The sequence below is a fragment of the Sander vitreus genome, chromosome 17, assembly GCF_031162955.1.
Source record: "Sander vitreus isolate 19-12246 chromosome 17, sanVit1, whole genome shotgun sequence".
Taxonomy (NCBI): Eukaryota; Metazoa; Chordata; class Actinopteri; order Perciformes; family Percidae; genus Sander; species Sander vitreus.
In genome coordinates, this window is record NC_135871.1 from 6,687,524 (window position 1) to 6,816,102 (window position 128,579).

General features: G+C 41.6%; 3 protein-coding genes across 3 annotated transcripts; all 3 read right to left on the reverse strand.

The window, feature by feature from the left end:
* Positions 1-22,052: 22,052 nt before the first annotated feature.
* On the reverse strand, positions 22,053-23,975 carry vent (ventral expressed homeobox). The gene is made up of 3 exons (XM_078273732.1): positions 23,893-23,975; positions 23,596-23,795; positions 22,053-22,521 (listed from the first exon to the last, which is right to left on the reverse strand). Exons 1-3 carry the CDS (start codon positions 23,945-23,947, stop codon positions 22,243-22,245), a joined length of 534 nt encoding a protein of 177 aa, XP_078129858.1. The 5' UTR covers positions 23,948-23,975; the 3' UTR covers positions 22,053-22,242.
* Positions 23,976-27,358: 3,383 nt separating this feature from the next.
* Positions 27,359-28,863, reverse strand: vox (ventral homeobox). Its single transcript, XM_078273426.1, has 3 exons — positions 28,330-28,863; positions 28,000-28,214; positions 27,359-27,780 (listed from the first exon to the last, which is right to left on the reverse strand). Exons 1-3 carry the CDS (start codon positions 28,607-28,609, stop codon positions 27,520-27,522), a joined length of 756 nt encoding a protein of 251 aa, XP_078129552.1. The 5' UTR covers positions 28,610-28,863; the 3' UTR covers positions 27,359-27,519.
* A 5,014-nt stretch (positions 28,864-33,877) lies between these two features.
* On the reverse strand, positions 33,878-101,059 carry kndc1 (kinase non-catalytic C-lobe domain containing 1). Its single transcript, XM_078273768.1, is given in 32 exon segments — positions 33,878-37,249; positions 41,064-41,221; positions 42,029-42,088; positions 42,472-42,594; positions 45,975-46,116; positions 46,642-46,724; positions 46,874-47,080; positions 49,308-49,463; positions 50,757-50,910; positions 52,061-52,171; positions 54,405-54,589; positions 54,676-54,773; positions 55,519-55,612; positions 56,555-56,910; positions 58,050-58,312; positions 60,685-60,823; positions 61,769-62,403; positions 62,405-62,467; positions 64,681-64,873; positions 65,855-65,939; positions 66,117-66,194; positions 67,483-67,641; positions 67,759-67,820; positions 68,028-68,099; positions 68,809-68,923; positions 70,879-71,514; positions 76,619-76,758; positions 76,849-76,966; positions 83,811-83,957; positions 86,587-86,645; positions 92,202-92,400; positions 100,728-101,059. Coding segments are annotated over 32 exon segments (5,424 nt in total). The 5' UTR covers positions 100,833-101,059; the 3' UTR covers positions 33,878-37,020.
* Between the last annotated feature and the right edge of the window lie 27,520 nt (positions 101,060-128,579).

Here is a 128,579-nt window from a genome sequence, read left to right on the forward strand (position 1 = left end):
TAGAATTCACATTCACAATAACATAATATAATGCACTGGTGGGATGGGGAAAAAAACCTGAGGGCTTGTAAAAGAAACCTAACATTCAAATTAAAGACAGCTGTACGTGTTTGCTACCAATTTACAAATGAACATACATATTTTTTAATTATTGAAAGGAAAGACTGACACCTGCACAGTGATTCCAAACAGCAAATTATTCAAATAGACATTTTAATCCCAAAAGGGAGCATAATGTGCAAAGACAACGGTCCGTCAAACAGTTGAAGGCAACACAAAAACAAAATAACAATTATACTGAACAGTACAGAAAACTTTTTTTTTTTAATGTTAACTCTGTCAACATGTCAGACTGACATATGATAGATCAGACTGTTAGAGGATCAGTCTATGGGCCCTATCTTGCACAAAAACCTGGTCTAAAGTCACTAATGCAGCATTTCCTTGTTATTTTAACAGCGAATTAGTAAAATGTGCCTAGGTTCGTGCACAGTGCGCGCACACTGTGCTTGTTACACACACACAGGGAAGCGCAGCAGCACAAACAATCAAAAGATTACAAATAAAAATATTACGGTGCAAATCCGCCATCATAATAGCAATGTGCCAAGGTACAAACGCGCCTGGCTTTTAAAGGGAATGGGAGATGACGCTATTATTGGTTTATTGCATGTTACGCCCAAAACACACCTATGAATTAATGAAGACACTAAGTACAACCCTTTTGAACCATGCGCCCGGCGCACGGACCCTTTTTTCCGCCCTCAAACTAGCCAAAAGTGGATTTGGACACGCCCTAAACGTACCTGCACCATGCGTTTCACCCCGTGCGCTTAGATCATTAAAATAGGGCCCGAAGACTCAGATTACATTTGAATGATAGCTGATGAGTCACAGGGTACACACAGGGATTACCAATTGGGCAAAGTAGGGATCTGCCCAGGGTTCTTGGAGTCTTCGGGTCCCCGAAGGCCCCACATTGTTTGTGTTGCAATTACTCTGTGCTAATTTGATCGATGAAAATCTCTGTGCAGCAGCCGAGTCAAAGGCCCACAGAGGCAACCCAAGAAAGGCGGGGTTGAACGATGTGCAAGCACTAAATATTTCATTAAACGCCGTTTGATCTTTAATTGCCATATTAGAGCACAATTAGCCATGATCAAACCAAACAGAGCAACAGAGCCATTCAACAGCAGCACGCCACATTAGAGTAGTGGTGATGCATGCTTACTCTGTGAGTGTCAGTGAACTCAAACAATAGCTCGCCTTCACTCTCTGTCAGCTCCCTACCAAGCTCTGTAATGTCTGCTTTACTCGCTGCAACGCTTATTACAACCCCTCCAGTAAGAGAAGAGAAGCTGCACGTATGCAGAAAGATGGATTGTCTTCATTCATTTACCCAACAAAACAAAAACGTATGGAGTGGAACACCATTACTCAAATCTCTGTTAACACAAGTCGATCTTCTCACTGTGATAAGCAAGCTAGTTCTTCAATCCGTGTCTTTGTATTGCAGTTAATAGCTCGACTCATGTATATTTATGTCACATGTAAGGGTCTTAGCTCATTTCTTTATCTTTATTTACGGTGACTTGCAATGAGTGAGCAGGTGCGGTTGTCGCATTATACTTCTTTCACACATGCAACCTGGGAGTGTCATGGCCTGAGGAGGGAGGGAATCCACACCAATGCGGTGTCTCAAATCGCCCACTTCTATACTTACACTGGCTATTTTGAGTACATAGTGTGTTCAAACTGATGAAGTGTGACTGAATGCAGTGCACTGCGAGTACCCGTATGCTGCACTCCAAACAGTCAAAATGTTGTATGTGGATCGCTGGACACTACGCGCCCTCAACTACGCATTTTCAAACTTGGAAAAAAAAAAATGGCGGGCAAGGAAGCTGCAGCTGATTGAAATGACGAAAACAACAATAGGTGGCGGTAATTCTCCAATTTACCCTTAAAAAGAATGGAAAAAAGAGTAATTTCCGGTCAGTGCATAACCTTCGTGCACAATTTGAGACAACACTAAACCGTTGAAGAGGTTTGACAGTCAGCAGTTTGGTATGTGAGTTTTCAAAGAAGCAACAACATCATCAGTGTCCAAGTTACGGGTGCATTAGTTGCAAAATTGTGTAACGTGCTATAATGACATGATAGAGTAGTCTTGAAAATGATGCTAACAGCGTGCACTGACAAAGAGACAAAGATCAATAGCACAAATTTGAACTAAAAGACAGATGCAGTACATCAAGGGTGCAAAAAATGCTTCCCACTAGCCTGCAACCTAATTCAGTTCACGTTTGCGATTTTTATGTCTTCACTTGTGAGTGTAAGTGCTTGTTTTGTCTCCTGCACATCATTTTGCTACTCCGCTTTCTTTGAAATAAGTGCTGTATATTACAAAACTAACATACATAATAAGTTAAAGGTCCCACATTGTGCTCATTTTCAGGTTCATACTAGTATTTTGGGTGTCTACTAGAACATGTGAACAGTACATGTTTTAATGTTCAAAAACACATTGTTTTTCTCATACTGTCTGTCTAAATATACCTGTATTCACCCTCTGCCTGAAACGCTCTGTTTTAGCGCCTTCTTACAGCTAGCTTGACTCTGTCCAAAAGTTTAAAAAGAAATCCTCCTACCAGCACCTGTAAGGCTAACATTATTATTATACAGTGTGTGTTAATCTGTACAAAATGGTACAATCTGTACAAAGCTAGTCTTGTCCTTTTTGCAAAAAGGTAAAAAGGCACCAATGTAATGTGTACATGCTAAGGGAAGCTCACCTAACCGCGTGCTTCCTCTAGCTTCTTTTAGCATACAGACATGAGGGTTGTTTCAATTTTCTCATCTAACTCTTGGCCAGAAAGCGAATACGCATTTCTCCCAACAAGTCAAACTAACACATTACCTTGGAACTGTAGAACTTTGGTGACTTTTAGTTCTAGTAGCTATAAAAAAAAAAAATTAAAAAAAAAATGACAATAGACCTGTACTACACCAGGCATACTCAGCTTGCTCAGCCCAGGGGCCACTTTTGCAAAACAAAAGGTTGCCAGTGGCCAGTTAATAAACAAACCATAACAATATGTATCAGATAAAATGAATAAACATTAAAAGGCCCAAAACTTTTTCTAGGATTTGAGGACATTCTGGCACTTTTTTTTTTGACAAACCAGCTCTATGAATTTTTTCGTCATACTATACTTGGACTTTTTATGACTTTTTCCAGTATGCTATGCTAGACTGTATTTGATGGCATGGTGGTGTAGTGGTTAGCATTTCAACTAACACCAGCAAGTATACACTGGTTTGATCCCACATCTAGACAGTCCTTTTTTGTGTGGAAATTGAATGTGCTTTCAGACTTTCTTTGACACTTTATTCAACGTACTATGCTATGTCTTTTAAATGGCCATTTTCAACATACTTTACTGTGACTTTGTATCACTTATTTCGACATACTATACTATGAGTTTGTTATAATCTTTTTTGAAATACTATACTATTACTTTTTTATGACTTTTTTCGACATTCTAGACTATCCATTTTTTGTGACTTCTTTTTGACATACTATGCTATGACTGTTTTCAACATATGTCATTTTGTTGGCACAGTAGCTCAGTGGTTGGAACTGCTGCAAATAGGGACTGCAGGCTCCATAACTGACACTGTTTGAAGTGTGTCAAATATCTCCTGGCCACTAAATGGGCCACACAAAATAAACACTTTACAGTGTAAATAGATCGCTGTATATAATAAATAACAACTGTGAACATGAACTTGATCCACAGTGGGTGTTATTAGATTGAATGCCAGTTAATGGATTTTGTCAGACATACTACACTTCAACTAACACCAGCACAAATACACTGGAGACATGGACCCTTGGTTTGATTCCACATCCAGACAGTCATCTTGTGACTGTCTTTTTTTGGACATACTTTTTCAACATAATATACTATGACTTTGCTAAACTATGACTTTTTATGACTTTTTTCAACATACTATACTATGACTTTTCATGAATTTCTTTGTCATACTATACAATGACTTTGTTATCACTTTTTTCAATCAAACTATACTATGACTTTATTTATCACTTTTTTGACATGCTGTACTATGACTTTTTATCACTTTTTGCAGGAAATGCATTTTCTAGTTTACATTCAAAGTTCAAAGAAAATGCCCAGTGTGAATAATTTATTTTCTTTGTGAATTAGATACTTTTCGGCGTGCCACCTGGCACCCTATCACGGGTCAGATTTTGCCCATTATATTGAATATCACTAGACTAGACCATGTTTCATTCGATTAATACATTTTTTTTAATTTTTTCAATTGTAACATTTTCTCCCATTTGCTCATTTGCAGTGGTTACAAAGCTACATACACATTCCATCTCACATGAATGAAAGACATTACACTCTTCATGCAGGATAATGAAGATCCTTATTCTCCCGGAGAGAGTTTTGTTTGGTATGGAAGAAAAAGCATGCTGAAGGGAGCCTGGGCCCTCATCAGCATTGCTGAGTAGTGGGGTCAGAGAGAGAGAGAGAGAGAGAGAGAGAGAGAGAGAGAGCGTATGGGCCAACCCCACTTGGAGCGACCTGGGGAGTCGCAGCCTTTTGAAGTGGTAATTTGCCCGAACCCGAGGGAGGGTCACCAAATTGAAATGTCTTTTGACGACGACAGACAGCCACCGGTGTCATCTGATTGAGCCACCTTTAGGGAGAGAGAAAGAGACGGAGATAGAAAGGCAGAGATTGACACATCGGCACAGAGAGAGTGAGAGTAATACGGATAGAAAAAGAGTCATTGCACTAGAGTTTTGTATTGCATCTAATTGAAATACTGTTACGGTTAAAAGAGGTGCAACAAGCTTAAAGTTATCATGGCAGTGAGCCAAAAGGTGGCACTTCTTTTACCCACAGTCTTTTAATGGTACGACTTGCACACACATATACAATGGTCAACCATGAATAGTGATGTCTCTAGGATAGATGAGAAAAAACAGCTTATCTATTTCTATTGAGAGAGAAAAATAAATCTTGTCATATACAAACATACTGCTCTCTTTGTCAGTAGCTCTGTGTCAGATACAGTACATGCCTGGAGGAAAACAGAAGAAGAAGCAGTGGTTGCAGGCAGTGTTCTGCAGCCTTGAATGATATGAGCACATGAATTTACAAGAGTCATGAGAAAGCTTGAGGTCAAACACTGTCTGGCTTCCATTACAGCTGCCTGCAAACAAATACACATTGCAGAGAGCAGAGACAGACACTTTATAAACGTACTGCTTGTAAAATGAAGCCGGAGACATTTATTTAAATGTAAAATGAGGTTAAACACTCCAGGCACTATCTTCACATCACACAAATGTGGCAAGGCAATACTGATTTCTGTTGGTTTGAATCTGTTCAAATTAGGGCCGTCAATCGCTTCAAAAATGTACTTGCGTTTAATCACAGGATTGTCCATAGTTAACTCGCGATTAATCGCAAAATAATAGCCCATTTTTTTTATCTGTTCTACATGTACTTTAAAAGGGATATTTTTTCAAGTTTTGAATGCTAAGGTTGTGTTTGAGACTCGACGTACCACGGTGGTAACTCAGTTTACATCGACAGTACATGCAAATAACTTTAGTCTTGTCGAGAGAACCGTCTGGAAGGGCCTTAAACTCAACTTGCCATTCAAAAGACCCTTTTCTTTATCCATTTCTGCTCAAGGAACTTTGTTACTTATTGGGGGTCTTGAGCTGCTTTGTAATGATCATTAATTAAGTTAGAAATGTAAGTAATAAAGCTTGTTACTTAGAGCAGGAAGTGTCTTTTTAGATTAAGTGTGTGGCTTCTAAAAGAGCCTTTTATTTGTGATTCAGGATCAGGTTTAACCTCCGAAGCTGTACAGGGTGCGGCCCTGCCTCTTCAGAGCATGCACCACATCCATGGCGCTCACCGTCTTCCTCTTGGCGTGCTCGGTGTTAGGTGACTGCATCACGGTTCGGATCACGGCTGGTTTGGCTCTGCTAGCCATCCATGATGTTACTGTTGCATCGCTTCCTAAATTATTAGAGTGTTATCGCGTTCTACTTCAGATTTATGCAGCTTAGTTATGTTATGTTTGTTTCAGAAGCAGATGCTGAGATACATCCGACCTCAGACACACCTATGCTGCAGACAACAATATCCAGTATATTTGAATGTACTGTCGATGTGAACTGAGTTTCGACCGTATACGTCGAGTCTCAAACACCACCAGCAGCATTAAAAACTTGAAAAATATCCCTTTTAAAGTCCTCGATTAACTGCGAGTTAACTATGGACAATCATGCGATTAAACACAATTAAATATTTGAATCGATTGACAGGTTATGCTCTTATAGGTATATTTTATGTTCTTTTTACGTCATTTCAGCCTGCCCTGTCAAAGACACATTTCTGTCACTCATGACAGACAATAACATTTTTCTTATATTATCTCATCTTAAATGGCTCAGAGGTAGAGAGAACTTTCAGCCTCTGCATGCTTGAACTCCCGAGCCTCCTGTTGGCAGCCAGGTGGCAGCTTGGTGGCCCCACTCCCCAGAGGACCTGCTTCAGGTGCATGTCTCACCCCCCCTCCCCATGGCCTTATTCTGTCAGTCCCCCTGCCTTGTGCAGATTGGCCCCTACATGAGGGGCTCAGGGAAGCCTCCCCCTTCCCTCCCTCCCTCCCTGTCTCCATCTGTTTTAACATCTCCAGCATCCTGCACCAAAGCACAACTCAACAAGGAAAATGGAGGGAGGGGAAGTTAAGATTTTTTTAACCTCTGGGACAAGGAAAAGGAAGAAGGAGACGCATGCTCACAGCCTCACAGAGGTGTGCAACAAAGCAGCATTTTCAAAATGAAAAGAATGTTAAAATAGTAGCAAGTGCTAACATTGGCTTAGCGACTGAAAGCTTTCTTTGTATCTGAATGGCCTTGGGCCAGTGTGGTTCACAAAGAGAATTAAGGCAGTTATCTATCATTGTTTAGTAGATTACACTGTAGTGAATGCAATGCTTTGTTTTCCCAAAGTTTATACATGTTGGGCATTCTATATTATTCATACTGTGACATTTTTTAAAGCATAGCTCCGGGTGCAGCTTTAACCAAAAACAAGAACAGGACTCAGCAGCTCTGTGAGGCTCTAATGGTTATTGTAAAGAAACGGTGGCATAAAATAAGTTTTAGATCTTTAGTGTCATATTCCAGCAGAAGTCACAAATACATTGTTTCTAAATAATGGCAAATGCTTTGCTGCTTATAGCAATTGCTCATCTTTGAATTATTTATTGTTCATTATTACGTGATTACATAATACGTCTCCATAACAGCAGGCAGCGCTAATCTGTATTATCGCCCAAAAAATGAAAACCCGGCAGCTGATTGGACGAACGCGTCACGTGGGTCTGGCTTCTCCCGAATTTCAAAACCGACCATAATCCTCTTTCGGAATACGATCTCGTATTTTACGAAAATAGTTCATCAAAACGTGTTTCTGAAAACATTTTAAGCGAGAAATAGACCGTGCAGTTGCTGAATCTGTCTTGATTTCAGATCGACAAAGGTCAGTTTAAAAGATTTTCGTCAGATTATGAGAGGTGTTCGTCACCCTCATCCCGCTCGGCATTTCCAGTAATTGGTCATTGAGTCCGACTGCCCACCGGCCGATTCAACATGTCAAATCAGCCAAAATGAAGTACGACGGCCCCTCCAACTGACGACGGCACGGAACACACCGAACAGACTCGAGTCACCGACCTCACCAGACTATCGGGTTGGTGTGTCAGAGCCTTTAGTGAACAGAGCCGAGTGGTTTGAGGCGGTTGCTCGGTCGGCCATGTTTTTTAGTTTGAAAAGAAAGTAATTAGTAATTTACCCAGAATGCATAGCAAATTAGTCCTTCTTGAGATAGGGAACAACTAGACAGCGTTGTGTGATGGATTCATTTACATCTGATTTACTAGGTTGATCTAAGACCTAGTCAAAGTCTGTCTTTGTGAAACTGGCCCCCAGGTGATGACTCTAAATACAATGTCACTGCGATTCATCGTTAATGAATGTCTGTACAAAGTCTTGTGCTAATCCATCTTGTGAATGTAGAGAGATGATCTCAGGCGATCACCAAAGTCATGAGGATTCACAGGAACACAGATATGTGCACCAGATTTTATTCAACACAAAAACCAAAAATGTCAGTGTCATGTTGAGACCAATGGATCAGCAAAGGCCAGGTACTTAAATATAGACAGTGTAGGCAGTATGGTTGCATGGGCCCCCCAACAATGTGTTGGGCAGAGTGAGAGGGACTTGCAAGTGATTCCGATTGCCACCTCAAAAATACGCCTGTGTTCAAAGAACTCACATCAAATAAAAAAGACGAGACCATTTGCTATACATGCCCTCGTAAAATAGTCAGTAGCAATCTACAACAAAACGAAATGCCTATTCTACATAAACTACTGTATACTATATCAATAAATCAAGAAAATATTCAATATGATGCATGGGGTGAAAAAGGTCCACACAATCGAGGTACAGTCGATTTTAGCATGAGGATACAGGGGGAAAAACTCTCCCTACAATTAATGTAAATACTGCTACAAACGTTAACAGACATGGCCAATTCAAGCCTAAAGACAACTACAGGTGTTTGTTGCGTTGCAATTTCAGGAAACATCACACGCTCATCCTGTCAAACTGTCTTTTTCTTAAACCCCGTTTGGCCTTTGCTGTGCTAAGGGGACTCGCTGCTGCTCAGCGGCAGATATATTTAGATGAACAAGCAGCTTTTGTTGCCTTTGTTTCTGCTTAACTTTGCAAATTTGCCCCGCTCAATGAAACACTGCAAAAAAAAACACCAGGTTTTAAAAGTTACATATTAAAATGTATCCAATTGAAAGCAGTCCCTCGTGAGACAAGGAGGAAGAGAGTCTGAGATTTGGATGCTGCATTAGAGTACACTCGTTTGCCATTGTTTTGTTCTTTAGCCGTCTGCTTGGCAGAGTACAGAGGGGAGGATGCTCTACCTTGGATTACTGTATTGCTAACAGTAAACACAGGCTCTCCATGACTACTGCACACTCCACTGTCAGAGCACAAATATGCCCCATGACCATGATCTGAATAGTTTTTTTGCTTATCTCATCGACAGGGCACGGCTCACAGCATCGCTCACATACCGTCAGTATGGCTTTTTGACTGCACTGCACTCACTGGAGTTATACACTGTCCACCTTACACACATATGTTGTTCTGAGTACATAACACACATATCTACAGTTACCTTATACTGTATTCAAATACAGTTTGACCTCAGTCTGCTGCCAGTCAGGGTTTGAAACCGCTGCCACCAAGTGGTGCTTTGGAGGATTTATATTTCTATCTGCCTGGCTGGAAACAGCTCTGAGCTTGAATGTACAAATAACATATTAGTATACTAATAATAATAATAATAATAATAATAATAGTCTCCATACCACTTTACACTCTTAAAAAGAAGACATATTATTAGTTTAAACACAGCTAATACAGGAATCTTTAACGTTATCTTAATTTTATCTCATTTGACAAGAACAGTGCATATTAATAAACCTTTCTGTAAATATGTCAGATCTGGGGCGATCTGTAGCTCACTCAGTACAGTGGCTGAGTCCTCGCCAGCGGCCCGGATTCAAATCTGACCTGCGGCCCTTTGCTGCGTGTCACCCCCCCCCCTCCTCTACCCCCTTTCCTGTCTATCCAAAAAGCCCAAAAATATCCTGTCATGTACATTTTCATTTGTTTTTAACATATAACCATTTTACGAACACACAACATCATAAAAATACACATACAGAAAAGAAAAAAGGGAGCATCTCTCCCACCACCCCTCTCCCCATGTCAATTACTGTGAAAATACCTATTACTATTATTATTACACATACATATTACATATTTATACATATATATATATCGTTAAGGTGCAGCAGCTTTAATGTTATGGCTAGTTTTGGCTTGGGTATTATTTAATCTGGCAATCATATTTTCAAATGCAACGGTCTCTGTCATCAGTTTTAACCATTCTGTAATTTCTGGCTTGTGCCGTAAAATAATCCTGGCTGCTACAATAAAAACCTGTTACCGCTAGTCGACCCAAAGAAATATTCTTAAAAAAAATGTCATCTGCAGTGCCTGGCCAGATGTTATAACAGGATCCCTAAAAAGCAAATAAACAAAACAAGACGGTTTGAGAAAACAAATATTGACTAAGGTAAAAGCAACACTTTGTGATAAATCATTAAAAACTGGTCCAGCTTTTTTTTCAGTTCAGCGTCCTTACTTTTAGAGCCTTGCACGGACAAGCTCCTTCTTATATGTCTGACCTGATAACAGCGTCACACTTCTTCCCGGTGTCTGAGGTCATCAGGTCAGATGTTGTTAGTGGACCTCCGCGCTCATTTTAAAACCAGAGGGGATCAATCTTTTCACCCAGGCTGTGGAATGCACTGCCGCTCTCTTTACGTTGTTCAAACTCTGTTGATTCTTTTAAAAAGCAGTCGAAGACTTTGCTATTCAAACAGGCTTTTAATTAGACAAGGGCTTTTATGGCTGTCTGATTATATGTACCTATGTTTTCCTTGTATTCTTATATCTTGTATGTATTGTATTTCAATTTATTGTGAAGGACTTTGTGTTTTTTATCTGTGAAAAGTGCTATATGAATAAACTTTACTTACTTACGTACTTACTCATTATCACAGTTATTCCACACACTAACTGTTCACCTGTAACACATGATTACATAGTAAAACATGTCTACATTGACCGTAACTTAACACCCAGATATAGAAACTGGTTGTAAAGATTTTAATGGGTTCATTTCAGTCACATTATTATCCCAAATGGGAAACTTGATATGCAGTCAGGAGTGCAAGATAAAAAAAACACATTCAAACAACGTACGCATGAACAAAAAAACAATACAAAGACATGAAGTACAAAAATGTTTCCTGTACGTACAATATCTGCAACACAATTTTACACAACACCACACGTTGTGTATTACATGTGCAAATTAAGCTGAGTTATTGCACATGAAACAAAGTTTTCTTTTTACTTATATTGCTCTTGAACCAGGGTACTTTAAATCTACCTGAAGGTAGTGTTACAAACTCAGAGTGAAGTGGATGGTTTGTGCAGTTTAATGTAGACCGGGCCTTGCGAAGTACTTGCTGGTCAAAGATCATTATTAGCATGTTTAGCCCAGAGATACTGAGCTTTTTTATTGGTTCAGTGTGGTGTGAGATGACCAACATGATGGATCTATCTAAGATAGATCTATCTTTGCTAAAATCTGTGATATGAGACTGCTAAACTTAACGCTGCAAACTCAAAAAGAGCACAGTTTCATTTTCGCCTGGTTGCACTGGCCTTGGCATGCCATAACACTCCCTGCACTACACACTACATGGCCTGTGTGTGTGTGTGTGTGTGTGTGTGTGTGTGTGTGTGTGTGTGTGTGTGTGTGTGTGTGTTTGTGAGTGTGTGTCAGTGTCTCACTTGAGCACACCCTGAGAGTCCTTGTCTAGAGACCTTGAGGGCTGAAAAGGCATGGGGGCCCCTCTGCTGGGAGAGAGAGAGAGAGAGAGAGAGAGAGAGAGAGAGAGAGAGAGAGAGAGAAAGAAACCCTGAACAGATAAGAAACTTCTCCGCCGGCAGGAACAAGCCGTCCTGAACATTTCCCTTCGACGTCTGCAGCATGTGCAGATAGGAGATAATATCTGTAACAAGTTCACTGTTAACCGGAGTTATCTGGCCATAACAGACAATGAACTTTGCATAGGCATCCCAAGCTAAGTGTATCAGTTTTTGTGTGTGTGTGTGTGTGTGTGTGTGTGTGTGTGTGTGTGTGTGTGTGTGTGTGTGTGTGTGTGTGTCTGTGTGTGTGGTGTCCACAGGTGTGTCGCCATGGCTCCAAACCAAGGAGGGAGGATAAGTGCTGAGTGAGCTCCGACAACAGTTACTCTGTCTTTCTCAAACATCTTCAAGGTCCCTGTGGAAGGGATAAATGGCCAAGAGGAGGTGCCTTCCCAGGAGACACTCATCTGGAGCTTTACAGGGTAAGTCCTCTTTATGCCTACATTCATTCCAAAACTTTATTTCATTTCTAAAAGATTGTTGGAAAGTAGAGAAATGTCAGCCAAACTTTTTTTTAAGCGATAGGATCTTAGGAGTTTTTGCTCTTCCTCTACATGTCAAGCGATCTCAGTCAAACGGCGAAATGCTATCTGAGTTATAACTTCTTTTGGACATGTAGACTATGTAACTGACCAGCTTTTTTTTCCCCGTCTCTGCCTTCCAGGCTCCGGTGTGCAGCGACAAGGCAGCAGGACTCTTTGCACTCGCTGTTCCTTTTTCCTATGCATATACCTTTTTCAGATGTAACTTTAAAGAGGCATAGGGCATGGGAAAATGGGGCTGCAGAGGTATTCCACCAGGCAGACAGCCGTTTCATCATCTTCTCTGCGGGACAGCTGACCTCAAAGCGCACACACATACACACAAACACACACACACACACACACATTTTGGGCTCCAGGCTTACTGTTTAGATGAATAATGCAAAGCTTATATTGCCACACACCAGTGTGACCGCAAGTGATTTTTGTGTCTCTGTGATTCGCTTTTCTGTAATATCATAACTCAGATTTTGTTATATTCTTTCATGATGACATTGTGTGTGTTGACTGAGGTGATATTGCATCTTTGCTACATCATTGTTTATTTAAAACATCTGTTTGCTTCTGTATAATCTGTTTGCTGTTGGTTTTTATTTTACAATAAAGAACACTTGGCATTAATACTGGATTTGACATTTATGCATTCTGCCTTTTTCGACTGTAAATAATAGAGTCTTTAAGTTCAGGAGGCTGACAGACAATTTCTTACATTCTTATTTTCACTTGCACATTAAAAAACTTAGGGTGGTGATACACTAGGCAGCTTTTAATGCATCTCTGATGGACACATTCAATAAATTGGATAAATGGATAAATTGCCTCAGAATTGCTGCTTTAACCCCATAAAATGAGACATTTTGAACTCAGTCTACCGTTTTCTCTCTAAGTGTTGTCATTATGCATTGTCAAAACTGCCCAGTGTGTAACCAACAAATAACTTAACGTCTACTAAAGCTTCCATTTGTTCTTATATAACAGGCTATAGTTCACTGACAGTCTTGAAAACATATAATTATCTATTTCACTGTTCATGAAAAGATCAAAACAAAGGGGTAGCGCAAGAAGTACTCAGATCTTTGAATGAAAGTACCAACAATATATGAAACCCCATTTAAAAGTTCTGCATTCAAAATATTACTTCAGTAAAAGTACAATATGAGCATCAAAATGTATGAAAAGTACAAGTCTGCTTCTCTTCTTGCAAAAAGTAAAAAAAAAAAAAACTTCTTTTAGATGGCTTTTTCATATTGAAATTGTTAGTACATTTAAACATAAAGCCAGGTAGCAACCCACGCATAGCGGCACAAACAGGCACAAACACCACCCTGAAAAACATCTTTAATGTACTAAACAATTTCAATATGAAATAGCCATCTACATAAAGGCTTTTTAACTTTTTTGCAAGAAGAGTGCCTTGGGCCTTCGTTCTTTTTTGAATAAAAGCTTGCGCTTGATGGATTTAACCTCAAAACACAAATGATTCCTGTCGATATAGAGCACAACAGCCTCCTACATGACTGGGTTAGAGCAGAGATGTTCAACAGGGGGTCCGGGACCCTTAGGGGGTCGTCAAAGTCACTGCAGAGGGGCCTCAAAATGATTGTTAATTTTTGAAAGTTTTTATCAAATTAAAATGTCTTAACATAAATCCAACATATTATATAATGTGGAGGTAAGGTAGTCATCCACAGATACAGTATGTCCTAAGGATTCTCTGTGCAACATGTATGTGTAACATTTAAAGATGATTTATAAAATCATGCCAACAATTATTATTTTAAAAGCTTAGTATTCTATGCACTGAAACATAAAGGCTTTAGGCCGCCCTACACTTTATTGTAGGCACAGGTTAATATGCAACTTCATTTTATACAATATTAGTAGTAGGGGGTCCCTGCTCCGTCTCTCTTCCAGCTAAAGGGTCTTTGGTTTAAAAACGTTGGAGACCTCTGGGTTAGAGCATTGCACATTCATGTTACGTTAATACAAAAAAATGTTAGTCCATTTATTTAACATGTTAAAAAAAATGAACACAAAGTAGAACTAATAAACTATAAAAAGGAAAATTGTTATAATATTGTTCCTGTTCAAAAGGGATAGGAAGAAAATGGCTGATGCATAAGTGCATTAGTAGTAGTAGTGCTGTTGTAGCTGCTCGAGGTGTAGCTAGTTTGAACTACTTTCTATACAGTCAGGTAGTCCAGTGGTATCCAACAAAGGGGTCGAGGGCCTCGAGGCCCTCCAAAGGGTCAGCAGATAAATCGGAGGGGTAGTCAGATGATTAATGGGCTTGGAAAGAAGAAACACTTCTGTTTTTTTTTTTTTTACTTTCGACTGAACCTTTGCTTTTTCGTGAAATATTGGATCATTTTACAGCTTTGGGCCTCAAACTGTTGTAGCAATGCAACAATCTGAGAAGTATAGGGTGGAAATGTCTCCTTGGTGGAAAAAAAAACAACTCATAAACATCTGACACGTGACAAGGAGTCCAGCTAGACACTGCTTTTGACAGTAACAAGCCAAAAAACGGTTGGTTTAATCTTTAGCAATGCGCTGTATTATATTCACTTATCATGTTTTCAATGCAAAACTGTAACCTGCAAAGTAACTATATCTGTCACATAAATGCAGTGGAGTAAAAAGAATAACAAATGAATATTTCCCTCTGAAATGGTACTTTATGGCACATTACTTTGGTTTGGTTGCTAAGCTATTTATTGGTTGGATTCTTATTTATTCGGGTCTTATTAATGAATGTACTTGTTTAGATATGTAGTGATTGGCTGTAGTTTTAGTTGTGATGTTACTTGCTGCTCAGATTTTTATTTTAGTTATTATGGATTTATAGATGTCTGTATTTATTTATCTGGATTTAACTAATATTGTACCAGCCCTTTATGATGGGAAAAACTGGGAAAAACTATGGAATTGTAGAACTATAACTATTTTAAATGATCAGAATGTATCATTGTGTTCGATCTGCTGATCATCCCAGTCATGTGGATTTCCTTCTTTTGTCGTCTTATGTTGTGCTGTGTGTCTTAAGGCCGTTTTATGGTTCTGTGGAGGCTCCACGCAGAGCCTTCGCCGTAGCCTACGTAAGTGGTCTGATGTTTATACTTGTGCGCTGGTGTGTGCGTCGAGCCGGCATGTGTGTGTGTGGGGAGTGTGTGTTAGAGCGAGGGAGAGAGAGTGACGGCGATTAGCTTCGGAGCGAGTACCGACTCTAGAGTCATAGTGAGAGAAACAAAGTGTCTCCCCTGTTCTTTCTGACCACGGTGGGAAATCTGTAGCAGGAAAAGTAAACCCTCTCCTTGATTTCATGTTTATGGAGAAGGAGAACCAGGAAATGAGTCGGGGAGGAAATGCAATGCTACCCAGCCACGGCTGAGCGACGTGCGTTGCTGCGACGTGTAGTTCCATTTTTCGAGAGGTGCACATCAGGCTACGGCGTAGGGTCCGGCATAGAGGCAGAGGGGTCTGCAGGGGTACTCCGTCGATTCAATGCAGAAGCATAAAACTGCCTTTAATTGTCTTGCATGTGTGCCTTGCTGCTCCACAAAATGCCCCTTGGGGACACTGTACATATACATTTGAAGTTTCCACCACTGACAAAGATGAGAGTTTTCCGGTCAAAATTTTTATTACTGACCACACATTACCTATCAAAATCCGAATGCTAATTCTACGTGTAAAAAAACTAATAATTCCCCTGTCAGCCAGGGGCGGAGCGAGGTGGTGGGGGAGTAGTTGGGCTTCTGGGGCTCCAGCCCCCGAATGTTTTCTTAAAAGCCCTGAGTATTTTAAGTTTTTAAAACAAAAGCAACTTTGTGTCATTTCTTCTCAGTCTCTTTGAATGGACTGGCAAATCAATGGATCAAAAGATCTGTTAATGGGGAAATATTGCCATTTATTCTGTGAACTAAAAATAGGTTTCAAGATTAGTAATTCGGTTAAGACCATATTCCTACCCTAACTATTCAGCTATTTTAAAAAAAAAACTTTTTGACTTCTTTAGGTGACAGGAGTGAAAATGAGTTTGTTGTGTTCTGGTTTCAGAATGATGAAGACAGTTGGGAAACAAATGAGATATAAAACAGGATGTAGGCTCTACGGGATAATTTTGTATGGCAACTATTATGTTTTTCCCAAAGTATGTACAGATTTTTAGGCATTATATTATCAATTGGTTTGAAAGATAGTGCATTTAGCTGCCATACATAGAGCATGCCCCCTGGACTCTCCTCTACGTTTGACTCCGCCCTTGAGTCCGCCGTATATACTGTAAGCTTGATTCCATCACTATAATCATCAGCTGTTGCAGATCTCATTAGCGGCTCTCTCAATGAACCTGTGAACAATCCCATCATGATCATCATCATCATCATCCAGCCTTGGCTCCGGTGTGTCTGGCTTTTTCCTGCCACTTTCTACTTCTACTCCGCTACATTTCAGAGAGAAATATTGTCTGTTATTTTTACTCCACTGCATTCATCTGACAGCTTTAGTTATGTGTTACTTCAAAAATTCAGATTTTTGCACACAAAACACATGAACTTATAGTGCGCATAGATGGTTGCGACATCACTGAGAGCAAAACTGTTAAAAACCTTGGTTTTATTTTCGACTCCCAGGTGAACTTCCGAGACCACGTTTAGTCTGTTACGAAAACTGCTTTCTACCATTTGAGCAATATTGCAAAGATTAGATTGATTTTAACAAAGCGCAATGCAGAAACTCTGATTCATGACTTTGTGTCTTCTAGGCTAGACTACTGCAATGCCCCGTTTTCTGGCCTCCCTGCATGTTCTTTAGAAGCCTGCAGCTTGTCCAAAATGCAGCAGCCAGGGTATTGACAAGGACCAGGAGATATGACCACATTGAGTATTTTTACAGTTTGGCATTAATCCTTTTACTTAAGTAAAGGATCTGAATACCTCTTTCACCACTGCTGTGGGGTCACTTGGAGGAAGAGACAGAAAGCGTGAGAATAAAGTACAACGTGGTGAAAACAGGAACACAGCTTCTGCCAGGCTGTTAGCACCTCTTCAATCGGCCACTCACCTGGATTCAAAGGGATCAGTGAAACACTCATTGCTATTCAAGTCACCAATCCTCTGCCCTCTCACATCGGATCATTTACTGATGCCGGTGTTGCCATTAGTGCCAGGAGGTGGTCACGTTATTTAATCTATTGATTCGTGTACACGGGCACGTTTTTTTCGTGGTGGCCAGCACGAAAATGTAAACTAATGTATTTCAATGGGAAGCATATTTCGTGATCACAGCACGACTACGGTAGCGAGTAGTATGAAATGCCGAAAATCCACGTAAGGAGGATGGGTCAAACAACGCAGGACTTTCACCCCGGAGAGCGGGGATCGTGTCCCGCGTGTGGCGTTTTGTTTCCCCGTTGGTGTGTTCATAATGACAACCGTCACGTTATTGTCGCGCGTCCCCTGCGGCCGTCTCCCGGTGTGTGACGCGTCCTTTTCTCGTTGTTCTTTTCCTAAACTCAACCTCCGCCGTCCAGTTGTTGTCGTCGCGTGTCCCCCAGAGACCGCGGATCGTGTGACGTTTTCTTCCCCCGTTCATTTTTCCTAAACCCAACCTCCGTATAGATGGTTCCCATTTCGTGCTGGCCACCACGAAAAAAACGACAAAAGCGTGTTCTTGTACACGAATCAATAGATTAAAAATAACGTGACAATTTCACGAACTGCCGTGAGACCACAAACTAAAAACCGATGTATTCGCGTTAGCCGGGTGCCATCTTGGATAGTGCCGCCTTGACTGACAGCAGGCTCGACCAATCACATCAAGTCATTCAAGGATCGAGTTTGCTCAGCCAATAGAGAGGCCTTAGAGGAGGGCCTTTTTTACTGTGTGTTTGTGTGTGTGTGTGTGTGTGTGTGTGTGTGTGTGTGTGTGTGTGTGTGTGTGTGTGTGTGTGTGTGTGTGTGTGTGTACTGGAAGGTCCTGGCAGAGTCCTGGCAGATAGATAAAGTGACTCCAGAATGAAGCCTGGAGATTGAAGTGAGTGTGATTTAGCCAACTGATGTCATATAGCAGACAGATAATGCATTAGAGGTGACACAACTAACTTTTGGGATAAAAGCGTATAGACGTTTATGGGAACAAATCAAAATACCGTAGTTTAATATTTTTACAGTTTATTTTTGTTTCCCCTGATTACCTAGCCTGACATGGTCATACTCAGATTCTAGTCAGAATGTCGAACTTCCCAACCTCGAATGTTGTGGCCGGGGCTAAGTTCGGCTGGCATCCAGGCTACTGATTGCCAAGACTTGGGATAACAATTTCCAAAAGCCAAAAGTTTTCGTTTTTATTGTCCTCTGTGTGATTTCAATACATTTCTGTGAGATTTCATTTCCGCTTAGTCTTTTTATGTGTCTTTATAGTCATATAACAAGTTATACATTCATGTGGCATCCCTGCATATCCTGATAGCCCGGGTTCTCCTGAAAGAACTGATGTATGTGCATCACAGGGTTGAGGTTATACAATCATTTTTACACAAGGAGACCAGGCGAACCAAATATTGGAATAAATGGCTTAGACCATTATTATCAAAATAGTTGGCGATTCATTTAATAGTTGACAACTAATCGATTTACCAATTCATTTTCGCAGCTCTATATTTAGCAATGAATCAGTTTTGGACCAATTAAAAGTTTGACCTGATGATGGCGGTAAATGAAAAGTGATCACTGGTGTCACCAAATGTATTCTAAATGTCATGGCATTCCATCCAATAGTTTTTGAGACATTTGAGTGAAAACCACAAATGTGAACCCCACGGTCACACCAGAGGAAGAGTCAGGGGATCCTTAAAATCATGAGGATTCATCCTCTAGGGACCAAGGATATGTGTACCAAACGTCATGGAAATCCATGTAATACTTAATAGAACATTTCAGTGAAAACCAAAAAAGTTGAAAGATACATTTTAAAAGTTGACGACTAAGCGTTCAAACGACTAATCGCTGCAGCTTTAAACCCCTATCCTCCTTTAAATCAGGTATGTGTCTGTTAAACATAAAAGCTGTCCAATGATCCCAGCTTTGACCAGTGGTGGAATGTAACTAAGTACATTTACTCAAGTACTGTACTTATGTCCAAATGTTGAGGTACTTGTACTTTACTTGAGTCTTTTCTTTTCATGCCACTTTCTACTTCCGCTAGATTTCAGAGAGAAATATTGTACTTTTTACTCCTCTACATTATTCTGACAGCTTTAGCTACTAGTTACTTTACAAATTACGATGTTTGCACACAAAACACATGTAGTTTATAAAATACAATGTTTTATTATAAATTAAACTACCCAATAATATAACAGCCTACAAGTCCAGCTGAAATGATTAGCCGATTAAACACTTAGTTGATTGACAGGACTGTTTGGATCGTTTCCAGTTTCTAAAATCTGAGGATTTTTTTTTACTGCATTAAGTACTTTTACTTTTAGTACTTTAAGTAGGCTACATTTTCCTGATGATACTTACATACTTTCACTGAAGTACCATTTTCAATGCAGAACTTTTACTTGTAACAGAGGATTTTTACAGTGTGGTATTAGTACTTTTACTTAAGTGAAGGATCTGAATACTTCTTCTAGCACTGGCTCTGACTGACACAGCATATATCTGATAACATGCAGTGAGTGGAATCCCTCCAGCAGCAGGTATTTCCTATTCTTAATCCCAATTGCAAATCATAGGTGAACCAGGCATTATGACTGAGTGACTCAATCAGTTCCCTATTTAGCTGGTGCCACCTAATGACTCTAACGTGAGGCAATAAACACCTCGGGCAGACTTGAGGGCGCCGTCTCTCCGCGTCTCTCACGTAAGTGCGAATGGTTCAATCGGGAGACAATGGAGCTCAATGGATCTCAATGATCTAGCAGTTACCTCCGCTTTGATGTCCCTTTGAAGATGCAAATCTACAACGAGCAGAAAGCGATCACAGCTGGGAGCCATGATACCGGACGCCAAAGGGAAAATGTTTGCCTGCAGTAGCCGGAGGCAGCATCTCTTTGAGCCGCTTCACAGGGCCGAGAGACGGGCTGGTTGAGCCTGTGGTATACCCCCAAACAGCCGGTGCCTTTGCCTAATACGTGCCTGTATATTGTAACAAACAAGCGACCTATGTGGCAGTGGTGGAATGTAACTAAGTACATTTACTCAAGTACTGTACTGAAATATAAACGTTGAGGTTTCATACCACTTTCTACTACTCCACTACTCTTCTCTACTACTACACATTAATCTGAAGGCTGTAGTTACTAGTTATGTTACAAATTATGATACTTGCACACAAAACACATGTAGTTTATACAATATGATGTTTTATTATAAATGAAACTACCAAACAATATACGTACTTACTTGTAATACTTTAAGTACATTTTCCTGATGATACTTACATATTTTACTTAAGTAACATTTTCAATGCAGGCCAACATGAAGTTTCTTCAAAGAAAAAGACAGAAGGAGAGACAGAAAGCGTGAGAATAAAGTGAAAACAGATTCACCAGACTGCGCCTTTTGTTCCGTTTGTAAAAGTTCACGTCAGTGTTGCAACAGACGGCGACACACTGGATCTCCTGGTTCAGTGATGACTTTGATTGGGTTCCGACAAGAGTTTATGCGTTTTCTCTTTCACTTTTTTCCCGTCAGTGACTTACTTTGGAAGTGTAATGTTGACATGTCAATTCACATATCTGAGTTAATTTACTAAATAATATATTTACAATGTTGATACCGCTAACTATTTACACAATTTGTGTTTACACCATCAGTATTTGCATATTTAGCCTACGTGTTTAACTATTTACATCAGCTGTTATGAATCTAACTCTGCGGTTTTCCTCACATTTACCTCAGTCTAAGTTCTGCTATTATCTGATTGGTTAGTTCAGCTACATGTGAGTGAGAAACAAGGAAGTGCTGTTGTTGTTGTTGTTGTTGTTGTTGTTGTTGTTGTGAAGCTGATGACGTTATCCGTCTCCATCAAGCTCCATCCACACATCTAACCTTCCCGTTGCAGAAGGATCAAATCACATTCCCCCATTTTTCAAAGATAATCTAAAAAGTAGGCCTATAGCCTAAATGTATACGTCATAACTCAAAATCTAATTTGATGAATTGTGATTGGCTGTGGCTAAGGGTTAGGGGCGTCAAAGTGTCGATAGAAAAATATTGCACTATTCCTTCCCTCTCTTCAATTGTTATTATATATTTCTTGTCAATTTGTAAATTATATTGTATTGTTATACTGTATAGGCTACTTAACAGCATTTATTTTATTTTTTTTTAATTATATTTCTTACTGTCATTTCTGTTTTTATTCTTTATATGTTAAGTGAGTGTTGTACTTTGAGAGCAAAGATTAACCGGAGTCAAATTCCTTGTTTGTTTACGCAAAGCTGGCCAATAAAGCTGATTCTGATTCTGATTCTGATTCTGATTCTGATTCTGAATATTGAACCCCAAGTTGCTTCCCGGACGCTGCTGGGTGTCTGTCCGCCGCTCCTCGCGCTTAGGACGGGTTAAATGCAGAGATTACATTTTACTACATGGTATTGTACGATTGTATGTGACGAAACAGTGTTTTCTTATAGTGTTCTTGTCTAAATATGAATTTGTGATATGATTCTGTAACAACTGGAGAAAATGTTGTCAGCACTTAAGCAATTGTAACTAAAAGATAACGAAGCGAGGAGGCAGTTTGTGTATTCTTTAAACCTATTTTATTTGTGACATAGAGCATATAATATTTTCAGCAAATACATTTACATCATTTCAACCATACATACAAGTTACGTCCATATCTACTGTAGTGCTTCAGGTAGGTCGAAAACGATTATATCCACAACTTTTAAACCTCTCTTTTAGATAAAGGAATGGGAAAATATCTAGATTCTAGACACTAATATTTAGTCTGGGGTGCAGACAGAGTTCAGTAGAAGTGTGGAGGCATGATGGCCGGGTGGGGACGGGGCTGGTGGTGCTGGTGCAGGGGAGCGGCCAGGGCTGCAGTGTGGAGCGGCCGCCGCGGCAGCCGCAGCTGCGGGAAGAAGCCGCTGCCGGCGGGGAACTGTCCACACAGGCCGGGGAGCTGTCCACTCAGGGCGGGGTGCTGAAACAGAAGAGCGGTCGGGACAGACAGGAAATCAGGACGCAGGTCCTGGACCTCTCGTTTCAGCTTCATCCTCCTGTTTTGGAACCACGTTTTCACCTGATGGGGAATACAAGGCAGCTGTTAACATATGCACTATAATCAGACTTTATTTATTTATATAGCACTTTTCAGACATGTAAATGTAGCACAAAGTGCTTTGTATATACCCCCCCCACACACACACACACACACCCACACACACACACACACACACACACACACACACACACACACACACGCATATACCCACATAACACAATGCCCCCCCCCTTTTGGTAACCCTTTAATATTAGGCTACTTTCTAAATTATCCTCGACATAAACCCATATTATCCACATTAATGAACCTGTTGCGGCTGTAAGCAGTCCAACAAAGTGCTGCCGCGAGGGACTAAACACAGAGAGATGCATAAACACGCTGGTGACCCCCCCCCTTCTCTGTCAAGGCCCAAAAAACCCAGGTGAACAGGTGAAGCAAACAAATATGTCATCACTTCCGCTCAAACCACGATGAACACGCCCACCACCTACAATATCAGTGCACAATATAATAATCAATAAATAATATAAATGAGACCATAAGCATACAGAAGCCACACTAATGAGTATTATTGTGTCTTATTTTGCGGTGGTTTTCCTTTGACACCGTTGGCCTCCAACGCTCTGTAACCAGTGGTGGAATGTAACTAAGTACATTTATTTATTTTCCTGCCACTTTCTACTTCTACTCCGCTACATTTCGAAGAGAAATATTGTACTTTTTACTCCACTACATTCATCTAAAACCTTTAATTAGTTACTAGTTACTTTATAAATTAAGACGTTTGCACACAAAAACACATGTCGTTTATAAAAGATGATGTTTTATTATAAATGAAACTAGCCAACAATATAACGGCGTACAAGTCCAGCTGAAATGATTATTATATTATCATTAAACACTTAGTTGAGTGACAGAACTGTTTGGATCGTTTTCAGTTTCTAAAAGTACTTTTACTTGTAATACTTTAAGCACATTTTCCTGATGATACACATTTTTACTTAAGCAACATTTTCGATGCAGTACTTTTACTTAAGTGCAGGATCTGAATACTTCTTCCACCACTGGTCTGTAACATTGCCTCAAACCCACCTGAGTTTCGGAGAGGTTCAGCTTGTCGGCAGTCTTCCTCCTCTGCATGGCTCCCAGGTATCTGTGCTTGCAGAAGGCCTTCTCCAGTTTGCTGATTTGCTCCGATGTGAACTTGGTCCTCATCCTCCGCTGCTGGGTGGCTTCCCCCTCGCTGTCATCCCCCACCTCGCTCTCGGACCCCGACGTGTAACCGCAACTATCTGGAAGGAAGAACACCACATTTAGTTGAATTACTCCAGCCCAAAATCAATTTCTGTCGCTCTCCACTCTGGAGACAAAGTTGATCTGTGAACTTACTGTTTGGCGACGTTGGAGAGTATTGGCTTCTTGATCCTTTCCCAAACCCCCCCATTTCGCTCTGGACTTTTGAATGAAGTGCATCGGCCTCGTAATAACTTTTGGAAAGCCATTCCACAGAGAAGTTTGCCATGTTGCATCAAGCAGTGGTCTCAAGGCGTGTGTGTTGCTGCTCCTTTTTTTTTTTTTGGTGGGTGACTCTTCTATATAGGAGGGCCACACGTCTTTATTTGCATATGCTAAGGGTTCTCAACGGAACGATAGAAACCTGATGGTCGTTGTAATTGAGGTTAATAGGGGCTGGGTTGTGGTTTTTCTCACCTCCGTGGCTGGCTGAGATACGCTGGCGCCAGTAAGTCTGAGTATCAGTTACCTGGCATCAGCATGAAGTGATTCAGGGTGATATCCCCTATCAATACACGGCTGTTTACTAAAATGTTACAGTGTAGCACAATTACAAAGCGGTTTCTAGTTGGCTTTCAGTCCTACTGTGCCATTGGTCAAATATATTCCCTTATTGGATACAATGTCACAGTGTATCTCAAATCATTTTAGCCATATGTGGGTGTTTTAGGACGCCAAAATCTCCCAGATTTAAAAACATCTCCGATTAAAATGTCTCAATTCTGGCTGTTGTGTTGTTGTTGATGTTTTATGACGACTAACGTCCCCAAAAAATCTAATTAAAATGTCTCAGTTCTGGGTGTCAAAGCAGTATCAAATAATTCAGCCATGTTTTGCTGTTTTAAGAAGCCAAAAGTCCCCAAATTGAAAATATTTCCAATTAAAATGTCTTAACCCTGGCTGTCAAAACAGCATCAAACAATCAACCATGTATGTGTGTGTGTGTGTGTGTGTGTGTGTGTGTGTGTGTGTGTGTGTGTGTGTGTGTGTGTGTGTGTGTGTGTGTGCGCGTGTGTGTGTTTTAAGACGCCATGAGTCCCCAAATAAAAGAAAAAAACCCATTTCCTATTAAAATGTCTCCAGTCCTGGCTGTCTAAACATTGTATCAAATAATTCAGCCATGTGTTGGTGTTTTAATACGCCGAAGTGTCCCACATTTAAAACCATTTCCAATTAAAATGTCTCAATCCTGGCTGTCAAATCTGTGATTTTTTTTGTTGTTGTTTGTTTTTGTTTGCAGTTGCAGAGAGAAGCCCCAAGCTGTCTGAGCATCAAGCAACCTGCTGGTGATGAAGCCTTTGTTGTGGTGGGACAGGAAAGTCCCGTTTGATCTGTGTTGATCCATTTTGAAAGAGAGACATTATGCTGAGGAGCCTCTGGGCAACCTTCAAACCCCACACAGGTATGCAACCTGTATCACTGTCATAACCTGACCATGACACATGGAGATGCAAGTTTACATCAGGTAAATCGAGAAATCTATTTAACAAAAGGGATTCATTTGTAAAGGAACACATAACGTGGGGAAGTCAAGATCAGTAATGTAAGGCGTGCATGTTGTAGAGTGTGCAAAATAAGCAAAAGACATCCGGGGATGAGTTTAAACAACATATACGACAGAGGAAGCTTGTTGACTAACTAACAATGAGTTATGGAGAAGGGGGGATTAAATAAGGGTAGCCTGTATTTCTTCCCACTACTTTTGGGACACGTAAAAAGAAAAGTTGTTATTGTTGTATCTCTTTGCTTCTATTTTGTGTAATATTGTTATTTTACGACATTCGAAATACATTTCAATCAATCAATGAATCAATCAATCAAGGATAAACTAAAGACACATCACCAGGGAGGGTGCCTGTCAGAAAGAGAGAGAGAGAGAGAGAGAGAGAAGGATTGACTAGCACAGCCTACATTTCTTCAATCTTGGAGCACCGGGTGCCACCAGAAAGAATTGTCAACTAACCCAACACGCAATCACACAATCAAGTTGACCAAACAGACACTGCTGACTACTAGCAGGGTCGTCACAATGAGCCAACGCACAATGATGATTCAATAAACCAGTTCAAATGCGTGCGAACGTTTTGTTGACACTTGCATGAGATATATTTTGACCCTAAATGTTTTAATGAAATGCTCTGAGCTAAATTATGTAAAAGACCCACAGCTTTCGAATACTGGTTATGACCTTTTAACTATCTTAAAGTGTCTCTATATCTCCAAATCTCATAACACAATCAGGTTTTAACTGCAGGCCTCATTCAGACTTCAAACCAGAGATCAGATTCTTCGGCCACACAAAAGCCCAGACTCTCTGGAGCCGGGGCGGAGGGATCCTGCTGTAAGTGTAAACTCATCAATGAGAGGCTTAATTAGGACTAATTGTTGACCATGATTTCCCCTGTTAGTTGGCGTTTGAAGTGCAGGGATGGGGACAAACAATGCATGTGAAGGCAGAGCATATGGCACCCATCCATAGGCGTAGATTCCTGTGGGGGGGGGATGATGCATGGGATATGTGCCCCTCCCCCCAATATTTACAAGAGGTAGATTTGTCCACCTCAAAAAATATGAAAGACTACCCCAAAACAGGCAAAAAAATAACCGTTCAATAGGCCTACAACAATGAAGTGAACACAGTACAATCATTTCTAATAATAATTTCCTTTACAGAAATAAAGACATTCTGGGGCGACCTCTACCTCACCCAGTAAGAGCGTGCGCCCCATGTAGGCTGAGGCCTGCGGCACTTTGCTGCGTGTCATCCCCCATCTCTCCCCCCCACCTTTCCTGTCTATCCACTGTCACTCTGAAATAAAGGGGAAAAAAGGCCCAAAACATTATCTTAAAAAAATAAATAAAGACATTCTAGCATAAATTGATACAAAAAAGGCACAAATAGTTGCATCAAAATGAACCACAATGCCGGAAAATGAAGTGTTGGATTGCTGGTTGCAATGTGTCCCCACCAATGTTTTAAGAAAACCTCCGCCCTTGCGCCCATAGGTGCAATGGGAGAAACCACAATGACGCTGATTAAGAATTTGATGTTTGTTTGATGCATTTGTTACGTTAACACAATGCAAACTCCTCAGTGATTTCATTTATTATGATTTGTGTACATAGATTGGTTTTACTGGGCTTAGGTCTCATATTAAAACCAGGATATCCATACAATGAGTTGTGATAAGAACCTTTAACCTTAATGGATGACTCCCAACTTTATCAGTCCTTTCCTCAAGACCTCCTCCCGCCTTCGGATGAAAGACGGGATGATCTTTTCATGTTGAACTGATCCTGCAATACAGATAATATCATCAGCTGTATCTTTAAGATACCCAGTGTTGTTGTAGCCTGCAATCTAATAGCTTAGATGTTATGGATGCAAGGCAGTGGTGTAGTCTAATGTATTTTAGTGGGTATTATGGACTAGAATGGACATATCAAAGTGGGGCGTCTGGGTCTGCTTAGTGGATATACTGTGTATCACGTAGACTACACCACTGAAGCAAGGCAAAGCAAAGCAAAGAAAAGGCAGAGCCCAGTGCTGCGGTATAGAAGATAAACTTTATTCATTTATAAATAGACTTTTTTTTTCAGAATTAAATACAACTTTCTATATCAAATATAATACAAAATCACACATCAAATAAAAGCACTCTGGATTGCACTTGTTTGGACTCTTAAGTGTTTCAATGGGAATAGTCTCTGGTTGACAGTTCTTCAGTAGAAGTGTGGGCTGCGGATCATGACATGAGGATGGTGGTGAGGGGGCATCTGCTGCTGCTGCATCACCAGCTGCGGGACTACTTGCAGCGGGTAAAAGGCCCGGCCGGTGGCGGGGTAGTGGGGTCGCTGTCCGGCCACGCGGTGATACTGCACCGGAGGCAGAGGCTGGAACATCATCGGTGGGATGTGGGGAGCAAGGTAGTCCTGCACCTCCCGTTTCAACTTCATCCTCCTGTTCTGGAACCAGGTCCTCACCTGAAAGAAAGCACGAAATAAAGTTAGTATCCAGCAAGAGCAATGCAGACACAGGGAATCCGTCATTGTTGTTGTTCAACTGAGTTGAAAAAGCGTTGTTTTTTTTGTGATGTGAGCCCTATTTTATGAGTGAAATGACATGTTTTGCCCTCCTAAACATGGGATCTTTATTCAACATTTGGAACAGATTTTTTTTTTGCATTCAGAGTCTCTTCTTACCTGAGTTTCTGTGAGCTTCAGTTTCTGCGCTGCCTTCACTCTCTCTCCAGCATCCAGGTATTTGTGCTTGGTGAAGATCTTTTCCAGCTTGCCGATCTGCTCGGGGGTAAACTTGGTGCGCACACGGCGCTGCGCTCCGTCCTTCTCCATGTCGCTTCCCTCAGAGGAAGCCGCCTCGCTCTCGTACCCGGAGGAATACCCGCTGATTTCTGAAACTGAAAGTGCAGGGAAAACTCTGGTTACAAACAGTGCTTGTGCGTAAAGACTGAATTGTCGGTTTAAAGTTAGAGCACTCGTATGTATGCCTACTACTTCTACCGCTGTACTTACTTGGCGAGGCGCAGCGTGTTGGATGGAAAGGGGAGCACATCAGGCTGGAGTCCTGCCCGCTCTCTCTCTCCGCTGGCTCCATGTGTTCATCGGGCTTGGTTGCTTTGGGTTTTGGCTGCAGGTAACCCTTGCCAAAAGCCGGAGGGCGCGGCTGCACCATGCAGGGAATGTGAGGTCTGCAGGTCGGCGCAGTATCCACGCCAGCTCCGTGTTCGTCCTCAGCCAGCGCGGTGTGCTGATGGCTCTGGGCCAGCCAGTCCACAGAAAAGTATTTCACCATGTTCGCAGTGCTGCTCAGTGACCTGTAAATCCAGCAGATGTCAGAGGGAGTGTGTGGTAGCAGCCTCTGGCCAGGGTCGGCATTTATAGCGCGCTGGCCTTTAGTTTTTTCCCCATTTGCATATGTAGAGGCCCTTGTTAACGCCTGATCGATCCCGATGATTAGGGGTTAATGGCTCGTTATTGAAGTCTTTACATATCCTGTGAGTGTGTGAAGACCTGGCGCCGCCGTGTCTGTGAGAACCGTCCTGAGCTCATACATTTGTCCGCCCCGACTGACTGAAACCACTGGGGGCTCTGGAGAAACAGAAACAGCTGCATCTCCTGCAGAGGTGGAGACCACTTTCATGTTGCTGCTGCCTGCATACAGTAGCACCGGGGGAAAGGTGTCAAAATAACCAGTCTTCTTAGGCCGGGCTCAGTTAGGACTCTGACTTTAAACAATACAACTTCATTTGTCTATCTAATGTCTATCTTAATTACCTTAGGAGTTATCAAACAGGCCTATTTAGTTGGATGAAAAGCATCTAGACATTCGGTGGAAAGTAACTTTGCAGTAACTCTACTTTAGTGTTATTTTATGCTTTTATATACTTTTACTGTACTTCATTTCAAGAGCTAATTCTGTGCTCCGCTATTTTATTATTATTATTATTATTATGAAATATGGAGCTTTGTTGCAGACTAATCTACCCAAATCCACCTCGAACAACTGCAACAAGCAGCCTATTGCTTACATATTCATGCAGTGGTTCACAAAAAAAGGACAAAAAATTAGACCCCCATTTTATAATATTTCAACCAGGGTCCCTGATGGGATTTTTGCTTGCAGATGTTTAATTACAGAAAGTGTATGACACCCATGACCAAAATAGTCATACATTCCCCTTTTTTGCTGGGGAACCCCTGGAATCCCCTTAAGGATCCCTGAGGGTCCCCGGACCCCACTGTATTAATGCATCAGCAATATGAATCAATTATTATAACAATAGCATAGGCTATTCTGCCCGGTGATAACTTTCAGTTTTGAAAGTACATGTTGTTACTAATATTAAGCACACTTTTAATTGCTGGACTTTTACTTGTATTGCAGTATTTTTTTTTATATAGTGTGGTATTGCTTTTGTATATTAATATATATATATACAACGATGTAAATACTTCCTCCATCCCCTGGATGATATGACATACTGTATATATCTGTATTAAAGTAGGAGCTCCACATTTGAGTTCCTAATCCTGTAGTGATCCGTGTATTACACATGGTACTTGATCTGTGGTAAATGATACACCTTAGCTCTCTGCAATGAGGAATGGAATTGGAATGGGAGAAAGCAATCGTGGTTGGTTTGGTATTGACATGGTTTTGATACCCCGGTGAGTGCTGGCGCCGGCTACCAAAGAGCCAGTATTTGGCACCGAGGCGCTTCAAACATTACAGATCAAAGGTACTACAGTAGCAACACAATTACTGCTGATTGTCGGCCCGTTCATATGGAGATATGCTAAAACAAGCTTCGAGGAAGCTCGGGGTGGGGGGCTGTGTGTGTGTGGGGGGGGGGCGCAAACAAGCTCATTGAAGGATGAGGTAATCCTCCGATTGACTGCTTCACATACCAAAGGCTGCACATTTTACAGATAGCACTTAGAGTATATTGTAGGGGCCTGAATGCAGGGGTTGGTGTTTTGCAGATTGGCATGCAATCCTTTAAGTTCATAAGCAGTTCGTCATTTATATGGTTCATTGGTTTAAAATGAACGTGGAAGGAATATTTACAATATTAACAGTAGCCTATATGCAGCTTGCCTACGGTTCATATTTAAGTTTTTTTTTTTTTTTTTTTTTTTTTTTATTGTTTTTGCACTTAGTATGCGTGTGTGCAGATCATTTAAATTACATTACATTTGTGATATTTTGGGAAATGGCATTGTGATTGATAGTGTATTTGCCTTTCTAATTTTCTCAAGTGTTTTTTTTTTTTTTTTAATGTGGATTAAGACAGAGAATCAGAAGAGCGGCAGCTTCATTCAGCTGAAAATAAATGAATACGATCCCTATGAAGTCATATGATACACTTTTCATTGGCTTTGAGTGGCCAGCCCTCTCTCCACTGGGTGTTAACACGGTGACTGACAGTATCACATCATGTCTATTAGCTACCAAATAGACGCAAATACAACTTTCCAGCAGGCAGGCAGACAGCGCCTAACCCTGCGGGCTATAACCTGCGGGCGCTGGGAGATTTCTCCGCATGCAGCTCCGCAGGGACAAAGCACTAAACTGATCGTTTAGTTATATGACAAAGCAGATAAGAGGCTGGGCCTGCTTGTCTCCTTTTATCGGCGATGTGTCGCTGTGGAGGCAGGAGTCCCTTCAGCCTTTTGGAGCTCTTTATCTCTGAAGCTTTGAAGATCCCGGTAGATAACAATGTAAAGCGCCCGGGACGTCGCCTTCACACTGTGGCGATTTCCTCACCTCTGTGCCTGCATATGGGCTCTGCCTGTCCCGGAGGAAAGGCTAGGACAAGTCACTTGTCCCATTATATATTTTTTTGTATTTGTATGTATTTATGTAAAGGTTCTGTGCTGTTTGGAAGCGGCATTACAATCCTGTATATTTTATAACTCACATAGCAAATATAATTAAGTTTTGGGCTTTCCATTGTTTTTATACGAGCCTTTTCAGGTTATGTATGACAATATTTACAAGGGCTGGGATGATGTGCATTTGTACTGATTCAATTATTTCGTGATACATTGGTGATACATTTCGATTTGTACCGCGGTTTTTATTTCCTTCTTTAACAAAAACAAAAGTTGAATAATACACTTCTAGAGGCAATAGATCATGATACATTCTAAAAACGAATTGTTTTCTAAGAAGAATGTACATCACATGTCAGTCAGTCAGTCTGAAGTACATAACATGGATTTTCTGCATTTTCTGCTTTCGGTCTGTGTAGCTGGAAACGGATATGATGTAGTCGCTGTTGGCGGTACCGTATAAACAGAAAATATTTAGGTCAATCATTGGTAAAAAAAATAAATAAAAATAAATATTGATTCTAGACAAAAGAATCGATTTAAAAAATTGTCGCGGAAAAAAATCATGATACATAGGATTTTGTACTTTCTGTTAGTGGTGGACAGGGGTGGAAGAAGTCCATTATTCAAGCAAATACTCCATTATCAGTAAAGGTCCTGCATTTGCAAGTTTGATTTAAGTACCATTTTTGTCTTATTTTACCAGGATTATTCCCACTGAGATTCAGAATCTCTTTTACACAGGAGCCCTGGCTGAGACAGCAGCATAAAAAGATACAAGAACAAACAACAGACTTGTCAGCAAATGACATCCAACAATGACTAACCAGTGTTCAGTGAGAGGACGTGTAGGTGACTCTGGAGTCAACACCAAGATGAGGGGGCAAAAACTTTCACCCAATAACTTTCACCAAGAAACAGTACGGGTTTGAGGAATGATGTACATTATTTGTTTGTGACCAAAGCTTGCAGCTACGGAGTTTTAGGAGTCAGTAGAGAACAAAAATGAGGCAATTTGTGTAAATCTGTCATTTTTAGATTAAAATGACAATGCATAAGTATCATTTTAATGTTGTAGCATGTTGAAGTGGAGCAGATTTTACATGCTTGATGTACTGATGGATAGAGTACTCTATTACAGTGCATCTTTTATGACATGATTACAGGTTTTGCATGTACAACCTTAATTTGCAAAGTAACCACAGCAGATCTGTCAGATACATGTAGTGGATTCAAAAGCACATTGTTTTACTATTAAATGTAAGGAAATAGAAGTATGAAGTAGCATGGAATGAAAATACTCAAGTGCAAGTAGTTCAAAATTCTACTTGACTACAGTACTTGAGTAAATGTACACAGATACATTCCACCACTGGCGTGGACTCTCCAGAACAGGTCCAAAACATGCTTAACAGTGTTTTAACACTTTGATACTTCATGACTTTTTCTAAGTTTATGAGAACTGCTTATAAACATGAGTTTGAGTTGATAACGTTCCAGAAGTCCACTTGGCATTACAGAAAATGATGCATTACTTCTGCTTTAGTCTCGCATTGCCAGACCTTCCTCCACAGCGCTGCACAGGAGGGTCTGGCTAGTCCACACAGCATTCTGGGATGGGAGAAAAACGTGCTCTGATTTATGGTCCTTTTTAAAAAAACAATCCCAATCGTCTTGGACGGTGCTAAGCCCCGTACGCAGCCTGCAAAATGGCCCCATGAAGGAACTTGTTTTGGTGGAACATGTTGTTTTAGTCGTACAACAGAAAACTCAGATTGGACAGATAGTCTAGCTAGCTGTCTGGATTTACCCTGCAGTGGTCTCGCTTTGCCAGACCATCCACAGCGCTGTGGAGGGTCTGGTTAGCCACATAGCTTTTCAGGATGGGAGAAAAACATGCTCTGGTTTATTGGCATTTCTTTAAACCAATCAGAATCGTCGTGGGCGGCGCTAAGCTCTGCACGGAACCGCTGTAAAATCGTTTGTGCAAGAGAAAACTCAGATTGGACAGATAGTCTAGCTAGCTGTCTGGATTTACCCTGCAGAGATCTGAGGAGAAGTTAAAGGACAATTCCGGCGCAAAACGAACCTAGGGGTTATTAACAGATGTGTACCCACTCTGTCACTCTCTGGGCCATGTTTTCATGCTAATCAAATGAGTTTGAAGCTTGAAAGACGCTAGCGCGGCCCGCTGATTAGCTTACAACGCTAGTATTCGGGGCACAGGGAAAGTAAAAACAAATCGCTATTTATACCACTAAAAAGGCTCACAATATCACCAAACTTCAACGGTAGCATAATAAGGGGCAACATTTTGGGACCCTCATTATACTACCGTTGAAGTTTGGTGATATTTTGAGCCTTTTTAGTGGTATAAATAGCTAATCCACCAGTTTAAAATTCCAACACAAAGAAAGCGGATTGTGACGGACATCTGGTGGAATTTCTCTACTTCTGTTTGGTGTGTCGAAGACCTCAGCTTTCTCTGTGGACTGAACGTTTTGATCCTTTCACAGTATTTATAGCACTTCGACCTGCTTTATAATAAATATAAAAAAAAAAACATGGGACCTTTAAAGCCCTACAGGATGAGAGGAACACTCCACATCCCCTGACAGATGTAACAGGGCTGGAACCTGCCACACAGCCATTCCATCACGGATATTGTCTGACAATAATACGCTTTGGCAAGAGAGGGCTTAGAAAATCTCATTTATTTGGCTAAATTAAGCAAATCTTCATAGCACGTCACATTCCATCTCCACGGTGTGTTTCACGGCAGAAGACCACAGAGAGAAAAAGAGAGAGAGAGAGAGAGAGAGAGAGAGAGAGAGAGAGAGAGAGAGGGCAGGCAGGGATATAGAAAAATAGACACTGACTGAACATCAACATTGTTCAAATAACATTGTGCACACTGACATCTCATTATGTTGTATCATTTTCTGCGTAATGGTAAGGTCTTCTCCCGACAGTAAGCTCGTCTGGCTTTGTCCCTTCACAACCATAGACTCTATGTTCCTGTTACGTGATTAATAATGAATGCAATTATTTCACATTGTGCTGTTTGAATGGGATTCATATTAGATATTAATGGACCAATCTAGTCATATAAATCTCATTTGGTAAAGTCCTAATCGGTAAACAAGTAGAAACGTGTCGTAGCTTAAGCAAAATATATAATCAATAAAACTTTCAGTACATTTAATACATTTTGCATTATTTTGCCGCGCTTCGAACAAGTCAAACATGTTTCAGCAACATCAAATATATATTTGTCATGGGTTGATTCTCCCCCCGACCCCCCACCGATAGATTACTTTTTCGCAGCTCTATATTTCGCAATAAATCAGTATTGGAGAAATTAAAGGTTTGACCCGATGATGGCGGTAAACACAAAGTGAAGTGATCACTGGCTTCATGATTATCTGAAGCAGATTTAATGGCATTCCATCCAATAGTTGTCTAGACATTTTACTGAAAACTACAAATGTGAACCCCACGGTCACACCAGAGGAAAAGTCAGGGGATCCTTAAAATCATGAGGATTCATCCTCTAGGGATCAAGGATATTTGTACCAAACTTCATGGAAATCCATGTAATAGTTGATGAGATATTTCAGTCTGGACCAAAGTGGGGGATTGCCCGACGTACCGACATTGCCAATCCTAGAGCCCTGGCTAGAAAAGCAGGATTCCACCTAAAGGCCCTCATTGTGTCAGTTGATATCCTGCTTTAGTGGTGCATATTCCCAAACAAAGTTACAATCGATCATATTACCACATTGCTACACAGTAAACCTGTGGCTTCTGGGGGCCCCTGGGGGTCTTGGGCCCTGGTGCAGCTGTCCAACTCGCCATGTTGGTAATCCAGCCTTGATGTTGGACATGCAGTCTGCATTACTGCTGTGATCAGTCCACATGAGGCCTAAAGAGCCAAATTGCAGTTCAATTCACAAATAATGATTAGAAATGTCAATATATGAGCTGAGAAAAAAATCATTGCTAACTATTAACGCCACCCATTACTTCTCTTTGTGCATGGGAAATACTCATAAAAAACAAGGAAGGTAGTGAGGAAAACTACCTGTGTAATCTTAAGGGTGTTATAAATAAAGTTGCCTGGGGTCTAAACTGAATGATTGACTTGCAGGAGAACTATTATGCTATTTTCTGTCATAACTATAGTGTTACAATGTCCGATGTTAATGTTAAACATGGCCAGAGCTTCACATAATGAGATAAACATATTTAAAAGAAATCCCTGTGAGCCAAAACCTCAGATTTCCCACTGTTCTGAACGCTCCAGCTTCAACAGTTGTTCTACTCTCGGCTCTGTATGATGTCATAAAGAGCCAGTTTTCCATATATGGTCATCTGCTCCAGGTGGGCACGCTACGGCAGTGTTTACGTTTCATACCCTGCCACATTTAGCTACATACTAACGCCAGGGAAAGCTATAATCTTGTCCGGTGTCCGGTTGTGTAGTATTTGTTTTAGCAGCCTTTATCTGTGATTTACGATGGTAGAAATTGTTGCTATACTCTATTACGATCCACTGCTAACTACATGTAGCTACATGCTACTGCCAGGGAAAGCTGTAATCTTGTTTTTGTGAACAGTAAAGCATGTTAACATGTTCTAATAGAAACACAAAATACAAGTATGAACCTGAAAACGGTATATAATAGATCTCCTTTAAAGTGGCTGTATGTAACTTTCAGTTTGTGATGATTTCAGCAGCCCCTTTGGACAAAAGCGGTAGTACTGTTTTTACCACGCCCGCGGTCGTAAAGGTGTAGGAATTAGCGTTACGGGGAGGTCATATAGTCGCAATGAATGTTTTGCTCACACAGAAAACCTTTCATTTTACAATAAGAGAATACGTTACAGATGCATCGTTGCATTTCAAGTGTTGCATACGGTAACTTAGCCTACTTTAGATGTATCGTGACCTAAACCGGACAACGTTATCACTGTCACTGTGTCACGAGCCAAAGCATTAAGAGTTTGTTGTAGCAACCAACATAATAACTTAGATTAATATAGCTCATTTCATGAAACCAACGGATGCTTTACACAAGTACAGGGGGAATAATACGTCTGCGCTAAATAGAAGGGGGAGGTCATTTAATGTCTGCTACTGACGTACAACCGCAAGTTATTTTATGAATAAAATAAGACATATCGCATACCTGAGGGCCAATTCGGGGACGTTTTTGAATCATTTACAATCCTGTAATTGTCTCCATCTGTAGAAAGCCTGACCGAGTGTGACTCGGATTTTGTCCGTTGTTAAAGTTCCTTCTTTTCTGTGATGGCCCTGTCCCAGTATCAGCCATAACTACAGCAGATAACTTCTACAATAAAATAAAAATACAATTAAGCCTATATAAAGAAATCTCCTGCTACCCTTTACCTGGCTGGATACGCTAACACAGGCTTTTCCGGTGTTACACCGAAATCTGTGACCCGTCAGAATGCGTTACCGTAAATCATTTTTTGACTTTCCGGGAAAAATCGGACCGGGGCAGAGGCATTAATAAAAAATATAGAAAACTAGCGTTCATTTCATTGTTAGTCTTACTTGTTACAGGTCATTTATGATCATCAGATGGAAAGTTACACAGTTTCAGAAACATTTAAAAGTTATATATACATATTAGTTACTTTAGGTTTAGGGGCCTTTGCGGACAGTGAACATATGACTGCAGAAAAAGTTCTCCAGTCCGCAAGGCTCTGCTGTCAGGACTACAGAGACATGTGAGGGTCGTGGCTTGGGCATGGAGCCTCAGTCTGGGCTTGGACATTAGGCGTTGACCTGGTGGTGGTGACTCGCTCTGGGCTGTTAGATGTGACCGGGGGCAGGGCTCATTGGAATGTGGCTCTAACCCTCTTCAGCGTGTCCTGGATCCTCCGTGTCTGTCGCTCGCTGGACTGCCGGAAGTTGGCATCGTTGTCGGCGGCCAATAGGTGGATGTCAGAGGTGGCAAGCCGGGCGATGCGGCGCCGAAGGTAGGCCTGCAGCTCCCGGTCCGGGCTGTAGGGGTACACAGCCTCCTGGAAGGCGTGGACCTGACTCACAACCTTTGCTATGCTCCTTGAGCCAAGGACGGACAGGTGGATGAGCGGGCGGAGCAACATGAAATAGGAATAAAGAACAGAAGGAAAAGTGAAAACATGCAAAAGCCTTTATATCTAGGTTAGGGCTGCAACTAATGATGATTTTCATTGTTGATTTTCTCGATTAATCGATTAGCTGTTAGGTCTATAAAATGACAGAAAACGGCCCAAAGCCCAAGATGACGTCCTCAAATGTCTGTTTTGTCCACAACTCAAAGATCTTCAGTTTACTGTCACAGAGGAGTAAAGGAACTAGAAAATATTCACATTTAAGAAGCTGGAATCAGATAAGTTTTACTTTTTTGTTTTAAAAAGATGACTCAGACTTATTAGTTACTAATCGATTAATCTAAGCAGCTCTTATCTAGATGCATATCTTACCCACGTTTCCTTCCTCTGGCAGCCTCACCAGGTTTGTCTGTGACCTGATTTAGAGAGAGCGGGGATAACCAACCAGCTGTGTCTCTGCCTTTCCCTGCTAGATCTCCTGACCCCAACATCTGGCTACAGCCAGTTGCCTCTCAGCATCTGGCCTGAAACCTCCTTTCCAATCAAACCCCATCCCACGGGCGCCATCTGGTGCAACACTGGCACCCCCTACCAACAACCCAAATCCAACAGCTGTGCCATTACCATCCAACCGCCACTTGTTGTGACCTCGGCATCTGGTCGGCCATATTGGAGTGAAGGAGAAGGACACTCATAGCGAGTTGGCCGACTTTGTCATAGCTGGATTCTTGGGATGTGGGGAGAGAGAGAGAGCTCATTTTCAGTTGATGACACTGACTGTTAATATATTGTGTCACAGGACAGGATAAGTAGCAGGCTAATTTAACTGGCTGTACGTCCATTTCAGCAACATCCCATGAGTGAAAATTACAGCATGCAGGATCAATCATGCAGTGGTGGAATGTAACTAAGTACATTTACTCCAGTACTGTACTTAAGTACAAATTTGAGGTACTTGTACTTTACTTGAGTCTTTTCTACTTCTACTCTGCTACATGTCAGAGAGAAATATTGTACTTTTTACTCCGTTATATATTAATCTGATAGCTTTAGTTACTTTACTTTTACAAATTCAATTCATTTTTGCACACAAAACACATGCAGTCTATAAATACGACGTCTGATTATTGTTAGAATAATTATATTATCAAGAATAGACAGAGACCACTGAAGATATATTAAAGTTAATTTTACTTGAGAACCCAACAAGGAGGCCTTCTCCGCACTACAGAATAGTACAGACAATGACCTGACGAAAAGCTCTCTACAGCTGCTTTTTATAATAACAAGTGTAATGCAAGAAATCATGATACAAGAGTTGGTGTCGTCAGTTGTTATCTGGTAAGAGACGATGACGTCTCCTTTATCTAGTCAGGGAGCGCCTGTTCTTTCCTCAGCATCACACCGTGCTCCAGAGAAGGACACGCAATGGCTCCATGTTATCTTGTTTAGAGTATTCAGTATAATATTATTCTATGCAAACAGTTTAATAATAACAAGAGAGAAAGTATGTAAATCAAAAATAACGGCCTACAAGTCCAGCTGAAATGATTAGACCATTAAACACTTAGTTGATTGACAGAACTGTTTTTGCATTGAGTACTTTTACCTTTACTTTCAGTATATTTTCCTGATGATACTTTTGATGATACATTTTCAATGCAGGACTTTACTTGTAACAGAGTATTTTTTACAGTGTATTAGTACTTTTACTTAAGTAAAGGATCGGAATACTTCTTCCACTGCAGTCATGGTATTAATGTAAAGGCTCTGACACACCAACCCGATTATCGGCCGTCGGACAGTCTGGCGAGGTCGGTGACTCGAGTCTGTTCGGTGTGTTCCGTGCCGTCGTCAGTCGGAGGAGCCGACGGGATCCATTTTGATTTGAGTTGTTGAATCGGCCAGTGGGCAGTCGGACTCAATGACCAATCCGATTGGTGGAGTGCTAGCCCTTGACTAGCGAATCAGTGCTTCTTCCACAAGAAGAAGCCCGAGAACTGACAACGCGCAGAACGTACGCTCAAGTCGGCGTCGCTTCGGTGTGTTCCGAGGCACTTTTTTGACCTCGGGGAGCCGACTGATCAGTCCGACTGCCTTTTCTGCCGACGGTCGGCCGTCAGGTTGGTGTGTCAGAGCCTTTAGAGGCCTAAAGTACCTAAAAAGCCCATAAGAAAACTACAGCTAGTTCAGAATGCTGTGGTCAGAGTCTTAACGAAAACAAGGACAATTGCTTAAGACGCTGCACTGGCTACCTGTATCTTTTAGAAGTTATTTCACTTGTCTATGAAGCTTTAAATGACTTTGCTCCTCCATACATCAGTGATGTTCTTTTATTCTATGTTCCAGCCAGATCACAAAGGTCCTCCACCACTTTTACTACAAATGTTGGTCGATACGTCGACCAAATAAACCAATGCAGAGGTGACACGTTTGTGCGGGAATTTTCTTTTTCCTTTGGAAATGGAACTTCGGGGGAATTAATTCCCTGCACCACAAATGAGACAAAGCAAGCAGTGCGTGTTACCTGCTACTCATCAGGCCAGTTGAACGACTTATAAATGTGGACGTGTGTTGCCAACTTTGAGGAATTTATAGTTGGCCGTGTGAACGCGTCTTTTTCATTGTTGTGTTTTTTATCAATGGGAAAATGATTATGTTTTAAAATGTGTTAGTTCTATTTGAAATAGCTTTTAGTTTATTTTCTTTATGTTTTTCATCAAAACATGAGGAGACCCTTGTTTAAAGGAACACGCCGACTTTAGCTTATTCACCGTAACCCCCAGAGTAAGACAAGTCGGTACGTACCCTTCTTGTGTCCGTGCGTGTTGTAACTCTGTCTGACCGTTCCACCGGTAGCTTAGCCTAGCACAGAACATGCAGGTAACCGGCTCCATCTAGCCTACTGCTCCGAATAAGTGACAAAATAACGCCAACATGTTCCTGTTTACATGTTGTGATTTGTAGAGTCACAGCGTGTACAAATAACAAGGTCACATGAGACACAGCCATCTTCTAACCGTACACATACTGGGAACTATATTCTCAGAAAGGCGAAGCTCTGCTACTTCTGCTACTTGGGCGGAGTGATTTTCTTTGCAGCAAGGCTATGTATGGACTTGTCTAACTCTGGGGGTTACGATGAATAAGCTAAAGTCCCAATAAGTGTGTTCCTTTAAGCCTTTTAGGCATTTGGCCTCCCTTGCACATTTTGTTATTTTTTGCTCTGCGTTAAAGGTGCCGTAGGTAGGATTGTAAAGATCCAGGACTTAGCCAAACAATTTGAACATCAACAACTTCTCAGTCCCTCCCCCCCTTTCCGCTAAAGCCCAAAACGGTCTCCTAAGCCCCTCCCCCCACAAGGGAGAATGAATGCGTGTGCATGAGCAGTGATTGACATACAGTTAGACACCCCCCCTGGCCCTGATTGGTGCATCTGAACAGGGAGCTGTGGATTTTTGCAAATCACACTACAGACTGTAGGTGGAGCCAGAGAGCCAGATTTCTTTTCAAATGAAGCTTCATGTAGTTCTACTGGAACATAGGGTCAGTTTCAGCAAATATGACAGAAAGTTAGTTGTATAAGGCTTACCTACTGCACCTTAAATGTTCGTTTTTAGTGCTATTAAATAAAAAGAAAATGAACCTTTTGTTTTCCATAGCAACAGCAACAAAGACCGGAAGTTGAAAGACAAAAAGCAGAAATAGAACAAACAAAACATCGGCCGGCCACATGAGGTCAGTGGCAGCTTATTACAGATCTAAAAGTGATCTCCCCTCACCTGAGCTTGGGCCACTTGTAAGCTCCGGTGGTGAGCGTGAAGGCTCCGATCTCCAGCTTCTGGACGTGCATGGCCAGGATGCGCGCCGACGGCAGTGTGGGCCTCCTCCTCCTGGGTTCCCCCCCCATCAGACACAGGTCGTCACTCTTCAGAAACACCTGAGGAAACCGCGATTGAACCGCACAGTAAATAAATGAGTTCTCACTGGACTAGAACATTTTTGAAAATTTCCAATTAAGCCAAAGTTTCAAGGCGCTTGACGCAGAGATAAGCATGTCCAATGTAGCGGTGTGATGTGATTGAAAGAGTTGGAGAGGATTTTCAACAAATAATTCATTCTTTTTTTTTATTAATTTAATACATTAAAAAGCCAAGAGAGCATGGTTCTCTACTAGTGCTGGGTTCAAATAATCAGAAATCAATCTTTATATATATATATATATACTTATATATATATATATATATATATATATATATATATATATATATATATATATATATATATATATATATATATATATATATATATTTCACCATGGATGTATAAGTAAAAAGTACTAAACATACAATTCTTAATGTAAACATTAACCTGGTGCATTCTAAAACATTTGAGGGTGGCTTCTTGCTTGTACATTTTACAACAGAAGACATTTAATTTAATTGGGACCTTGTGAATCGGAATTGAATCGATTCGGGAAATCATTGCCGATACCCAGCCTGATACAGTTAAATACAGAAAAGTTGGCAGGAGAGCGACGCATGTTGTTTGATGCATCGGTGACTTTCAGAAGCAGAGCCAGCTGTAAGCTCTCAGCACACAGGCGGCTTGCTTGAAGCTGTTTTTGTATTGATTTGTTTGCCCTGCAGCCTAGTTTGATAATGTGACCAGCCCTCAGTTACAAGCAACATACGTGTGTGCTTGCTCAAACACACCTACACACACACACACACACACACACACACACCTGCACAGCTCGCAGCTCCTCCAGGATCTCACAAACTTTGGAAGACAGATGTTTCCAAGCCTGTTGGCAAGAGAGGAGGCACTTTTATTTAACAGTTTACTAAAGGAAGACTAATTATACCCTAGCTTTAAATGCAACATAAGAGTCAATGAATATAATGAATATAAGCCATGGAAATACGGAAATTTCTTAATATATTCTCAAAATAGTGTCTTTTAATTGCGTGTTTTCTTTTGTTTTTTAAAGGACTCTTATTCATGGGACAATCCTCCTCACCGTGCTCACACTTTCTACATCTTATCTGAATGCATTAATGCATTTGTGAAACTAATTAAACACCACCCAATTCTATCACAGCTGAGGAAAACGTTTAGCTCGAGGACATCTGACTTATTACAGAAACTCAGTTTGTGTGAGGAGGAATTTATGAGATGCAGCCTTACTGGTAACTGCCTGACAATCACGTTCTCCAGACCTCCGAGGACCTGCATGGCTGTGGCAAAGTTCCTTGATTCGTAGCAGTGTTTTCCTATCCACAGATACTTGGTCAGCAAAGCAACTTGTGTCTGCAAGGGAGGAGAGCTTGCAATTAAAAACAAGGAAAAGCTAAACAAGGCAAAATGCAAAACCCCAGTAGGTCTTTACAGTGGTATGCTTTTCTTGGGACTACATGAGGCTGCAGAATGAAGCATGCCAACTGGAAAAAAAACAAGAAAAAGACTACATATAGTCAAAGTTGTCAACGCACTGTGCAATGCAAGTGTGCTTGATTATGTGTTAACAAAGTATTGTGAACAGGTTCAAATGTCTATTTTTTTCTTCTAGTTATTTGCATCTGGCAGTTTGAATGGGAATAGCAGTTTAAGAATGTTGTTTTTGAAGTAAGGACCTGAAATTAGTTGAAGTGTAATCATTAAAAGCATTTGGAACTTTTAATTTCAAGTTTAAGTTCCGTACTGTAACTATAACTGTCAGCTTGTATGTAGTCTATATCCATGACGTTCAAATTCAGACAGATTTTACTCTTTTCAGCCGGATGTCCGTCACCTTCCACTTTCTTTGTGTTGGAATTCTAAACTCCGGTGGATTTGTGAGGACTATGGTTAACTGCTCCTCAGATCTCTGCAGGGTAAATCCAGACAGCTAGCTAGACTATCTGTCCAATCTGAGTTTTCTGTTGCACGACTAAAACAACCGTTGAACGTACACACGTTCCACCAAAACAAGTTCCTTCCCGAGGCTATTTTGCAGAGGCACCGTCATTGCGTCCGGCGCTTAGCGCCGCCCAAGACGATTGTGATTGGTTTAAAGAAATGCCAATAAACCAGAGCACGTTTTTCTCCCATCCAGGAACGCTGTGTGGACCAGCCAGACCCTCCTCCGCAGCGCTGTGGTGGAAGGTCTGGCAAAGCGAGACTAGCTTGTATGAGCGCAACTGAGCTACTAACTTGAATGGGGATTAAATGATTTAATCGTGCGGCCCTCCTAGACTTTCCAAATGTTATTAGATTGAACGGATCAAATACTTAGTATCCACTGATTAACAGACGTCTTTTTTCACCTTTATGTAAGTCTATGGGAAATAGTCTGTTTGGGCCAGAGGGCATTACGGGACAGACCCGGTAGTTGTCACTAGAGATGGTCCGATACCATTTTTTGCTTCCCCGATACCGATTCCGATACCTGAACTTAGCGTATCAGCCGATACCGAGTACCGATCCGATACCAGTGTGTCATATATTTTATTATGTTTTAACAACTGTATACTACTATCCCTGTATGGATGTGATATGATTTCTATCTTTGTTGTCGGTCTGGCTCAGGTTAAACTAATGTTTGTGAAACATGAACAATGAATGCCACAGAACTTTCTTTTTATTATCCAGTTTGACAGTCAGTTATAACGGAAAAGAACATAAATAAACTACTTTAACATAGATTTTCTTTAGGGCTTTATGACGTGGTATCGGATCGGTGCATTAACTCCAGTACTTTCCCGATACCGATACCAGCATTTTAGGGCGGTATCGGGCCGATACCTACTGGTATGGGTATCGGAACATCTCTAGTTGCCGCTCCACTGTTTGGCCGCTATGTCAAATTGGCTTCAAAGCCCGGCGCTTCTCCTGGGGGGCCTGATCAGAGCAGACTGGGCTTTTTCGGGAGGCGAGTTAAAGGTGCACTATGAGTTTTTTTTCGATTAATCGGATAAAAAAAACAAAAGCATTAATTTACATCAACTCAATACATACTTACATACATACTTGTTGTTTTAGTTAATAGATGTGTAAAGGTAAGTAACCCAAAGAGCAGATACAGACAACACACACACACACACACACACACACACACACACACGTTCACTTGAAGCTTATTCATTAAATTATTACCATCATTGTAGTAAGTGCAAGTTAAGTTCATTTGTACACCACATTTAAACACAGCTTAAGATGACCAAGTGCTATAAAATAACTTTAAAATGAAATTAAAAAGTACAACACACACACAAATATATTTGTCAACAATAACTGATATGGGACAAAGCACAGAATATATACATGATAACAGATTGAAAAATGAATGGGCCAAAAAAAGGCGAGTGAATAAAAACGTGTCTTTAGTCTTGCCTGCTTTACTACTGTTATTAACGAGCTAACGCTAGCTTGTCATGCTAGTCAAGCTGGATAACGAGTAAACACCACACCAGCACCAGAAGAGCTACTGGAGGGACGTTACGTTCCTCACTTCAAAAACGGAACAAAAGCAGGATAGTGTAGTGACTTTACCCTGCTGTTGAACTCCCTTCCTCCTCATCAAGGACTCGATGGTTGGGGGAGGGGGTTAGTGACAGTTAGTCAGTTAGTCATGACAGTTACGGAAACATGGGGGGAGGGGCGAGCTTGCTCTGTTTTTTTTTGGTATTTACTTGGAACGTCAACAGAAGTGACCATGCAGGAACTCATAGTGCACCTTTAAAGGGACAGGCAGTAAAATGGAGCGTTTCAGACAGAGGGTGACTACAGTATGAGAAAAATAAAGTGTTCTTTTGAACATTAAAGCATGTAAACATGTTCTAGAAGAAACCCAAAACACAAGTATGAACCTGAAAGTGAGCATAACATGTCCCCTTAAGGTGAAGTTGAAGCACCAGAGATAGTTGAAGTACAATAGCTGGAGTTAGAGATGGGCGATATTTAAATATCACATATTCATATTTGACCAAATACCTCGCGACACAATATAACCAATATTGCGGTAATATTGTAGGGTTGGTGCTTTGACAAAATATATTTACACAATGAGATTTTTGATAAATAATCATCAGTAATGTGGATACATTGACTAAGTGGGTAAAGGCAGCTAGAACAGTCTGGTAAGTTGAGGAAATGACATCGCTTTACCGTAATGCAGCCTTTAAAACCAGGAAAAGACAACACTTGGGTCATATCACGATATTATGATGAACAAAAAGATTAAGACGATATCTAGCCGCATGCATCAATGTCGATATAATATTGATATACTGCCCAGCCCTAGCTGAAGTATTTGAGCTGACATGTCAGTATTAAAGACTGAAAAGATGTCCTAAATGAGCTGATTATTTAAAAATGATGTTTATTGAGTGTGTTTATTTGAAAGTAGCTGAGGGACAAAAAAGTGTCCATAATAATACAAATACATTGAGTTTCTCAGCTTTTTGTATGACAAATGACAACTTATGAAGCCCAAAGAAGACTTGGTTTAAGACCCATGTGTTCTTGTTCCAAACTTTTTTATAAACCATTCAACCATGAGAGTAGAGAAGCGACAGAAAGCACATAATGGGTAAAGTCTGTGACTGACATCCAAATGAGAAGTCAAAGCACCGGCTGTGGCAGTAATGGCTTGTTTTTGTTTTTTTCTCCTGCTGGCCCTGTTGCTTTCATGAGTTCAGGTCTCCTCTCACCTTAATGGAGTCACAGATGACTATTTCAGCCGAGATCCAGTTAGAAACGCTGTCAGCATGTGTGAGCAGCTGCCGGAGGACTCCGTCCTCACTTGCAGGTAGAGCGCTGCCCTCTGCTGGCGGGATATGCTGGGACACATTCCTGGTGGGGGGGGGATACACAGAGATGTAGGAACATTTACACCAGACATTATTACTGAAACAACAATTACGATGATTAGTTAATTACCAGAAATTTTCAGAATTGGTTAATTAATTAATTATTTCAACTGACTTTGTTCCTCTTTATTTTACGGTTATTTATTATTATTATTATTATTATTATTATCATAAATTATCATTATCACAATTATCATAAAATGTATTATTATTTATATACTAATTTATTATTATATTATTTGTCATTATAAAATGTATAAACATCGTAGGAATACTATAAATATGAACATCATATGTAAGCAAATGTACGTTTTTAACTCACACACAAGTATTAAAAAAACAACAAAAAAACAAAAACAAGTGAGGGAATATTTTTTGGAGGAATGGTGTTCATCTTTCCAGGAGAAAAAAATAATCTATGCCACCACCTCGCTAATAAACCGTCCATTTTGACCCGTCTGTAAGGAACATCAGTAAACGGTGTGTAAAGCCAGAACAGTATTCTCACCTGTTTGGGGTCGACACTTTGTCCCTCACTCCTTGTATTCTGGAGTTGAGGAAATGAACTGGATGACATCCTTGGAACATTTCCTGCGTTGCAAAAGGTACAACTCTAGCATGAGATCAGGGGTTGACTGTATTCATCTATGCATTCATAAAGGCATGTCTCCCTCTAGTGGTTAAACAAAAAGACAACAGCAGCCTGGGTGCGGGCTGTGGGAGTGGACCTGTGTGTGTACCTGCTGCAGCAGGGTGAGCTGCTGGCTGATGTGCTGTGCGCTGTATTCGTTCTGGCTGAAGGGGAGGAGCTCCTCACTGTGCAGGCAGACGTTGGAGAGGCCCGCCACCAGGGAGCCGTAGAAAGGCACAGGCAGCGCCGTGGCGTTGGAGAAGGTCTTGTCTTTAGGCATGGATGCAGACGGCTCCACCACTCTCGAGAACCTCCACTAAAGTGATTTGACAAGAGAGGAGACATGCTTTTTATTGTTACTATAATTGCTATAATTTATTGTTACTATCATACCAACTGTATACATATACGTCTTTTACTAAGCAGCTGAAACTATGTGTGGTCAATATATATACATGTCAGCCCCAAAATGATTTATTATGTATGTATTCTGTTAGTTTGCAATGTCAACATGTATGACTTTCACTTATTATTTCCTCGTAGTTCACTATTGCGTGTCCTGCCTGATCTATGTACTCTATTATCTTGTAACCTGTTCTGCCTTGTGCTTCGTTTTGTTGCTAATCTTTTTGCTTCTGTTCTGTGTCGTGTTTTGTGCTAAGTTCTGCTTTGCCTTTCTTTTTTGTTATTTTGTATTTTAAAAAGGCATTTTTTTAACATTGAGGCCAGGGGACTACAGATTAACAATAGTACACACACACACACACACACACACACACACACACACACACACACACACACACACACACACACACACACACACACACACACACACACACACACACACACACACACACACACACACACACACACACACACAGGACCTTATTCTTTCGGTCATGTCCGAAAGAATAAGATCCAGGGTACAAACAGCCAAAATGGGTTTCCTCAGGAGGGTAGCTGGCGTCTCCCTTAGAGAGAGGGTGAGAAGCTCAGTTATCCGTGAGGAGCTCGGAGTAGAGCCGCTGCTCCTTTGCGTCGAAAGGAGCCAGTTGAGGTAGTTCGGGCATCTGGTAAGGGCGCCTCCCTAGGGAGGTGTTCCAGGCACGTCCAGCTGGGAGGAGGCCTCGGGGGAGACCCAGGACTAGGTGGAGGGATTATATCTCTTTTTTACAGTCTGAGCTGGTTAGTGTGGCTCGGCAAAGGGAAGTTTGGGGTGCCCTGCTGGAGCTGCTCCCCCCGCGACCCGATACCGGATAAGCGGATGAAGATCCACACGGGCGCACACGCACGCACACACACACACACACACGTGTGTATATATATATATATATATATATATATATATATATATATATATATATATACACACACACATATATATATATATACACATATACACATACATACATATATGTGTATGTATACACACATACACACATATATATATATATATATATATATATATATATATACACACATACACACACACATATATATACATACACATATATATATATATATATATATATATATACACATATATATATACATATGCATATATATATATATATATATATATATATATATATATATATATATACACACATATATATATATACACACATATATACATATATATATACATAGACATATACATACACATATATACATATACATATATATATATATATATATATATATATATATATATATACATACACACACACACACATACATCATACACATACATACATACATACAAGGGAGAAAATAAAAGATTGGGAAGAACAACAGATCCCGTTGCTCTGGACTGAGACCAGTGAACACCTTTAGAAGCACTTTTCCGGTGAACGCTGAGCGTTACTGCGCAGCCTCCAACTGAGAGAGACGACGTAAATGTGACGTGAGCAACCTGTCTGAAAGTTGGAAGTCTTCTGGTAGCTGTGCCAAGAGAACTCTCAATCATTACGAATCTTGCCGAGACGGAGAGCGTAGGTATATGTAGGAGTTAACATGACTCAGGCTAATTATTGCTATATAGTTAACATTAGTAATTAAACTTAAACAGCTAATGTAAGTCCAAACTGCCTGCGAGCTTCTCCTGTACTATACGGTAATTGACTACTATGTGACTAAGTTGCGTGGTTATGACACAATCGTTAGCCTATTTTTATAAAAACGTCTGCTACGGAGCCATAACGTGAGATACAAGGTAATGGAGCCTTTTATACATTGTCGTGTTTCTTTAGAAATAAACAATGGACAAAAAAAGTCTTTAAACGCTTCAGATGTAAAGTTATTCGCTGTCAAAGTGACGTCAAAATGAATGGCAGTCAATGGGATGCTAACGTCGGGTGATTGTTGGGTAGCATGAAAATGGCGCCATAGGAGGTTCGAGCTCTGAAGCGAAGCTTACCCCCTTGGGAAGAACAGAGTAACTTTTTATTTTTTTATTTGATGACCTTTCCTGTGTCCTTACACAGGGAAGTATTTACAAAACGCAAACACAGTTGCAGAACTTGTCACCATATTATACTGACCCTTCTCCCAAGATCCTCAGTAGATGAACGCACACCCGTAGAATCATCATCTTCCTCAAAGTTGATTAGGCTTCCTCTTCCTTGGATCAAAGTCGTTGAAGGAGGGCTGTGGAGAGCAGCAAGAAGGGCCTCCCCTCGGCTGTCTACAGGAATCACCTATGGAGGAAAAAATACACGTTATGAGGCAACCACATATGGAGCATAGCGTAAGTTCAGGCAGGTCACGGAGTCAAGCTCGGCTATTATCTCAGCTCATAGCTGACAGTCCCTAAGCCAGCACACCAGTTGATAGCTCAGCTGATTCCCTCCTAAGCATATGATTGGATTTCCAAATACAGTGCTTTATTTAAACTGCTTTTCCCAGCCTACCTTGCTGCATCTCTGCTAGCACTTGCAACCCACCTCCACCCCAGCTCCTCCTTTAAATGTATATTCATGTTGTCTGACTTAATCAATGTCGTGGCTGCTGTCATTGATGCTGCTCTGTTCTTTGGCCTGGGGGGATCCTGCACTGCTGCTCTCCCCGCTTAAGGCTTCCATGTATGCACATGGAAGGGCAGGGAGGTGTGCTCTCCCTGCCTCATGCTTTCCACGTATGTTAGTGGAAGTGGGGGGAGGCCCCAGAACAGAGCCATACAGCCAAATGCAAATTGCAGATGAATAAAATCTATTTATTGACAAAGTGGTCGTGACTGAAGTAACGTAGACATGGGCTGAATTTCACTTCTCTAACTTGATATCTCCTTGCTCCTCGGCTGAACCGGAAGTTGTTCTGTCCCTCCTTCGTGAAGGCCGTCTCAAAGCTCTTATTGTTGCCCCGAGGAGCGAGGACTGAGGATGGCGGAGCGAGGATGGATCTCTAAGGAGCTATGAGCAGGGATACGCGAGAGCAGCCTTCCCGGAAGACGTGCAGCTGAAAGCCGTCGCTTACTTACCATACTGCTGACAAATTCATGTGACCCTTCAGTGGAAAGGATGTCTCATTTCCTCGATTACTCTCTCTTCCCATGATTTCCTCGAAAGGGAAGCAAGTGAAGGAAACAGGGATGCAATTTAAAGGAAGTGAGATTCAGCCCCGGTTTCATAAAGAGAAGAAAATGTGACGTGATCGATCACTGTTAAACAGCTTAAACCGCAAAAAAACGGATGCCTTTTGCACTGATGATTTGAGTTGTATGCTTCATGAAAGACTTTACTTTTGGCTGTTCTAAATACCTAGTGTCCCATGGTCTTTTGACCCACAAAATATGCTGACACACAGGAAGTTCGATGCTCCAACAGCAGAGAGATTATAATTAACAGCAGATGAATTGTGTAGGTAGCATGAGCAGAAACTGCCCCCTTCAGGAACTCAAATCCCAGAGTTAAATACTGTACAGTATGTCACAGTGCAGCCATTTGACTGACAGGCCATCTCCGGAAAGTGCAGGGCAAAATATACGTGGTTACCTCAGCATTAAGGAAGTTTTCTAACGTTTCCACGAGGCTGGACTTCCTCTGGGGGGTGAAGTCCACCCGTTTACAGTCTGTTATCCAGATGTGGAGCAGGTCCAGACTGCGATGGAAGATCTTTTCACTGTCCCCTGACATGTCTGGACCCTGTCTGGCATGGAAAACAAACAGTCACACACACTGAACAGTCACACACAAACAGACAGTACTCCCTAATACTGAGTACCGGCAGTTCTGATTTTTGTCCACATGAGAACCCTTACTTCTAATTGTTATTACCAGTATTACTAATAGGCTGATATTATTAATTTTTTTTTTTACCAAAATAGGTTGTACATTCGGGCTGCGATGATTATGGAAAAAATCATCATCACAATTATTTTGGTCGATATTAAAATCACGATTATTTAACAGGATTACTCGTTGACTTTTGGAAAAATACGTTGCATTTATTGAACTTTAAAAACAAATCAACAGTGAAAACACCTTGAACTGTGAAATTTCCCTTAATACTTTTCCCGTTTTTCATTCAGAACACAAGACAAAACAAGGGCTAAAACCAATTAGGAGACGCTATAGTTATATATATATATATATATGCATTTTCACAAAAATGCTCCATGGACTTCAAGATGAGACCTATGTTCCCTCAAAATTTGGTATGTTAACTTCTCATTTTTTTCCGAAGCTCGTTGGCAATGCCCGAGTCCAGTCACTACAGAACTCTGTGGTTTTCGTACAGGTCTGACATGTTTGCAAATGTTTGTGAGTTTTCCAGCATGCTAAGCCCCTCAAAAATGCGAGTGACTCATCGGAATAATAATCCTTACAAAAATAATAGTTTCCTCGCACTTTGGTGCTCAGGCCTTAATAATTCCTTCAGTTTCAATAGGGCCTTCGCCGCTGTCGGCGCTCGGGCCCTAATAATAATCTGTACAAAAACAATAGGTTCCTCGCACTTTCAGTGCAAGGCACCGTTGGTAGTCGAATCAGGCTCCTTAGATTGAATCGTCGAATAGTCGACTATACAGATACAAGATGCACATATGAATGTAACTATATCCAAGTCACATGCAATGATCATGTCATCCAACTGCTGAATTAAGGTACTAGCACCTTTTTTGGTCCAATTCAGGCACTGGTCAGTGCAAGATGGTTCACACTGTGTGCTATTGTGCATTATGTTTTGTAGTTTCCAGGAGAGGCTGGACTGGAGATTTTCATGTTTTTTCTTGGCATACTGTACTGTACTATACATAGATGTCTCTGGGTGTAATTCTGATCTACTGGATATACCGTACCTTGCAGCACCGATGAATTTATCAGTTATGAACTGCAGTAACTTCTCAGGAGTGCAGAAGAAACGATAGGTGTACAGGAACTGCTGGATGTAGCCCTCCACAGCTGCATTTCTGGGATGAAAAGGGGCATAGCGACACCGAATTAAGTTTCAGTTTACAGTTTAACGGTTAGTTTTCAGTGAAATGTATCATCAAACATCCCACTGCAAATTAAGGAATATAGTAACCTGTGGCAACATAGAATGGCCTTTTCTATCCAGTGCCTTATCCTGGTCAAATACTCCCAGCATATACCTTTAACTCCAGGGTTTCCCCCAGTGTATTGCAAGCCTGGTGGCCCACTGGGCCTAAGATGCCCCCCACCAGGCCTAAGCCACAGGGAATTATTTTTTTAAAACTTCAAATGTCCAGTTAGCTTTTAGCACTGACTTAATGTAGGGCCCTATGGGATCCGTCTTATAGCTTTTTTTTTAATTCTCAATTTTGCGATTCCGTCCATGATTCAGTTATCACAGAAACTACTGGGCTCTACATTAGTGCTGCCAGCAGCCTGTAGCTGGCCCCAGCCGGGCCCTCGTCAAAAAAATCGATTGCCACCGGGCTAAACAACTTTTCTGGGGGAAACCCTGAACTCCTTCCATGGGGACCCTTCCAGCACTCTCAGACCATGTGGGAGACATACTACTTTCCAGGGTCTCCTCCCATTTAGTTGTGCCCAGAACATTTTTAAAAGCAGATGTCCCTGTGGCATCCTTATGAGGTTCCTGAATGACTTTAAATGGCTCCTTTCAGTGTGAGGCAGCGTCATACCAAAGTGGTAGTGGCTGTCATGTGAGCTGCCAGACAAATGGGTATTCATGAAGATCAACAAAAAACTAAGTATACACATCATATAAAAGTTATAGTATATAGTTAACCACTCTCTACTGCTTGTAAAGGTTAAGTGTCTGTGAGTGCACATTAAAATAAACAAGGCGACTCAGATGAATTTTGAATTAATCTCAGAACTACTATCTTTGTTTCAGTGCATGAGTCAAACTGAAACTGTACTGTAAGTAAGGTAAACAAAAGTGGGATTTTGAAAAGTAAGTGGGGGGGCACGTCCCTCCCATCCCCAGAGTAAATTACACCCCTGCCTATGTTTTAGTCGTTACTGTAAATGGTTCTGCAGTTTGACTGAAATTCTAATAAGCCGTTAATTAAGATACCTTTTGAGGACATAAACTGAAAACAAGCCTTATCAATGCATTTAGCAAAACAAAACAAAAAAACAGCTTCAGCTTGAGGCAGTGGGAACTAAAAGTGGCTACAAAACTGATGGATTGTGTCCCTGTTTCTATGATTGTCGATGCGGTTTCCCATATGGCAACAGATGCAAACCAGATGCTGTAATGTCAGATGATAGCGTCATTGTTTACAGATCAGAGTTAGGGATGGAACAAAAGGAATGTAGCCACCTACACGTCCTAGTCTGAAGAGAGACAGCCTGACAGAAAGAGAATGCCAGTGGGAGAGCACGACAGACAAATTAAAACCTAAATGTAATTGGAGACAATGCATTTACTGACGTGTATCGTTAGGCTTAATAGTAACGGTATAAAAAAGGTCTCTAACCACAGTAACTGTGCAGCTTTGTAGCAAAATCATGATATATATCGTATTGCTGTGTGCCATAGAGCTCCATTGTTGACCAAAAAAACCTGTACAGGGTGACATGTTCCTTAATTACTAGGGATGCACAGATTATGAAATTCTGGGCCGATGCCGATGTCTTTCATTTCCCCTTTTGTGCCAGGGAAACAAAGAAATCTTCATTATAAAAAAATAACTGAACCGTTTTAAAGCCACTCAGCAATTCCTGACACTATCTTTGAGTGAGCACAAATTCAATCATACAAATGTATCAACCTCTTTAAAATGTTTTTAAACTAAATGCTTCAAAAGTCTTTTTCGCCTGCTATTCAACTATCTGACAAAGAAGATTTCAGCATTGATATAGCCCAACAACATTCTTTTTGTGAAACATAAATTAAATGTAAATGCGATTAGAAACATGAATAGGCCCATCTTTCACAACTTGTGTTTTTCATACAGAAGTTCTTGCCGCTGGTCGTTCTCTGAGACAGTGTTATGCTCTCACACAGCCGACATTTCCTTTCACTTTTATTTGTTATCAAACCACACGTGCGCATGTCACCAATTCAGTTACCCACCAAATGTGAAATGTGGTCACAATATCCCCTTCTGTTTCTGAGTTATGGCACTGAATAATGCGACCTCAGGGCTTGACTAGAGGAAAAAGCAAGGCTAGCACATTTCAAATGTGAACCCTCATCCATAATACCTGGCGTAGAGGTAAGCCATGAGGCCCAGAGGAGACCCAGCTTGCAGAGTGCTCTTCCCTTTGCTGGTACCAAAGCTCAGAACAGACGGGTCCTCAGAGGACTGGATGTCCAGAGAGCCAGGTCCACAGACAGCCAAACGAGGCAGCAATGAAACCTCCAAACCCCACTGGTCCACACTCAAAATCTGCAGAAATACAAGAAATCATATCAAAGGATAGAAGGGCCGGGTTATTGTGTGGAGTGTTTGGAATTGTAGCACTTTGTAAGTACCTCAATGTATTTCTTCACACAATCCAAGAAGGCCACTTTGGACCGAAGTTCCTCAAACTGGGACGTGAGTTTGGACAGCATCAGTTTGTTGTCAGAACCTTTGGGACACATTCACGGTTTTGTAGATCACACTAGAAGCTGCACATGCCATTTCCGTATACTAGCAGGTAGGGCTGGGTGCCGAAATTTTTTCAGTCACCGACTGAATTGCCTCCTTAGTATAGAGTATCAGAAAATGCTTTGTCGGGCGCCTGGTTAGCTCACCTGGTAGAGCGTGCCCCTATATATAGAGGTTTACTCCTCGACGCAGCGACCGCGGGTTTGACTCCAACTTGCGGCCCTTTGCTGCATGTCATTGCCCTTCTCTCTCCCCTTTCAAATCTAAGATGTCCTATCCAAATAAAGGCCTAAAATGCCCCAAAAATAATCTTTAATAAAAAGCATTGTCATTCAATACAAAATTGCAATACCTAAGGAGTGACTCTTATCAGTGCCAGTGAGCCAATAAGCACGCAGCATGCTTCTACCAAGATCTGATAATGCTGCTGATTGGCTGTCTAACCTTACACGTCGAGGACGCATGCAGGAAAAAGTCTACGTTACGCACAGAGACAGGGCTAACGTGTGTGTTGTTGTATTTTGAGAGGCTGGAAAAAAAAATGTATATGATTTGTACCATAATGTCTAATGTTGTCATTTTGTTTTTCGTTTTTTTTGGCTTTTATAGAATTGCAATTGGAAAAAGTATTGTCCAGGAACCGGTATTGAATTCACGGTATCGCTGCCGAAAATGTTTGACCGATACCCAGCCCTACTAGCAGTGTTATGAAATGGGTAACCAACCTTTGCTTTTTATCTCTTGTTGAAACAGCTTTTGATAGAACTTTCTCGTTTTCTTTAGATTCCTTGTTTCAATCATCAGCTGCTGCTGTAGTTCCTGTTCAAAAGGAAATCACGCAAAATCACACAAAAGGCCCGACAATAACACCACATTGCTTTTACTGAAAGAACCCTTTGGGTGTTTGCAGCGCGTATGGAGCAGCACTTTCTGTTTTTCTCTCTCTCTCTCTCTCTCTCTCTCGCTCTTCACCGTGGCAACAGAACACACAACAGCTCTTTTGAAGTGGAATGAGTGAGAAGTCGCAGCCACACGTCTCTTAAGGTGTGCTATTAGCTGTAACACAAACCTTTTGAAGAAGCAGTGGTGCCTTCAAAGTGTGCAAACACAAAGCCTGCTCATTAATATTCTTTTGCAAATGATAGTAACTTCCTTTGCCCAGGGCTAAGTTCAACATATTAATATTCAGATCCAGTTTGGAGAGAATAATATGCCAATTATCCTAAAGTCCCCCACATGTTCTCGTCCTATTTACCCCAAAGCCTGACCGTGCCCCACTTCATTACAGATAGTAAAATAATTCCTGCACTTATTCATATGAAACTAGGATGTGAAACTGTATTCAATAACCGCATGGAGGAAATGGATACATGTACAAAAAATGGAAATGGAAACAGTGAATTAAATCACAGCATAGCATTTTCAATCTGCAGTTTATAAACATGAAGTAATGAAACAATTCCAGAGAATCCAGAGAATATTTTGATGGAAATATATACATATACCAAGAACTGTTTTTGTCCGACAAGAATCGTTTTTGTTCTTTTTCCTAAAAAAAAACCTCAAAACATCCACGCCATGATAGTATTATCAGCTTTTGCATTAGTATACACAACTCACATGGGAACACATACTTTATGATATCCATTTCATTGCCTTAGTGTAATAGAATCTGATAAATAAACCATGCCGTCTGATGTTTGTTCAAACACATAAGGTCAAGTGTGACTCACTGGCAGTAAGCTGGACAGGTCTACTCACCTGTGTTTTCACATCCAGACATGGTGATCCTGTGTGCTGCCCCAGATTCACCGCGTACTGGATCACCTCCAGACTGAAACAATCTTCTCCAAAGAAGACCAAGGACCAGGCCGGGCTGAAGCCGAGGCCCAGTCCCTCTGCTCTGGATCCGGGCGAGAGGAGTCGCTCCGACACCAGAGAGTCACTGTCCTCCATGTCCTCGGAGCAGTCGGGGCTCATCTGCTCCTCGTGGGCCTCCGGCAGCCCTTCCTCTCTCACCGACAGAAACTCGGCTTCAGAGGGGCTTTCATCGCTGCCCCCCGCTGAATGATCTCCTCCCTCCATGACCCCCGCGTCCCAACTGTCCGTGCTCACACCTCGACCAGTAAACGGGGACAGTGGCGAGAGAGGGGAAAAGAGAGAACAGAGAGGGACTGAATCACATGGAGAGCAAAAAAAACAAAAAAAACTGGATTTGTGAGGAAAAAAAACACACTGAGAGATCAAGGGGTGGTGCTGGGGGTATTGTTGCTAACTCTGTCACAGGCACAATGCACCCACTGTTTAGCAGAAGAGCTTGAAGGCAACGCAAGCTGAACTTCCAACTATCGCTATCTCTTTATCTCAAGTACCTTGTAAGAGGCTGTTTGTAATCAAGACCACGTCTAGCGTATTACATGAGCACAACAAGAGCAGATGCATAGGGTGTGTTTGTGAATGTCATTGGCCAGGAATGAGTTCTTCTCCCAGAGGAGAAGCACATCTTTAGAGTTTGCTAGCATGCCTTGGACTCTTATGAATGTGTTTCCATCTTAAGAGCAGCATCCAACAGCCAGTCACAGCTCTCATGACTTCAGTTAGCAGCCAAATGAAGGGAAATATAGAAAAACATCACAGATGGGTTGGGGTTCAAATCTAAAACCAGTACAGAATCTACTCATCAAATGCACTAAGTGTGTTTACTGTAAATTACATATTTGAGGTCTATTTACTTTATTTGAATAGAGGCATAAAGGAGAATGAATGGAAATACTCCACTTCATTTAGGCCTGCGTGATTACTCGTAGCAGTGCTTCGATTTCAGTTCCCAGTATGTATACAGTTAGAAGATGGCTGTGTCTCATGTGACCTTGTTATCTGTACACGCTGTGACTATACAAATCACAACATGTAAATAGGGCGTTATTTTGTCACTTATTATTATTATATAGCAGTAGCCTAGTTGGAGCCAGTAACCTCCAGGATCTGTGCTAAGCGAGGCTAGCGGTGGGGGCGTCAGACAGAGTTACAACACGCACGGAGATGAGAAGGGTATGTATGGACTTATCTAACTCTGGGAGATACGGTGAATAAGTCCCAATAAGTCGGCGTGTTCCTTTAAGAGTTTGAGATTCGGCATGCTTCGGCAAAAGGCTGCGCTCTCCAAATGCTCTTCTAGTTACACACTGTAATTTGAATGGCTTTGATCTTTGTCTAAACCACAAAGTAATGTTGAGTAGCCAAGTCTATCTCCTACCTTGACAGATGCAGCGTTGACTCTCCTCCGTTCTTAATTCAAGAGCTTCAAGCGCAGCCTCATTTTCTCTGTGACAGGGCCGGGCCTCGGTTCCTTCCCAACAATCCACAGCAGCAGCGGGACTGGACGTGTGAATGTTTCCATTCAGGTCGAGACAACCATGCAGGCAAACGTCTCTCTTCCCTCCCCAGACGGTGGCTATGAGGGGAGGGGTAAGGGCTGCCCTTTTCACAGCCTTTGATAGCGGTTGCTCATTAGAGCCGCTGCATGAGGTGCATTAGGAGAGAGAAAACACACAGTAAGTTCAAAGCTAGCGGAAATGAGCGCTTATGTAAAGAACGATGACAACCATATGCATTCAAGTATGTAATAAAAAAAAGACAATTGGAAGAAAGCAGCCAAAAACAAAATAGTCATTCACAGATGAATCCAGAATACAGCGTAAAAGCAGTGGGGATTTACTGATTTAATGTTAAAACAAAACCCCATCGCCCATTGCAATAACCATTAACAACCAAACAATCAATGAAAGACTAAATTCAAACATCTTGCAGCTTGTCGCTCACATCTTGCAGATCAGATGCACTTGCGAATCACACCGATCGATCAATAAAATGTCTCTGCACCAGGACAGCACACAGTCCACTCCATCTCTCAATAGAGAAGCTACAGTCCTCCGTCTATCCCCTCAGAGAAACTGGAACAGTGGGGAAAAAAAACTGCCCGGGGGAAGAGTGTATATCTCTATGCAAAGCTGTGATGTCTCCCTAGTACCACAGCAGATTAAAGCCAGGGCCTCTCCACACATTGCCCTGAGCATAAGAGCATGGCTGGATAAGAGCATGGCTGGATAAAAAGATGTCTGCCAGAAGTGACAGGCTCATCCCTCTGCTCGTCTCTAGTTGACATTTAAATGGAGAGAAGAGCGGAGCATGGAATTTGTTGCCTTCATCCATGCATTCATTCATGCACTTAAGACACATTGACACCCCCCCCCAGGGCTACTTGTCATCATATTTGAAACAATGCAGAAGAGACTTTACATGCATCTTCAATGTGGCTCGACTTCCTTCCCAGCACTAACATGCTGCAAATCAGTTACCATAGGGACCGTTTAAGCTGCTTAAGTTTATGTTTGGAGTGCATATTGTATAAATGCTCATTTGAATGCTGTGTGTGGACGTGCATATGTATTTGAGAATGTGCAGAGGAGGAGATCCAGTGTGGACTGGATCATTCTATTCCTCAGAACCCACAAAAGAATACATTACAGATCTGACCACAAGCAGCCAAATTTGGGCATTTCAATGTTTGGACGGAAGCGCTGGCTGTTTTATTCTTAACTAGATATGCTTTTTCAATTTAGGGTGATTATTCTGACACCAAAGATAATCTCTTTAACTCATAATGAAGGCTAACTGCTGATTCGATCCATTAGACAGCCCACTTCTTGAAAAACAGCCATTTATTTAAAGGATTAAAAACTGATGCATGATAATGAAAAAAAAAAAAAAAAAAGTCAGAATCTGAACTGCACTGTGGTGATGGTTCAGTCAGTAAACTGAAATGTGTATGTAACTTTTCACATGTTATAATATGTCAAGAGATGAACTACAGCAACAATGGTGTTGTGATGCGTTGTGTAAAGAGCCTGTCACTATTTAAATCACCCACTGCAAAACTGAACTGCGACTGTACTGTGCTGGAAGTGTGCTCCGACTGAGCTTATGTAGTTGATTTGGATGTTTGAAAATATTGCGGGAAACATGTCATTTCCAGTGCACTGGCGCTTACAAAAACGGTATTGGTATTATCAGGGACAGTTATCTTAATTCACCATTATTTGACTTTGAGATGTGGGCAGTGAATCATGTCTGAAACAAAGGTCATGCTATTATAACCATAGTTCTAGGTAGAGGGCTCCGCCTGTGTGAGATGACCGAAAGTTATGCTTTTAAATACCTAGTTCTATCTCACACAGGCGGAGCCCTCTACAGTCCAGTAGAGGGCATATGTTGCCATCCCAGTGACTTCAGGGAAGCAGGAGGATTTTGCAGTTCTGTTGTTTCTCCGTCATCTCAGACTTGGGCAGTGGCTATGGTGTCTCAAAAGGTGCAGCTGCAGGCTAGGCTACTGGTAAGCTTACATTGCCATATGTCTAGAGCTGCATGCCACCACTTGTAGCTACGCTGTGTCGTCTGTGAATTTTGTTTTTTCATCGGACACACACAAGTAGGTTGGGGTGGAGAGAGACAAATTCTAGGAGAATCGTCAACACTGCCTTTGGTTTTGATCATTTTAATTCAATGCTTATCTGCACCGTCACTGCAGCCGGGGAATGACTGTAACAGCACTATAGTGGCACTTTCTACCTATATATAGTATAGCTGTGAAATCACAACCTTCCCGACGGCTCGTTTAAAAGCACCGTTTCTGATTATGGGCTGTGAGCGTTTCTCGGTGGATTGAGCGTTTTGATACTTTCACAGTATTTATATAGCACCTCGACCTACTCTGTAATTCAAAAAAGACATGTAAATTTCACCTTTTCCAATATGGGACCTTTAAAAGAAGAAATGTTTGCTTTCTGACCTATCTCAGTCAGTTTAAAGGAAAAGTCTAAAGTCCTACTCACAGCGTTGATGGGCTGTAGTTAACCAGGCAGTGCAATACACGCAGCAAGTCGTCTTCCCAGTACAGGTTACTGAACCTCTCCTTCACAACGCTGGCAAACGTGTGGTTCTGGAGGTCCTTCAAAGAGAAGATGTACTCCCCTCAGGAAAAAGAAAAAGTCGATTTTATAAATTAATATGTCTGAACACCTCAAGGCGGGATGATGGAGGGGGTCATTGTTTTATCGTTTCATTAAAGAAATGCCTGCAGTGAAGGAGCTAGCTGGTGTTAAAGGAACATCACGCAGATTTGTAAACTTCTTAAACATGTCTGCTCTCTGGAACCCTGCAGCTGCCTAGATTACTGTACAAGTACCCCTGGTTGGGAATCACTGCATAATGTACAAATATAGATACGATAGGTGGTTCACAATTGCTGCGTAAAGCAAATTAAGCAATAATACAATAAGGACTTGGTATCGCCAATGATTTCCAGAATCAAACTCACAAGGTCCCGATTTGATTACATTTCATATAAGTAGGTTAGGGAAATTTCAGTTACAATACAAATGTTGCTTATCTTGATATGAAAGATTCTCAGATAACCTATGCTGTAAATTTTACATGCGAGAAGCAACCCTTGAATATTTTTTTCTAATGCACCGGGTCAATGTTTACTTTAAGAATTGGACTAACGTGACTTGAGAAACTACAGCAGTGGTTAACACAATATAGTGAAACTTTAAACACCCCTGACACACCAACCCGACGGCTGACCGTCTGCAGAAAAGGCAGTCGGACTGATCAGTCGGCTCCCTGAGGTCCCAAAAGTGCCTTGGAACACACCGAAGCGACGCCGTCTTGAGCATACGTTCTGCGCGTGCGAGACGTAATACAAAAAAATGAAAACCGGAAATGACAACGCGTCACGTGGGTCTGGCTTCTCCAGCCGATAGTAATGGCGGCTTGTTCGAAACACGATCTCGTATTTTACGAAAGTAGTTCACTGAAACGTGTTTCTGACAAACAACTAGTTAACATTATCAGAATCAGTTATTTTAACCCAGCACTAAATACAATTATATGACAGTATCTAAAGATACATACCCATGGCGATGTCCTCATGTTCATTGTCCAAACACCCATCAAGTGAAAACTCTCCTTTGAGCACGTCAATCACCTCCTGTAGGGCGGGGTGGACTTTAGGGGCGATGGACTCTGAAGAAGACTGCTTCTCAGCCCGAGCTCCTGGATTTGTTAGTCCATCGTAAGCTCTGGGCACACTGTGCTCCAGGGGGCCGTCAGTAATGATGGAGCTACCACTGGAATTAGATGACGGTGGGTGATAATCATAGGGTCCAGGCCTCACAGGCCCATTCAGACAGTTAATGAATGGACCATCAGTGCTCTCTGGAACTGTGATTAGTCCCTGTAGAGGCTGTGGCACCAGGGAGAGATTGATATCCAACCCGAGGAGAGACTCTGGAGCCCTAACCTGCACAGGCACTAAGGAAAGATCTCCTGTTGTGGGATCCTGACGGAAGATGTAATTGTTGAAAACACCACAACCACTGATGTTAGTGGATAATGGCAGAGGAAGAGAGTCAAGACATGAAAGATCAGTGAGAGTAGAAGTAGAGTTGGCCGGCATCTTGTTACTGGATGTTGTAGTTAAGACTGCTTGATTAACAGGCAACTCTTGTGTACGTAGAGTGGGTTCAGTCTGTGTCGGATATGAGTGGGGAAGTGAAATCGAGGCCCCGTTCCTCGATGTGTTCACTGCTTTTTGCAAATCCATCCACAGTCCTGTAAAATAAACAATCACTAATAAGCTTTATTTATCCTTTTAAAGTTGTGCAGCATTTTCTGTCTGTATTACTTTTACAATTATTTTTCATTTACATTCTGTTGTTTAAAGAAATCATTCTCTTTCTCGCTGAGGTTTAGGAGAAGATTGATACCACTCTCATATCTGTTCGTTAAATATGAACTAACAGCCAGCAGACGAATAGCTTGCCGAAGTGGTGGAATTTCCAGAAACACCATGTTGGGGTAAGATGAGACAAAAGGAAAACTTAGACAACGTCAGGTCATTCGTAGGTCACATGTCAGGGGACCAGAATGTTCGGCCAGTCTGTAATAGCCAAAGCTCTTCATGTGTAAATGTGGTTGTGTCTCTACAGTTTCAGAGAGTCTAGGCAGCTGCATGATAAAGGGAATGTTTTGTTCCAGGACAGTCTCCTTTTGGAGGTTGGTGGAATCAGGCTAAAGGCGCCTGACACACTTTAGCATACATCCCAGAAGAGAGATAGACTTAACTAGGTTTTAGGTGAGCATCTTTTGTTTTGGCGCCATCAGTATCTCAGTATCTTGGCATACCAAACTTGACAGCTTGAGGGAGATATATATATATATATATATGCATCTGGGAAAAGGCACAGACCCTCAGAGTCAAGGACGACGCCGCACACTACAAACATCTTGGTTAAACGGTACTGTCTGCCCTAATCTCTCCTCGGCCCGAGATTTCATTAAATGCGTCTGTGTGATAGGGCTACACGATATGAGGAAAATATGGGATAACATTGTTGAATGTCGCATTAACGATGTTACTTGCGATACATAAACAGACATTAAAGTGTACTCAGTTCTGCACTTCTTTTATTGAACAAATTGAACATTAAATTAAATATAAAAGGCACCACTAAAAAAAAGACAGTTGCATTATAAAGTGCAGTTTGCTACTGATATTTTCTTTCAACTAATACAAAAAAGAGAGTCTTTTGCAATATATCGCTGGCGTTCGCGATAAGTATATTGCGCCAGTCGGTATTGCGATGACGATAACGAAACAGTTACTCCAGGATTTCACGGCCTTTTTTTTGAGATGGTTGCGGCCCAAAATGCCTGATTTCGCGGGAGCTTTTGTAAACAATTTTTATTTATTTTTTTGTATAGTTCTTTAAAAATAAAAATAAAACTTGTTTTGGGGAGAATAAAAATTATTACTATTAATTAATTACTCTGGGCTGAGATTTCCTAGGAACCTCACCAAAAAGGCTCAGGATGCTGCAAATGTTGGTATAATATGAAAACGGCTGGTGGATTTAAGACAAAAAATAATAATTTATTGAATGAATCAAATGTGAACATATGTGTCAGTGGCTTGTTGATCTTTACATTGTTAGTTCATTTCCTATCCTGGCCTGGGACACACATTCATACGGTTTGATAAAGTACTGACTTTAACTTCTCATTGCACTTACAATAACGAGCGTAGCTGTCCTCAATTTAGGTCATCGTGTCGTCTCATCTCCTTTTTCTCTTTTCTACTATAAGTCACGGCGAGAATAGAGCGTCACAAACACCACAAAGTGACTATTTTCTATAATCCGAATTTTATACATTCAGTCCAAAAATGGAAAATCTATAAGATATGTATCAGTCAATTATTTCATGGCCTTCATGTGCGTTGTGTGTGAAGCCAGCAGGAAGTCAGTTTACTCAGAAATAGTCCAGCACATAATATCTCGTAAAACCACAACTTGTCTTTCTTAAACTTGTCGGAAACTATTTTTAAAATGTATTTTATCGGTACATAAACAGAACAAGAGCTGTTGGTAGGTGGAGAGCCAGGCTAGCTCTCTCTTCACCCCAACCCCACCCTCCACACACCACTTTTTGTATAGTTCTTTAAAAATAAAAATAAAACTTGTTTTGGGGAGAATCAAAATTATTACTATTAATTAATTACTCTGGGCTGAGATTTCCCAGGAACCTCACCAAAAAGGCTCAGGATGCTGCAAATGTTGGTATAATATGAAAACGGCTTAGCACAAATTTTCCTTTGTGCTAAGCTAACATCTTCTCATTTAACACTCAACAAGAAAGCAAATTTAGTATATTTCCAAAAGGTCGAACTATTCCTTTAAATTTTATGAAACTAATTTTACCTAGAAATGTGCTTTTGAAAAACAGAAAAAAGTGATAATAGTTGCACTTTTTCTGGAACATCCTACCTTTCAACGGCAGCTCCAAAGTGTTGGCTCTCCTCCTCTGAGTCCCCTTCATTGGTCAGGATGATGGGGGTGAAGTGCGTGGCAGTGGAGGTGAAGGCTTCTGGGAGTTGGAGTTCCTTGTTGACTGGATAGCTGTGGGGAACAGGGCCAGGCACAGGAGCCAGTCGGCTCTCAGTGGCCATGGGCACAAAGCCTACACACAGTTACAACAATGCCAGATACAATATCAGTGATATTGTCTCATGCAATGCACATCGGTAAATTACACCCAATGTGGGAAATATCAGGAAGATCGGCTACTACGGAGATCCCAGTTAAAAGCCATGCTCCCTTCTTTACTGAGTTGTCTCCTGCCATGAATGTTAAAATAAGTGAAATTTTTAGGACAACAACAAATTGGCGGTGCGTTTCAATAGCACGATCGAAATGGTCTTCCTAATATTTGGCACATTTAGGGCCCTATTTTAACGATCTAAGCGGACGGCGTGAAGCGCCTGGCGCAGGTACGTTTAGGGCGTGTACGAATCCACTTTTGCTAGTTTAAGGTTGGAAAAAAGGGCCCGTGCGCCGGGCGCCTGGTTCAAAAGGGTTGTACTTAGTGTCTTAATCATAGGTGTGTTTTGGGCGTAACATGCAATAAACCAATCAGAGTGCCATCTCCAATTCCCTTTAAAAGCCAGGCGCGTTTGGACCTTGGCGCATTTATTATGATGGTGGATTTGCTAAGCAGGAAGGAGAGATTTTCAGGAGAAGAAACCGATCTGCTCGTGCGTGATGTGAAAGCGCGCGAGCAGATCATATATGGCACGGGCACTATGCCACCAAAACTCCACGCGGTGAAGCGGGCGTTACAATAACAACGAAATGCTACGTTAATGACTTTAGGCAAGGTTTTTTGTTGGTCAATGGTGCGATACGCCAAGAACACACCTCCCTGTTAAGACCAGCACGCCCATGGGCGCACAGATGGGCGCAGGTGCATTTGCTATTTTAACGACGTGGGCGCTGGACGGGAAATTGACAACTGGGTCGGTCTTAAACTAGCAAAGACACTTGCGTCGGGCTCTGCGCTTCGCCGGGTGCAAGATAGGGCCCTTAAGTGTATATTATGTACATTTTGAGGTAAACTACTGTATATTGCATGAGGGTCATCCATAAAGTGAAGATGTCCTACCACTGTTTAGCGCAGAGTCTTCAAATGAGCTCTGTAAAGTTTCAGGTGGACTCAAATCGTCTGCATCACTGGATTTTGCGGCTGGCTGAAAGGAAATAGAATTGGTTCTTTACAATAGAGAGATCCGATTTTCCCATGAGACAAAACAGGACAGACAGTAAGAGGATGGTTAAAAAAAGAAACAAATGACCCTGACATTGTGACTAGTATACAATAAATAAAGACAAATTAATGCAGCGGTGAAAAACAAAAGAAGGTTTACCGGGTGAACTCTGCTGATGAGATTGTTCCACACAGTCTCGGCATTTGTCCCTTGACAAGATAAGTAGTCACGACAGCTCTGGAACAGATTTACAAGAAAAGCAAATGCGATAAAAGTACAGGACACTTCACACACAATCACCGACAGACACCAATAATGTCCGAATTAATTGTGCCCTGAAATTCCAGAAGTGTTTGAAAATAAACCATCCAGTATTTGAAGAACAAACAGCTACTACTTAAAATGACTGACCGCATAAAAATGTAAGTAAATTATGATTATTTGTTTTAGGACAGTCCTTTGGTAGCACAAGTGCAAAGCACAAATAAGTGATTGCCTTTCACAAACGATACGTCTATTCAGAATAAAGGTATACCTTATAAAGGGACTTCCTCTCTTAAAGGTGCTCTAAGCGATGTTGGGTGACGTTAATTCTTGTTTGACGTTCGAAGTATTTTCAAAGAAAACGAGACTAGCTCGCCCCTCCCTCCTCCTCATCCCGTCCCCGCCCCCTCCCTACCGTGCTTCCGCGCACTAACCCCCCTAACCCCCACCCCCAAATCCTTCTTGTCGATTATTGGCTGGAACACTGTTTGTTATGTTTCGTGGTGCAGGTTGGCACAGATTGTTTTTGTTGCCGTTTTTGGAGCCTGGGATGTCTACAGAGTGTTCAGGGGACAGGCAGGTAGCGGATAGTGAGGAAATGTTTGCTGTATGTGACAAAAAATGTTGTAGCCTAAAAAACGTGCGACATCGCTTAGAGCACCTTTAAATGAAATCAGGCTTTTCATAGAGAACGTTTCAATCAATGATATGCAATTATAAGTGCTTTCCAGAGCAAGATTTGATAGACAGAAGGGCAGAATAAAATAAGTCAGCAGAATATGTTACATTCCATTCAGTGAAAACTCTGAACAAAGCCTATCCTCTGTTTTAATTGGTATCATACATTTGTATCATAAATTGTTACACTGTTTTCCTTCCTTAAGATTTATCTGTTTGTCCTCTACTGTCCTATGGAGCCTCTCTCTTATCTATCTACTCTCACGTCATCGAAGCGAATGGAGAGGTTGTTAGAACATGTATATATCCTTGTGTTTCCTTAAACCTTTGGAACATTGTGAAGTGAACCATGATTCACGTCACTTTGTTCTTGCCACTGCTTTCAGTATTAACTCACTGAGGTCCTGCCAGTAGATGATAGAATTCAAACCACAAAACAACCATGTTCGGATTGTTTCCTAACCACAGAGCAAAATAAAATAAAACTGAATTGAAATATAGAAAACAAACAGAAATAAAAACAAAAGTCAAAATGGAGGGTACTCCTCTACTTATAATGTCAAAGTAAAAACAAAAGTAATACTTTTTTAGCCATGATGATGGTAGGTCTCTCAATGGGCATCCTCTTTGCCATCTCCAGGAGCAGTCTCTTCAGCTTGCGAGGCATTGCCAGTTTTTGATGAGGTGATAAACTGAACTTGGCTGTCGCCCAGAGAACAGCAGCAACACCATACACACAAACCTGAGCCAAGACAGAGAAGAATAGAAGAGGGGAAATGTAAAATTAAAGCAAATGATTGGTGATCAGAAAGTTGGTTTAAAAAAAATAAATAAATGAAGGCCCATCAGACAGACAAACCTTCTCAGTCACAATTCCATGTTCTTGATATTCAGGAGCGAGAAAAAACTCATCTCGGGATCCTGCAAAGAACACTGAGAGTCAGTTATTAAAGTCAACAAAAGCCTCCAGACACTGTTGACTACTTCACTAGGGTAAAGAGTGCATTTTCAACATCTATTTTGTAAGTAAACACCTAAATATATCAAAAATGGAAGAATGTTAGCCTGATGGCTGGGCTTCATTGTTCTGCAGCAGCACAGCCGACTTTAGGACTTAAGTGAACCTACCGATGTTTTTAGGTTTCAGGAAAAGTACTTCTCCCTCGCAGCCCACATGCAGTGTGTCCAGGCATAGATAGGCTAATGGAAAAGAGAGAAGTCAGACGACAAAAAAAAAATATATATATATATATATATAATAAATATAAAAAATAGGATGTGCTCTTACATAATATGTTGGGATCTAGGGCTGCACAATTAATGCAATTTTTTTAAAGATTATTTTTGGGGCTTTTTTCCCTTTATTTCAGAGTGACAGTGGATAGACAGGAAAGGTGGGAGAGAGATGGGGGATGACACGCAGCAAAGGGCCGCAGGTCGGATTCAAACCCGGGCCGCTGCAAAGGCCTCAGCCTACATGGGGCGCACGCTCTTACTGGGTGAGCTAGATTAACGCAATTTTATCGAAATCGCAATATGTACTACTGCAATATCCAAATCGCAGGGGGGCACAATATTTGTTAAAAGCTAAATATGTGCCAAACCATTCTGAATTAAGTATTGTGATGCTGCAGAGACGTCCCAGCATAGAAATTGTATCCTACAGACTACAGAAAAAATCTTTGTTTGGTACAGATCCTTGCAAAAATCACACTATAAATCGTTTTCATTTTAATATTTTTCAATGAAAATGAGAATGATACATAAATGATCATTCCCTCTAATACCGTGAATCATATTGCAATCGCAATATCAGTAAAAAATAATCGCAATTAGATATTTTCCTCATATCGTGCAACCCTATTGGGATCTCAATTGTTCTTGCAGGAGCAGGAGTGGTTAAAATCACCTGGAAAGTCAATGTAGGTCTGCAGTGAGGACAGGCAGGTGTAACACAGAGCCCATAGCTCATTAACTGTCAGCTTGCGTCCACACCGAGTCAGTATCTCTCTCAGAGAGATCCACTGGATAGAAAAAAAAGAAGAAGAAACCCCGTTTAACAGAGAAATAAGTTACAGACTGTGATCCCTCAGTAGACTTCAACTCAAACTGAAGTAATCCCTATTCTCAAAATCTGCTTTAGAATGTTCCATCCTTCAGCAGTGGTTTGTCTTATGGAAGTTTTCACTCGTCTACTTTGGCTTGATTTGGTCTGTTATTGCTGAGTTCCTACGGGATTACGCTGTCTCGAAGAGACTGAACACTACCCTCTGAAAATGTAACATAACTCAGTAATATCCGTTTTTCGCCAGAACAGTTTCTGTATGAATAAATGTAATGAGTATAAAGTTAATATAAATAAAGTTTCATTACAGGTTATATTAATGGACAACAGCAACAGATTTTAAAGGAGATAGTTTATTTTTGTAAATTAAAAAAGTTAAGCAGACCTCAGCATCATGTCTCATAGCTAAAGTATCCCGTATAAAATTTGTTTGGCTAACGTTAGATACTTAGCTTGCTGGCTTCAAAGCTAGCTATGAAGCTAAAAAAAAAAGCATTGGGATTAAAGTTCATTCTTGACCTTAGAAATAGTAGGACAAATAGTAGAATGATGAAAGTAGAAATAGTAGACAAAACGTAATCATAACACAAGGTCCACTTACTAGCTAAACCTGTTTAATGCTCCTTGTGGTCAGCGCGTTTAGCATGTGCAGCACGGTCAAAGCTGTCAGATTGACTCCAAAAATGGCCATCCTTTTATGTTGTGTTTTTTTACTTGCTCAGCCAACATTTTATTAAAGCACTGTTCAGCATTGCTAAAGCGCCGTCATATTTGAATCGGCATATATCGTTTTGCACCTTCTGGTCCTGTAGCTAGCCAATTGCCTGTAGCCTAGCTAGCCTGGTCCTGTAGCTAGTCGGTGTGTGAGCGACCCTGTTGTTAGAAAATCTTCTGAGGTACACAGCTTGGCGCTGAGACCCTCAGCAGACCCCCCATGCACAGTCGCAAATGCGCAATATCGCCATCAGCACCGCGCCGACTGCCTTGCCCACAAGAAGTCTCATTTTGCCCCTGCGGTACAGCCAGCAGTTATCACATAAGTTTTATACTTAGGTACAATGACTCGATATCTACTAAGCATACTCCATCTGCTGATGTGGTTCAAAACATGGAACTTGAGTTAAGATTTTTTGTCAGTCTAACAGCTGTTTATTTAACTTAGTCTCACATTGCCAGACCTTCCTCCACAGTGATGCGAAAGAGGGTCTGGCTAGTCCACACAGCATTCCGGGATGGGAGAAAAATGTGCTCTGGTTTATTGGCATTTCTTTTAACCAATCGTAATCGTCTCGGGCGGTGCTAAGCGCCGGGCGGAGCCGCGGTGCCACTGCAAATTAGCCTTGGGAAGGTTGTTTTAGTCGTGTAGAAAACTAGCTACAGCTAGCTAGACTATCTGTCCAATCTGAGAAAACTCAGATTGGACAGAAGGTCTAGCTAGCTGTCTGGATTTACCCTGCAGAGATCTGAGGAGTAGTTAACCATAGTCCTCAGAAATCGTCCGGAGTTTAAAATTACAAAAGAAAGAAAGTGGAAGGTAACGGAGATCCGGCCCGAAAAGAGTGACATCCGGCGGCACCGGAGCAATCCCGGAAGTGGAACGTCGTGGATATAGACTAATTTAGCTTAACTCTGCTTCTTCTCAAGCTACTACTCATTACATAGCGTTTAAGAGAAGATACCGTATTAAAAAACATCTAGTTAATCCAACTGTTCCCATTCCTAAACAAACATACACCCCACCCCCACCACAAGAACATTTTCATGTTTCCATCTTTCTCTTTCACAGCCACGGCCACTTACAGCATTTGCAGACAGACAACTCTTTAGTGGGCTTCCATAACAGCACCAGACAAGAAACAATCTGACATGCAAATGCAAAGTCAGAGGTCTGAGAGCCGTCCGGCACTGTCTCACCTCATCCTGAGATTCTTCATTGAGGCACAGCATGCTTTTGGTCATGTAGTTATTAGTTACGTAGAGTCTGTGGTTCAACAAGCTCTGGTCCTCAGTAGGGCCGTGCTCGATTTCCAGCTCCTGACAGGAAGTACAGGAAGATGCTGAATCCTGGGTGCAGTCTTTCGATTCACATTCATGGCAACGTTGAATCTTTGTTTCCCCACTGCATAACGTCTCTGCACCGCCCTCATTTCCTTGTGACATTTGGTTGTCCACAACAGATTTCGCCCAATACTCAGTACTACTCAGTGGGTACGACTCGCAGGACTTGCCCCGGTCGAGTTTTTGAAGTCTGTTACTCCACACCGAATTGCAGCTCAAGTGTTCATCCGCTCCGATCTCTGTGAGGTCAGATATGGGTATACTGATATCTCCGTGAGTTTGAGGGGAAAGACAAGGAGGGTTGTTGGAGTCTGGGACAGAGCAGGAGCGATTGAGAGCCCCCCTCACTCTGTTCAGCCTCTGCTGGGCTCTCCTCCTCACTGGGGAGCTGTTGTGGGACCTGCAGTCCAACTCGTCTGCCAAGATGCTGTCGTCTCCTTCACCGCTGTCCATATCCTCCGCCCAGAGAGAGGAGTCCCAGCCCCCGCACACCTGCAGAACGCGGTGTTAGTATACACAGGCATTTGTTTCAGCTGAATGCAGAAATAATCTTAATTGTACGTGAATGGGTGTAAAAAAAAGATTGTATAACTGCAAAACTGAAGCGGAGCTAAAGAAACCTTGGTCAATTTTGTCATTGTTGAGATGCTGCGCATGACTGAGAGCTAATGGAAAGATTGGAAAACCTCACTTTTAGCAAAGAGTGCATAATGAACTATTAGCATCTATGGACCAGGTCTGGCTCTGGATTTTATTAGGATGGTGGTGGTGAACAGGAACTAAATAGGAATAATAGACAGTTTAAGGTAAGACAGCTGACACACTGTTAATGCTTGCTTATGGCTCGTTTGAAGAATAGTGGAAAAGTGTCAAGTACTATGATCAATGCAATGATGATTGGTTTTAGCATGCGACTTGTTGACAGCTGATAGAGGTGGCTGATAGGGATTGGAAACAAAACACGCAATTCTTACCTTCTACTACTCAGAATCGATTCACAAATGCCAAAAAAATTTTTGGAACGTTATCAGAGTGCAGCACCTGCTAGAGTTATCTTGCAGGCACATTTTGGATGTAATAACTTAATAATCAGCTTTACAAATAATTCACACATACTGTATTTGTATCTGTGGATACTTTGAACACGAACAAACAAGACCAGCTGACCATCACACTGCAGCCAACTCTGGTCGGGTGAAGCCATAAACAAAGCTGCAAACTCACATGATGTTTGTATTTTCCTGTTTGGTCAGAGAGTGACCTTCATTATGACTAGTTAGCTTAACTGTATGTTTCATTTTGCATTTCAGTGGAGTAAGAGCCTGGAAAGAGTGCACCCCTTTGGATTTATTCAATCCAGAATTGGGTTTTAAATCGAGTATTGACTCTGAATCAAATCGCAAAACAAAGAATCGCATTAATTTGAAATAGTAGCACACCCAAAGACACCCACCCCTAGGAGCCGAATAGCTTTGGATGCGAAATGCATCACGTTGTTGAAAAAAATATCATAAACAGGTGTTCAGAGTCTCTTTTCATGATCCCCTGCAGCTGATTAAATCATATTATACTGCTGGCAACCAACATTAGGACATAAAATAATAAGACAGCTGGCATATGTGTGTATTACTATGGAATTTCCATACATGCCAAGATACTAAAATCCAGAATGAGGCTTTATAAGCCATTATAACCATTATAAGGCTAGGTGCAGCACCCAAGCCGTTTTGGGAACCATCTAATCAGAATGAATCTAAAATCAATGTGAGCATCGACACTAACTAAATGATGGTTGTAGTGGACTTCTTTAGCAAGTTTTGTCTTTTGGCTTTTTGAGTGTTTCTGAGTGTATGTACAGTGGGGAGAACAAGTATTTGATACACTGCCGATTTTGCAGGTTTTCAGCTGTGAGTGACGGAATCTAAAACAAAAATCCAGAAAATCACATTGTATGATTTTTAAGTAATTAATTTGCATTTTATTGCATGACATAAGTATTTGATACATCAGAAAAGCAGAACTTAATATTTGGTACAGAAACCATTGTTTGCAATTACAGAGATCATATGTTTCCTGTAGTTCTTGACCAGGTTTGCACACACTGCAGCAGGGATTTTGGCCCACTCCTCCATACAGACCTTCTCCAGATCCTTCAGGTTTCGGGGCTGTCACTGGGCAATACGGACTTTCAGCTCCCTCCAAAGATTTTCTATTGGGTTCAGGTCTGGAGACTGGCTAGGCCACTCCAGGACTTTGAGATGCTTCTTACGGAGCCACTCCTTAGTTGCCCTGGCTGTGTGTTTCGGGTCGTTGTCATGCTGGAAGACCCAGCCACGACCCATCTTCAATGCTCTTACTGAGAGAAGGAGGTTGTTGGCCAAGATCTCGCGATACATGGCCCCATCCATCCTCCCCTCAATACAGCGCAGTCATCCTGTTCCCTTTGCAGAAAAGCATCCCCAAAGAATGATGTTTCCACCTCCATGCTTCACGGTTGGGATGGTGTTCTTGGGGTTGTACTCATCCTTCTTCTTCCTCCAAACACGGCGAGTGGAGTTTAGACCAAAAAGCTCTATTTTTGTCTCATCAGACCACATGACCTTCTCCCATTCCTCCGCTGGATCATCCAGATGGTCATTGGCAAACTTTAGACGGGCCTGGACATGCGCTGGCTTGAGCAGGGGGACCTTGCGTGCGCTGCAGGATTTTAATCCATGACGGCGTAGTGTGTTACTAATGGCTTTCTTTGAGACTGTGGTCCCAGCTCTCTTCAGGTCATTGACCAGGTCCTGCCGTGTAGTTCTGGGCTGATCCCTCACCTTCCTCATGATCATTGATGCCCCACGAGGTGAGATCTTGCATGAAGCCCCAGACCGAGGGATATTGGCCGTCATCTTGAACTTCTTCCATTTTTTAGTAATTGCGCCAACAATTGTTGCCTTCTCAGCAAGCTGCTTGCCTATTGTCCTGTAGCCCATCCCAGCCTTGTGCAGGTCTACAATTTTATCCCTGATGTCCTTACACAGCTCTCTGGTCTTGGCCATTGTGGAGAGGATGGAGTCTGTTTGATTGCGTGTGTGGACAGGTGTCTTTTATACAGGTAACAAGTTCAAACAGGTGCAGTTAATACAGGTAATGAGTGGAGAACAGAGGCCTGTACTACGAAGTAAGATTTGGCGTTAACGAGCTAACTTCAGGTTCAACCCAGGGTTTTCTGTACCACGAAGGTGGATTAGTTGTTATCGGGTTCAATCGCTGTGGTAACTCATGCTGAACACCTAACCTGGTCGGGAGCAGGTTAAGTTGGAGATTAGAGATCAACCGGTGTTAAAGCACTGCCTACTGACCAATCAATACTTGGTTGATAACGGCATCACCGTTCTTAGAAGATCAGGTGGAGCTCGGCGCGCAGAGAGAGAGAGAGAGCAAGGGGGGGGGGAGAGAGGGGTGCGCTCATAAAAGTTAAAACTTTTAGAGACCGCCAACCCCGTTAACATTCACTGATGGGTATCTTTATGAAAGTTGTAGCTTTTTAAGCGGAGGGAATTACATATAGGCTACATATGTTGGCTTCTTCAGCCGTGTGTTGCCAATACGCACATCGGTTAGAATTATGTTTTGATATTTTTTTATTTTCTCTCATGATCACTTACCACTGCCAGGGTTTCAACTGAAATAAAAAGGCTAAAGCAACGACAGTTCACGGAAAGCAAAAGTGTAATTATGGTCAGATCTTGTGCCTGACTGATGGGGAAGTGACCAGTGTAGTCTAATGTATACTATTATAGTGGGTGTACTGTAGCCTACTGTATATTGGCCAGAATCTGCCTTTGGGGAGGAAGGGGGCATATCATAGTGGGGGGGCCTGGGTGTCCTCCCCCAGGAAAGTTTTAAGCATCAACGACTTCATTTCCTGCATTCCGATACACTTTAATGCACCAATTTACGGTAAAAATACCTTTATACAGCCTATAGATGTTAAGAAAAAAGCACGGATGACAATTCAAAATTTATCAAAAATATAATGGAAAGTAGCCTATGTTGTTACGTGTCATTGGGCATTTTTAAGTGGGTAGCTTATATAGAAATCCTGGAGCTTACTATCACGTAGGCTACACCACTGGAAGTGATATCGATAGGAAAAGCGTTGTGATTTACGTAAAACAGCATCAGCTTTTTTTGCCAGCTTTCCTTCCTGCATTTTGCCTGTAAAAGGTGTTTGTGTTCTTCATATTTATGTAGAATTATAGTTTGCTCTTCTTGTTTAAAATATGCGGCTCTGGTAGATGTTTGCGATAGGTCGTGGTGTGCAAACACCGCCTCTTTTATGCAAACACCGCCTCTTTTATGCAAACACCGCCTCTTTTATGTGAACGCGCGCGCTGCTGGATTGGGAAACCCTGGGTTGATTGAACTAGTTGATAACCAGCGTCGTGACACAGCTTATGAGGAACCGTGGTTGTTAGGGTTAATGAAGCCGGATAACTGAAAGAAATCCAGGGCATGTTGATCTTGATTCGTAGTACAGGCCTCAGGAGGGCTTCTTAAAGAAAAACTAACAGGTCTGTGAGAACCGGAATTCTTACTGGTTGGTAGGTGATCAAATACGTATGTCATGCAATAAAATGCAAATTAATTATTTAAAAATCATACAATGTGATTTTCTGGATTTTTGTTTTAGATTTTGTCTCTCACAGTTGTGCACCTATGATAAAAATGACAGACCTCTACATGCTTTGTAAGTAGGAAAACCTGCAAAATCGGCAGTGTATCAAATACTTGTTCTCCCCACTGTATCATCTGCTTTAGCTTTTCCAACATTTTAGATATGGAAATAATAATGGTTCAAAAATGCAACGTTTTCGTAAAGGAAGGTTCTCTACCCCCTGCGAACTACCTGCACCTAAGTAGGGCTGCCCGATCATGATAAAAAAATCATAATTATGATTATTTTGGTTTAAAATCACGATTATTAAACACGATTAGTCATTAACTTTTGAATTTAAAAACAAACAAACAGTGAAACAGTTAAACAAATCAACAGTGACAACACCTTGAACTGTGAAATTTGCCTCCTTCCTTTTCCCGTTTTAAAAAGAGTTTACTTGCAAAATGTAATGTGCAAAATAATCGATTTTTCACTCTGTTCTTGTGATCGTTAGGAGCCAAAATCGTAATCCCGATTAAAAAATTGGATTAATTAAACAGCCCTACACCTAAGTCTTACACAAACTTAAGGAAAACACTGCTAACGTTACCTTTTTAAAATGCTAGCTTTACAAGTGTAAAAGGGAGGCTTCAGTGCTCTTAACCTGTAGCCTACTGCGGCACATTCTGGTGTACTTAAATGATTTCTTCCTCCACAGCAGGAGCTTCCTAAAAATGTTTATAGCTAAAACTGTGAAAAAAATATAATGTCCGCAACAAAGACAAAGACAAAAAAAGACGTTGTCTTTGTATTAAATATGGGAGCTTAAAGCAGTTTTGCAGACATTATATTTTTTTTCACTTTAGTATTTCTCATTTGTCCTGCACCTTCCAGAAGTTGGGATGTGCACACAATTCTTTTATAAATATAGCTAAAACTGTCACATACCTGCTGCCTAGACAGACCATTTACTTTGACAGAAGTGTCAACACACAGGTCTTTGGTATTATCATCCAAGCTCAGTCTTGTAAGCAGACATCTGGGTTTGGGATGCTGCCATCTTGCCTCCCAGGAGCCTTCCTGTCCATCTGTGGATATACAAAGAGAGCAATTAGTGCTGGGAGAAATATCGCAGCCGAGACCAAACGCTGACGTGTGAATTGAGATGATAAAAAGACCTTGAAAGGTTGATACGGATTCGATCGATAGCACCCGACGCCCAACGGAGGACAGTTTCCGGCACACAGCTGCAGAGGAGGTATGAGACAGCCTTGCTTCAGCCAGAGACAGGATGTCCTGTGGGAGTATTACACTTGCAGGTTTGTAATATTAAGCGAACAACAACAACACAATGGGCCCTATTTTAACAATCTAAGTGCACGGCGTGAAGCGCATGGCGCAAGTGCGTTTAGGGCGTGTCCAAATCCACTTTTGCTAGTTTGACGGTGGAAAAAAGGGTCCGTGCGGCGGGCGCATGGTTCAAAAGGGTTGTACTTAGTGTCTTCATTAATTCATAGGTGTGTTTTGGGCGTAACATGCAATAAACCAATCAGAGTGTCATCTCCCATTCCCTTTAAAAGTCAGGCGCGTTTGGACCTTGGCGCATTGCTATTATGATGGCGGATTTGCACCGTAATATTTTTATATGTAATCTTTTGCATGTTTGTGTGCTACTGCGCTTCCCTGTGTGTGTGTAACAAGCATAGTGTGAGTGCGCTGTGCATTTTACTAATTTGCTGTTAAAATAACAATGAAATGCTGCGTTATTGACTGTAGACCAGGTTTTTGTTGGTCAATGGCCTGATCACTGCCTCAAGATAGCAATATGCCAAGAATTCAGCTGAACACACCTCCCTGTAAGACCAGCACGCCCATGGGCGCAATGATGGGCGCAGGTGCATTTTCTATTTAAACGTCGTGGGCGCAGGACGGAAAACTGCGTCGGTCTTAAACTAGCAAAGACATTTGCGTCGGGCTTTGCGCTGCGCTGGGTGCAAGATAGGGCCCAATGACTACGTTTGGACAAATCAGTCTCGCTTGAAGAAAGGAAAAACATGTATGGGTGGAGGCAGAAGATAATAGGATGCATATTGTGTGTAAATGGAATATTCCTGTCAAAGTCTCTTATAATTTGGATTGATTGATTGTACATTTGAAAAGCTATGTTTCCATCACGTGGACTGTGTCAGGCATTTCATTATATGATGTATTATGGATGTTCACGGGTTCATTTCCCTTTTTATTGTCATTATGAGAACGTTTACTTTCTTAATGAGTGGGTGCATTACTTTACTGTTCTGTAAGTTTGAGATAGCTTATATAGGTTTGTTGACATTACCAATAGACAATTATCTTTCAATGTTCATGAAATGTACCCCAAAGGGCCTCAAAGATATGTTTTAACTTCCCCTTCCCCTTCTCATGTGTTATTTTTAATGGATGTCAAGTCAATTTGATGTATAAAGCCCAATATCAAATCACAAATTTGCCTCAAGGAGCTTTACAATCTCTACAGCATCAGAATGGTTGATTACTTGAGGGTTGGTCGTCGTTCTTGTATGAATATATTGAATGAACTGAATGAAGTGTGAATATACTGTATGTGCAGGCTTTGTCATAGTCCTGGCTCTGTGGCCAGAGGTCATCAAACTTTTTGTTGTTTCGGTTCTGAGTTCAAGTGTAACAGCTGGTCATTAGTTGCTTTTACTGCTTACTCTAGTGTTTGTCTCTGGCTGATTTTGTGTTTTCAGTTTTGTCGTGTTTTGTGATTACCTCCTTGTATACGTTTGTTCTCTGAGTTCTTTGTCAGTTTGTTTGTAGTGATTCTATGTGTTGCTCCTCGTGTTCTGTCTTTCTGAGATTTCCAGTTTATGAACCCATGCTAAATTTGACTAAAAAGAGGAATAAAAAAATAATCTTAATTCATAATTAAAAAAATTAGGATCCAGCCTTTAAGGACACCAATTTTCTTTGTGAATGATTAATGTATCGTAAATAAATAAATAAATGTTGTTCCTTAAAATACATAAGTATACACACCCTTATATTAAATTCCCATAGAGGCAGGCATATTTTGATTTTTAAAGGCCAGTTATTTCATGGATCCAGGATACTATGGAATTAAACTAGCCCCACATCATCACATACCCTTCACCATACCTAGAGATTGGCATGGGGTACTTTCCATAAAATCATCTCTCAATGCAAATCAAACCAGCTATTAGGCTAACCAACATAAAACCAGGGTACAAGCGGCCGAAATGGGTTTCCTCAGGAGGGTAGCTGGCGTCTCCCTTAGAGATAGGGTGAGAAGCTCAGTTATCCGTGAGGAGCTCGGAGTAGAGCCGCTGCTCCTTCGCGTCGAAAGGAGCCAGTTGAGGTGGTTCGGGCATCTGGTAAGGATGCCCCCTGGGCGCCTCCCTAGGGAGGTGTTCCAGGCACGTCCAGCTGGGAGGAGGCCTCGGGGAAGACCCAGGACTAGGTGGAGGGATTATATCTCCAACCTGGCCTGGGAACGCCTCGGGATCCCCCAGTCGGAGCTGGTTAATGTGGCTCGGGAAACGGAAGTTTGGGGTCCCCTGCTGGAGCTGCTACCCCCGCGACCCGACCCCGATAAGCGGATGAAGATGGATGGATGGATGGACATAAAACCATGGCAATCTCTAGGTATGGTGAAGGGTATGTGATGATGTGGGGCTATTTTAATTCCAAAGGCCAAGGGAACTTTATCCAGATGCATAGTATCCTGGATCCATGAAATAACTGGCCTTTAAAAATAAAACATCTGCCTGCCTCTATGGGAATTTAACATAGGGGTGTACTCACTTATGCCCCCTGTATTTTAAGGAATAACATTTATTTATTTATGATACATTATTCATTCACAGAGAAAGTCCAATTGTTTTAATTAAGGCATTAAGATCAGTTTCCAAAAGATGATTTTTGTATTCCTCTTTTTAGTCAACTTTAGCATGGGTTCATAAACTTATGAGCACCACTATATATGTATTGTCATTTGTTTTATGAAATGCCTGAACCAAGGTTGCATGAACGATATGTAGCTATTCAATAAATCTAGTGTGTGCAGGAGCTGATTTTTGTCACATATTGTCATGGTAACAATCTATCTGCACACATTTCAATAATTTCTTCTCTATGTGAAGAGAACAACAAACACATCTAAGATGTGTGAGGGTGTTCTGTGAAACTTGTAAAACACTTACAGAATGCACTATTGAGGTAAATTAAGTATAACATTATGAGACCTGGCATTATCATTTCTTTTAAAATCACATATTTTCTAGTCAATTTACAATCCATCACATCCTTAAATGCAAGCATAACTTTTCTATATTATTCTGTAAGGAAGTGCTTGAGCTGCATTTTGTGAATGAAATATGTTCTATACTGTATATACAGTATATATATATATATATATATATATAGTTAATCACGATTAATCGCATATTTTATCACATCACATTAAAATTCTATTATTTTGTATTTCAGAACGGTTTTTAAGTACATATTAACAATCGAAAGCTATTTTTACCAGTGTATCTTGATTGGGAATCAAATGAATGCAAAGAAAGTGACTTTATGAACTTGATTTTAAGATTTGTAATTATTTATTTACTGTAAACAAAAGAAAAATGTGTGAATCTGTCATTATTGCACAATTCCTCCAAGTATAACTAAAAAAACAAAAAATCCCTATCCTTACTAGAGTCAATATAGTGTTTAGTAACTCCTAAATAATGTTGATTACTCACTGACGTCCAGTGATCACCGGTTAATGAGCAGCTCATTTCTGCACAAGTCCGTGTTAACCATCTCCACTCTTACCCGGCGACAGAGAAACAGTCTGGATAGTCCGGTACACTGTTGTTTCCACAACAACAAAAACACAGCAGTCTCTGAACTCCCGTTGGGAGTTTCGTTGAAGTTGGATGTAGTCCAGTTTTTGTCTAATGAGCGGATACAGGTGGCCGGCTAGCGTTAGCTTTCCACCTAGCTAGGTTATACTCCAGCCCCCGTTCGCGTTTCACCGCTGAGGATGTCCCCCCGTGATCGCCCGCTCCGGCCGCTGCCCGCTACGGCCGCTGCAGCTGCTCGCTCCGGCCACCGCTGCTGCCCGCTGGTCAAACTAACCTGTACGGCGGGCCACAGCAACCTCTTATTTCCGAACATTCATCTCTCCCCCGCCTCCCGAGGGCCGGTGGTCTAGCATCACGTTAACTGTACTACTATGCTTAGCTCGTAGGTTTTATGGATATATTTATTTATATTTATATATTTATATTTTTAGTTTTATGATCTATTTTTTATGGATTTTATTGTTATTGTTTTTATTGAGACGGAACAGGAACACAATCAATTTCCCTGCACATTGTATTGTGTATGATTGTGTATGTGACATATAAATTTGATTTGATATAAAAATTTAAGTTTTTTACTATTATTACTATTCATTATTAGTATTATTAACTACTTTGTACTTTTGTTTTGCCCTGTTAAAGTTTATGTTGTGACAGATTGACAGTGAAGGGACTTATGAGTGTGACTGCAATAGAGTGTAGTGTGTCAGTGTAAATCCCAGTGTGTGTGATTTGCACTGACACAGCATTTCCACTTGATGCTGCTCAAGAGCGCTGACTCCCCACATTCGGTGAGAATCACAGCAGTTCATCTAACAGTCATAAGAGAAAAACAGACTCACTGTAAGCACATGTACTGTAAGGAATAGTGATGCAGTGCTGTACTGGGATGTATTCTATGATCTTGTTGTGTGAGGACATTATCAGGGCTGACAACACACACGTGTTGCCATCTCTTTGGCTCATATGGCTATGGCTTATGTTTTATGTCTATGTTAGTTTTTTTTAGGTATTGAAGATTTCCTATGTGTGTGCAGAAAGAAATTCTAGAATGAACTGAAATGGCAATAAATACTAAGGGCCCTATTTTAACGATCTAAGCGCACGGCGTGAAGCACCTAGCGCAGGTGCTTTTAGGGCGTGTCCAAATCCACTTTTGCTAGTTTGACGGCGGAAAAAAAGGGTCTGTGCGCCAGGCGCATGGTTCAAAAGGGTTGTACTTAGTGTCTTCGTTAATTCATAGGTGTGTTTTGGGCGTAACATGCAATAATCCAATAAGAGTGTCATCTCCCATTCCCTTTAAAAGCCAGGCGCGTTTGTATCTTGGCACATTGCTATTATGATGGCGGATTTGCACCGTAATATTTTTTATATGTAATCTTTTGCATGTTTGTGTGCTGCTGCGCTTCCCTGTGTGTGTGTAACAAGAATAGTGTGCGCGCGCTGTGCACGAGCCTAGGCGCATTTTACTAATTAGCTGTTAAAATACAATGAAATGCTGCGTTATTGACTTTAGACCAGGTTTTTGTTGGTCAATGGCACGATCACTTCCCGCTGCCTCAAGATAGCAATACGCCAAGAATGCACCTGAACACACCTCCCTGTAAGACCAGCACGCCCATGGGCGCAATGATGGGCGCAGGTGCATTTGCCATTTAAACGACGGAAATTGACAACGCCGTCGGTCTTAAACTAGCAAAGACACTTGCATCGGGCTTTACGCTGCGCTGCGCCGGGTGTAAGATAGGGCCTTAATACTTAGTGATCGCGTCATCATTTACTTAATTTCGTATGCCTTACTTTCTAATTGTACTGCTAAGTTGTTGTTTTTAATCACAAAATAGTTAAAAAGAAACCATGCAATCCCACTCATTTTGTACGTGCATTGAAGTGAACCTAATTTAACACTTAACTAAACACTTGCCTTGCTTTCTTTCAGACACTTTATTTTTATTTTTTTCATTATCTGAATGCCATGACAACCCAATCGGTGAAATCTCTAATTATTCCACACGTTGGTGTGCTTGTACGGCTTCGCAGCCGAGGATTTCGCACTAAACTACCTGGGATATTTCTCCCCAACGTGCGCTTACTGTGAAACAACACTGGACGAACTTCAGCTAGTGTTGAGGAAAAACAGCAACTTCTTCCACATCTGCCATTTTGTGCTTCACGGAGACGTGGCTCGGTGAATTAATACCAGACTCTGCGCTTCAGATGGCTGGCCCCGGTCCCCCACTGTCACGGTCACTGATACTCAACGCCCACCCCTAGTCACTACACTTTGAATTATCCTTCATCCTGGACTATAAATCAGCCCATGCGCATATTATATATTAGGCTCGTTGGAGATGAGGTGCTCCTCGCCTGTAAAGTGGACGAGAGCAGCTGGGGGGCGGTGACAAAAAGCTACGGTCAAGTTGGACAGTTTCCAGCCGTTTCAAGCAGTCTGAACAGAAACACTCCCATCCTGTTAGGTCCGATTCCAATTTATTAAAATATTATCAGACCCATACATCAGCTCGTACACAGTCTCAAGATGTTTTTATTATGACAGAGTAGCTGTTAAAATGCTCTCGAGGCGATCTGTTGCTGATGTTAATAAACAGACTGTAGATGATCCGTAATCTGAACGGATTTAGTCTCTCTGACTTCTAAACGTCATTATCAGCCACACAACATGTGTTCTGTACAGAATAAGCCTTTAAATCAGACAAATAGCAATTCAAATCCCTCCACTCCAAAAACAATAAAAAGTTTATATAAAAAAAAAGCCATCATGTTGAGTCGATTTTGAACCAATCAACTGTTAGATCAGCTGAGAGCCAGGCGTTTCCCATCATACCCTGGGTCTTGCAGTCGGTGGAGAGCAGCTGCGTCGCCTGGCTCTATAAACTGCGGCCGCCTTGATCTCGTGAGGTTATCGCTGCCTACGTGTGCCTGACGTCAGAGCAAGTCGGGATCAAGTCGGACACAAGTCTAACCGGCATGCATTGGGCGCCGATCGCCGCTGATCGATTGTGCGCAGGCCTGGCTCATCTCCAACGAGCCTATTGTTTGCACATTCTGCACTCAACCCATTCAGCCTCTTTTTCCGTATGCAACAGCTATTTTGTATGTATATATTTGTTTCTGTATTTATTGTTTATTTCATATTCATGAAATAAGTGCAACTTATTGGGGCAATAAATCTCTTTTCTGACTTTTCACACCTTTCCATAAATCATTGCAGCAGTTAGGAAGAGTCAGCAGAGTGTTTCTACCTGCAGGAGTGGCCTGCTCTCGGGCTTCTCCTCCTGCATCTGCTCCAACAGCCTCTGGATCTCCTCCCCCAGCTCCGCCTCCAGCTCTGGCTCGATGACAAAGCTCAGTGCGGCAGAAAGCGTCGAGCCCAGAGAGTAAACATGGCCCTGCAGCCGGGGATAAAGGAGGAGAAAACACTATCATCGTCATCATCATCATCATCATCATCAGGAACCGGCTGCAGCTGTGAATTTACAGCTAGTACAGAGATCTGAATCTGTGAATGACTAGAGAAAATACAGGGTCTTCTTACCATTCTGGGTAGTAATTGTCATGTATCGCACATACTGTATTTATGACAGAGCTTTTGTTTTGCTTTGCTACACTGACAGTGGGTATTATGGTCAGCAGCTGGTTTGAACCAGGTGCTATCAAGTTCACATCTCAGACGTAACCATCACTCCCAACAACTGAAGTGGACTGTACCCATACTTATGTGGTAAACACATGTGCGAGGCGGATCCCAGTGTGGGTCACCAAAATAGCAGAGTAAATACTCGGCTGAAGGCCTTTTGCTCACATGTACGCCATTACTTTGGCCGTGCGTAATATCTCCCTTGAGAAAAACACATTGAAAACAAAACACGTACAGAAGTGTTGTGTATTTTGACAGACTGCAAAATTAGAATGCACGTTTTTTTTTAAATTGGGTTACGTAAGTCTAGTGTAAATGTATTCATGTTATGGTGAGAACAGTGACACACTCGATGAGAGTGTGTGAGCTTCACATTTGTATGCAAAAGAAGCCAAAGGCGTTAGAACCCAGTCAGATCAGATGCAGCAGAAAGACCTATTTCAAGACTGCCCCCAAAGCGTAGCAGACACAGATGCGTAGGGGAGTATCTAAAGATAAAGAGAGACCTGCAGTTTATTTTTTGACCCTCTTCTTTCACCGTTCCCTTTAAGCCCCTGACACACTAACCCGACGGCCGACCGTTGGCAGAAAAGGCACTCGGACTGAACAGTCGGCTCCCCAAGGTCCAAAAAGTGCCTCAGAACACACCGAAGTGACGCCAACTTAAGTGTGTAATATGTCTCCATAACCTCTGTATCTGTATTGTCGCCCAAAAAATGAAAACCGGCAGCTGATTGGACGAACGCGTCACGTGGGTCTGGCTTCTCCGGAAATTCAAAGCCGGTCATGGCGGCTTGTTCAGAATACGATCTCATATTTTACTAAAATAGTTCACCGAAACGTGTTTCTGAAAACATTTGAAGCGAGAAATAGGCCGTGCAGTTGCTGAATCTGTCTTCATTTCAGATCGACAAAGGTCAGTTTAAAAGATTTGTCAGATTTTGAGAGGCTCTAGTCACGCTCATCCCGCTCGTCATTTCCGGGTTAGCACTCCACCAATCAGATTGGTCATTGAGTCCGACTGCCCGCCCTCCGACGCAACAAGCCAGGTCGGCCAAAATGAAGGCCGACAGCTCCTCGGACGGACGACGGCACAGAACACACTGAACAGACTCGAGTCGCTGACCTCGCCAGACTGTCCGACGGCCGATTATCGGGTTGGTGTGTCACTGGCTTTATACATCCATGGCTCGCAAACCACAGCAAAGTTAAAACTGATAACTGCCAACTCCCCCGATTTGTGTTGTCCCGCGGGATCCCAACGCAGTGTTAATGTGTTAATGAAAGTGAAAAATAATAAGTGTGTTTGTTTCTTGGCCCATGCTATACCTTTCAAGTTTCATGAAAATCAGGCCAGTAGTTTTTCCATAATCCTGCTGACAGATAGCTGTCGCTGCCGTTTTAAAAGATTTCAAAGGCAAGTTTTCTTTGAAAACGGAACAGAAACTTGCCCTGGAACAATTCCTACCAAAGAAGGATGTGTGTGCCTTACTACCGACCGGCTTTGGTAAAAGCCTAATTGACCAGCTAGCCCCGCTGGTGGCCAAAAGAATGGAGCTCAGCTCAAACCCTGTTGTTGTGTACGTCACCCGGATCGGATCGTTGGTCTGACTGGTTGAAGGACTATCCAATTGCGTGCAGAGTCATTTGAACTATGCCTATTGATCACACCTCTTGTGCAGTAGAAAATACAGAGCAGACTCCCCAGACTAATGTTCAATCTTAAAAGATTGAGCTTGGTCTGGTGATTTGCTGGCCAAATAATACCTCTCGGCACACACGATCAGTCACACACAGAGAGGCACACACACACACTACAATTACCGTAGAGGATCGCTTTTTGACCGGCGCGGAGAAATACGTGTCCGGGTATGAATGGCCAGACGCGCGATCAGGCACGTATATACGCTTCGCGGGTTATACGCTTCGCGGGTTATACGCGACGCTTACGTGCCCGGTGTGTTTTCACTGTTACACAGGACAACTGTGTGTGTGTGTGCACAACTCATACAAGCGTTAATTAAAGAGAGGGATGATAAGACTTGACCGAAAATCAGAGGCGGAAGAAATACCCAGATATTTTCAATAGCAATACCAGAATGTATAGAAATACTCTGTTACAGGTGCAAAACATGCATGTTAGAGTAGGTACTGCCTCCTCCCTATGTCACATTATCAGTTAGAGGTGACTGAGGTGAGTTTGTAGCTGAATGACTGCTGGCCTATGTGGGGAATTTATGTGAGGAAAGAAGCTGAGCACCACTCTCCACACCCTCCCTCAGCAAACATCACCAAGGTGCCTTAGTGGTGTGCGGTCCCAGGGGTGACTGTGTGCAACTGTGACCAGAACAAAATCTATAAAAACATTTGGCATCTCTCACCTCAAACGTGCTGCCTGTGGTGTCCAATTCAGGAGGCACGAAGGAGCCTTCTGGATCATCTGCAAGGAGGAAAACATACCAATTAACTGCACCATTAGGCACATTTGATAAGCATACAGTGTATCATAACGTCATTAAAAGGGAACAAACGGTGCATTTGTCGTTTGATGTGTGAACACTATGACGTATAGCCATGTCAGGTCTGTACTGTAACCTACATGCTAAGCATCCACTAGAATGAGATGCAAATCAGAGGAATATGCTGAACCCCAACAGTCCGGTGAACAAGTGCAGCCGCTTCCCTTCGTTTGCATAATTCATGTGTCAGAGATAATCCCTGACAAACAAGACAGGAGTTATCAGCGCAGATCTGAAGATGAAGCAGCAGCCGCCGCAGAGGAGCAGTGTGGCCTCCTCCTCCTCCACAAATAGGCCACTGATCAGACTGGCTAAAAGCAGGACACACAGATACATGAAAAACACCAACACAACCAGGGCTTAACTTTTTTGCTCACCAGCCACTGTGGCTAGTGGTTTTCCAAAGCTACTAGCCACTCAGCATTTTCACTAGCCGCTAGTGTTTGCCAAATTACGCTTCATTCGGTTTTATTTGAATAAAGTTGACTGTGGTGTTCATAGGCGTAATTTTCAATAATCAAAACTGGCCAGTGCAACCCCTCCAAATGTCTTATCATAATGATGAATGAAAAATATTAACTGTAATAAAACATGGTAAGTGGTTGGCTTTCTGATTCAATGTAGGTAGGGATCTCAACCCCCCCCCCCCAAACCCCAAATGTGGAACCCAAAGTTACGCCCTTGATAGTGTGCTACAAGTAGCTTGAAGAACCAGATTAACAACCCTTTTAAATGTAAATGAGCACAGAAAACACAGAATTCAAAACTACATAAAATATAACAAATCAGTCATCAATATCATTATCAATATTCAGCTCTGATAATGTGTGTAAAGCTCCTTTTTGTATGAAAACATGCAACCGAATAAAACACAGACATAAAAAGAGTAGCTTCTCATTGCATAGGCTAGGTGGTTCAGGGGTGTAGAAGATTAGCTGAAAGTGATTTGGAGCACACTCGTGTGTCACTAATCTGCCGGCCCTTGCCCTCGGTGACAGGCAGAGGAGTGCACAGACCAAATGTCCTGCTAAATTGTCCTGCTGCAAGCTCTCTCTGTATTTCTTCTACAAACCTGTACCTTATACAGTCTATAACCTATACAGACGCAACTGTTGCCTCGGCTTGCCATGCTCGTCACGTGCTGAACGGAGCTCTTTGGGGATATTTTAAGGGATCTCCGCGGCTTGCTGGTCTGATGTGCCATACGGGCCACCGTACTCCGGCAGTGGGCTGCCGCTGCACACTGGGTCACAGCTGTGTTCCTGTGTCGGGCGGCGGCACAGTGGCACAGTACTCCAGCCACCAGTGTTACAATATAAAGGCGTGTCACCCGCCAAAGTGGCTAGTGAGAGTGACTGTGTTACCCGCCACTGCTGAAATCTACCCGCATTTGGCGGGTGCTAACGGCAAGCCCTGAACACAAACATGCACTCCATCCACTGGACTTATGACTAGACAGGTAAAGAGGCATGTGGAGACAAAAGGAGAGCATAGACTGAGAGATAATAGACGTTGCAACACGTCAGCATGACGTCACCATTGGTTTGTGGACTGCGGGTTTGAAGCCTTGAGTTTGCATTTTGGCCGTCGCCATCTTGGTATTTTGGAGCCAGAAGTGACCATATTTTGACAAGAGAGCAGAGCTGGGAAGGGTGACTTGTCTAAGCCAGTGTATGGTTTCATGGAGATGCGCTAAGCTAAAGGATCGAATGTCGCCTATTTTTAACCCTTCTGACGCAAGTCACCCAGCGGTTCATCAGCATCTACGGCAGGACAAAGAGCTCGTTGGAAATCGGCAGACTTTCCCATCAAGTTACCTAGCTAATGCTTGCGGTAGCTAGCTAGCTTTGTTGGCAGAACACTGACCAAGACATTTTTTGTAACAACAGCACCCAAAACAAGTTTACAGCTATTGAAATGAACACAGTGGCATGGATACGCATTGCTAAGTAGAGCTGCAAAGATGAATCGATTAATCGATCAGTTGTCAACTCTTAAATTAATCGCCAACTATTTTGATAATTGATTCGTCGGTTGGAGTGATTTTTTAAGACAAAAGTAAAAATTCTTTGATTCCAGCTTCTTAAATGTGAATAAGTTCTAGTTTCTTCTCTCCTCTGTGACAGTAAACTGAATATCTTTGAGTTGTGGACAAAACAAGACATTTGAGGACGTCGTCTTTGGCTTTTGGGAAACACTGATCCACATTTTTCACAATTTTCTGACAGTTTATAGACCAAACAAGTAATTGAATAATTGAGAAAATAATCAACAGATTAATTGACTATGAAAGTAATCGTTAGCTGCAGCCCTATTGCTAAGCCTCTGTCGTGTTTGACACGTTGGCAAGTAGCCTAAGACATCCCCCGCTTTATTGTCTATTTTAAAATAAATGGGACCATAATTTACTAAATGAGCATCATGCTGTATTAAAGAAGACTTGAAACTACAATTGAGGCCATAAACTTGTTAGGAAAATGTTTACTGAGGTAGTAAATCAAGTGAGAAAAGACTTTTATACAATTGGACCTCTTTTTTTGCACCCTGCTGGACATTAGATAGAATGCAGGTTAATGCCACTTCCACATTGGCTTCACTTTTCAGACCCAGAAGTTGCCGCTTGAGGGAGAGAAAGGTTGTACCAAGAGAGAGAGAAGGAGAGACAGAAGAAGGAGGGGAATAAATGGGTCATGACAGATCTGGGTTGGTCTACTGGAGTTATGATTTCCCCTCCAATGTGTAACGAGGCCGATCTCCATTTCTCCTTTCCTCCTTAGCCTTTTTCTTTCTCTCCTCTCCTTAAAGTTATTCCTTTACTTTCCATTCATCTCCTCACCCCTTTCCTTTCCTCCATCCCTCTCCTCATCTCTCTTTTCCTTCCATGCCTTTCCCCATTTTCCTTTTCTTCTCTTTCCTACCAATTCCTCTCCCCTTTCCTACTTTCCTTCCTTTACTTCCCTCTCCTCATCTCTTTTTTTCCCCCTCTGTCCTTTTTTACTCTCCTTTTTTTTAATTTCCTTTCCCTTCTTATCCTCCCCTTTCCTGTCCTCCCCTCTTTAACTTCCTCTCCTCCTGAGCCTTTTTCATCTCGTCTCCTCTTTATTACCTCTCTTTTTTCATTCCCATTTTCCTTTTCTTCTCTTTCCTGCCTATTCCTCTCATTTCCTTTCATTCCTTTTCTCTCCTCTTTTTCATTCCCTTTCCCCACCTCCTTAAATTCAATCAAATCAATTTTTATTTGTCGCATGAAATTGTACGAGGTACAATTCCAGTGAGATGTAATCCAATCAGCTCCTTCAACTTGTGCACGATTCATCATAGAACAGAATGTGGCCGCCAGATCCTTTTTCATCTAGTCTCCTCACCTATCCTCCACCTTTCGTCCCTTCCCCTTCCAATTCCTCTCCTCTCATTCCTTTTCTTTCCTCTCTCCTTAGCTCTCTTTTACTGACCTCTTTCCTTCCCATTCTCTATCTTTTCCTTGCTTCCCTTTCCTCTTCTCTTTTTTTTCCATCTCCTCTGGTCTCCTCTTTTTGTTCTTTTCCTCTCCTCACCTATTTTTCCCCTCTACTCCTATGCCTTTTTCCATCTCCTCTCCAAGAGGTTGACAGCTCAAACAAACATGAAGGAGAAATGGACAGACAGGAGTAGAAAAAGGAGGACACGATATTTCAACCCTTTGTATTCAGAAAGAACTGTAGCACAGTGAAATCGGCAGCGAATAAGATAGAGAGAGAGAGAGAGAGAGAGAGAGAGAGAGAGAGAGAGAAGATACAAAAGACAGCCTTTGTCAGTGACGCAGCTATCTCCGGGGTGATGGCGAGAGCTTGGTGAGTCATGTATGCCTACAGCATTTTAGCACAACAGGTAGTATGAGCTGAGAAATATAACTGATTCAACACATTTTCCAAATGGTGCTGATTCCATTTCCCACAGAGCACAGGCAGTCCAGTTTTATCAGAAATGAGCTTGCGATGCTAAACCTTAGCAGAAGGTCATAATTTACTGAAAACCACCGGAGGACATGTTGTTACTCTGGCTGGGTACGTTGGTGACGCCGGCGCTGCCTCACCATCACCCACAGTCACGTACAACTAACCGTCCTGCTATTACTGCAGTCATTACTTAGCTGCAATGAACCCTATTGACGAGTTGTTGTGGCAACAGCCATTCTCACTGAGATTCATCACCACAGCCCTCGAGGTCACTCTTTCATACGGCGGTACAGGGGGAGCCGGTTTGGGATTGGCCGTGGAAGTATGCCTCAGCTTGAAATGTCATCCCGACCGCAAAAAGAGCTCAATTAAATGGAATCGATAGGGAAACTGTGCAACGAGTGAAGCGGGGAGCTTAGTGTTTTTGATTAATGATATAGCAACATGTCCAGCACAAACAACTAACTACTATTACTACTATTGTGACTACTACTATTACTAAGGGTAATGTGGGCACTGCTATTTACAGGATGAATCATAGCAGGAGGACGGAACACAGCCCGATGAAGCATGACAACAAATGAAGCTGCGAAGGATTTTGTAAATGTTCAGGCATGAGAAATGTCAAAAAACATGACTAATAAACTCAGCAACAAAAGAAACGTCCCTTTTTCAGGACACTGTATTTTAAAGATACTTTTGTAAAAATCAAAATAACTTTAGAGATCTTCATTGTAAAAGGGTTTAAACAATGTTTTCCATGCTTATTCAAAGAACCATAAACAATGAATGAACATGCACCTGTTGAACGGTCGAAAAGACCATAACAGCTTGCAGGCGGTCGGCAATTAAGGTCACAGTTATGAGAAAATTAGGAAAGTAAAGAGACCTTTCTACTGACTCTGAAAAACACCAAAAGAAAGACGCCCAGGGTCCCTGCTAATCGGCGTGAACGTGCCTTAGGCATGGTGCAAGGAGGCATGAGGACAGCAGATGTGGCCAGGGCAATACATTGTAATGTCCCTACTGTGAGACGCCTAAGACAGCGCTACTGGGGGACAGGAAGCCCAGCTGATGGCAGACCACGTGTAACAACACCTGCATAGGATCGGTACATCCGAATATCACACCTGCGGGACAGGTACAGGATGGCAACAACAACCGCAACAACTGGCCAGTCTGGTGCAGTACATGAGGAGGAGATGTACTGCAGTACTTAATGCAGCTGGTGGCTACACCAGATACTGAGGGCTACTTTTGATTTTGACCCCTCCTTTGTTCAGGGACACATTATTCCATTACTGTTAGTCACATGTCTGTGAAAATTGTTCAAGCTTGCTTAAAATATAAAAGCAGTTGAAAGTGACAGGACGTTTCCTTTTTTTTGCTGAGTATATGATCAGTCAGTTCCATCAGTAGCATGCCTGAAGTCAAACCTGCAAAAAATGTGAATCAAGGCCAATCCAATGGAAGTGGAAGTGGAAAGTGGTTTAATTATTGCCCAAACATATACATGAGAGTGTGACTGTGCTGCAGACTCACCACTCAGCTGCTCCATGAAGCAAACATTCCCATGGGCGTTGAAGGCCAGAGTGTCTGGTGTTATGCACAGGGTGTGGAAGAGGTGGGAGGGTCGGATACTCTGCAGCGCCAGGACGCACTCTGCACACACCGCCCACACCTCCTCCTCAGACAGACAGCTGTCCCGCAAAGACAGGATGTCTGCCAGAGACACATTCTCCTGTGGACAAACACACATACAAGAATCTCCAGGTAAGCGCGCACACACACACATTATTTATATATATATATATATATATATATATATATATACATACATACATATATACACACACACACACACACACACACACACACACACACACAGTGGGGTAAAAAAGTATTTAGTCAGCCACCAATTGTGCAAGTTCTCCCACTTAAAACGATGAGAGAGGCCTGTAATTTTCATCAGAGGTACACTTCAACTATGAGAGACAAAATGAGAAATAAAATTCAGAAAATCACATTGCAGGAATGAATTTATTTGCAAAAATTATGGTGGAAAATAAGTATTTGGTCAATAACAAAAGTTCATCTCAATACTTTGTTATATACCCTTTGTTGGCAATGACAGAGGTCAAACGTTTTCTGTAAGTCTTCACAAGGTTTTCACACACTGTTGCTGGTATTTTGGCCCATTCCTCCATGCAGATGTCCTCTAGAACAGTGATGTTTTGGGGCTGTCGCTGGGCAACACGGACTTTCAACTCCCTCCAAAGATTTTCTATGGGGTTGGGATCTGGAGACTGGCTAGGCCACTCCAGGACCTTGAAATGCTTCTTATGAAGCCACTCCTTCGTTGCCCGGGCGGTGTGTTTGGGATCATTGTCATGCTGAAAGACCCAGCCATGTTTCATCTTCAATGCCCTTGCTGATGGAAGGAGGTTTTCACTCAAAATCTCGTCCTGGTCCCTTTGCCTTTTTGTTTCCACCCCCACACTTCACAGTAGGTATGGTGTTCTTTGGATGCAACTCAGCATTCTTTCCCCTCCAAACACGACGAGTTGAGTTTTTACCAAAAAGTTTTATTATGGTTTCATCTGACCATATGACATTCTCCCAATCCTCTTCTGGATCATCCAAATGCTCTCTAGCAAACTCCAGACGGGCCTGGACATGTACTGGCTTAAGCAGGGGGACACGTCTGGCACTGCAGGATTTGAGTCCCTGGCGGCGTAGTGTGTTACTGATGGTAGCCTTTGTTACTTTGGTCCCAGCTCTCTGCAGGTCATTCACTAGGTCCCCCCGTGTGGTTCTGGGATTTTTGCTGGGGGGAGATCTTGCGTGGAGTCTTCCATTTTCTTATAATTTCTCCCACAGTTGATTTCTTCACACCAAGCTGCTTACCTATTGCAGATTCAGTCTTCCCAGCCTGGTGCAGGTCTACAATTTTGTTTCTGGTGTCCTTTGACAGCTCTTTGGTCTTGGCCATAGTGGAGTTTGGAGTGTGACTGTTTGAGGTTGTGGACAGGTGTCTTTTATACTGATAACAAGTTCAAACAGGTGCCATTAATACAGGTAACGAGTGGAGGACAGAGGAGCCTCTTAAAGAAGAAGTTACAGGTCTGTGAGAGCCAGAAATCTTGCTTGTTTGTAGGTGACCAAATACTTATTTTCCTGAGGAATTTGCAAATAAATTCATTAAAAATCCTACAATGTGATTTTCTGGATTTGTTTTCCTCATTTTGTCTCTCATAGTTGAAGTGTACCTATGATGAAAATTACAGGCCTCTCTCATCTTTTTAAGTGGGAAAACTTGCACAATTGGTGGCTGACTAAATACCTTTTTGCCCCACTGTGTGTGTATATATATTCCATGCTTACACTGTGACAAGTAAAAAAAATTTGTTTGAATTGCTTAAGCCCTAATCTGCATCAGTTCTTTAGTTTAATCCAGTCTTTGTGTGAGGGAAAATGGTAACACAAATTTAGCACAATTCAGCCTTTTGTCTAATTTTTCCATTTCCTGTTGTCTAAAAAAAAACAGGACAGAAGGAGGCAGAACCATAGACTTTATGAAAGAAGTGGACGTAGGCTTTGGGTCTAGCCAATGCGTAAGTGCCATAAACCTGCATTCTTTTTAGTGGGTAGCAGGGGGCGGCTCCACTGACTGCAAAAAAAAAAAGTCGGATTCCTTTTATTGTCATTCAGCAATACACAGAAATATGTAGAGAATGAATGAAATTACGAAGTCCGATTGTATAGAAGTCTATGGGAAAATGACCCTACTTCTAACTTGCTTTATAACCTCAGAAAACATTTTTCATAATGAGTTTATGGACTCAGCCGCTAGTTTCAAGTCTTGGTCAATACAGCGTGGTATTCATTTAGTAAATGTTGTTCGGACAGATCTGCCCCCACTGCAAAAAAAAAAAAATCCTAAAGGAAACACTGTAATGTCATAGTTAACAGATGCACCTTGCGAACCAAGCTAGCTAGCTAGAGCTAGAGTTACTTAGAGTAACTTAGCGTTTGCAATGCTAACAGTGCCTAGCCCTGCTAGGCTGGTAACCTCTGTTAACCAGAGACTGTGGTAGTCCTACAACTAATTAGGGCTGCACTTCCAGGTTGAGTCTGGCAAGCCAGTTTAATATAATGATTCAGCTACTTTAGAAAGGGCTTTTAATGTGGCGAGGCAGAGCATATTATACATTTTAATGTCCAGCAATAGAGACCAAAAGGCACAGCATTCACGTTTCCTTCCACTCCTTGAGCACCTTAACGCACCACCAAACAAGAGTAAACAAACCAGTCCCTATCTGCTGCACTGCAGTCAGCCAACTCATGTAAAACGCATTTATTAAAAGTTAAAAGTCTGGCTCACACCTTTTGGATATAAAATGTCTTCACCTCATCGTTTCATCCTATTAGACATTTGTGTGAATTGTTGTTATAATTAGAGTAGGAATTCTTGAGTTATGGCAAAAAATGCATATTTTGAGGTCACAATATTGACTGCAAAAATGTATACAAAAAATGGATACTAGGTCCAAGTAGACGTGAATAAATTTCCTCCAGGGGGTCCTGTGATGTCGCGTTCACATGAATGGGACAAACGGTCCCATTATGTCTCCGGCAACAGCTGTCGCTGGCACAGAGGCATAAAAACAAAAAGTCAACGTTCAGCTGTACTGAACAATACATTCATTCAAAACATGTTAGTGTGCATAGTGAATTTGTGTCACGGGCAAGTAGTTTGAGATCCCCCAGCAGAGATATTGAAGTGTGAGCTTCCTCTGTATGAACAGTTAGGCCTGTCGCGATAGTCAATAAATCAATTCTCGATAATTTCGCCGGCCGCGATAATTCCCATTTGCATGCTTGTTTGTTTTCCTCGTCTCTCTCTCTCTCTACCAAAGAGACTGGATGACCACTCTCGGTTCCTTAGTGTAACGAGGAGTGAAACCTCTTGTCAGTCGCATGGTCTTTGTGTGGAGGAGGGACTCCTGGCGGAGAGAGAGAGAGAGACAGAGAAGAGAAAACGCTAGTTGAGAGTTGGAGCAGGTTTTCCAGGCACTTTGCAGTTAAGGCGCCGTCAAAAAAAAGTAAAAAAAAAAAGTATGTGAGCGATATCCGCCGTGTTACTCGACGTCCTGTTTTCTCCCTTTCATTCCAAAGCACACAGTTGACAACCTGCAGGTGGAGGCGGTGGAGACAGGCTCGGACATACACGCCGCTGTGGACTTGTCAGTCTCGCAAGCGGTTTCAGGAAAGTGGCTACATGTGTCCGACAATGCACAGAACATTAACCGGTACAAGCCTACAGCTGTCCGTGGACACGGAGTGCGGAAAGTGTGTCAGAGTTGCGCCAGTGTTTGTGTGTGTGTGTGTGTGTGTGTGTGTGTGTGTGTGTGTGTGTGTGTGTGTGTGTGTTCAGCCCGCCCCCGCGAAGCTCCGACCTGCAGCAGAGGAGCAGAAGAAAGTAGCTGCACCTTCGCCAAAATGAAGACTGAAAAACAGAACTATTTTGGTACAAGCATTTGCTCGCCATGTGGCAGACAGCCACATAGATATAGATAGATATAATTTATTAATTACATAATATTTAAATGTAATATTTAGTGTTTAATAAATAATTGTTAAATGTAGTACAGAGTCTGTAGTCTATCGATCTAACACTCGAGGGATGCTGCAAACATTTGACAGCCAGTACGAATTGCCTGGGAGAACATACGTGTCACAAACGGAAATTCCACAACTGTCCAACAGCGTGAACGACGACATACTGAAGGAGATCAAAGACATATTTGGGATATTTAAAATGTCTTCCAGTTCCAGTGTTAAATATTCTTTAGAAATAAAAAGTGTATTGATCTTTGAAAAAGTGTACCTGCATTATTATGCCATTTTCATTATATTAGATGAAAATGGTCTCGGAACAACAATATCATCGTTTATCGCAATCATTTCTGGGACAATTTATCGTCCAGCAAAATTTGTTATCGTGACAGGCCTATGAACAGTATTTCAAAGTCTCACAACACATTTCTATCATCTCACATTATATGTCGTCGTATCGCGCATACTGGAACTATGCTGCAGGATGCACATTATGTCACATGAAGAAGTTTGTTTGCCTGAACTTGCTCAGAGGTTTCACGCCAACAGACATGTCAAGGCCACAGGGTCAAAATTAAATGATTTATTAAAAATGTAATAATAATACCCTACACCAGCTGTTAGCTAATGGTAGGCTAACGTTACCTGCTGTCGAGTGTAGTGTTGACTAGCATCCCGTGCGGCGATGTTTCAGTTCCCTCTAACGTCCGTTTTCGGAGCATCAGAGAGAAGCGCAGACATTTAAGTGCCACCTAAATAAGGCACCGAAATCCGCGCTGCTATTCGGTCCGGTAGATAACGGTCGTTAAGGCACCGGTGCCGTATTAGCACCGGGTCTCCGACCCCCCCAAATAAAAACTCTTCGGATCTACACGATTCACGTGGATGACATTTTCCCATTCAAAACGGAGATTTTCGCCGAAAAGCGACTAGTTTGCAGGTATGATGTTGACTAAACCGAGGCTAAACTCAAGTTTTTTTGAATGAATTATCTTCTTAAGCAAGTTTCAAATAGATTTAATAAGATTTAAGCAGATAAGGTCTGCTATTTTATATTAGTAAACGATCGTCACATTCAAGCCATTGCCAAATAAGTTGATACAAGGCTAATTTAAATCAGCTCCACAGAACTTTCTCTGTATTTCTCAGTATGACTATTGTTCACGAAACGGTTCGGCAGTTCGAGGGATGAGTTTTACGTCATCGCTGAGAAAAGGACAACAGCAGGGTTCAGCTTTGGAGACGAAGAGGACATACAAACTACAAGATAATTACCTCTTCTGAAGAATCCATCATGTTTTTGTTTTTTTTAATCCTCCGTGTCCTCCATGAGCTGCTAGCAACTGCTTGGAGGAGGGGTGGGGGGTGGTGCACAATCACCAAAGGCTTGCGTCATGTGGATGCGCCAACAGTGTTGCTGCCATTACTTAGAATTCCTCATGGGGGGCGACAGAAACTATAATATAGCTTTAAATGTACCTCTTGTTATACGAAAGATTTAAGAAGTGAATGCAAAGGCTTTTCTTGACACATCACATATCACAGTTTCAACACTTGCACGCTAATACTTGGAAATAGTCTCCCGAGTAAAGGATGACCGTTCACAGCACTGGCAGAAAAGTTATTATATAAAAGTATGGTCTTAGTTTTGAGAAAGTGTGAATGACCCTGCCCACAAGAGGCTGCATCTTTCCAAGAGGATTCCATAAACAGTGCCCTCATTTTGACGCAGTAGAAAATCCTGAATTTTCTTAGGTAGCGAGGGCATTGGGTACACAAAGTACATGACATCTTGCACACGCACACACACACACACACAATTTATGCAATGGAGTGACTCTACACACCCACGTGAACACACTACATCATCTGTGATCCACTATTACCAAATGGCCCCATTAATCGTGGCAGACGCAGTGATCTCAGAGATTCCACGCCGCACCCGGCATAATGCTGCCGTCTGATCATTACAGGATCTTCTGTTCGCTTCGCAAGTGGACACAAAAGCTGGCCTTAACTCAGGCAGAAGGGGCGGAAGAGGGAAGAGTGGGGCATCACAAAGCAACAACTGTCAAACACTTTATCCAGTACTTCCATTACCATGACCCCTTTTCAGAATCCGAATCAGAATCAGAAGGGGTTTTATTGCCAAGTACGTTTTTTGAACACATACAAGGAATTTGTTTTGGTGTTGTTGGTGCACGTCACACATTCTTTAGATGGAATATTAAACAATATAAGTATAGGTATAAACAATATAAGTATAAGTATATGTACACAGTATGTATTAAGTTAAAAATAAAGAATAAATAAAGATATAAATAAAAAATAAAGAGCAAAGAGACATTTCTTCCATGACATTATTTATACCACAGAGCATCTCTCAATGGGGACTTATTTTTACTCCAACTGTGAAAGTAAGTGTTAATGCGTTAGCCCAGTGGTTCTCAAACTTTTCCAGTCACGACACCCCAGAATAATGAGGTCGGTGTTCGAGACCCACCCCCCACCACCCTCGACAAGGAGAGAAAGAGAGCTGCAAACCGGTGTAGCTGTATCTACACGCCTCCCCCTGCAAATGTTTGAGTGATTTTTTGTAAATGCTCTGATTAATACATGTAAACAAATAATGCTTTGCTTTCATGACAGTTTGGTTTTAGCTAGCACCTAGCCTTGTCCAATGTGCTCCAGGCTCTGTGGATATTGATGCGTTTGTGACTTTTTCTCTCCACCTGACCCGCCTTCAGACCCCTTCCTGCGTTCCAGGACCTCGATTTACAAATGAAGCTCTGAATATAACACATGAAATGTACCAAACTCACACAGTAATGTAACAACAATTCTTCAGTCTAGAATATGTTATTTCATTTTTTTTTTTTTTTTCCCCAGCCCAACCATCTGGCGACCCCCAGACATTATCTGGCCCCCAAGTTGAGAACCACGGCATTAGCTTATCTCTGAGTGGCTACCAGATAAGAGTGTCTGTGACTCTCTTGTAGGAGAGTTGCAGCAGATTGTGAACAAAGCGTATCAATGTGATCTAGTAGGGTCGAGCACAATTACATGGCAGAAAAGTGCCACTTCAAGCAGCAGCAGGAGCAGCAGCAGCCCCATAAATAGACTGTTTCCCTTGAGAAGAGTGCAGAGGGAAGCTGGAAGTCTCTCTCACCCCCCTCAAGTTAAATAGCTGTCCTACATAAGTTTGCCTCTGAGCTCCAAGGTTCTGATCAGACTGCTGGTGTGCACGGCGGGACTGAGAGGAAAGCGCCAGTAGTCAATGTGTTTATGTGTGACTGAACTTTCACTTGGTGCGTACTTAAGTAGATCCATTTTATGCTTATTTAATACTTATACTCCACTCCATTTCAGATGGAAATATTGTAATTTTAACTCCACTCATCTGACAGCTATGGTTATTTTTCAAATTAAGATTTTACATATTACATATGTATATGATGAGGTTTCAAAATACAAAGCATTGGCTCGTTTCTGGTTTGTGACACCCTACAAAAAAGAGACGTGTGGTCATGGCCCATTGTAACATTTAAGATGTAGAAGTTGTTAGAAGTTCCACTAAAGAGACATTTCCCCTCTACACGTCTCAGATGGTTTAACTTAAATTTCTCTTCAAGGCTAAAGTAGGCAATTATCCCCAAAAAATCAAAGATTCAGTCCAAAGTCCAAAGAATGAATAAAAACTTATATAGCAGAACTTTTTAACTCCAATAATCATCTCAGGGCTACCCAGATTTATCTTCGGAGGGGCCTGACTACTTACTGTAACTGTATAGTTACTAAGGTATGTTGTACTAAATACATTTTGATGCATACTTCTGTTCTTTTACTTCAGTAATATGTCAAATGCAAGACTTATTTTCAAATGATTGGTACTTTTACTTCAGTAAAGAATCTGAATCATAGACCTACTTCTTCTGCCACCGGTTATGGGAAGAAGTTACAGTGACAAAGCTGGTTCATGGCTACTTCTATGGGTGACACATAATATATGAAGAAGAACACAGCATCAGTTGCATTGCCATCTTGTGCAGACATTGGACATGAAATTACAACTTCTAAGACTTGATGCAGCAGAGGGGCATTGTTCTAATAACCCAAGGCCTACTCCTGATTTAAACCCTCAGTAGTTAAATAAGTAGGCCTACCTGGTAAAACATTTTGAGGGAAAAAATAAAAATCAGTTTTTATTTTTTTGTTGGTGAGTGAAGCAAATCTACCAGCCACTTGCATATTCTACCAGCATTTGGCTGGTTGTGATGTATCTTAGAAGCTTTCATATCGAATTCAAGTTGCTTACATTTTCATAATTAGACCACGAGGATTTTTTTTATTGGGTGGCTGGTCAAATTTGAACATTCACTGGTCGTTTGGCTGGTGAATGAAAAAGGTCATTTTGACCCCTGAATCACAACATTTATAACATTGTCTCACCTCATCCTCCAGCAGTGGAGGTAGGTGCTCCAGGTCATAGTATCCGTCTGTTTCCTCAGCTTTCCCCAAGTATGTGACCGCTGCATCACTCCCAGAAGTCTCCATTTCAGTAACTTTGACTCCCCTCAAGTAGTAAAGCGACTGTCGGTCCAGACAACAATGTTTCCAGTCGAGACAGATGGCATGCCTGAGCTCTCTGGGCTACACTGGGCACGAACGGGGATTGACTACTTGCTGCAGTCCGGCAGTCAGTCGATGGTCACTGCGGGACACCACAGTCCAAAAACAACGCCGACAATGCGCCTGAAGTCGACCGTCTACAGTCTACAGCGAGCCGGGGCAGGAGGAAGCGGGAGTGAGGGGGTAGGGTGTACTGCACCTCCACAGAAACAGGCGACACACCGAAGGCGATTATAAACTGCAGTTTTGTGAATCCTCCTCCCCTCCCAGCGGAGCGTAGGAGCCGGTGTTGGCAGCGTGGAGAGTTCCGCTGCCGCCTGCTGTCTGCATGCTACAGTTGGATCCACGCCTGCGCTCACAGCGCAGAGCCGTCTGAGTCAACACTATCTCTTCTTATTCCTGCGATCAAGGGCGTAGATTTTGTTTAAACAGTGGTGGGCACACATTATAGATATAACCAGGGGGTTTGATTTTGAGCAATCCAACGCTTAATTTCCAGCATTGTGGTGAATTTTGATGCAACAATTTGTGCTTTTTCTGCATCAACGTCTTGTTATATGCTATGCCAGACTTTAACCATAGCCCTCAGGATACCTAGGCTTAAGAAAAACCTAGTCCAGTGATTCCCAACCTTTTTGGTTTGAGGTCCCGCCACAGACCTGTCAGATGAACTCACGTACCCCTTTCATTAATTCCTAATGTATGCTTCAAATGCATAACACTAGTGGATATTGTTCATTTTTATTTCAACCATGTTTCCATTATTTTTAGCTAATTATTTGAACTGTTTAGTCATTAGGCCTACTTTTAGCTAACTATTTCAGTTGCTTAATGCAATACTTTAAGCTAATTATTTCAACCATTTAGCCGCTGCTTTAAGCTAGCAAATTATTTGAACTGTTTAGTCAATAGGCCTACTTTTAGCTAACCATTTCAGTTGCTTATGCAATACTTTAAGCTAATTATTTCAACCATTTAGCCGCTGCTTTAAGCTAGCAAATTATTTGAACTGTTTAGTCAGTAGGCCTACTTTTAGCTAACCATTTCAGTTGCTTATGCAATACTTTAAGCTAATTATTTCAACCATTTAGCCGCTGCTTTAAGCTAGCAAATTATTTGAACTGTTTAGTCAATAGGCCTACTTTTAGCTAACCATTTTAGTTGCTTATGCAATACTTTAAGCTAATTATTTCAACAATCTATCCATTACTTTTAGCTAACTACCTGTTTAAACTTCTGTGCTCACTTGCTAAATAGTTTTCAAGCCCTCTTACATAACTGAAGCATCTAGTGTCCAGGTGATACAGCTGATATATTATTTTAATCAAATCCTAATTTCTATTTTTTTTTTGTTCAAATTAGTTGAGCTACTCCACAATCATGTACATATTCCTTGGCAACAGCATGAGGGACAACCGGGACGAATGAAACAGTTTTTAATTAAACGTCATTTACAAAGACATTGTAAAACACTGAAAGCTAATATTTTGTCACTAGCAACCTACATCTGTCCTCTGTCAAACACAGTTGCATTTTCAGCTCTGAACGAAACCGCTGGGAGTTATTTAAGCAGTCGGACGTGCGTTTTGTTTCATTCGTCCCTCCTGGCCTGGACAAATGAAACAGGCATGGGGGACAAAAGAAACATACAGTTTAAGCTATGTACACTTCCCACAACTTCAATATTTGGCAACATATCATGAATGGTACTTCAGAAAGGTGTTATTTCAGATAGATTGCTGCAGGCCTATACGTCTTGGTGAATGTCTGTTAACTCATTGCCGTCATTGTGAAGCGTGTATCTAGCGGTTATGGAAATACCATGCACTATGCCATTTCTAAAGCTAGAATAATACATGTTTCCAATTATATAATGTTTCTATAGTACACAATGTTATTTCACTCTGTTCTTATGTGAGTAAGGCTACCGCACATCCAAATAAGTGTGATTCATGATCCACAGGCTGTCAGTCTCCATAGGTTAACATGGCAAAACTCGACCCCCTTACCTGATAGCCCCAAATATATTTACATCTTTCTAAAACCACTTTTCCATGTCTCACCTGCATAAAATATGGTATAAACACAGATATGTGTGCAATTACATCAATGTATGTATCCATGTATTACTTAGAATACATAGGGTTTACTGCCTGGTCGGGACGAATGAAACAGCTGTTTCCATAGACATTTAGCATTATAGGTTGTTTTGCATCCATTGCAAACAAACATGCAATGTGAAAGTCTGGGATTGGAGAGAGCACTAAATGGTCTATTGACCATCAAAAATCGTTTATCGCCTGTAACTCTGTGATAAAAGGACGTAACAGGAAAGTATTTGGCTGAGCGACGGAGGTTAATATGTTCTATGTTTTGTCCAAATGATGTCTGTCTATGGTCGTTGCACTCTGAGAAAACTGGAATGTTTAATTCGTCCTCCGTTTCAATCGTCCCGGTTGTACCCTACGGGTTACGTACCCCTGGTTGGGAATCACTGAGCTAGTCGACAGCTGGAGAGCACAGTACGTCAACCCTGACAGTACCTGGTAGCATCCTGCAGACTTAGTTCATTTTACTGGCATGGTATAAAGCACGTCAACTCTCTAGAGGAATGGGAGCTCCTCAGCCATGCGACCCTTCTTGCTTTTATATTACAAATGCAGACACACACATTTGCACTCTTGTTCAGGATCAATGCTATTTGTACACACTTTGATCCATCTTAATTGCCCACTCTATTTGAGTATCATCTTGTGCTACGTGCTAGTGATGATGGAAAGCCTGTCTGGGTGGCAGCTGAGCCCAGGGTGGCAGGGAATGAGATTGCTATAATGCCGGCAGTGCCCTGCGGCTGATGAGCAGTGATAGAGAGCTCTCTCTGGCCACGCAGAGGGGAACCACTGTGACATGTGTGGACTGCTCAGCCTTCTGGCATGTTGAGATAATAAAGAGAAATACTTTTACTTCAGCAGCCAGGCAATTAATGTGATCATACATATTCTGGCATATCCCCTCAATGACTTTATTACTCGAGAACAAGGCAGTCTATTTGATCCTTGTTGGCATTGTACAGTAGCCAACTGAGAGATGCATTCAGAAGATATTGCATCTTCAAAAGGATTAGCTACTATGGAAATACTGCGCCTAGCTGCTGGGAACAGTTGAATCATTTACAGTGAGGGAGCACTTAGTGATGAGCTTGACATTGGAATCTGAAGTTATGTGGTTGTATTATGGCTGCTCAGTTTTGCCTATTGTCATATTTGAGACACAAACATGCTGTTTTTCTTTATTTCAATTTTTTTTTACTTTTGTTCAATCTGCTTCAGCTACATCTTTTTACTCTTTTCAGATACATTTAAAGTGTAAGTAAACACTGAATGGCATATGGTTTATTTCAACAAGTTGTCCAAACCATATGACCATATAAATCGTTTATTACTACCCTCTAATATGAACCATAGGAGCGTTTCATAAATTAGCGCCCCTAGCAGTGGCAGGAAATACGACCCACAGGAGCGTTTTCCGACCACATATATAAACGGTAGGCTCACAGTTTTGAATACGTCGTTAGCGTTGTGAAACAGCCACAGTTTGGTTACGTTTAGTCACAAAAACTACTAAGTTATGTTAAAGGTCCCATGACATGGTGCTCTTTGGATGCTTTTATATAGACCTTAGTGGTCCCCTAATACTGTATCTGAAGTCTCTTTTATATAGACCTTAGTGGTCCCCTAATACTGTATCTGAAGTCTCTTTTATATAGACCTTAGTGGTCCCCCTAATATGCTGTATCTCGAAGTCTCTTTTATATAGGCTTAGTGGTCTAATACTGTATCTGGAAGTCTCTATATAGACCTTAGTGGTCCCCTAATACTGTATCTGAAGTCTCTTTTATATAGACCTTAGTGGTCCCCTAATACTGTATCTGAAGTCTCTTTTATATAGACCTTAGTGGTCCCCTAATACTGTATCTGAAGTCTCTTTTATATAGACCTTAGTGGTCCCCTAATACTGTATCTGAAGTCTCTTTTATATAGACCTTAGTGGTCCCCCAATACTGTATCTGAAGTCTCTTTTATATAGGCCTTAGTGGTCCCCTAATACTGTATCTGAAGTCTCTTTTATATAGACCTTGGTGGTCCCCTAATACTGTATCTGAAGTCTCTTTTATATAGACCTTAGTGGTCCCCTAATACTGTATCTGAAGTCTCTTTTATATAGGCCTTAGTGGTCCCCTAATACTGTATCTGAAGTCTCTTTTATATAGACCTTAGTGGTCCCCCTAATACTGTATCTGAAGTCTCTTTTATATAGACCTTAGTGGTCCCCTAATACTGTATCTGAAGTCTCTTTTATATAGACCTTAGTGGTCCCCCTAATACTGTATCTGAAGTCTCTTTTATATAGACCTTAGTGGTCCCCCTAATACTGTATCTGAAGTCTCTTTTATATAGGCCTTAGTGGTCCCCTAATACTGTATCTGAAGTCTCTTTTATATAGACCTTAGTGGTCCCCTAATACTGTATCTGAAGTCTCTTTTATATAGACCTTAGTGGTCCCCTAATACTGTATCTGAAGTCTCTTTTATATAGACCTTAGTGGTCCCCCTAATACTGTATCTGAAGTCTCTTTTATATAGACCTTAGTGGTCCCCCTAATACTGTATCTGAAGTCTCTTTTATATAGGCCTTAGTGGTCCCTCTAATACTGTATCTGAAGTCTCTTTTATATAGACCTTAGTGGTCCCCCTAATACTGTATCTGAAGTCTCTTTTATATAGGCCTTAGTGGTCCCCTAATACTGTATCTGAAGTCTCTTTTATATAGGCCTTAGTGGTCCCCCTAATACTGTATCTGAAGTCTCTTTTATATAGACCTTAGTGGTCCCCTAATACTGTATCTGAAGTCTCTTTTATATAGGCCTCAGTGGTCCCCTAATACTGTATCTGAAGTCTCTTTTATATAGACCTTGGTGGTCCCCTAATACTGTATCTGAAGTCTCTTTTATATAGGCCTTATTGGTCCTCTAATACTGTATCTGAAGTCTCTTTTATATAGGCCTTAGTGGTCCCCCAATACTGTATCTGAAGTCTCTTTTATATAGACCTTAGTGGTCCCCCAATACTGTATCTGAAGTCTCTTTTATATAGACCTTAGTGGTCCCTTAATACTGTATCTGAAGTCTCTTTTATATAGGCCTTAGTGGTCCCCTAATACTGTATCTGTTCGGACAGATATTTAGAAATGATGTTGGGGTTCGGGTCGGTCTCGGTCACATCAGCACGATAAGGCATTGAACATTTTAAATTTAAAACAGCTTATTATGTAGGTGCGCGTCTGTGTAACGTGCGCTTGTTGCCCCATGTGTGCTGATGCACTCATCTGTTGACATTTCCGAATGCCTTCCTACAGTTGCTTAATAAAAGCAGGCTTTCCACACAAACAGACGTACATGTGTCATTAGTATAAGAAGAAAATGGGATTTTAACTGGGTCGGGCTTGGGTCGGGCTCGGACATAAATATCTTAAAGCCTGTCGGGCTCGGGTCGGGTTTCGATTACTGCTCTGTCGGACGCGGGCCAGGCTCGGACAGAAAAATGTGGCCCGATCCGCACTCTAGAGGAGAGCCTCCTCTATTCACTGTTTCACTTTATTCCACACCACCACCAATGATGTCACAGCAGGTGTTCTGTCTTTTACAGCAGATGGGAGTGGTTATATAATGAACTGGAGTGTGGCCAGTAATGCACAAAATTCATATTGAGATACTAAGTCAAAATATTGAGATACTAAGTCAATATATTGAGATATTAAGTCAATATTTTGAGATATTAAGTCAATATATTGACATACTAAGTCAATTTGTATCCAGCCCCCATGTTAATTTAGATTCACAATACATTTTGGCCCGTCTAGTTTTTGTCACTTTTTACAACGTTTTTGGGCATTTTCTTCAACATTTTTGTCGACCATTTGAGACCTGCAATAATACAGTCAAAGATATTTTACTTTTTCGATGACATAAAAGCAATTAACTCGACATGTCTGGCCATGGATGGGATCCTCATTTTCCACGGTGGCCCTTAGAGAAGCTGAGTTTGACACCCCTGTCTTAGTACATCGAGCAGATTTTAGATAGGGGCCTAATTAGCATTTTACTGCTGCTACTTTATAATAAACTATAGGCTACAGTCCAATAATACCATAGTCTAATCTGTAGAAAATCATAGCAATATCTAGAAGATGACAAACAATTATTAACCTAATTACTTGAAAACATCTTAATCACTCACTGTAGGATCGCTGATATAAACAAGACCAGTAAACTTCTCCCTTTTTGCTGAAAAAAACATTTATTTTAGGCTATTTAGTTAAATTCAATTAACAACATAAAAAAATGTAAGGAAAAGAAAATCTTGGTCATTTATCTTGCCCGGCGTTCCAATTGCTCGGGTGCCAGCCGGAGGAATTCTTTGATGCTGCTGCTGTAAGAAAATCGTTGGATTTGAATTATTATCATAATATTTATTTTGTTTTATCTATCCCAGCACCAACACCAGTGGTCTTTCCAACATCCACTGCTGACCCAGATACTGCTCTTGCTTGCCTGCCCAACCCGCACCGCCCCCCTCACTCTCAGTGCAACACTCACCTTCACCATCAAAGGTTGATGCACCCCTCCCCGAAAAGGTGGCTACGGACAGTGCAGCTACACTGACTTCAGTCACCAGCTACCAGTCGTCACCACCCACCAGACACCCCCCACAGACGCACCCCTCCCATCCCCTCCATCCTTCCCCCATCCCCCTTCCCCCCATCATCACAGCAGACCAAGTCAGTGGACAGCTGAGGAAACTCCACCCCAGGAAGGCAGCCGGGCCTGACGGACTGTGTCCAAGGCTGCTCAGAGTGTGTGCTGCTGAACTGGGGGAGCCACTGAAGCACAGCTTCAACCTGAGTCTCCGTCTCGGAAGAGTCCCAACACTGTGGAAGACATCATGTCTCATCCCCGTCCCAAAGAAGCCACACCCAAGTGACCTGAATGACTACAGGCCGGTCGCTCTAACATCACACTTGATGAAGACTATGGAGCGACTGGTTTTGTGGATACTCAGACCCCAGGTACGCCACGCACTAGACCCACTACAGTTTGCATACCAGGAGAAGGTGGGCGTGGACGATGCCATCACATATCTACTGCACAGGACACATTCTCACCTGGACAAGGGGAAAAGTGCTGTGAGAATCATGTTCTTTGACTTCTCCAGTGCTTTTAACACCATCCAACCCCTCAGACTGGGAGACAAGCTTCTGCAGATGGGTGTGGACGCTCACCTGGTATCCTGGATTAAAGACTACCTGACAGAACGGCCACAGTTTGTCAGACTGAAGAACTGTCTCTCTGACACTGTGATCAGTAGCACTGGAGCTCCACAGGGGCCTGTGCTGTTTACCCTGTACACGTCTGACTTCTGCTACAACACAGAGTCATGCAGAAGTTTGCACACATGCAGAAGTTTTCGGACGATACTGCAATTGTGGGGTGTATTACGGATGGACAGGAGGAGGAGTACAGGGGCCTGGTGGATGACTTTGTGCAATGGTGCAAACTCAACCACCTACAACTCAGCACTTCTAAGACCAAGGAGATGGTGGTGGATTTCCGTAGGTCTAAGCCCGCTCTGCTGCCAGTCTCCATTGAGGGGGTCAATGTGGAGGTGGTAAACACTTACAAGTATCTGGGAATACACCTGGACAATAAACTGGACTGGTCAGCCAACACTGAAGCACTCTACAAGAAAGGGCAGAGCCGGCTGTACTTCCTGAGGAGGCTGCGGTCCTTTAATGTCTGCAGCAAGCTCCTCTGGATGTTTTACCAGTCTGTTGTTGCAAGCGTCCTCTTCTATGCTATGGTATGCTGGGGAGGAAGCACTAAGAAGAGGGATGCTGGGCGACTGGACAGGCTGGTAAGGAAAGCTGGCTCTGTCGTGGGTGCTGAACTGGAGTGCATCACTTCAATATCAGGACCCTGAACAAACTGTTCAACATTTTGGACAATGACTGTCATCCACTCCACCGCACTTTCACAAAGTAGAAGAGCATGATCAGCTCAAAGCTACGCACACTGTCATGCACTACTGACAGACCAGGGCCATACAACTCTACAATGCTTCACAAAAGGGAAGAGGAAAGACAGACTTCTTTGCATAGTCTGTCTGCCTCTCCTCCCTCTCCACCACTTCCACTACCTCCTATAATAACAGTTATGTACTGACTGTCCACTGGCCCACTGTTTACTGCTTACACTGTTTACTGGCTATATTAGCCCATATCCACAATCCCTCCCTCCCTCCTCCCCCCAGCCTGGACTGATGTCTAACTTAATACTTGAACAATGACTGTAACACTATTACTTCAAACCTCTAATATTGACTGCTGTTGATTTGTGTCTATCCTACTGTCTACTTTATTCCCTTATAATGCCCATATTTAATTCTAATGTTTTTTTTTAAAGTTTATCCTTGCACTGCTATAGTTTTTATATTACTATGTTTACATTATTCTCTTATATTGTCCATATTTAATGCTGGTCTCTAGACTTTATCCTTGCATTATTGGACCTATTTGCACTACCACCACATCCATGACCTCCATGACACACAATCTCATACTGAATCACAGGGTCAGTTCCTGCCCTGTCACTGCAAGCGTCTCATGCTTATACATCCCTTAGTACATTCATGTGGATTTTTTATTTTATTTTATTTTATTTTTTATTTTATTTAGTATTTAGTATTTAGTATTTTTATTTTATTGTCCATGCTATTCATGTGGATTTGCTTTTTTATCATCCTGTTTGTGGTGTATGTGAATGTTGCGTGTGATGTCTTAAGCTACTGGGACCTTGAATTTCCCCTTGGGGATCAATAAAGTATCTATATATCTATCTATCCATCTATCTATCTAGTCTTTTCGGTTTTCTATAGAGGTAGGGTAAATATAGTATAGAAGGGTTTCTGCACAGCAAGTGAATGAGAGACTGTTTTAATTTAGTGGAATATGTTTGTAAAATTCATGTTTTCAAACCAAATATATCTTGGATTTTTTAACATGAGGGTCTATGGGGAATGACTCGCCTCAAGCGGCCACTCAAGGAACTGCAGTTCAGCCCCGGAGCTGCTGCTTCAATAACACACACGTAACAAACATCATTTTGAGCATCTTACTGAGACATTACTAATTATAACTAATAATAAAAATATATATTAGTATCAGGAAAGTTAGCCTCCTTAACTTTGTTAGTTTTGTAACAGTAAAATATTGTAAACATTTTTCATATGTAAAATGTTATTACTTAGTTTGGCATATCTTGCGCAGGAACATCCAAGAGCAGCACAAATATAGCATAAAAAGTCTCTCTTTTTGTGATTCTTTGTGGTCATTGATCAAATGGGTCAGATGTGTGTCACAAAATGGCGGTAGAACAGGCGCAGCTTGCAAGACACAGGCGGTATTGATGTATTTATACAGTGGGAGAACCAGTATTTGATACACTGCCGATTTTGCTGGTTTTCCCACTTACAAAGCATTTAGAAGTCTGTAATTTTGATTATTTGAAATGAGAGACGGAATCTAAAACAAAAATCCAGAAAATCACATTGTATGATTTTTAAGTAATTCATTTGCATTTTATTGCATGACATAAGAATTTGATACATCAGAAAAGCAGAACTTAAACTTTGGTACAGAAACCTTTGTTTGCAATTACAGAGATCATATGTTTCCTGTAGTTCTTGACCAGGTTTGCACACACTGCAGCAGGGATTTTGGCCCACTCCTCCATACAGACCTTCTCCAGATCCTTCAGGTTTCAGGGCTGTCACTGGGCAATACGGACTTTCAGCTCCGAGAAAGTCCGTATTGAAAGATTTTCTATTGGGTTCAGGTCTGGAGACTGGCTAGGTCACTCCAGGACTTTGAGATGCTTCTTACGGAGCCACTCCTTAGTTGCCCTGGCTGTGTGTTTCTGGTCATTGTCATGCTGGAAGACCCAGCCACGACCCATCTTCAATGCTCTTACTGAGGGAAGGAGGTTGTTGGCAAAAGATCTCGCGATACATGGCCCCATCCATCCTCCCCTTAATACAGTGCAGTCATCCTGTCCCCTTTGCAGAAAAGCATCCCCAAAGAATGATGTTTCCACCTCCATGCTTCACGGTTGGGATGGTGTTCTTGGGGTTGTACTCATCCTTCTTCTTCCTCCAAACACGGCAGGTGGAGTTTAGACCAAAAAGCTCTATTGTTGTCTCATCAGACCACATGACCTCCCATTCCTCCTCTGGATCATCCAGATGGTCATTGGCAAACTTCAGACGGGCCTGGACATGCGCTGGCTTGAGCAGGGGGACCTTGCGTGCGCTGCAGGATTTTAATCCATGATGGCGTAGTGTGTTACTAATGGTTTTCTTTGAGACTGTGGTCCCAGCTCTCTTCAGGTCATTGACCAGGTCCTGCCGTGTAGTTCTGGGCTGATCCCTCACCCTCCTCATGATCATTGATTGATATAGTTGTTGCCTTCTCACCAAGCTGCTTGCCTATTGTCCTGTAGCCCATCCTAGCCAGTGCATATCTACAATTTTATCCCTGATGTCCTTACACAGATCTCTGGTCTTGGCCATTGTGGAGAAGTTGGAGTCTGTTTGATTGAGTGTGTGGACAGGTGTCTTTTATACAGGTAACAAGTTCAAACAGGTGCAGTTAATACAGGTAATGAGTGGAGAACAGGAGGGCTTCTTAAAGAAAAACTAACAGGTCTGTGAGAGCCGGAATTCTTACTGGTTGGTAGGTGATCAAATACTTATGTCATGCAATAAAATGCAAATTAATTATTTAAAAATCATACAATGTGATTTTCTGGATTTCTGTTTTAGATTCCGTCTCTCACAGTTGAAGTGTACCTATGATAAAAATTACAGACCTCTACATGCTTTGTAAGTAGGAAAACCTGCAACATCGGTAGTGTATCAAATACTTGTTCTCCCCACTGTATCTATACATTGTTAATTGCTAATATACTTATGCTAAAGTTATTACAAGAGCTAGCTGTTTAAACTCTATAGCTATTGATTTATTTGTTGTGAATTGATTCATATTTCCAGAGAACATGACCTCTCAAGTTTGTTTATGCCATTTAAGTCAACGTTTAAGGGATGGAGATTTCTAGCAATAATGGTGCAAATACACCAACACGTTTTCCTGATTGTTGCCCCCCAACCAGTGACAACTTGGAAATCCGTAAACAACTAATACAAATAAGGTACAATTCTGAGTGGGACTAGATCTTAGAAAATAGAGAACTATTAATAGAAAGCATTAATCGAGTGTTGCTGCATAACTTAATATTATACCATTCGCTGCCTCCTCCCAGCATCTGCCAGCTGCCTGTCCAGGTGGGTAAAGTTGACCATGGACATGAGGGGGAGGAAATTCTCCTCCCCCTCATTCACTGGTGGTGAAAGTAGTGGTGGCCGTCTGTCCAGTGTCCACTAGGGACAGCACCATGGAGGTAAGGTGCTGCAACTGCAGCTCAATACCTCCTATTGCCTCCAAAATTGTTCTTTCAAACAGCTAGAAAATAATTTGAACAGACATGTCAGATACTTGTGTCTTTGTTACTTTATTTATAAAACACACTATATGTTAACTACATTGTCTCATTGCTTGACAGAGCTAGTTGTAGAGTAGTGTGTTTAGGGAGTTTAAGTGAGCTAAGGTACACTAAGCAGTTGTTCTACATAATATGAAGCTTCATAACAGGTAAGCTATCTTTACCCAACAAAGAAATGTAGCAAGCTGAGTTAAAAAGCAATTTACTACATCAAAGCTTATTTTTTTTTAATACATCCATGGACACAACATGCACAATTATTTTATATATTTGCTGTAGGGTTTAAAGAACAGACAGACTGCCATTTTTAATAAATGCATAGGCTACGTATTTACTTTTATAGAATCTGCCTTAATAAAAACATAAATAAATATCCCTTGAATATATACATGCATTAAAAAGAAATATAAAAACTACATTTCAGACAGATCTCCTAACTACCAGCTCTCATTAAAAATGGAATGTCTGTCGCTCTCTTAGTACAAAGACATATTGCTGTGTAAATTGATATGATCAAATTCACAAAAGCTGCATTGGGTGGGCACAAGGCGGCCAGATGAGATGCATCTTGTGGAGTCGCTTGAAGACTGAAGAGCTTGGGAGGTGGGGGTTTGCATTTAATGACAGTTTAATTACAGTTTGTAAGACCATAAGCTACTACAGTGTTATTTGAGCTTTCATGTACAGCTGCAAATGATGTAGATTAACTCAATACTGCCATTGTTATTATTGTGAGCATAAAAGACATTCTGAAATTACTTGGAGCAATAGGTTGAAAATTCATCCCCTGTAGATCCATATGCCATGTTGAGCTTTCACCTAATTTTCAAGGGGAGAGAGCAAAGGGGAAAAAGTCCATAGTTTGACAACATTAATCATTTGCTAAGACAATAATTATTTTATTCCAAAGCTTTGAATAACCCTAGTGCTCGTTTTCACGGAGCTTACCACTGGGCATGGGCCGGAGGTTATGGGCAGCCTCATCTGTCCAACTGTCATTCCAGTGTGGAGGATATTACCGCGGGTAAGTAATCTGTAATGTAGCCAAGATGATATGTCAAGGTAACTCAGTACTCACATAGGGCAGAAGGTTCAACTGCACTGCTCTGTGTTGAAAATTTGAGGTGTGTTGCAACTGTGGTCACACAAATCAGTCTGTGCATGCCAAACGATGATGATGACTTTATCGTGGCGTTGTTTGCCTATAATTTGTTTGTTCATTGTACAGTGTACTTATTTCTGGTGGTAGCAGAGGCTAAACTTACTACAAATACTTCTGCTACTATTAAATAAAGTGTTTCTATTGATACTATTTCAGACAGCTTACCACAGGGCATTGGTGGAGGGTTGTGGTCCGCCTGCTCCAAGCTGGTGAGGACCACTCTGAGCCATTGCTAAAAAAAGACAGCTTTGGTTAGTATGCTTTATTCTTCATAACTCAGAATTTGGTATGTGGTATGTGTAAAACATACCAATGATAGTGCCAAGGATGGAACACTAACAGTACTGGTAAAGGATCAGGTTGATAGAGGATGTGTGTAATATTGTGACTGAGCCAAAGTTTTAACAGCTAAAGTCCAAAACTACAATCAAACTATAGTGGCCAGAAAAGCAAGTCAATCAATTCGGCTTAACAATACCACTCCATGTAAAAGGGATTTTTATGGCTGACTTTAAAGCAAGTGAGAAATCATACAATGTCACTGCAAAAATCCAAGTGATTTAAGGAAGCATGGATTTGTGTGCAGGGGAGAGACTGTTTAGAACTGGTTCACATTGGTCATATAGAACAGGTGAATACCATCCAACAAAGACAGCAGCTTTCACAGCGTTACAGTTGAGTTAGGAGGAGAAATACAGACACTGTTTTCATGGCATAGGACAACTGAATGATTTTAGGCTGGAGTTGCATTTGAAGAGCATTTAATCTTTGTGTAACAGAGGGATGGCGACAAATTTCTGCCCATACGGAACAAGGAATGCCTTCTGTTCTATCAGGTCTGACTTACAATATCTGACTGTGATCGATAGACCATCTAACAAGTGGATGCCATATGTGGTGGAGGCAGGGGCGCCGCCAGGAACTTTGGGCCCCATGACAAAAAATCAACTTGGGCCCCCTCTGCGCAGCTGTTGTCACCACATCTCAAGGACCTAACTGTCCCATCAAAAGCTTTACATAACTCTAATTAAAGGCTTGCTTCTTGTAGTTCAATACTAGTACTAGCACAATATTTACTGCTGGTGATTTGTACATGTATGCAAGTCTAGTATGCAGTTCACTATTTGATGCAAGATTAAAAGCAACCATAAAAAAAATGTGCTGAAGGCCATCTTTTACAGTCTCAGTGTATTTGTATTGTAAAATTTGACAAAATGGAAAATTCTCTTAACAAAATTATTATTATTATTATTATTATTATTATTATTATTAATAATGAAAGACAGAGAAATCCCCACAGACTCCCTGCAATGATGCTAACTGGCATGTCATTGACCACAATGTTGCTCATCTTCTTCAGTGGGACAGGGAGGGGCACAGTTAGGGGGAGACTGGGGTGCTGCTCACTCATCTGTTGTTAAGTCTGCTAAAAGGGGCAGGGACAATGATTTAATATGAATATCTTGCTAAACGTTTCCCTGCACTGATTAAATGGTGATTAAATGTAGGCTAACACTAGTCTGTAGCTAGCTAGCTTATTTCACTATGGACATTAAGCCAACAGGTTGATACCACTCACAGACTATAGGCTACCCACCTTTCTTGGTGAAAAACTGGGTTACAGTTTGACACCCTTTCCTTTGTCTTTCCTCTCTCTCTTTTCTCTCTTTCCTTTTTTGAAAACCAGATTTAACGTTACTTCGTAACATCGTGGTCACTGTAGCTAGTTCTGGCGCATCTACTGACTGCAACTAAACACCGTCACTGAGTGCGTTACAGCAGGACCAAACCATTTCATGCAGATACATGTGGTCCTCACCAGCTTGGAGCAGGCGGTCCCTATCAAGTTTAATGGTGAATGTCTTCGTCTTCAGCTCCCTGTACTGTGTGGCACTGGGACCAACAGTTTGAGTACATTGCATTAGCTAATCAGTCCCTCCAGGATCCATTTTTTTGAGATTGTTGCGGCCCAAAATGCCTGATTCTGGGGGAGCTTTTGTAAAAAATTGTGATAAAAGTTGCAATGTATTTTGTACGTTTGTTGCAATGAAGTTGTGGGAGACAGTGAAAGTTGCCGTAGTAGCGGGGGGGAACGAGGGGACCCCCTCACTTTAGAGTGAAAAAACGTTACAGCGTACATTGATGTTAAAATGTATACAGGTTGGCAGGGCGGTCTGAAAGGTTTTGCATGGTCTTTCACTGTACGTTTTGTTGGTAAATGTGAGATGTTCGAGTCTTGTCTTCATATCGGAAACAAGCTCTCTCTCACTCACCGCATGAAAAGTGGGATTTTCGTCAGTAAGCGGCACTGTTGATTGTCGTGGAAGTTCAGGTTTACGACTGTACACGGCAATTTGCAGGCAACACCGAAAACTGCTGTGAATTGACGGAAATTGACGTGGGCCTTGCTTGGCGGTTGTCCCCCCATGAGCCCCCCTCCCCCTAATTCTAGGGGAGGCTTTAACATGTAAATGAAAATGCTGTGAGCTATACAAATGCAAATCAGGGTTAGCCTGACAAGCCAGACCCACATCAAGATGTTGGGTCTGGGAACTCACCATTGACGGAGCTCAATCCGAGGGGCGGGATAAACGGTTGTTTTTCAAATTCCCTCTGCACGCAATAGGATAGCGCTACAACCAGGCAGAACAATGAAGAAGGTAGCGAAGCTAGTTGATAGATTAAACTTTTGCCGTATCCGATCGGCAAAACTCCGAACACATCTTCCTTTTTTAAGAATGATTTCAGTGACGTTCTTTGTTCTTTTCTCAAAGAAAAGCTTAACTCCAAGTCTTCCAGAAGACCGCTGATCCCAGTAGCAGCAGCCTTAAGCCCGCCTACCGACTCTATACACGATGTGATTGGCCTGACCAGAGTTTGGTTTTTCCAGGTTGCAAGCCAATGGAGAGTGCCTAGACCCCCCTGGCTGCAAAATAAATTTGCTGCCACTAGGGTGCGTTTAGATTTCTAGGCTAAATCAGGGTAGCAGCAGGGGAGTTTTACCCCAGGCAGGGGTGCTGTATAGGGGGGAAAAGTTAGGACAATTCCAAGGGCCCATGACTGACAGGGGCCCCAACAAATAGGTAAAAACTAATATAAAATGATTAAACCATAATCATTCAGTATATATATTTCAAATATAATAATAAAATTAATGATCTCTTTGTTTTTACTTGTTTTTGGCAGTAAAAGTTAAATATCCCCATTGACCAAAAAGTAAACATCCATATTGACCGACCACCCCCCTGTATCTGCATGAAATGGTTTGGTCCTGCTGTAACGCACTCAGTGATGGTGTTTAGTTGCAGTCAGTAGATGTGCCAGAACTAGCTACAGTGACCACAATGTTACCAAGTAACGTTAAATCTGGTTTTCAAAAAAGGAAAGAGAGAAAAGAGAGAGAGGAAAGACAAAGGAAAGGGTGTCAAACTGTAACCCAGTTTTTCACCAAGAAAGGTGGGTAGCCTATAGTCTGTGAGTGGTATCAACCTGTTGGCTTAATGTCCATAGTGAAATAAGCTAGCTAGCTACAGACTAGTGTTAGCCTACATTTAATCACCATTTAATCAGTGCAGGGAAACGTTTAGCAAGATATTCATATTAAATCATTGTCCCTGCCCCTTTTAGCAGACTTAACAACAGATGAGTGAGCAGCACCCCAGTCTCCCCCTAACTGTGCCCCTCCCTGTCCCACTGAAGAAGATGAGCAACATTGTGTTCAATGACATGCCAGTTAGCATCATTGCAGGGAGTCTGTGGGGATTTCTCTGTCTTTCATTAATAATAATAATAATAATTTTGTTAAGAGAATTTTCCATTTTGTCAAATTTTACAATACAAATACATTGAGACTGTAAAAGATGGCCTTCAGCACATTTTTCATGGTTGCTTTTAATCTTGCATCAAATAGTGAACTGCATACTAGACTTGCATGCATGTACAAATCACTAGCTGTAAATATTGTGCTAGTACTAGTATTGAACTACAAGAAGCAAGACAGTTGCAAGCCTTTAATTAGAGTTATGTAAAGCTTTTGATGGGACAGTTAGGTCCTAGAGATGTGGTGACAACAGCTGCGCAGAGGGGGCCCAAGTTGATTTTTTGTCATGGGGCCGAACGTTCTTGGCGGCGCCCCTGACCCCAGGTGACATTTTTCTAAAAGGTATTAACTTCATTTTAAGAAAATCTCTTAAAATAGATCAGGCTCAGTATAGCCTAATTATAGACTCTTAAATTTTTGCTTGAATTGATTTATTTAATGAAAGTATGCTATATTAATTACTATATATGTCATTAGCAATGGCCAATGTTATGTAAAAAAAGATACACAAAACAATTTTTAATCAGGCTTTGCCACAAAGGTCAAATGTGCATTCCATGCAAACAACATCACAGTCTCTTAGAGCTCAACCACTGTGCATAGTGGCATGACTACAGTGACCTTTCTTTGGTCTTGCTCATCCAAGGTTGTCTGGTGGAATGGAGACAGAGGCACCGCTGTACAGTTTTCTAAGAGAAGTCTTTCTGCTGACACCAACACACTGTGCTTCACATAAAGCATGTCAGTCCCAACCATTTGTCTTCTTAAAATACTGGAAAATTCAGCACCATATTCACATGTCCATGGCATATGAAGCTGTTGGCTCTGCTGAAATGGCCTCATAATCTGGACTTCAATTGTCCTATTGTTATTAAACTTTCCCAGTATTCCATTAAAACATACTGTAATTCACCTCCACACCAGTCTGTGCGCTGTTCGCGCCCCGCTGGTTAATCTGCTATCCTCTTTGTCTTTCTCTATCACTCTGCCCCTACCCCCGCCTTCACTGCTTTGATTTGAAAAATAGTGGAGGGAGATGAGTCCTCAAGCTTCCAAAGTATGGGAGTATTTCAGACCAACTGGTAAAAGAGTTGTCTCTACACTCTGTCAAACTTCACTTGCTTATCACGCACCTAAAAAGGAAACACGCAGGAGTTTTTCAAGGTGTACGGAGCGTTTTTTTTCTTCTCCATGTCACCTCCGGGGCTCCGTAAAGATGCGCCCACAGAAAAGGAAAAGACAAAGTAAGTATATGATTATTAATGAAACGGCGAGCTAGTCTGTACTGTTTATTAACTCTTGAGAAGTACAATGACTGTCTGTGGATGTTAAACAGGCTACTTAGATTTTGGCAGTAATGTTTTAAACCCCACCATGCACGCAAGCTTAAACGTGAGCAGCATAGCTGCGTGCCTGGCTGCCTGCTTTCAGCGCGATTCATTATTAGGCAGACCTAAGCTGGGCGAGTGTCAAGTTGCTTTATAAAAGTGTATTTTTTTGGTCTTATAATTTACAGGAAACAGTACGCCGTCTTCACAACTCGGAGACAAATTGTAGGCGCTACGAATCGGAGCAAGGCAGAAGCTGTGAAGAGTTCAGCTCAGAGTCCAGCGAGTAGATAGCGAGAGGGTAAGATTAGATCCGTTTTGGTCAATGTGACTATTTTTCAGATGCATTATTAGATGTGTTGTGTCCATACGCAGTGCATCGCGCAGTACTTATTGTCTTTATTGATTGTTTTTACAGCTGCTGGAAGCGAGACAGAGTGTGCTGGATGGATTGTGCATCCTTTTCGCAGCCAGCAGAAGTACAGAGGCGGGTATGGCTGCAGCCTGGAGCGTCCCATGTCATGCCATCCCGTCTCATGCCATCCCGTCTCATGCCGAGGCGTGTCCAACGGTAAGTTCAGCGGGTCAAAAATACGAAATCGCGAATTATTTTCCAGATGGAGTCACTGTTAAGTTCGTGACCACGTTTTCAATCAAGGAGGGTCAGTGTATGTTTTGGTCATTCGATTCTATACATTTATTTATTCCCCTCTCTCCCTGCCTTCCTCTGACTCTCTGTCTCTACCCGCCGCAGACAACTTCGCCCGAAGAGAGTCAAACCAGCTGAGGAAATAGACTTTCAGTTCACGGCTGTAACGTTACTGTTTCATTAACGTTACCGTTACAGCGCCAAACTCTGATCCCAGCAAACTTTCTGTTGTTGTCGTTAAGCTTGCTGATCTGGCAGAAAGTCACCGGCGGTTCGGGATCAGATCATGGGGATCAGACCTCCGGTGCTGGGTCTAATGTTTTAATGTTCGCTGCTGCCGCTGTTTTTTTTAATATCTTTTAATGAAATGAAAATCAAATGACCAAAACATACACTGACCGGATTTCCTGAGGATGGATAACAAGGATCTGCACACACAAGAATACAAAAATAAACATGTTACACTCTTTCCAAGACTCCTTTTTATTTTTATAGTCTATATTGTTTTCACACTTCACTGGGACATTGCTGCAAATACAATTTCTTATCAGCAAGGCGAGAGGACATGAGACGGGAGGCTCCAGGTTGCAGCCATAGAATGAATTTTTTTTGCCTATAATCTGCATTTATTTTATAGACAGACATATATTTTTAAGTATTTTATTCATTTGTATGATTGCCATTACTGTTTAGTTAAAAAAACACCAAATATATTTTTAAGTATTTTATTCATTAGCATGATAGTCGACGCAAGCTTTTACGTTGCAAAGTAGAAGCTCGGGGAAGCTTTTACTTTGAAAAGTAAGAGATATATTATAAAGTATTTTAAAGTATTTTATTCCAGACGCAAGCTTTTATTTTGAAAAGTAGAAGCTCGGGGACGGCACCAGGCGGGATGGCAGGAGACTGGATGGCATGACACGGGAAGCTCCAGGCTGCAGCCATACAGTCTTGGAAGTACAGGGCAACGCACCACAGACGTCTGCAAAACGGACCGAATTAAAACAGAATGCCGCCTCAGTTACCTGTTTTACCAGTTTACCATTTGTTGTGTAGGCTGTGTTTGTTGTGTGCTAATGAAGCTCTTTTTTTTAAATATACATCACGTTCCTGGCAAATTTTCCTTTCCTCAATAAATTCATGTCCTTGATGTTAATATAGTGTAGTCCATAGCATAACAATGACATGACTATACAACATAATAGCATATGCATATATATATATATATATATATATATATATATATATATATATATATATATATAAGTCTGTCTTAGTGTTTCTTTCTGAGTTCCTGGCGCTGCGGGTCACTGGAAAAATTTGCATTTTTATTAATACAACATAAAATGTCACGGCCCTAATCTGGATTTTGGTTAGTTTTTTTTAAAACGGAAGATTACAAGATCAATGGCACTTTACATATTGTTCTCTAAGTCTCTAAGTCTCTAAGTTTGAAGTGACTTCTCCTTTGAACTGTTTTTAGTGGTGACTTCAACCATAGTCATGGTAACTTGATGCTAAAGATTCAGTCAAAGTTGTCGGAGAGGGAGATCAAGGACACATTTGCATGGATGAAGCAGTCCGTGTCATAGGCATTTAAGGTCAGTGCAAGTGTTACGTGCTTAATGCAACAACAAAAAAAGAACGTACCAAGGCTGTGACTTTATTGCAGTGGCCCGAAGTTCAGTTCCAGATCAGAAGACGATGCCACCTTGTCCCATAGACTTTGACCAATTGAGCAAAGATGTACTAAAAACATAAAAGAATTCTCTAACATTATTGTGTGTGGGTACACTGTAAATGTATGTATAGATTTGTATATATAAAATGTGTTCATCCCTTAAATGTTGGAGCTGATAAAGGTCATTTAAATAACTTTTTATTCTGCTGGGTAAAGTAATCAATGTACCACGTATTAGTTGATTCATCTCTAAATCTGGTAAGTTAACGTGTCAAATGTGGAGTGAGAAGTAAAAATATATAACTATAAAGTAGCATAAATGAAAATTCTCAAGTAGCCTACATTACATAATACAAGTACCTCACAATTGTACTTAAGTACAGTACTTGAGTAGGCTTAATGTATTTAGTTACATCCCACCACCGTTCAAAATAACTCATGTAATATTTTATTTTTCACAGTTTTTCTTCTACTAAAACGGTTTTGGAGCCCCACCTCAAACTCTAATTTTAAACGTATGATCTAGAGGGCTGATTTTTTATTTCTTGTGCAGTTTCATTGACAGCTGTACCTTTGCCTCTGTTTAGCCCAGTTAGCGCTCTACGTTGTCCCCTAGAAGGGGCACACGGATACTTATAAGTGGTATATCTCCCATTGTAGACTATATTTGGTCAACCTTACTACTGTACTGTAGTTTTTGTGGAAGTTGACCGATTTGATAATGTTGCTGAGAGCTTCCGAGACCAAAGGTTTCTGTGGAAGGATGGTGTTAAATTATAAATTGAAGTCCACTAATAAAACATGCCACAGGATGTGCAACTGGGACGCAAGACTGATTGCATTTTGTATCAATTGCATATGTGGTGTGTGTTGTTAGTGTAGTATTGACACTATGTATTGAAAAATGTAATATTTTGTGTTTAATTGTATTTATACTATGTTTTTCTTTCAACAGAACAGCATTTGGCCATAACACAACTTGAAACTCCATCTATTGGATCCTCAGACGCCAGCAGTATGTGTTGTATCAGAAACAAGGGTTTCTTTCAACTAAATTAACCAAAAATAACATGGGTGGTTCTCGATGACGTTCTTCGCAAGTAATATTAATAATCATTACTTTCATTGAATTTTGGGTGTTTTATTTAAAGATAATTGTTTGGGCATTTTTAGGCCTTTATTGACAGGACAGCTGAAGAAATGAAAGGGGAGAGAGAGGGGGAATGACATGCAACAAAGGGCTGCAGGCTGGAGTCAAACCCTGGCCCGCTCTGTTGAGGAGTAAACCTCTATAAATAGGCACCTGCTCTACCAACTGAGCTATCAGGGTGCCCATTTTATTTAATTTTATAGCATTTGTGGTCTTCCCGGGTCAATTTTGACCTGGTGGTGCAATGGGGCACTATTACGCTTTACAGCAGATGAACACACACACACACACACACACACACACACACACACACACATGAACATGAATGCACATGCGGAGACACACAAACACCCACACACACATGCACACACACATACATCCCCCACCCCCACAAACACACACATTCATACAAACAGCAGCTGAGAACTACCTCATGTAATGGATCACATTATTGTGCTTTCCAGCTCATGGAAATGCACCCAAACACACACACACATACACAGACAACAAACATGCACATGTACACGTGTGTGCGTGCACATGCATTCACACACACACACACACACACACACACACACACACACACACACATGTGCACGCATGTACACACACACACACACACACAAACACACACATGCACACACACACAAATACAAACATACAGACACAACTTCAAACTACAGCTTTGTAAACTTGTTGTTATAACACTTTTGACGTGTCTTTTCCTAAATGGAGACAAGACCATTTTCTGTAAATTAGTTTTTTCCTTTTTGTTAGCTCTCCATTGTTTGTGAATACAATTGCATCAGTTAATTTTAACCTGGGGCTATAATAATTGTCACATATCCATATCCAAAACAACTAATGATCTCAACTCATTTTACTCAGAAAGTAGGTATAATTTTATGTAAATGAGGTCTGTGTGACAGGGAATTAGAGGACCCAAATGCAGAGAAAGGCAGGAAGGCAGGAGAAGGTTTGAGCTTGATGATTTATTGACGCAAAAGGCAGAGTTCAACCCAACAAAAGGGATTCAAAAAGAAGAAGGCAAACACAAGGAGTCCAAAGGAGGAAGGCAAAAACTAAAGTCCAAGATAATGAAAAAACCAACAACGGGATCTCAAAAACCGGGAGCACAGAGACAGAACAAAACACAGGGAAAAACTCACAGGAAGAAAAGTCCACAGGGAAGATTCCAAAAAACAGGCACACTGACTGCAACAAACTGACAGGATACAAACACGAACATGAACAACGATCTGACAAGGGACAAAGGGAACACAGAGGCTAAATAAACTAGGTAAGGAGCAAACACGGGACAGGTGACACCAGGGGCTCAGGGGCGGTCTCATGTGTGATTATTGACTGCCATTTCGTCCGTTGTGACGAAAAGAGAGCTGAGCCAGAAGGCAAAGCTCTCAATCTACCGGTCAGTTTTTGTTCCTACCCTCACCTATGGTCATGAAGGCTGGGTCATGACCGAAAGAACAAGATCCAGGGTACAAGCAGCCGAAATGGGTTTCCTCAGGAGGGTGGCTGGCGTCTCCCTTAGAGAGAGGGTGAGAAGCTCAGTTATCCGTGAGGAGCTCGGAGTAGAGCCGCTGCTCCTTTGCGTCGAAAGGAGCCAGTTGAGGTGGTTCGGGCATCTGGTAAGGATGCCCCCTGGGCGCCTCCCTAGGGAGGTGTTCCAGGCACGTCCAGCTGGGAGGAGGCCTCGGGGGAGACCCAGGACTAGGTGGAGGGATTATATCTCTAACCTGGCCTGGGAATGCCTCGGGATCCCCCAGTCGGAGCTGGTTAATGTGGCTCGGGAAAGGGAAGTTTGGGGTCCCCTGCTGGAGCTGCTACCCCCGCGACCCGACCCCGGATAAGCGGACGAAGATGGATGGATGGATGGATTAAAAATAATAAAATGGTTCCAAAACCATATCCTGACAAATCACTAACATAATAAATCAGTGATTATCCATATACATAGATTCATCTGATCTTAACTATAATGAAAATAATTCATAATTTATGCTTACTTATAGGTATTATTTCATGTAAATGTTTATTCACCATACATTTCAAAAATAAGTGTAAAACTAGTGGTAATGAGTTGGAATGAAGTTGTTGAGAAGGTGTAAAACAGAACTGGGTGATCATTTTTACTTTATGCTTTATTAAACAAGTGGGATTATTGGCTGCCATTAAAAAAATTGAAATGGTTTCAAAACAGTATCCTGACTAAACTTTGACTTATACCAGTCTGTGATAACCCATCAACATATGTTCCCGTTGATCTCAACTGTTAGTCAAAATAATTCATAATTTCTTAACTCAGAAATTAGGTATAATTTTACATAAATTAGTTTTTTTGACCATATATTAAAAAAAATAAGTGTAAAACTAATGGTAATAGGTTGGAAAGAAGTTGGCTAGAAGATGTAACACAGAATTGGGTGTTTATTATATATTATTTACAAGTGCATGGTCGACGGGAAGACAACACAAAGGTTAATCGCATTCAAAGAATTATTGCAGAAGCCCATAATGCTAAGTTTTGTAATTGGTAGGGTATGGTTGGTTAACAGTCTCTACATTGTAACTGCAACTACATGGTATTCACCCTTTGCAAACACCTGGCATCTGGTAGGTTCTCACAAAGAGCAGTATTTGGAGAAGTTTGAGATCGCAGGATTGGATACCGACCCTTACCTTCTTCCTCCCTCCGTTTTCACGGAACTCATTTAATCACCGAGTCTGCCCGACTTCAGTCCACACGATCTGTACCACTATGTCGTAAACGGGGTGTCCCCATATACTGGTGCTGATCTCAAAGCTTTTAAAAGTCTGGATGCTAGACATCAATCTAGGGTTTATTTTGTATTAACATCTATTCTTTACTTAAGTAAAGATTTATATAACACGTAGCCTATGTTTTTAGAGGACATGGTCGGTCGTGGCTACCCACATACCGTTGTTTACTGGGTGTGCCAATGCAACTTTCTATTGAACACATTCTATTTGAACACATCCCAGCTCTGGGAAGTGCAGTCATTAATTATCTATCACACGTTAATCCATGCAGTAAATTACGGAGTGTATATGATCAGTAGTAACCACTAGCTGGGCGATATGGAGAAAATCAAATATCACGATATTTTTGACCAAATACCTCGATATCGATACCGCAATGATATTGTAGTGCTGACTATTGGTGCTTTCACAAAATATTTACACAATGAGATTTTTGATAAATAATCATCAGTAATGTGGATATAATGACTACGTGGGTAAATGCAAATAATAGAACAGTTACAACATTCTGGTAAGTTCAGAAAATGACATAACTTTACTGTAATGCAGCCTTTAAAACCAGGAAAAGACAACACTTATGCCATATTACGTTATTACGATATCCGAAATCTAAGACGATATCTAGTCTCAGATCACAATATCGATATAATATCGATATATTGCCCAGCTCTGGTAACCACACTTTATTGTAACATCTAGCCATCTTCTTATCTGTGATTATATTCACTGTAGCCTATGTTAAGATTTGACCAGTTAGACACAGCATAGTAATTAAGATGTATTCACAAGGGGCATTTATGGTATTTTATTATCCATCTATCTAGGGACTAATACTGATCTAACTGTGGACTAATAGCCTACTGATCTATCTGTAATAACCACTTGTGTCAGATACAGATGACACTGTTTGAAACACTGATCAGTGTATTCCTGACATTAGGCTACGTTTGTGAATACGTAGACTGCACAGCCGTATCACGCTAGTTGGTACTTGCCCATTACATATGCTACTCATGTTACAAATGACAATTTGACTGGGTCTACATCTGGACATGGATGACGGTATGGTATTACACAAATGAAGTACAAGTAACTGGGAAATACATGAATCTTACCTTGTAAAAAATGCTCGCTGCTAATCCTGGAGTACTTTGCGGGCTGCCAGTCCTTTCAGCTGATAGCAGCAACCCATCGCTGCCTTCTTTCCCCATTAAACGGTATCCGATAAAAATAAATAAATAAATAAAATAAAAAAAAATAAATATATATATATATATATATATATTGATTTTATCCTGTCTATTGGCACAGCCCACCGCACAACAAAAAATAGCCATTTTATTATATGAGCGAACACAAACACGAACGCATTTGGCTTGCCGTCAGTCTACAGCATAGCTCTTCCGCCGTCCGTCATGGTGTTCATAATTTTCGCGAGTAGATCGTGACGTCACGTGCAAAGGGTTAATATCGACAGTCAGCCCGTGCTCACGCGGAGCTCTGTACGTTACCCAACTGACAGACAGACTTTTTCAGCTTAGAATTACTGTAGGAACCGCTAAAAACACCACAACCTCGCCATCCTCTCCACCCAACTGACAGACACACTTCCTCAGCTTAGTATTATGGCAGGAACCGCTAAAACACCACAACCTCGCCATCCTCTCCCTCTGACGGACATACACACTTCCTTGGCTTAGATTTAGCTACGGTGGGAACCGCTAAAAATAACACTATAAAATAACTAACTAACGTTAGCTACCTTGCCGTCCTCACCACCCGACTGAACACACTTTATTGGCTTAAAATTACAGCAACAATCGCTAAGCACACTGCAAACTCACTGTCCTCTCTTCACAATTTACAGCCCCCCTCTCTTGGCTTAAAATAACTCACCATTGTCGGCTAGTTACAGACGCTGAACATGTTGTAAACAGCTGTGGCCTGCTTGCCTGGTCCTCCGGTAACGTTAGCAGGGTTAGCATGGCGGCGTTAGCCAGGACCAATCGGGATCACTGGTCACAACTGGGGTAGTCTAGCTATATAATTCAATGTGAGTATACGAATGTTGAAATGACATAAAATACCCGTCCCTAGTAGCCGTGATAAATTAGCCTGAAGCTAATGCTTACCTGTTCAGGAGGAAAATAGCCAACTCTGTGTCCTTGGGCTCTAAGCTGTCTCCATCTTTCAAATACATCTCCAATATTTACAAGGTCAAGCGTGTGGACAGTTGTCAGCCGTTGGGGAATGGTGAATACTGGCAGATCTGCCCCAGAAAGAAATAAAAACCTGTGAGGTGTCAAAAGTTCCAAGAGTCGACAGTTCCAGTATGATCCTGTAAAAGTGCATCTCAGGGTTGTGTCTCAGTTGGGAAGCTCCTAGAAGAATTTCTGACTTTGCGAAGCCGCCAGAAAGGCTTTGGGATGCTGAGGTATGCAGGTGTGGCACTGTGTGTTAAATATTTGTGTGTTAAGTATTTGCACCCCCCCTCTAAATTTTGAACTGAGTGAAGCTAAAGTCTAACAACACGAGGTAACTACTGTCTCTATTGTCTATAATATACCACAAGGGATTCTGAATTAATGTGTTTTGAATGGGTGATATTAGTCTGGCTTAACTCAGCTTCGCCAGCAGAGGGCGCTCTAAGCTTTACACTTGACTGGGTATCAGTAGCTGACGCCAGTAGTGCCGAAGTAGAAGTCAGTACGTGATGAACGAGTTTAAGTGTACATGCTACAGCTCCTGATCTGAACTGTGTTTTCATAATGCCTACAGGTAAGATGACTGTAATCAGAACCCGGGTAATATACATCAGTAGTTTGTTTTATTAGAGCTTTAGCTAACAACTGTGACATTAAGAGACATTGAATTTGACCGTGTTATGACTGTGTATGTTTGCCGCCTCGTGTGTCTAAGATGGCGTACGCCGATAGTAATGACTTCGGTCGCTAAACACAAGCTACTACCTTTCAGTGTGAGCTGTAAGGAGTGAAACACATGTTTAGAGACATATGTGGTTAAGACAGTGAGGACAAACGGTGTGAAACGGGATGAACCGAGTGAATGTTGTAGGAAACCGTTAACTGTGTGTATTGTTTAGCAGGCCAAGCTAATGTTAATCACCGGTAAATGCTAACGCCACAGCCTGAGCGTCATGAAGGTTAAAGGAGCATTTCGTGATGTTTTGAGAGTGAGAGTGTGCGGTAGTCAGTGTTTAAATTATAATTGTGAAAATAAGACCGTAACAGGCTGTGGGTTAAAGATTAGTTATGTTAGATAATTCAGTTCATAAACATAATTCATAGAGGTTTAAAAACAGTAAAAGCAGTGAGATTAACGAGACAAGTTCATAGAGTATTCAGTCTGGAGTAATGTATTACTGAACTGTTATTTTCTTGTTTTTATGT

Coding starts and splice junctions, on each gene's coding strand:
- vox (XM_078273426.1), bottom strand. CDS start 28,609: ATGGTGAAATACTTTTCTGTGGACTGGCTGGCCCAGAGCCATCAGCAC. Junction 28,215..28,329: donor AACACGCTGCGCCTCGCCAA/GTAAGTACAGCG, acceptor CTGCACTTTCAG/TTTCAGAAATCAGCGGGTAT. Junction 27,781..27,999: donor TGAAGCTCACAGAAACTCAG/GTAAGAAGAGAC, acceptor GCTTTCTTTCAG/GTGAGGACCTGGTTCCAGAA.
- vent (XM_078273732.1), bottom strand. CDS start 23,947: ATGGGGGGGTTTGGGAAAGGATCAAGAAGCCAATACTCTCCAACGTCG. Junction 23,796..23,892: donor CTCTCCAACGTCGCCAAACA/GTAAGTTCACAG, acceptor TCTTCCTTCCAG/ATAGTTGCGGTTACACGTCG. Junction 22,522..23,595: donor TGAACCTCTCCGAAACTCAG/GTGGGTTTGAGG, acceptor ATTCCCCATCAG/GTGAAAACGTGGTTCCAAAA.